We start from the raw sequence: 144,179 nt of genomic DNA, 5'->3' as shown, positions 1-144,179 counted from the left end.
ATCCTCAAGAAGTGCCTCCTTCACCATCTAGAATGCACTCTCCATCTTTCAGGCCCACGCCCATTCCCACGGGCAGTCACGCTAGATCAAGGCCCTGAGGGGCTCTGACAGAGTGGCCAGGTTGGGGATGATTCAACCCCAGTCCTTGGCCAACACGAGGAAGCTCCTCATTTCCGATGCATTTTGTGGGACGACTGCCATGCGTATGTTGTCTACTTTCTTTGGGTCAACCAGCAGTCTGTCGATTGAGAATCGGTATCTGAAGAATTCTAAGTGTTGGTGTAAAATGAGCACTTTTGTAGGTGGAGGATCAATCCGCTGTCTGCTTGTCTTTTTAACATGGCTCTCTGCCTTATGTGGTGGTCTTCCATGGAGTAGATCAATATGTCGTAGCTTATGTTCAGCACACTGACTTACCCTGACCGGGTCTCTTGAATGACATCCTGAAAGTCTTCCGCAGTAAATGAAATTCCTAAGTTGAGGTGCCTCTACAAGCAGTGGCCCATTTAAGTAGAAAATGTTGTTCTATACCTGCTCAAATCATCAAGCTCGAGCTGGAAGTAAAGTGCATTGAGGTCGAGGTTTGAGAACCAACGCGCTCGATTGAGTTTGTCTACTATTTTATTTATCATGGGTGTGATGTGTTGTTCAGGATGTATTGTCTTGTTTGGTAGCCACGTAGACAGTCTAATGGCTCCTTGCTGCTTGGGTTTCAGGGGTGATCCACATGGGGTAGGTCCAGTAATTATTTCAATCACCCCCAGCTGCCCAAGTTAGTGTAGTTCTTTTTCTACCAGCAGGCGAAGGTGGAATGACACCCTTCTGTGTCTGAGGGCTATGGATCTATTGGTCTCATTTATGGGGAAATGTATTCTAAGGCCTTTTAGATTTCCCATGCCTTGGTATAGTTGTGGGAAGACTTCAAGGATGCTCATCGCATATGCATTATGTACTCGCGGGGAGAAAAAGACTAGGCCTAAGTCCTCTGCTTTGTGACCCCAAGGAAGGGGCCTGTGCCTCCCTCAGTCTCGTAGAATCTGACTTGGGTAGTTTGGCGCGCATTTTCACCCTCCACATCCACCACTCATTTTAAAGGTAGCAGGACTGTCCCCCCATAGGTATAGATTCTGGCTTGCGTGAGTACCAATTTCGGTTGCAGCTTGAGGTTGTGCAATTGAGTTGAGTCCATGATGTTCACAGATGTGCCTATGTCAATCATGGCAGTGATCTGGGCTCTGCAGACTTACAACGTGCACAGTGGTGGGGGTCTATTGGGATTGTTTGCTTTTCCAGCAAAGGATACTGTAAAAACTTTGTTGTCATCTTCGGGGCGGCCCAGGGATTTGGGCCTTTGTGCTGTGTGTCCAGCTTCTTTATCGTTTAGTGACAGCTGACGGAGAGTAGGATGCCCTCAATCCTGATGTCCTGTGCTTGTGTTTGGTCCTCCACTGTGGCACACCTTTGCAAAATAGTTCATGCGTCCACACTTCAGACATGGTTTCCCTTGCGCTGGGCCCATGTTGGGTGTGCGGTGTGCCATACAGCAGTTCCCGCACCCTTTCTCTGGCTGTCTTGGGTCAACAGCACCACATGGACGGGTGGGACATTTCTGGATGCCTTTCATGTGTTCTTCCATTATCTTGGTAGTCTGGGACGTGGGCAGCAAGGCTGAGTTTCTTGCTAGTGTTACTTCCATATCATCAGCCCTGATGTCGGCCAGCTTATGAGATCTCGCTAGTATGAGGATATTGTCCATTAAGATCCTTGGTTGAAGAAGTATGAATTTTGATATCTTGGACGATCGATATCTTTGAATTAGTTTGGTTCAGAGCTCATCGGTCTAGTTGATGTCACTGCAGGTACTTGCTAGCTTGTGTAAGCATGCATAATAGATGTCTACAGACTCGTCCTCAGTCTTTCAGGCTCGGTGCAGTTTGAACCTCTCCTAATCTGGATTGAGTTGGGGTCAAAATGCCAGGGGAAGGCCACCACGGCAGCGGAGGTGTTCAAATAGGTCATATAGTTCTGCGCCTCCTACATGAAGCATCATGAACCTCTTTACTGCTCTGTGGGTTTCACATGTGGTGTGAAAATAGTTTTGTAGGCCCCCTATCCACTGGCACCAGCGTGGGGCAGCTGTAGCAGGATCAACCACCTGGCTAAATGGTATGTGCGCAGTAGTAATTGACACCTGCGCGTCTCTTTTAGGGGCCAGTGGCACTGCATCTTGCTCCTAAGCTGATATTTCTTTTCCTATTCTCCTACGTGTGCTTGTCATTTGCTACAGGCACTGTTCTGTAACCTGGGGCACCACCCTGCAGCACACTCTTTCACTACCTCTCCATTGGGTTCAGTCATCCTGGGTGGCAAGCAGCCTGCAACTCAACTGTTCCTGGATGCCAAGCAGCATGCAAAACAACTGTCTCTCTTTTTTTCTCTTTTTTGTAGATGTAGTTGTGCTTCCATAATATTTGTCAGCTTTGCTGCCTGCACACACAATCTTGGCTTTGTTTGGTAGTTTGGGAGAGATCACAATGACACACCTAGCGCCTCACTGGGTCATTTACGGCCTTTGTACCTCACATGAGCCACATGCTTCCCTGGCACTGTAGCTACACAGCAGGCGGTGCCACTTCTTTCTACCAGGCGGCTCTGCAATGTAGCACTGGCTCTGCAGCAGCTGTCTCTTGTAACCGGTGCTGTGGTCACAGCTGGGTCCTGGTTCAGAAGCGTCTCTGGGCACACACTGCAGGTGTGGTCCACAGTCCATGCTTTGCTCATGCGTGGGCGAACACCTACTTGGTAGGGAGTTAGTGTTATGCCTGGAAAGCCACTGCTCAGGACGCTGTGCTCAGCTCAGTGCACCACGCGGTGCTGCAGGCACGATGACTGTGCTGTCCACGTTCCGTGGAGTCGGAGAGAAGATTGACGCTCCTTGCCAGTGTAAAGTAGGCAGCCCTGGGGGAACACAGGTAACCAAAGGTACCGCTCCAGAGGTACAAAGTAGGATGCTAGAGACACAAACGGCTGTGTGATGCCGAATGACCATGAGTGATCACTTGGCATTTATTTATACCTTCAGGCAGTGCCCAGCCCTCCAGTTGTAGAAGTGTAACATAGTATGGTGGAGGCTGGCTGGCACTCTGCATCATGCATTACTCCTGATCATTCACTCCTCATCCATCATTTACCATTCCTCATACTTAATCCCTCACATCTCTTAATTTATTCCTTATCTTTCATTACTTATCCCACACTTCATAATACTCATCCCACCCTTCACATGTCATCTCTCTCTACTATGTACTTATCCCACACTCCTCAATCCAATTCCTTCACTCTAATAGATTATCTCTGACTCTCGAGCCTTCACCTATCAGGACCAATGTTCCCTCTAATTTTTTTTTCCTCTGAGTGCGGCAATTTAAGGTCTCTGTACACCGCAGTCAAGGCTATGTGCGCAAGGAACCAGACCGCACAAGTAGGTGCAGTGCCAAATTTCACTCCAAATGTTTGCTTAAAAAAGTGAAAGGACAATGCATTTCCACACCTGTAGCGCCACATGAAGGGTCTAAAGGCAGGTTTTCAATTTAGATACACATGCCATGACATTAATTGGTTACACAGGCAAGTACTCTTTAGGTTTAGAAAAACATAGGACTCCGACGATGGTACCTTAATAAGATTTTACTAAAGATCCTCAACTTCAGAACTGTTCATAGGGTTGGGAAATGTTGGGAGCCTATACAAGATCACGTATAAACAATACACATGGATATGGTACTAGATGAATCTGGCTGTGGGCCGCTTGGAGAAGCCGTTAAATACACAAAGTGCAAGCACTGGGTCTAGCCTCACAATGACCCCGGCGCCTTATCTTATGGCTCCTGAAACTACTGAGCTTAAACACAGAGTTGCATAAAACCGTGTTCCAATACTGCCCCGCTAATTGGCTTGCAATGCCAAAGAAGTGTGTAGTGATTACATGGAAACTGACCCAGCATCACCCAGCTTGTCAATAAGGTGCCTTACACAGTGTTTGGTTAAAGTTAGAACACCCTTTCAAGCAATAATACAGTAAATTACCTTTGACACAATTCTGTCCCGAGTCACTTTCAGGAAGGTGTATTTGATGTGCTTGATCCCATGAAAATGGAAAAGGTTGAAAGAGTGGTGGATTTCAGAAAGGAAAGAGTCTATTGTAGTTCTCTGTTCATAATGTTTAGCTTAATTTGGATTCTTCTTGAATCTGTTCATTTGTGAGCGATAAAAGGTTCACACCTTTTAATTGCAGCCTAGTAACAGTTATCACTCATTTTCAAGTGTTAGTAGTTGAACTGTGGTTATTGACGGTAGATGTGAAGATGTCTTTTTCAAAGAAAATCTAACAGTATTGCAAAGGAATTGGTCACTATTCGGTATGCTTGAAGTATTAGGAAGCTGCCTTTTTTAAATTCAGAACAATTTTATATGTAAAAAGGAAACATCATGAAATGCAATACAAGATGGGTCAGCCCTCCTTCACCCAGCCTCCACTTCGGAGTCTTCTCCTCAGGGGCGTTCGCACCGGTGCCTTGCTGCAAGCCTCACACAACTTTGTTTCTGCCGTTAGCCCCCTCTTTCGGCTCTCTGTCCTAACCCAGGTGGAAGGTACTGCAGAATTCAGCTTGGGACCCAAAAATGACAGTTTTGTGTCCAGGATGAAGTACTTTTTGTCGACATCTTGCCGGCCATGCCTCCATATGTGTGGGCATTTTAATGCCAAAATGAGTGTTTCTACTTATGCCTTGTGCATGCAAATGTATCAATAATGTAACCCTGCACCTAATATGTCTTCGGACTCTAAGGGGAAATGAAGGGGAACTTAATCAAGACCAGTACTGCAGGCCCACCAGTAGCATTTTGATACCTGCCTTGGGCACACACAGTGCACTTTACTAGTGATTTACCAGTAAATAAAATGTGCTAATCATGGGAACCCATCATAATTACATTTTACACAGTGAGCACTTGCATTTTAGCACTGACTAAGCAGTGGTAAACTGCCCAGAGTGCATATACTAGCAAAAAAGAAGACCATCATACGATCACAAATATAGGAGGTAATCTCAAAAAGACTGGAAAAACCAGGATGCCAGGTCTAACATGGGTCAGTATAAATGCACTTTCAGAATTAATTCTATACATGCTGCAGTAGATTCAATACGTAATCTCTGTCAAGTCTCTATTTGATTTCCTTACCAATTGCAATTTATTTTCATGCAATGCCTCCCGAAGGTGTATATGCTCATGATATGGCACTCTTGCACAGATTCTGCTGTATGGTACATCCTCAACTGCTTCCTAGGCTCTCTCCATACATTGACTCACTCTATACGTATAACGACCTGTGTTTTTTGACACCCGTTCCAAACGAATAGTTAACTCACTGCTGTCATCAGATTTATGCATGATCCTCTCCAACTCCATACATTCGATCTCTTTAATAAGTGCTGCCCCCATGGCCAGCAGATGATCTACACTAATACCCTCGACTCTGAGAAGCATTGCTTTACCAATATGCAGGTTTTTTTTATGGTTTTTCAGTGCAGTATCAATACACCTTCTGCACCTGGGACAAATCCTACTAATACTATTTTTAGGTTTTGCCTGCACAGCTCTTGTACTGTGCTTGTGAGGGTCTGCCTGCACAGCACATGTGCTGTGCTTGTTAGGTTTCATCTGCACAGTGCTTTCACTGAGCATCCAAAATTGCTTGCATTTAAAAAAAAAATCTTGAAATGATCTTCGGTCTCGCCCATTACTTACCTATACCTAACACTGACTGGCTCCTACATGACTCCTACCTCACTTTACTTACAATTGGCTTGCTCTCACATGGCTCTCAAATAACTCTTGTTTCCCTGCTTTCAAATGGTCCTCACCTCCTCCTCACCTCCATCTTCCTCCTGGCCACCAAGCCTTCTTTGTCCTGCTGTGGAGCCTGGACTAAGTACTGCTTCCTGTGGCTAGTGTCCTTCCATTGGCGCATGCACTCTTTTGTTACTTTTCAACATGACTCGTATGCATGTCTCTGGAGTCCCCTCCCAACCCCTGTGCTGTTATCCTTCTCCTTCCTCCATCACGATCGCTGTTGTTTCACTCACGGCGACCCCTCTCAATGCGTTTACTAACCTCTTTGCCATCTTGCTTCACCCCCTACTACCCTCTACTGATTTTATTATTATTTACATGTTGAGGGTTACCTCATCCCAGCGCATCATTCTGCCTGAAATAGTCTGCCCAAAAGCACTCCCCTTCACGCCACGCCATGCACTTACCGAAAGACTCAAACACTGTCACTCACACTCAGGCACAAATGTTTACACACTTGCACCCACAAGTACGCTCTTCCAAACACACATAATCACTGTCAGACTTCAAGCAATCTCACTCTCTTAGATACACTTTGTCATGTGCAAAATCCTATCCAGATTCCGTACAGACTCACACTAGGACACTCAAGACAACCACTGAGGCACACACACAACATGCTCACGGTGATCTTCAAACACATACACTTCCACACACCCTATCAGCAGCTTGCACTTCTATGTAACATAAACATTTATTAACTAACCAATAGATTTTGCATATGCAAAATCTATTGGCATTTAGCAAGAATCTGTGCAGGTAGGTGTAATTTCCAGGGATGTATGACATTACAACGCATGCTTTTACCACGCATGCCTTTACAACGCGGGTTTTTACAACGAAAACCTTTACAACGCATAGCGCTTTGGGGTGCTGGATAGTGAATAGTTTAATTTACTAATCCAACTCCAGTCCCCGTGGACACTAGGGAAGGTGTTGGATAGTAAATATATCCAACTCAATATAGCCTACTCAGAGCAGTCTGCCCTAGGTTGGTTTGCAGAATAAGAAAACAAAATGACAGTCTTTGAAAGTCAAGATAGATGCGGGAGGAGGAGTCAGAGTGCAGAGCTGGCAAACAATTAACTATGGGTTAATCCAGGGCAATTGGTCCCGGACAACTAGCAGCAAGTACCCTAAAGGATTAATCATCCAAACAATAAAAAAGTTTAACTGTGGCCATCATCATTGGGGTGGGTGGAATGCTCCGTTCTGCCTGCCGGATTGGCAGAATTTTGGTCACTCCACTTTACTATTTAACAATGAGTTCTTGCCAAATTTTGCCAATCACACAGTGGGAGAATTTTTCTCCTTTAGGACTCCAAAATATATGAGCTGACGTGCCTGAGTGAAATTTGAGGGTCCCCTGGAGTGATTTTCTAATGAGGGCGGTCACCAATGCTCACAAGTGGTCACAATCAGAGGGCTGCTGTTCGAGTAGATTCTGTTTTGCTGGAATACATCTTGTACTGGAGCAGCAGCAAAATCAAGTTGAATGTTCCCACACACTTGTACAACGCATAGTGCATTTTCTGCTGATTTTCAGCACTGCTGATGCTACTTGTGCTAAATTGCAGCGCGAGCAGCATATTTTCCACCAATTTTTTATTTTTTCTGTAACTCCTTGGAATTCTGCAAAGTGAAACTCCACATGTTCCACCCACCCCTAATCATCATGTCCACCATAAGTTGAAAACCACTTAGGATTTGCTTCATATGCCACTAGTCTGCAGTACTATAAATAATTCACCACTTTACAGTCTACAGGCCTTTTTGAGTCCTCTTTCTTCATAAAGAAGTAGATTGGCTTTGCTCTTTCTTCTGCAGGTTGTTGTTGAAACATGTATAGCTACAGTGTTGCACGTCCAATAATGACTTTATGACCAGGGTGGTTCCTATTCATACAACCATTTTTTTTTAAATCTTAGTAAATTTTTTATAAAGCAAAGAAATGATCCTCCCTGTAAAAGTAGAAGGAAACAGGAATCTTGGTATGGCAAAAGCTGCAGAACAGCATATAAATCTCTAGCACTGGCCATGAGATCAAAGGATAGGCTCTCAATACGTGATGCTAGGCGTCACTATAAAACGACCCAGCAGGAAGCAAAAAAAACCTGGGATAATAAATACTGGGAAGAGTTATATGAGTCAAGCAAGTCTAGAAATATGACAGGATTCTGGAATTTAGTGAAATTGGACAAGGGATCTTATAGGCCCCAGCCAGAAAACTCCGTCCCACCCGAGCGCTGGGTATCACACTTCAAATCACAGTTTGCAAACCCCGTCTGGGCAAGTGCGGAAAGTCTGGATCCTATTATAAACAATGCAGCCACCACTCCGCTAGTGTTTAGTCGGAGTGATATTGAACATGCCTTAAATACAATCCCGAGAGGAAGATCCCCGGGTCCGGATATGATTCCGGCAGACCTTTTTCTTCATTGTAGAGAGGTATGGGTGCCGCACTTAGAGCTGTTGGCGAACTCTATTTCCAGGGGCTCCCCGATACCAGACGTCTGCAGGGGAGCCAAAATCATCCCAATTTTCAAAAAAGGGGATCGTGCTGATCCTGCAAATTATAGGCCAATCAGCCTAATTGCATGCATTCAGAAGGTGGTGGCTAGGCTTGTACTACATAGGATTCAGAACTGGATAGATGATTAAGGGGTTATGTCCACACTACAGGCAGGCTTTTGCCCTTTTACGAGCACTGTGGATCAAGTTTTTAGATTTTCTACTATATATTGGAAATGGGTAATCCTTGGGGAAGGCACTCTTTACGCAGCCTTTGTCGATTTGAAATCGGCTTTTGATCTTGTTCCACGGACCAGGCTGTGGCGAGTGCTTCATGAGCAAGGTATGCCACATGAACTCCTCACCTTCTTGATCAAATTTCACAAAAATAATTATGCACAGGTTAGGTGGGGCAACCAGGGCCAGGTTACCGATAAATTCGAAACAGAAAGGGGAGTTAGACAAGGGTGCGTCCTGGCACCAACTCTGTTTACGTTATACATAAACAGGGTTATTGAATATTACAGGGAGGTTCACACAGATGCACCTAAACAAAATGGCATCCCAATACCCCTGTTAATGTTCGCAGACGACACCCTTCTAATTTCTAAAACGCAAGAAGGGCTTCAAAAAGCAATTGGCTGTTTTGAGGCTTTCTGCAAAGACCATGGTCTAATCATCAATGTGTCAAAAACTAAATTCATGGTAATGCACAGACACAAGAAAGTGAGGGGCACAGTCTTTATGAATGGTGAGATTTTAGAACAGACTGATTGTTTTAGTTATCTGGGCATTACACTGGGGTCTAGATTGGAATGGAAGCCACACATGACTTATTTAACTACAAAACATGCACAGCTAGCAGGTGTCCTTTTGAGAGAATTAAGATCATCAGTTACTCAACCAATAGCCCCAGCCTTAAAAATATATGACACGAAAGTTAGGGCTTCAATGTTATATGGGGCCGAATTGTGGGGGGTTTCTGATGTCTCAGCCCTGACAAATGCACAAAATAAATTCCTGCGGTGCATAACTAGACTTCCAAAATCAACACTATTGACACCGCTGTACACGGACTTGGGTTGTCAGAAAATTCAGGACATAGCTAGCTTTCGATCAGTAGCATACTGGAGGAGGCTATGGGTTACGCCCGAACTATCTCATTATGCTTCAGCCTTCCTAGAAATTAGAAATATGGACACAGGAGGTAAAATATCATGGTTTAAACAGGTCAAGTCGCAATATAAAGCCTTAGGTTTGGTGGAACTTTGGGAAAACCCATTAGAAAATATCTTTCCATCACGGAAGACCCTAAAAGAGCTGTATTGGGCTAACATAACCCAAAGGGAATTTCAGAAACACACTGACGCATCACTTACCAGGGCTTTTTTGGAACAAAAACATATTCCTGTATACGAGCGATATTGGGACCTTATTACCATCCCCAATGATAGGAAACTTTTCCATCAGTACAGGGTAGGAACCCTTCCTATCTATACATTCACAAGCAAGTGGTCAACTAATAAAGATCACCATCTGTGTCCTTTCTGTGTAGCCCAATCCGAAACTCTAGCTCATGTTTTGTTTATATGCCCAGAATATAAAGCCCCGCGCCACAATTGGATAAGACCAATTTGTATACAGAAAGGCATCCATAGTGGCACTGTGGCACCAAGGATTTTAAAAACAAATTGTACTGATAGCATGGTAATTGCACTTGCAAAGTTTCTAAAATGGATGTGGACTATACGCAGAGATAAACTGAAACTAATGTAGACTGCAGTGTTATAACCTGGCCCTTATAGTAGAAAGTATGAGCTGCTAATTATGTAACAAATGTTAAAATGGTTTATAAAATTTTAAGATCACAATATATTTATCTTTTTAAAGGTTGTGTTTGGAACACCCTGTATAAAGCATTGACTGGATAGATTAATTAATGAACTTTCCCTTGCCATTATGAATATTAGGATGTAACAAGTATGAAATGTTGGGTTTTTATTGTTTTACTGTGTTGTCTTTTTGGACTTGTGTCGAAATAAAGACTTATTGACTTGACTTGAAACATGTATTTATTCTTCCAAACAGACCTATCGAACAGGAAATACAAATATTTTTTTTTCATTTTGCAGTCAACGTAAACAGAGAAGTTGCATAAAAACCAAGAGATACCAGCATGCAAATTAATAAAATGCTAATCAAGTAACACTATCAACATTCATCCTGAATCAAATGATCACTCAAACATCCGTCACATCAGTGATCATTTGGCATTTACCAATGCAAGTTACCTGTTCCAAGTGCCATATCATCTAATTTCCCAAGCTTCTTTTTCTCATGGAAGGGACATGTATAATCTGTGCAGTTCAGTCCTCTGCATTTTCACTTCCAGATTAGCATGGGAATGCAGGGTTAGGCATGGAAGTCAGGCATCCCTTTTTTCGGGAAATATTCTGGCGGCATTCACCGACAGAATACCCGTGTGGGTGATAGAGTGCGCTTTATAAATACAGATAACATAACATTCACTGTTGACTTAGAAACCACTGATTACTCACTACAAAGGCTGGTATTGTAAGGTTGAATTAGTTTTCTTTGTCACCGCTCACCAGCATTCAGTTACTGGACGAAATGGCCATGTCCTCCATGATTGATTATTGGTGCTGCACACACTGGTCCATGTAGATATCTTCAGTCAGTCAAAAATGCTGTGCTGCATGGTGTGACGTGGAGGGAGCAGGAGAGCGCCACAGCCACAGAAATATGGCACTCTTCTCCCCTCTCCCTTGCGTCATCACTAAACTTTGTCTGGTGTGTGCCAGGGTGGTGCGAGAGTCTGGCATAGGTTTTGTACTGGAAGGCTTCTCTTCTATTATAAAGTTCTAAGCCTAGACAACTTTTAAAACTTTTCCTACTTGTATGTGTCCTGTACAGTGCAGCACAAATGCAAAGTAGGAAAAAAGGAGACATGAAGACATTTCTCCTTTTAACATCTGCTTCAAATGCAATTAATTTTTGACAAAAAACCCTGTCTCACATTTTTTTAGATACGGTTTTGCGCTGAAAAGCATGGGTGATTGCATGGCAACACCCAGGTAGCATCACTTTGATGCTAAGTAACGCAAAGCAGTGCTTCGCACTACTTTGTGTAACTTTTAAGCAATTTCCAGTACAAAACAAGTTTTGCGCTGGAAAGTAAATACTAAAAAAACACTTTGTGCTGGTTTGTGTCACTTGCATGATGGTGGTATATCAAAATTCCGGCCCAGAGCTCCTCACTGAGGAACCCTTGGGAGAGGAGAAGGCTTCCTTACACATAGAGGCGCTGAATGCGTTTGTCAAGAGAGACACCCCTGGGCTAGAGCGATGGATGAGAAGAATCTCTGGCTGGCCAGCCGCCGAGAGGGGAGACCAGCAGACGCTCCAACACAGAGGAAGCAGCACGCGGCACCGCTTCAAAGGTTAGTAGGAGGAGATGGCGGCCGAGACGGTAACAACGGAGCAACGCAAACGGTCTCCCCTTTGATAGTTCCTGGTGGTCTCTAAAACTGCAGGATCTCTGAAAAAGCATGACCATGATGATGTTGAAGCGTTTTCTCTAAAAACAACCAAGTTTAGTGTTAGAACGTTAACATGATTTTCATAAAAAATGAAGACTGAGCAATGATTGAAATGGTTGTGAGCCTGACATTTCTTTTATACCTGAACTATGCTATAGTGAGAATGTTAGTTCTAGCGATCACAGGGTGGGAGTCGGTATTTACTTAAGCACTCGTGTGGGTGGCCGTTTTGCTGCAGAAATGTGTTCTTCAGTCCGTAAAGTTAACATATTTTCCATCACCTCTCAAATCTCTTTCCCTTCACTTTGTAGCACAGAGTATCTCCTATGAAACCAGTTGCTTCCCTTCATGTTTCTAAGGGCAGCATCTAATTGACACTGATTCTGATGGCCAAGGGAGTTCTCGTGGGACTTCCAGTCGAGGGCCAGGTTAACTTGCAAGAAGATTAAAATGTCTTGAGTTAGAGGTGGGCACTTTTTTGTTAGATCTGCAGTAAACGGGTGCAAAACCTCTGGCAATTCCGCTTATTTTTGTTTTCGCTATTTTTCCTTCGACTGCCCCAAGATTTAAAAATATATAAAATGCAGACAGAATGTCCTACAGCACATACATTACTCATTCCCTACAGTGATGAGGGTTAGGAATAAAGAAAACGTGTATTGTCTGGCGCTGTCCAGGGCAGTATATAACCTTAATGGTAATTGCTTAAAGTTAACTACACTGCCAGGCCACAGACAGTGCTTGAAAGGAAGTTCCCCACCAGGGGAGTTCATATGCATACACCGCTTCAGACTCCTCACTTTTTAAGCCAAAAAGTAATTTCTTTTTTCTGTCTCCCGCCTGAAGTTGTCCCTCCTACAACAGAGGTCAATGGGAGGAATCTCCTACAATAGAAATCAATGGGAGTAATGCGTTCTCCCAATTATCTTTTATGAAATCTCCCAGTTTTTTCTTCTAAATTGTTGGCATGTATGCATATAGGGGACTTGCCTGCTGGAGTTGGCAGGGGAATTTGTATGTTGTTTCTCTGTTTCTCCACACAGTCTTCCCTGCTGTGAAAATTGCTCTCAAGAGCTGGGTCATTAAATATAATAGGGTTTTCCTGTGCCCCTCAGAACCTGGGTACACAGCAAGCTTTTAGCTGCTGATAGGGATCAATTTCCTCACACAATTACCAAGGTTAGCATAAGCATTTTACGTTTCCTTTTTTCAATATAACGGTTTCTAGGGTCACTTCACTCACAGTGTACACAAACAACATGCACTTATATAAGGATCCTGATCTAAAATTTTTCAAGAGACATGCTTTGTTGATGGGGTTTTATATCAGCATCAGAAGCCTTGGTTACAGTCCACACACTATGTATGGTTTGGTCATCTAATGGCTTGCATTTTTCACGGGTGAATTGGGACCAGTATATTTTTTTAAAGATCTGACCCGTGCAACATTGGAGACCGAAAGCACGTATTTGACCCTTTTGAGTCGGCCCTCACATACAGATCTTAGGTGTTGTAAGAGGACTGTGTTAAATGATTTCAGCACACTTGAGGAAGACTTATGCTTTGTTTTTTCAAGAGGAATGGGGGCTATGGACTTTTACTGGTAAATAAGGATTATTAACCTTGGAAAGACCCGATTTGCATTGATTATACTCACACAGAGACGACAACGACGTGTGCACGGTCTCAACTAAGCTGCATGCATTGATGGCTTCACTGCTACACCGGGTCTAATATTTTGTTAAAAGGAAGCTGAGGCAAGAGTTTATTGGGAGTAGACCCTCATTTAAAGTACATGGATTTGTGGATGGTTAATTCAGCTGCAAGCACTGATCCCAAATCACAGTGACTGGACACATACAAACTGTTTTAAATATGGCATGCTTCACATAGTGTGGGCCTCAATCTAACATTCTTGAGGTGTTTTTGCACTTTTTAAAACATTTTTATCCATACCATATCTCTTTCATAATTACGCCGAAAAATATTTCTGTACTTAACAGAAAAGGATGATTGGGTGATACTTACCCCACTTTACATACCTCGCATACCCCGGCTGGGGACAGTGATGACATGGATTATACATTTATGATACTTCGCAAGATGCTCATTATGTGATCCTGGATTCTCTTTTTGGCGGTGAGTGACCATTTGGGTGTCAAGCACTAATAGTTGAGTCCTGAGGCAGTACTGCTAAAATGTAAAACCATTAACACGTTATCACCAGAGGGTCAAAACGGCGTATTTATCCATGTCCTGCATCAGCTATCCTACAAATATATAAAGGAAACAATACAAGGATACCTTGAGATTCAAAAGTTTGGACATTTGACTACATGTGGCTTTTCTATTTTCCTGTCTGTATATGTGAACACAGTTTGGATTTCCCACGTTATGTTTGTTTAATTTATTGTATTATATGTAATCTGTGTGTTTCGGACAGCCAGAATAATACATGTTAGTGACGAAGTACTCTTCAGTGTCGTGGTTTGCGGACATTCAGAATTTCGGTGTGTGGAGGCAAGTAAGGAATTCCTAATAGTAGCTCTCATGCATAGCCTGAAAGGGATCATCATTGAACCCTTAATTTTCATGCTTAATAAAAAGTATTTTTCAGTATTTTTAAGGCCACGTTTAGGGGACGGGTGGTGGCATACAGAGCTAATCTTTATAAGTTAAGAAAACTTAAGAATGCTGGACTCCAGGATGCGGTGGAGCAGGCTAGGAGAGAACTTTCGGGGAGGTCAACTGGGGAACTGGAGGAAGAGGTACATCAGCAGGAACTATTAAGGGCTAAGGAGGAGCTGAAAAGTTTTTTTCTGCTTGAGGAAATTGCTGGATGTAAAGCTGGTCGTCAAAATGATTATGAGGAAAGACAGCATATCGGGAGATTTTTAGCTTGGTCCACAAAAACACAACAGAGCAAACAGTCCATCCCAAAAATTAGAAATCCGAGTAATAGGTGCCTGGTGAATAATAAAGACGGAATTGCGGAAATTCTTATATCACATTTCAACAAGATATATGCGGAAGTCCAGACAGTTGACCCTCAAGCTCTTGCGGATCATTTTACGACAGTTCACCTGCCTAAAGTCAGAGAGGAGGACTGTATGCTTTTGAGTGAACCGATTACAATCACAGAACTTAGTGAAATCGTTAAAAGAATGGAAAAAGGGAAGGCGAGTGGCAATGATCGAATCCCTATTGAAAGATATAAACTGTTTTTAAATGAAATCACCCCTTTCTTGGTATCAATTTACAACCAAGTTTTGGCTGGAATGGGAGTTTTAGACAGATTCAAGGAATCAGTGATGATCTCAATTCTAAAGAAGGATAAGGACCCTAAAGATCCAAGTTCTTATCGCCCAATATGGCTACAAAATTTAAACTCTAAGCTTCACATGTAAATCTGGGCAAATAGAATTACTGGCTGCGCGCATTAATTGGTAAGTGTGGATCAAACAGGGTTTTTGCCTGGGAGATATATGGCTGCGAATACTTCTTATCTAATTCAAGCCATTGACTATTTTTCTGCTACACAGGAGGGTGCGGCCATTTTAATGATGGACGCAGAAAAAGAATTTAACCTGGTGGACTGGCAGGCCCTCTCCTTTATTTTGGGAGAGTTTGGCTTTCCACGCCATCTGCTCGAGATGCTGGAGAGAATCTATAGGGGAGCCATCGCAAAAATCATTATAACTTTAAGAAGAAGCAGGAGATGTAGTAATAAGAAGAGGTACTAGGCAGGGATGCCCCCTCTCCCCCTTCTGTTCTCACTCTTTATTGAGCCATTAGCGATAAAAATCCGTTCTAACATACTAATCCAAGCCTCCCTATTAGAAATGGCCAAAATAAAGCTCTTTGCTGATGATCTGATCCTGTACCTGAATCCATATAAATCAAATATTCAGAGAGCATTGGGAGAAATCCAGGCATTTACAGAATTGCTGGGTTACAGGGTCAATTAATCTAAAACTGAGCTTTTTTTATTTAATGCACCAGAAATAGAGCTGCTGGAAGGGCTGAAATGTTTACCTCTTAAACCCATTAGATATCTGGGCCTGTATGTGACAGTAGACTTCCTTCAACTTTTTCACCTAAATTATGGTAGAACACTTGACAAAATAAAAAGTCTGTTAGAAAGATGGGCATTATTGCCCTTGTCAATAATAGGTTGAGTCTCCTTGATAAAAATGTTGATTCTTCCTTTGTTATTTTTATTTTTAAACCTTCATGTAAAGATTCCAATCTTGTATTTTAATGAAGTCAATAAGGTGCTTCGGTAGTTTATTTGGGCTAAGAAAAAATCTTGAATGAATCTATTTTACAATTGGATGTAGATCAAGGAGGTCTTGCAGTACCCGAGTTAGCTACTTATTGCCAAGCTTCATTACTTAGCTTAACAACTCAGCTTCTGTCCTCTTTTTCAAAGTTTGATAATTTTTTATTTAATCATAGGCTAAGGGAGAATGCTATTAAGTTACCAGCATTCGTGCGCACTGCGAAGTTGCCAAAAAAACAAGATTTAAGGTGGTAAATATAATACTAAGCCACATTCAGCGATTCAACAAAAAATATAATATTCCATCATGCCATGCATATTCCTCTCTATACTACTGTGAGGTATGGGATCTCAAACTCCCACAAAAGGGGGTACTAATCAGATGACGTGGGAGGCTTTTGTGACACAATTTGAAATGCAGAGCTGTGACCTCTGGCTAAGTTTTAGGCAGATTTCATGCTTTCTCCGGACCAACTTCAGAGGAATTAGTGAGAGTACTAGAGTAATTTTAAAAGCTGCCTTTGAGTCAAACTTATCGGGCATTGGCAGTGAACTGGTATAAGATATTACGCAAGGAGAAGAACAAGAACCTCATTGAATTAATGCTCCCAAAAACTGCTCAGGAAACTAACTGCAGGTTTAGTAGACAGGAATGGCTACGAGTCTGTGAGCTTGGCCACAGGGCACTGAGAGTGGCCAATTTTCAAAGAATATCCTTCCGTTCTAGATGTGTGGCCTATTACACTCCCTCCAGGCTCCATAAATGGTTCCCCACACTATTGAATGATTGTTTCAGATGCAATCTGCCAGAGGCAGGGGACTGGACACATATATTTTTCACTTGTCTGAGATTACAATACTTTTGGGATGAGGTTTTTAGGTTTATCAGTAAATGTGTTTCATTAGATATCCTTCCATGTGCATCAGTGGTGCTAATCGGCTTTTCCTATGTAATTGATCAGCTCTCACTATATGATCAATGTTTTGTTTCCCTAGCAATAGCAGTAGCCAGATCTTTAGTGCTACAAAATTGGAGATCTCAGAAATTACCTACAATCGTCCTGTGGCTACACAAGATGGAGAGGACTTACAAATTTGAGGAGGCCTATGCGAAGAGGATAGGGGCGGTGCAGAGATTTTGGAAGACATGGAAGGGATATGTTGCAATCAGACACATAAATGATACTATGTGACTTATCTATGGGGAATTTTCAGGCAAAGATTGTAATCATATAAGTTATTAAGCTAGGGGTTATATGCTATCACAGATTTCATGTTTAGAATGCTGGTTTTGTATATCATGTAAAATGGGGCATGAAATTACGTCTTCTTTTACTGTATATTTTAAATGGTTGACTCAATATGCAATAGGTTTTATCCTCTTTGCCTCTTAGTATTTTTTGAGTATCATATTTATCATGTACCAATGGATTGTGAAATGTGTTAAACTTATTGTCTATTTATTATATGTGATTAGAGAGTCTGCAAATGTATCTGTACTATGTTGTTTTCTATGCTCAATAAAAAAAAGGAAAAAAAAAAGAAATTGTAACACCCGACAGGACCACTTGTAGTTTATATTCAAGAGCAGTGTCAGCACTCATGCAGTTTAATTACCTTTATGTGATCACGATCAAGGTAGTTGCTCCCAAAGTAATTGTGATAGACTTTTGGCTTAGGTCTTCTTTATCTGTGGTGCAACCATAGTTCCACTCCATAAGTGAAACAAGCTTTAGCACAGCCAATAGGTCGCGCCGTTGGGACCTTATAAGTTTTTAGCCATGCAGCACATTATCGGACAAAACGGAAGTCCTCATTTTAGGATCATCCCCCTCCGCTTGGGATGACTCATGGTGGCCACCGGCCCTGGGAAACGCACCCAAACCAACGGACCACGCACGTAACCTGGGCTTCATCCTGGACTCCACCCTCTCGATGACCAGACAAGTCAACGCCGTCTCATCATCATGCTTCAACATCTTACGTATGCTCAAAAAAATCTTCAGTTGGATCCCCACCGAAACAAGAAAGACGGTCACCCATGCACTAGTCACAAGCCGACTGGACTACGGAAACACCCTTTACGCCAGAACCACAGACAAACTACCGAAAAAACTCCAACGCATCCAGAATGCCTCAGACAGACTCATCCTAGACATCCCCCGCCAAGCTCAAATTTCCGGTCACCTGAAAGACGTCCACTGGCTCCCCATCAACAAGAGAATAACGTTCCGTCTCCTCACCCACGCACACAAAGCCCTTTACGACCTAGGACCCGAATACCTCAACACGCGCCTGACCTTTTACATCCCCACCCGCCAACTACGATCGTCCAATCAAGCCCTCGACGCGATTCCACACACCCAAAGATCCACCATGGGGGGGAAGATCCTTCTCCTACTTAGCGGCCAAAACCTGGAATTCTCTCCCGACCCACCTCCGCCTTACACAGAACCACCTCCTTTAGAAAACAACTAAAAACCTGGATATTCGATAAGTAACGTACCTCCCCCTCCCTCAAGCGCCTTGAGACCCTCTGGGTGAGTAGTGCGCTATACAAATCTTTAACTTGAACTTGAACTTATCATATGCCCTGGAGAATTCCAATAGAAGCCCATGTTCACACAAGAACATGGACTTCTATTGGAATTCTCAAGGGCATATTTTTAAGCCCGTTATCGCCGCTTTAGCATCAGTTTTCTGCAGCTAAACCGGTGATTATTTTAAAGCCGTTCTTGATAATATGCCCCAAGGATTCAGGAATTGTACCCAGTTCTCCAGTTAGCAGCTCTGACTGTAATGCCACATCCTGGGTGGAAAAAAAAGCATTCCAATTTGGTCTGGGTGGGTTCAGACGGCACACATTCCTACCTCTGCACAGATTACACCTGGGGGTGCAGTCGGACACCTTTTAAACATGGGAATGCTGATCTTTAGGTAGTGCAAGTCTCAATGGGTCTTTTAGCTTTCATAACACACAAAGAAGACTTCAAACTCAATCAGGCACATCGCAATATGAATATTTAACTATTGTCAGGTAAAAACAAATACTTATACAGTAAGCCCTGGTTAAACCTTAACATTTAATGTTGACAACTACGCAGCATCAAATCACTTAACAGAGCAAAAGCAATTCAGAGTTAAGGTTCAAATGCAGACTGGCACCTACAAGCAACTCAATGCTTCTACCATGCGCAAAGCCCCATCTTCTGTGCAAGTCATAAAATAACCCACTTTTCTAAAAGTGGGAAAATATAGGCATGCTTAATCTCATGACTGTCAATTCAAGCACAGTGCACCCACACACATAAAATGCACACCTGCCAGCCACAACTTTAATACCTGTATGCACATAATATTTTAGACAGAATTACTTAAGCAAACTAGCGACGTTTGTTAAACACCACGTTCAAAATACATATTAATTGGCTCCAAACAAAGTTTGACATGCCTACAGGACAAGCCATACTCACAGTCACTCTCAAGAAACCGAAGTAGAGAGAACGGAGGAAACGTGTGTTTGGCTGCCTTTACATAAACGCAGAGACAAATTGCGCATACGTAGATCTTCAATCTGGAACGGTAGTTGCAGCGCCAGATGGGTGATGCCATCAACGAGGGAGGGAAATCAGCGGTGAGCTCAACCGTTGGGTAAGTTTGACCCCCAATTCTCTCATAGCAGCAGAACGTCAAACCAATGTGAAGACTATCAGGAAAAGGAGGCGTTTTGTGGCAAACTGAGAGCAGGGCTTGAAATGCGACAGAGGCAGAAGCAGGGGAAAAGCCCAGGACAAAATAGTCTTTTCCTGGTGAAAGATGGCCCCTGGGAGTCAAATTAACAAATCTCTCACAGGTCCAAGCAAACACTGTCAAAGCCAGAAAGCTGCACCTGGTATTCATCAAAAATGGATTGAAAAATAAATTGCTATAGTTTGAAAGCAAAAATACACTACTTGGCAAGGAGGGCAGTGGGAGTGGGAGAGGGTAGAAGAAATAGTACCTGCATCACAGTGGATGGGCACTAATCCCGTAGAATTATTCAGTGCTTGGCCAGGGCTCCTCAGCTAGGAACTTACGTGACATATCAGGTGCACGACCCAATTAAGAGGCAGCAAAGAGTGACACTGGAGTTAACCTATGATAATCAGCTGGGGGGATCAAAGTGATTCACTGAATTCAGCATGGCTTGAAGACAGCGCAGGTATTGCCTAGGCTCAACCTAAAAAAATGGTAGATATGTGTCAGTCTAAAATTTTGCTCAGTAGTTTCACCCAGCTTTATCTGGGATCTACCACCATGTACTAGGCAAGGAATGTGCTAATGTGCTCTTCTTAGTTTGGGTCAGGGTTTGAATCTGAGTTCCTCAATGAGGAAGATGATCCATTAATGGACTGAGCTTAACCCCTTAGGTGCTGCGCACGTTTGGCGGCCGACGGCACCACTACCTCCGTAGTGCTGCCGTCGGCCGTTGAACGTTCGAACCTCCCCTGCGCAATGGAACGTCCAGCACTGGAGCTGGACGTTCCATAGCAGCTATGAGGTTAAGTCCCCTCATCAATGACAACAACAAGCTAAATGGGCAGATGCATTTTTCTGATGATTGTCAACCAGCATGAAATGAATGTATGAAGATTTCCAGTGTTTACAGAGCAATGGTGGAACTGAAAAAAATACTGAAAAATTGTTTTTTACTACTTAGCTGTTTAAAGGAATATTTAAAACGTTTATAGTACAGGGCAGTTCAGCAAGTCACCTTGCCACACTGCCTTGAGTCACAGGGAAAGGGCAGGTATGTTCCATATTTATTCAATAGGATGCGTTCCCCTCCTTCCCCCCTGTGCTGGTGCCATTGTGCAGCCCAGCACCAATGCAGGCACTCTTGCCTCATAGTGCAAGGGTGCCTGTGTTGTAGTCAGGATTGTTTTTGTGGAGTGATGGGTAACCTTCCTTTTTTTTTTCCCTCATCTCACCTTCAAGCATTGTGCAAAATGTTATGGCCGTAATTCTGGACCTGAGCTCCCTCCGGCCAGTTGCTGATGTTTTGGTCCCCTGACCAACTCTTTCGTATTAGAGTTTTTAAGGTGTAATCATAGGACTGATGGCCTTAAGATTTTCAGTGTCTATACCGTCTCAGATCTCTACCTATTATGAGGAGTGGTTGCCATATACTGTTTTGAGCCTTATCTTCATTACCCATATCAAGGTGAGCCATCGCAAATGCAGAATTTAGCCAATCTTCCAACCTTGGGGGATTTGGGTCTTTCCATTTCAAGCAGATTTCCCTGCGCGCTAATAGAATCAAGCACAGTAGTAGTCCTTGGTCCTTTGCTGCTAAAGCCTTTGTTGTTTTTCGGTCATCGGCAAAGAAAACCAAAGTCTCATTAACTGCGATGTTAGTTGCAAAAATCCTGCGCAGATAGCCACCGACCTCTTCCCAAAATGCTGCCAACTTTGCACATTCAAAAAAGACGTGGATGTCATTTGCCCTAGGGGTCAAGCACCTATGGCATTTCGGTTTAGGGGTTGATGCAAATTTTGCAATTTTTGCTGGGGTGTAGTAGATGCGGTAACCTTCCTGCGTAGAACAATCCTTAAAGACTGTGCAGCACACATAGAAAGAGGAAATATGGGAAGATTTAAAGATAGTTGTCCTCGTTATGCCTCCCCTGGGAAGACATAAGATTCTGGGGCAATCCTTGATTTACAAGTTCTTGTAAATCTGGGAGTGTGTCAAAAACCATGGGAGTTGTGTAGGAACCCCCAAGCAATACCCATGGAATGCCTTCCTTGAGCAGAATAATGCAATGCAGTAATTTGCTCTGTGTTGCGTTACTCCAGATTTCTGCAGCCACTCAGAGCCACACAAAGTGTCTTTGGAAGCTTCAAGAATCTGACTTAAGGTTTGCATTGCTCTAGCACCACGTTGCCTGGTTCAAGAGCGTAGCAAACCACCTTGTAAATATGCCCGTAGAGTCTAAGTGGTGACCCACTCTTCAGTTCTGCAAGCATAGGTTGTGCCATTTTGAGGAAAGTGTGCTGGGCAAGAACCAATGGACTTTTGGGGGAATAATAAACTACAGAACATAGGAAGGGCCTGGATAGTCTGGACAAACCTTTATGAGCAGAAATTCAAAAGATTCTAAAAGTCAAAGTTTGGATAGGTTGCTGGATATGAGCAAGTGATGGCTACTCCACAGCTTCTGTGTTTTTGGTTTGAATGATGTAGTTTATAAGGAGAATATCAGCATATGCACATGTTCTTCTGCATGTTTAGGTGCACCTAAGCTTGATATTGTGTTGCATCACTATACATGTCCTTTCTGTCAGTGTACAAATGCTTGCATGTGTAAATGTGAGTGTGCAATTGCCGTGTGTGGGTATGGGCGTGCATCACATCTGTTTTTGTACCCTCCTGTCCCTATCTGGATGATTTGTAGGTGTCCCAGTGTCACTCTTTCGTCTTCCTGCGGTTTATATTCGGCACCTAATTTTCCTCCCTTGAACACAACTTCTCTTTCGCTCTGTCTCACCCTTTTTTCATCTCCAAAGTTGAAAATCATCTCTGGACCTTGCTGTCAGTGCAGTCCTTGGAAGGACCCGATCGAAAGCCTTTTCTCCGTTTTAATTGAGTTCACACATCAGTAGACAGCAAAAGGTGCCTAATGCTGAAGAACAAAACCTACACACACTAAAATAAGGACTTCCCGACATGTGCGCCAAGTACTGGCAAAAGGCTAAATCCTTGCACCAACATACAGTCAGACACAGCACAATGCCTTCAGCCGTGCATAGCGAGATTACACAGAGCGACGGGAACTGGTGCGTCACACACATGTTGTCACAGAGTGGCACAAAGCAGCTTAATCCTGCACCACCGGAAAGCACGATGGTGGATGAGAACTCGCCAGGCTTCGCAGGGCACTAATTCCCTCATTAAGAAGCACGTCAGGACTGGCATTCAGAATGTCAATCTGCCTGAAGGAATAAGGGGCCTGATGTATGAAAAGTGTAATTAGCGAATCTTAAATTCCCCAAAAATAACTAATAGCAAATTAGGAGCAGCTAATTCCTTACGCATTTTCCTGTAGGTAAATTTTGATTCATGAGCATTTGCTATTTCAAAATACTGAATCGTAATTTACAAATCGACATGGTTTGCTAATTAAGGGTGTCGCACCTGCAGCAAGTAATGACCTCACACATTCCAGGAAGTACATTTACTTTCTCTTTTCCATTGCCCGGTTACTCACCAGTAATATCCATTACTCCGATTCCTGGTCGCCCCGTCCCATTCCTGACAAGTGAGCAGCTAGTGTGCTCTACAGAAACCCCTACCTAGCTGAACTGTTTGCACTTCCCCCTAGGATGACGTCACCATCATGTGACTATAAAGGGGGGAAGTGCATTAACAAACATCCTGAGAATACCAAAGAACCCAGAACGAAAAACAGACAATCACCCAAAGAAAACCCAAACCAGGGAGGGAGGGAAGGGCTCAGGAATGGGACGGGGAGACCAGGACTCGGAGTAATGGATATTACCTGTGAGTAACCGGCATTACCTTCTCGTCCTGTCTCCCCGTCCCATTCCTGACAAGGGAGCCCCTACCCAAGCACACGGCGATTGTAAGAAAAAAACAGACCAAACAGTTTGAGAAAAAACAGGTCCAGTTTTAATCAACAGAAAAGAGTACAGATCACAAATCAGGTACCGCAGTAAGGACACTAGCCCCAAAAGCAGCAGAGGCCGCCATCCCCAAGTGCGCTGGGGATGCCCAGTGCGCTGGGGATGCCCAGACGTGGGTCCCAGGCACTCCACACCACTGGAGTCAAGCTAGCCGGGCTGATGAGAGGCGTTACCTCGAAACCGGTCCGGTCCTCGGATGCTTGATTCCGTTCTGGGAAGGACATGGCTTTTGTAGTTCAGACTGGACTGTTCCCATGGGGCACAGGGTCAGAGCTGATTTGCATATCGCCATTGTCTAACCCAGGGTGGTGTGGAGTGCAAAAAAATGATGGATTTGGGCCCAGATCTTTGGACTGGGTTGAGTGTGTGACATTGATCCACATTCGGTCCATCACCTGTTGTGTTTGCATATTCCGCCCTAAGTGCGCTGGGGATGCCCAGACGTGGGTCCCAGGCACTCCACACCACTGGAGTCAAGCTAGCCGGGCTGATGAGAGGTGTTACCTCGAAACCGGTCCGGTCCTCGGATGCTTTATTCCGTTCTGGGAAGGACATGGCTTTTGTAGTTCGGACTGGACTGTTCCCATGGGGCACAGGGTCAGAGCTGATTTGCATATCGCCATTGTCTAACCCAGGGTGGTGTGGAGTGCAAAAAAACGATGGAATTGGGCCCAGATCTTTGGACTGGGTTGAGTGTGTGACATTGATCCACATTCGGTCCATCACCTGTTGTGTTTGCATATTCCGCCCTAAGTGCGCTGGGGATGCCCAGACGTGGGTCCCAGGCACTCCACACCACTGGAGTCAAGCTAGCTGGGCTGATGAGAGGTGTTACCTCGAAACCGGTCCGGTCCTCGGATGCTTGATTCCGTTCTGGGAAGGACATGGCTTTTGTAGTTTGGACTGGACTGTTCCCATGGGGCACAGGGTCAGAGCTGATTTGCATATCGCCATTGTCTAGCCCAGGGTGGTGTGGAGTGCAAAAAAACGATGGATTTGGGCCCAGATCTTTGGACTGGGTTGAGTGTGTGACATTGATCCACATTCGGTCCATCACCTGTTGTGTTTGCCATCCCCAACTGAAGCCGATAATGGGCAACAAATGTATGGGGAGAAGCCCACGTGGCAGCATTGCAAATGTCCCTCAACGAGGCCCCCTTGAACATGGCCCAGGAGGAAGACATGCTCCGAGTCGACCGACCCTGAACAGAAGAAGGCAGAGGACAGTGGGCAGAATCGTAAGCAGAAAAAACAGCGCCCCTGACCCAACGAGACAAGGTGGACAAAGAAGGCCGAAGCCCCAGCCCCGAGAGGCCATAGGTGACAAATAGGGAATCAACTTTACGGAAACCAGCCGTACGCTCCAAGTTGATGCGGAGAGCCCTCAGCACATCCAACGAATGGAGGAGCACCTCCTCAGGAGAGGCAGGAGCCGGAAAAAACACCGGGAAAACAATATCCTCCTGACAGGGAAAAGAAGACACCACCTTAGGAAGAAAGAACTGACTCGGACGGAGAAGGACCTTATCATCGCAAAAGCGCAAAAGGGGGGGAAGCCATCAGCGCCCCAATCTCACCAACCCTCCGCCCAGAAGTAATGGCCACCAGGAAAATAACCTTAGCAGAAAAGAATTTCAGGGCCACGGAGTCCAAAGGCTCGAAAGGAGGACCCGTCAAAGCCCGGAGAACCAAGGGAAGATCCCAAGGAGGCACAGGAGAACAAGAGACAGGACGCTGAAGCAAGAAACTCCGCAAAAGGCGAGCCACCAACGGGGAGACAGAGGAAACAGAGAAACCCCGGAAAGCAAGAATGGCAGCCCACTGGGCCTGCAGGGAAGAAACCGCAAGCCCCAAGATGAAACCATCCTGCAAGAAGTCCAAAACGTTCACGGCCTCACAGGAGGCAGAAGAGATACCCCTCACAAGACACCAGGAGGAGAAATTCTTCCAGTGACGGTCATACGACTTCAAGGTGGAAGGAAGCCGAGAAAGGTGGAGACATCGGGCAACCTCAACCGAGCAACCCAGACCCAGCAAACTCAACCTCTCAAGTGCCAAACCCCCAGCCGGAGGCGACACAGGGAGGCAACCCCGAGAAGAGGAGCCCGCAGCGGGGAGGGAGACAGGGGAACCCTCCAATGAGGGCAAACAGAAAAGGTCAGCAGAAGGGGGAACCAAGACTGCCGATACCATTCCGGAACCACCAGGAGAACCTCCGCCCGATCGAATTGAATCTTCCGGAGGCCCCTCGGAATTAAGGCAAACGGAGGAAAGGCAAACAGCAGACCCCTCGACCAAGGAATCGAGAAAGCATCGGTAGCCCACGCCAACGGAGAGGGAACTATGCTGCAAAACCGAGGAAGAAGGGCGGACTCCTCCGAGGCAAAAAGATCCAGCCAAGGAAGGTGGAACCGAAGGACAATGTTATGTTATGTTATGTTAATTTCGATTTATATAGTGCCAAATCACCGACAGGTCTCTTAGCGCTTGCTTTGGGAACCCGTCCTAGCTTTCCCTGCGAGATAACCCCTACTGGGCACCCCCAAGGTGAAGACCAGGCATCCCATCGCGGTGGGCCGTAGTGGAGATTAAGCAAGCTATTGCCCAGAGTTGCAGAGTGTGAACCCATGATTTGAGTAGGCACCGAGGTGAGAATTATCGAGTTCGTGGACATTTTTGAGCTCAAGACCCTGCTGCGTCGGGAATTGAACCTTGGTCCCGGGTCTGACCTCTGCATCAGGGTCTGCCTCCTCTAAGCAGTGAGCCACACTTCTCCTAAATCAGATCGAACAGATCTGGGGACAGACAGAAGGACACTGAGGAGGGGAACACCCTGCTCAAAGAATCCGCAGGCCCATTCTCCTTCCCCGGAAGATAGACCGCCGTCAGAGACAAGAGACTCGACTTGGCCCAAAGGCCGATCTCCCGGGACAGGAGAAACAGAGCACGACACATGCCCCCCTGGTGATTCACATAAGAACGAACCACCTGATTGTCCATCTGCACAGAGACCGCCCGACCCCGAAGGAGAGGAGCGAACCAAAGAAGAGCCAACCAAACCGCCCTCAACTCCTTCCAGTTCGAGGACTGGAGGGATTTGAAACTGGACCACCGACCCTAAGCCTTGGATGCACCCAGAACGGCACCCCACCCCAAAGCACTGGCATCCGTGGACAACACGACCACAGACTGAGGGGGAAGGAAATCGAAACCCCGGGAATGAGAGTGAGGGGACTATCACCACTGGAGATCCGCCCGAATCCCTGGAGTGACAGGGATCAGAGTCTCGTAGTCCGAGGAGGCAGGATCCCAGTGCGACAGGACATGATGCAACAGGGGGTACAGATGTAGCCTGGTCCAAGGAAGGAGATGCAGAGTGGATGCCATCTCCCCCTGACTCTGCAACCAGAGATGGGCAGACACCCGGGACTGGGATAGAAGCCAGGAAAGGGGACGAAACAAAGTCAACTGGCGCTCCTGCGAGAGAAAAACCATGTCCATGTCCATGCGGAAGAGAGCCCCCAGGAATCTCAGGGACTGGGAGGGCACCAGGGAGGACTTCCTGTGGTTGATAAGGAACCCAAAGGAACCCAGCAGAAGACACACCTGGTCCACATCCGAAAGAGCCTGTGAAAAAGAAGGAGAGACAATCAACCAGTCCTCCAGATATGGAAACACCCGCAGCCCCCTGGAATGAAGGATACCCACCAGAGGGGCCAAGAGCTTGGTGAACACTCTGGGCGCCGACGAAAGGCCGAAAGGGAGCACCCGGAACTTATAGTGCAGAGCTCCCACAGCAAATCGGAGAAAACGCTGGTCTTCCGGATGGACAGGAAGGTGCAAATACACATCCATCAGATCCAGGGATGCCAGGAAGCCCCCCGGCAGGACCAGAGGCAGGATGGACTGGAGCGTCACCATCTTGAACGGACGATGGACAACGAAGCGATTGACCCACTTCAGATCCAAAACAGGACGAAGATCCGAAGTGTCTTTCTTTGAGACCAAAAAGAGGATTGAATAGCATCCCCTTCCCCTCTCCAGAGGAGGAACCTCCACAATAGCCTTCTTCTCCAACAGGAGCCGCACACCTGTCAACAAAGCATCTCTTCGCAGAGGAAGACGGGGCAGGGGAGTCTGAACAAAACCAGGAGGAGGAGGAGGAGAGGAAAACTCGAGCCGGCAACCTTTCGAAACAGTCTGAACCGCCCAGGCATCCGGAACTGACAACCACTGGGCGCGGAAGGACTGGAGGGGACCACCAACTGGCAAAGGCAGAAAGTCATTGAGAAGAGGAGGAAGCGGGGGCGGCAACACTGGCAGCGGCCCAGGGCTTGGCACTTCCCGTGGCCCCCCGGCCATTACCCCTGCCACGAAAGGGCTGAGAAGCACCTCGAGCAGGAGGCCCAAAAGCGCGAAGGTACCCAAACCCACGACCCCGAGACGGAGGGCGGACCGGAGCCACCAGCTTGCGGTTCTCAGCAGACTGCTTGACCATACGCTCCAGCTGAGGACCGAACACCTTGGAACCTTCAAAGGGCAACTTAAGGAGGACCGACTTCTGGGAAGAATCCCCTTCCAGGAACTCATGCAAATATGGCGACGGGCAGCAATGGAAGCACCAGAAGCAGCCGCCGCCGCCCCCAAATTGTCAAAGGAAAGATCCGACAGGTAACGCACCTGCAACTCCATCAGAGACAAAAGAGGCGTGGCATCCTCGCCGCCGTCCAGCAGAACCGACAGGGACTGGAAATCCTTAAGGAGCGACTGAACCATATAGTTAGAATACGCAGTCGCCCGGACAGAAAAATTAGAAGCAGCATAGGAACGCTTCACCGCCCCCTAAACACGCTTATCCACAGCGTCCACAGGAAGGACGCCTCAGAAACGACTAAACCCTGAGAGGAAAGGCCAGCCATCAAATTACCAACCTTCACAGCCTGAGGGAACTCAATAGCAAAACCCTCAAGAGGGTAACGCCTGGACAGGAAACGAGGAAAAGTAGACTTGTCCACCTCCTTCCATTCGTGAGACAGCACATTGCGTAATGCCCCATGCAAAGGAAAAGAGTCAGGAGCAGGCTGGACATACTGCGTAAAAAAGTCATTCTCCAAGACAGCATCCGCAGGAGGAGAGAAGCCCAAATTGGACCGCACATGGGTGAACAGTTCAGCGAGCTCAGTACCCTGAACAAATCGACCGCATACACCCTCATCATCATCAGGACCATTGTCATCCTCAGCAGCAGCCTGTGGATCCAAAGCGACATGAGGCACCTTGGGAAGAGGCCCAGCCGCATCCCTAGTCAGGAAAGCAGCAGCCACAGCCTCATTAATAATGAGGCGCAGGGCATCAAGAGGGGCAGCAGAGGAAGAAGCCTCGGAATCCATGCCAGCAACCAACCCAGTCCAAAACACCAAAATCAGGCAGAAGCAAGGACAAAAACCATGCAGGAAGGACCCCATTTAAAGGACACGAAGTCCCGAGGCCACGAAATCCCACGAGAGCTGGAAAAGCGGGCCGGCACAAAAGGCACAGCCAACAGCCAGACTCGCCCCCCAAACGCACCGTGAAACACGAGCGCCGCACCTCCACACTTAGAAACCCCTGCCAGCTAAAGCAGGGCACCCGGGGAATCGAAAAAAGAACCAGTAAAGGCAGCTGAAGCAGGCCAAAGCAACAAGGTAAGAGCGGTAATTGAAAAACGTCCGCTGACGCGAACCGCGTATCAAAAGGCAGACCGCCGGCAGAGGCAGCGCGGGGGAACACACAGAAGCAAACAACGGGCGGCCGCTAGAGCAGGCCGCCAAAATAAAAATAAAAGGAACTTACCAAACTCGAGGCAAACTCCGACACAGCACAGCACAGCCAGGCAACAGGCACCCGCCGCAGAAAAAAAAGAACAGGATGTTTGTTAATGCACTTCCCCCTTTATAGTCACGTGATGGTGATGACATCCTAGGGGGAAGTGCAAACAGCTCAGCTAGGTAGGGGTTTCTGTAGAGCAGACTAGCTGCTCACTTGTCAGGAATGGGACGGGGAGACAGGACGAGGAGGTAATGTAGTACTATCTCTATCAGGAGCGGCCGGCACAGGTAACTGCAGTGGGGCTGGTCAGGGGGTGAGGCGAGTGGGGGAGGGGGGAGTGGACAGATGATGGGATAGTGAAAGTAAAATGAAAAAATAAATAATACCACTTAGCTTGCGCTTGCCCATCGCCGACTGCGATGCGGCGAGTGCAAGGTAAGTGGGTTTTTTTTTCCTTTGACCTTCCCGTTGTCCGGCCATTCGACGCACCCAACTGCCCTGCCACGGCCTACCCCACCGCCTCACTACAGTTACCTTTGCCAGCCGCGCCATAAAATCCGTCCAGGAGCCACAAGGGGAAATGGGCTGGAACTGAAAGAGAAAATGCAAATCCAGTAACCAAAAGCTGGAAATACTAGCAGAGGAGGGTGCCCCGGTGTACGCTATGGGGAGGGAGATTGGGGTTTTACCCCTCTTTATAAATGTATTTTGTGATAAATAGTTGGGTGCAGGTGCTTTCAGTCGGGTATGGTGAGGTGTCTGTTGGATTTCACCATTAATTTTTGCAAACAGACAAAAAACTAAAAAACGCTATTACACAAAATATTGTGCTTTCTCTCATTTCGTACCCCTACCAATCCACATTCTCTCCCTTTCTCGTTAAGTCCCTCTTGTGCACCATACGTGTCCTATAATGTATTATAACATTGTATGCCAGCGTGATTGTTGGGAAAATCTGGTTTACATCCCCCCAGTCTTACTGACCAAGCTGTGCCTCTAAACTTGACAAACTATTTGGCAAAACATCGAATTTGGACAAGTATGCAACAATAGATTAAAGTTTTGGGTGTCACGAAGAGGCTGGGCCACGAAGTCAGGAGGAGCTGACACAACTTGCGTTCTGCCATCAAAGAGCAGGTTTGAAGTAGTCAGCAGCAAAATGTGTTTTGGGAGTTGGGGGGGGTTCTTAGGGGAGCAAGTACAGAGCCAAAACCCGGCCCTATGAAATAGTGAATTGAACCACCTTCCAGCTTGAAGCCATCTCTGGAGTTTCTAAAATAGATACATTAGATCCTATTTCTTGTGCTCCAGGCCAGATCTTTACAAAGTACTGATACAAATTTATGTACATTAAACATTAGTTTAAACGTTTTGCTAAATATAAAATAAACTGAGATGTGTTTATAAATTGTCATTTACTAAGGAACTACTCAAAGTAGTATTTTTTTTTAAACTGCATGCCATGATTCGCTCCAGGTGCTCTCATTCCCACCACTAAGGGGACTGCTTGTGGGATATTTTATGATTTAAATAGGCCTCTGTGCCATCTGCTGTACTCATTCGAGCCATCTGCCCTGACCATATATTGACTTCCAGCCTCTTTGACACTATTTAGAAATTCTGTTTTATTCCAGATCCATTGCAGGTTTTGTAGAAGTCAGTCTGCTTTTCTTGTTGAAAACTCCAGCATGCAATTCCTTGCTCACTGCAGGGGTGGCTCCTCCACTAGGGCGTCGCGCCACTTCCTTCTCGCAGTGCGAGAAAGCCAAAACATTATATGGTAATAGCTTGTAGTGTTACCATTTTATGTTTGCTTTGCACTGGAGGTGTGTGGGCGGGGCAGCTCTGCTCTTTGAGCAGGACAGGAGAGAAGTGGTTTGCCCACTCCTGAATGCGCAATCACTGTTTGGTCGGCCCTCTCGCGCACCCAAACCAGCCAAGCGCACTCTGCCCTTCTCGAACATGGCCACCCCATTAACCCCTGGCTGGGCACTGTATTGCGATTGGCTTAGAGGAGGGAACCTGGCTGCCTGCTTCCTGGTCCTGTCGGAGGCAGGAAAGCAGCAGAGCAGGAGCATGAAGACGCAGGACCTGGCAAAACGGTAGGTTTTTATTTTTTCAAATTGTGATCCCCTCCCTCTCCACATGACCCCCCTCTCCACGCTCCACCCCCACACCCGCCCCCCACCCGCAAGCCATGCCTGCCACTACTGGCTCACTGCTTTATCTCCACCCTAGCAGGCCAAGGATGGGAGGAGGAATTCAGCAGACCCGTGGTTGGTAGGTGCTTGGCCGCTCTTACCGGAGACATGTGGTCATAATGAGCTCTTTAGGCCCCAGTTTCATTCAGTGTAGCATTGATCATTGTAGTGCTGTCCGTCTTTGACTGTCGCCTTGCTTCCAGAGCATTCTGAGTCTTAGCTTATCTCTTTTCCTTGTGCTACTTTGATTTCTGATTCCTGAGACAGCACCATTTTAGATCATTCCTCCTCATTGAACTTTCACTCCGTCTGCAGTCACCCTTCCCCGAGTCCCTGCCTTTACCTTCGTTCCAATTTCTAGTTTGTTATCTTCATATCTGTGCTGTCCTAGCTTCCAGTTTCCATGTATAGTTTGATCCTTTTTTCTGCAAGTTGTTCTCTTTGTGTTCCCGTCTTTCCTGTAAAGCACTATCCCTCCCTTGCTCCTTGTGTACTGTAGTAAATGTATAGAAGAGGTCCCCGTGGAAGGGAAATTATTTCTGCACAGACAATAAAAAATTCAAAAAGAACTAAGGTAGTACTCAAAGGACAAGGATGTTGTCATTTATTCAACAACAACACATTAAACAATTTAAAGCAATGTTTGTGATCATTTATAGATGAAAACGAGAAATCGAAAGTTTGAAAGGGCCCCAAGGGGGGAAGGGAAAGGGGGGGTGCTCAAAGGTTGTGTGAAAAGTTATAAAGATAGTACACAGATTTAAACAAACTGTACATATACACAATCAACAAGGAATTGCAACTTATTCCAAAAGACAAAACAGCCTACATCAATTAAGGCAAGACTGGGCAATTTTATCAAAAAGAGTGGGGCATTCCACGGTCACGTGTACAAATCAATCATCCGGCACTTTTCCAGTACTTGATTGATTTGTACACGTGACCGTGGAATGCCCCACTCTTTTTGATAAAATTGCCCAGTCTTGCCTTAATTGATGTAGGCTGTTTTGTCTTTTGGAATAAGTTGCAATTCCTTGTTGATTGTGTATATGTACAGTTTGTTTAAATCTGTGTACTATCTTTATAACTATTCACACAACCTTTGAGCACCCCCCCTTTCCCTTCCCCCCTTGGGGCCCTTTCAAACTTCCGATTTCTCGTTTTCATCTATAAATGATCACAAACATTGCTTTAAATTGTTTAATGTGTTGTTGTTGAATAAATGACAACATCCTTGTCCTTTGAGTACTACCTTAGTTCTTTTTGAATTTTTTATTGTCTGTGCAGAAATAATTTCCCTTCCACGGGGACCCCTCTATACATTTACTACTTGACGCCCAGGTCCCCGTGACTGCTTGGGTTCTACCCCCCTTCATAATGCCTTGTGTACTGTGGCTGCATATTTTAGCACTTCACCCTTGTAGTAATGCCTTGCGTGTTCCTGTAAAATCATCGGGATTCATTGACACAGCTGATAATCAAGGTGGTATTTCTTGTCCACTGTCATATGGCTGAGATACCCGCCACCCCCTCTCAACACAATCCCCAAGGATGGGAAGACGGAAACGGTTCTGAACTTTTGGAAGGCGGGAGGGAGTTACCCTCCCGGCCGTATTTATTAAAATATGAAACAAAATTAAAACATTAAAATAACAGTTTCATATCATGTACAATTTCATATCCACATTACGATGTTTTGGCTAACCTTAACACATTTCTAATACAAAGGTTCTCCTAGCCGATACTAACATCCTTACAAATGCATTTCAAATTGAAATTGTACATCCTAACGTTAAGGGCCAACGGCAAGGTCGTAACCGGTGTCAGATCCCTAAACCAGAACTCCCCCCTCACTTGTGAGGGGCGGCCGCACAGAGGACTGCACCTCATGTGCCATACCAATTTCCCTTGTCTTGACGGGGGCCCCTGTTAACTCGACGCCATCTTCGTGGTCGTCCGAGGACTCGTGTGAGGTGTCTAGAAGGTAGCGTAGACCCCCCTCCCCACCCCACACAACTTACCACATCTGCCGTCGCAGATGTCCTGGCCCCGGGAAATTCCCAGGAGGGGCCCGTAGCCCCTCCTATCCAGGGAGGGGCCTTGACCGCCTTCCCTTTCCTTTAGGCGTCCCGTTCTTTAGAAGGGACCGCCTCCCCGTGGAGGGGCCAATGGCCACCTCCCCCCGGGCGCTCCCATCCGTAATGGGTGACGCCCCCCCCTAGGGATCTTCCAATGACTGCTCACCGATCATGACCTTACCGCCACAGGCCGGATAGTTGACCGGCTATCCGGACCCCCCACAAGAACTCCTACCTAAAGGTCATGCTGTAAACTCCTTAACCAGGCTACGAGGTCTCCTATGAGTAAAGAATTCCCCACCCGGGACAAATGGACCCCATCCTCTAGATACATATTGTCCCCCCTGATACAACCATGAGGAATCGAATGCAATGTGCTTGTACGGAACAGTCTACCAAGCTTGTTATTCACCTTTTTCACAGAATGATTTATAGCAGACACTGAATTAGCCCCCCGCCACACTTTTCGTGGAATCATATGGGACCATGCAATCGTGCACCCTGGAACCCTTCTCGCCAACCAACTTACTGTGGATAGTATCGCCTCGAGAAGTAGTCGTCTACCAGTGGTCACCAAATCATTGCCCCCAAGATGCACTATGATTATAGATGGCGGTGACCTTGTCCGCCCTAACAAACCCTCAAGAAAAGGTTGAAACTGGTCAATACAGAGCCCGCCCCTTCCGTAGAAGGTCACCCTGTACCCGTATTCCCCAGCCGTGTGAATCATGTCACCTGCCTTGAATACGTCCGCGGCACGCCTCACGTATGATTGGCCCACGACCCACACCACTCTTTCATCAGCCGGTGATCTCTGACCGCTGGTTCCCAGGTGTCGGGTCGACTGCACAGTCCGCCCCGCCTCGTAGGTTTGCGAAACTGTAACCAAACAAAAACAAGAAGCGTGAGTACATGATATCAGCTTCACAACATGTGCAACCGCACATATCTTTTGTAACAATTCGAGGACCAACGCCCCAACTGTTTCACTTTTTCCACACTCAGACCCCTGGCTGTAGCCTCTGTAGCAGCCCCTATCCGGAAGGAATGGGTCCCGAACTCGCCCGGGTTCAAGCCCGCGGCCGAAATTGCCATTGCAAGCACCCGCTGGAACTGAAACCTCGTCAGTGGGGTGGCATCAGCGTGCCTCAGCAAGGTCCCCTCCCATGATGCCGCCCTCTGCGCCAAATACTCCTCAACGCATGCAACCGGGCACATGGGAGATCCGGGAATCCGCTGGACTACTACACTGTCCCCGATCGCCCCCTGATCGGTCTTGGACCTGCCAAACGAGACAATCATCGTCTCCCCCTTAACTTGAATGTGCTCTCGGCACAGTCCCCCCCCGTATCCTGCTTGTTCTTTGCCACCAGTTCGCTTACCCGCATAGCCCCATGAAATGCTAATGCAAAAGCGGCCCGGAATAACACTGTTTCCGACTGGGATGAACATGTCGCAGGGAGTACGGACAGTAACAGGGCCAACCTTTCCAGACCTATCGGGTGCCTTTCATCTACTCTGCGACCCTCAAGGCGTTGCCACCCACGCAGCGCTTTCTGCACTACGAAAGACGCTGTAGGGTCCTGGATACCATGAGCCCGCGCCATGAAGGAAATGGCGGCCCGATGCCTCTGGGCCGTGGCCACCGATTTGCCTGCCTTATGTAATGACAGCAAAAACTTTATGACAAATTCTTCCTTGCCCCAAAGCTCACTCCTAGCAGAACCCAAAAAGGACCAATAGGAACGGAACGCCCCTTCATATGCCTTCCTTGTCCTGGGTGCTAAACTCTCTCCCACGAGGTTTTGTAGTTCGGGGCACCGAGAGACCAGAGAGCTTCGGGAAATGGTGCCGCCACCGGGTCCGCTGTGGGCAGAAAACCCCAGAAGGCCTGCATACGGAAACGAGAAAGCGCATCAGCAGCCTGATTCAGCACCCCTGGCACATGCCTCGCCCTAAAGAGCACGTTCAATTGCATACATAGTAAAACAATTTCTTTGAGCAATCTCAGAATCCATTTGCATCGTGCTGCCTGACTATTGATACACTCAACCACGGTCATGTTATCAGACCAGAACACCACAGAGTGATCCCGAAACCCCTCAGGCCATGTTTTCAAAGCCACCAGAATAGGGAACAGTTCGAGAAAAGCAATGTTACTTGTAAGCCCACACTCGTGCCACCATGACGGCCACGTTTGAGCCGACCAGTGATTACCAAATATGGCGCCAAAGCCTATACTCCCCGCCGAATCTGTCCACAGCCCCAACTCCTCGGAGGACACCGCGGGCTTGATCCAGACAACCCGACCATTGAAATCCGCCAGGAATGCCAACCAAATGCGCATGTCCTGGCGAATCTCTGCTGAGAGCCTCGTGTGGTGGTGCCCCTCTTTAAGACCGACCATGGCTTGTGCAATCGAGCGGGAAAACGGACGGGCCATTGGCATTATTCTAAGGGCAAAATTCAACTGACCCACAGTCTGCTGTAATTGATGCAAGTCCACCTTAGTCTCCCTAATGCATGCTTCAAGCGAGGCCCTGAATTTCCGCGCCTTTTCTTTGGGCAACCGGAAGCAACCTTCTTCGGAATCGAGCTCTATTCCAAGAAACTCGAGCGAAGTCGATGGCCCCACGGTCTTACCTGGCGCCAATGGCACACCAAACTGACTCATCAAACCACAAAATTCTTTTAAAGCCTGTGCACATTCTGGATCCCCGGCTGCCCCCAGGAACAGAAAATCGTCAAGATAATGCATAACATGCTGAAACCCCGTCATTCTTGTGAATGCCCATTGCAGGAAACAACTGAATTTCTCAAAATAAGCACAAGATATGGAACAGCCCATTGGCATACATTTATCCATGTAATACCGCCCCTGAAACATGAAACCCAGGAGACGCTGATCGTCTGGGTGTACCGGGAGCAACCGGAACGCTGACTCGATGTCTGACTTGGCCATCAGCGCTCCGGGCCCCAGGCGATTCAACATGGCGACGGCATCATCGAAGGATGCGTACCGCACCGAACACACCTCCGGGTCTATCGCATCATTCACCGAAAGACCTCTCGGAGCTGACAAGTTATGTATCAATCTAAACTAACCCGGGTCCTTCTTGGGGACCACTCCCAAGGGCGAACAAACAAAATTAGGAACTGGTGGCATGTCGAATGGTCCGGCAACCCGACCCCGGGTCACCTCTTTCCCAATCTTCGCTTGAACCACCGCCGTATTCTGCAGGACCGACAGTTGGTTCCTACAATGCGCTTTACCCTGAAAATTCCCCACCGGGATGCGGAAACCATACGAAAAACCGTCTTGCAACACCCCAGCGGAGACATGATCCGGGTATTCACTGAGCCAAGGAATCATTGCCATGGTATCAACCGGTGTAGGTAAAGGCGCCCCTCGGACTATGTCAGACCTGTTTGGCGCTTCCCCTACTTCTGTTATCACCCGTTTTGGCTCTGCACATGGTCTCGGGATGCGAGGACTGTCCACACCCCCCACAGTCGTGCCTAAACTTGCATGACCCCTGGGGCCTCGTACACTTTCCCCTGTTAAAATTCCAGCAGACCCCTTTCTTACCTGTATTGCCATTCGACCTCGGGTGATGCTCATTACTTGCCCCCGCCCGAAAGGGTGCCCCAGATGAATGGCGGGAAAACTCGCCCCCGTTCCCCCCCAACAATGGCGCCTTTAACATGCCTGAGTTCTCCATTTTTTGCCAAGAAATGGAGTCGTAACAATCCCACGTCAGACACGTGTCGAACTCCTTGGCCTTGCGAAAAATATTATCATAACAAAACCACTGATTGCCCTCATAAGTCTGAGAAAACTCCATAATACGTGTCTGGTACACGGGTAACTCGGCCAACAGTTCAGGCCTCCGTTCCCCCATAATTGAAGTGAATATGCCGAATGCTCTGCCCCAATTACCTATCGTCTCATCGACTCTAAAAGCGGCCATTTTGGCGCGCCAAACACTCGGGTGCATAAACTCTTTCTGAACTTTCACGTGCTCAATCTCGTAATGATCAGTTAGCAAGGAAAACATGTTTACATATTTCTCAGCCCATATCCGCTCTTTGATTTCCATCGGGATATGCTGAGCCAATTTCTCCCTTCTCGAGGGTACAGACCCCTTCCCCGCAATTGGCAGTAGCTGCTTACCTGAGCTAGAAGCTGTAACCGTAGTTGCTGCCGAACTCGTGCCCGCTGCGGGTTGACCCACTGGAGCCTGCGGGGGAACAAAAGGACAAGGTGGTTTTGCGGCCTCCCGTGACTGCCGCAACTGCCTCATTAATTGCTTGGCCTCCTCGGCCGTGTCCCCTGGAGCCACGGAACCCCCGCTGCTATTACCCAACCATGCCGCCAGCTGGGCAGCCAACTCCGGGGGCATGTCCCCCTCGTTCACCGGGGTAACCACCACAGGGATCCGCTGCCCCTCGACGGGAGTCTCCGCTGGTCTGGGAGGGTTCGCCGGGGGAGCCTCCGGAACCGGGACCTCGTCCTCATTTGCCCCAATCCTGGCCCTCTTCCTTCTCCCGGCCGGGACCTCCACCGGGACGGTTCTTTTTGGCCTTCCCGCACCGTCCCTGGCCGCCATTTTCCTCTTCATCTCCGCCATGTCTTTCACCAACATCCGGAGCATTTGGTCGGTGCTGACCTTCTTTGCGACTCTTTTGCCCGGCATTTTCCTCACGTAGATGGAAGGTCCTGGACTAGACTTGTAGTGCTAGAAGAGAAAAAAGAGAAATTACAAATTTCAAAATTGGCTCTTCGTTCCGTCTCGAGCTCACGTGCAGCGGGGAGGTGCAGCTTCAGAGCACAGGAACAAGAGGATGCTCCCTTGGCTTATTGCTCCTTTTATTCTTCTTTGGCGGGCGTAAACCCGCCTCCTCCCGCCTCTGGGGGGCGTGGCTGACGGCTTCAGTGTCTAGGACAACCCACTCTTGGGCGGGAAAAAGCGCGCCCCGGCTACGCCGCTTTGGGCATACCAGCCGAGACGCGCCTCCCGCCAAAAATGGCTTCCCGGGGGGATCGGGGTACTCCACCATACGTTCGGGGGGACCGAGTGGTCGCCCCTTTCCAGTATTGTCTTTAGGCTACTTTTACAGCATCACCATAGGTATCAGCTCCACAGATCCTGCCTTTGCATGTGTATCCTGTATGTGGGCATGTGTGTCAGTATCTGTACCAGTAATTGTGGGTGAGGAACTTCCTAAGCTTCAGTCTTACCGTGTGGACCTCACAAGTGCTTTATCCTACTTACCCTTAATTGGTAATGGTTCTATGCTTGTTTTGCATGTCCTGGGTATTAGTTATTCTGATTGTTGATTAGCCTCTCGAGTGTCTGTTCTTTCTTAGATTTGACTATGGTCTCCCTGCGTGTTTTTGGGCAGTACCCAATATTATGTTTACCCCTGCCACCAGTCCTTGCTAGGGTCTCTGACAGTACGAAAATATGAAATTAATACATTTTATAGAGTTCGCAATAATGCATTGTGGGTAACAGCCCAACAGCAAGACCTATACACATTTTTTCTTTACATTTCTACATTGGTGGTCTATATAACATTTCTTATTAATGATGCATACATGTTTGAAATATAACTTAAATGTACAATTACACATTCATTTTGACATTGACCTAATATTATTGGTAATTTATAAAACATGTATAACACTAATTTAAAACAAAAATCACTGTGTTTTTATCTACACCAGCTCACCCTACTGACGAAACACCACTAGAAAAGAAAGATGTTGGTGAGTCATACTGTCACACAGAAACAGAAACTGCTGAGATACCAATTACGATTCCTAAATGTAATGCATTTTTTGCATCCCGTTTGCACCTGGTTACCACCTGCTTCCAATTGATGGCACTTTGCAAATGTAAGATGCTATGTTTTACCAAATTTCCTATTTGCTTGTGCATTGTACATTGAAATAGGGATTTGTTATTTGGCAATCTCATTTAACAACTCAGTAGTTTCTGATGCAAAAATAAGGAATCACAAATAATTCGACGCAGTGCAATTTTAAGAAATACGCTGCAAGTGACTTTTTGGAAATACAGAACACCTGTTTTTAGCGTTTGCTAATCAGTTTGGAACGGATTTGTGACTTGCTATTTTTACATAGATCAGGCGAGAGATGCCCATTACCTCTTCGGATTCAGGCCCACTAATATCATCAATTCTATAAAGGCTCATTGTTCTAATTGGTTAATAGATCACCTTCTATCCTTCACAACTGGGATTTAATTCTAGGTAGAGATGCGAGAAGTTTTTTCTTTTTTTGTTGGTGATTGCCAAGTTGCTTATTTTTGCCCATGTTGAGGATTCCCTGTTTAAGTTCACTTTTGTCCATGCTAAGTTTTTCTGTACATTGCAAAATATTTTCAATCTTAATAAACCCAGTCAAGATGACAAATATCTGTGGATCTTTTCTCTTCAATTTACCTTGTGCAGTTTTATGGTGCACAATGGTAAGTGTATAAACATTTTCTTAGTAAGGGCTTGAACGCGATGCTTAGGCTTCCAGTTCTAGACATCAGCAAACTATCAATCTTGACCAGCTTTGTTTTAAGTGCTAATGTGCTGCGCAAAAGTGTGTATATCCAGGGCTTCACAATTGTCTTGTTTCACAGTGAACTCCATAATACATGGCTGCTGAATTGCTCCTTGGCATGATGATTAAGAAGGATATTTATTTTATGCAGATCATTACAGTTTTCCAAATATTACAAATTTGACGTACCCGTGACAATGTTGCTAATACTTACCCAATTAACATGTCTGTAACATCACACTAGCAACAACTGGATGTCAGCTATGTGAAACTTGACACCTCATTTCGTATCTCATGCTCAAAGTGATACCGCTTTAGATGATGATATTATTGTGAACTTTGATATGAATCATGGAGCCTAACTGCGATCTTCACAACATCTGTTTATGAATTGACTCTTAAAACTCTTGAAATCGGAGTGACTGTCTGGAGTGTACACCAACAAAGAGACCTTTTCTTTATCAGTGTACTTTACCTTGGACTTTCTTTCTTTTATTGTTCTGACCATGTTGACCACCGGCAACTCAATGCCATGTACTGGATTCAGGCCCAACCACTGTAAAGGAAACAGCACTCATCACCACTAAAGATGACATCCTCAGGATCCTTTCCAGAGGAGACTTGGCAGCCCTAATTCTCCTAGACCTCCTTTTAATAATATGACAAAGTTTTACACCCCAGCAAACATAAGGAGATGATGGACGGAGCGCTGAAACTTTTCAGACACTCACCCCCAGTCACAGATCTGGGATGAATCCATCACCTTTCCTTAGCTCACTCCGCCACCCCAGTTCAGACACAGCTATATGCAAATCAGTCTTGACCCTGTGCCTCCTGGGAACAGTCCAGCCGAACTGCCAAGCCATGTCTTCCCTGGACCGGAAACAAGCATCCTGGGACCGGTTTCAGGCTAACAGCCCTCATCAGCCGGGCGAGCTTGAATCCAGTGGCATAGTGAGCAAGGGACTCACGTCTGGGCATACCCTGCCAACAAAGCAAACACAAGGAGATGATGAATGGAGCGCTGAAACTTTTCAGCCACTCATCCCCAGTTTTACACTCATCTCTCCCTAGTGACCAGCAAGATAGATTACGAGAACTCTCTGTATGCTAGGAATACCAAACAACTAACTAGAAGACTATAAACCATCCAGAACTTGGCAGCCAGACATCCTGTACCTCCCACACAGAACTCACATCACATCATACCACACCTCAGGGAGATCCACCGGCTTGCAATATGCAAACACACTGAATTCAAACTCCTCACATTCACATTCCAGGCACAACACAACTTAGGCCCCACCTATCTGAACTGTTGCTTCTCCTTCCACAAACCACCCAGACACCGTCACACCACAGTACTCATAGTTGGACACATCCGACACATAAACAGAACTAGGTCAGGAGGATGGGCATTCTCTTACATGTCTCCTAAAGCATGGAATGTCCTCCCACTCCACATCAAAGCCTCTTCCTCTCTACTTGGATTCTGTAAGAAGCTGAAGACCTGTTTTTTCAATTAACAAACCGACCGTATGCAGGGCTAGGCACACACCTACCCAACTCCAGGATACGTTTACAGGTGATAGTGTGCTTTAAAAATACACACAACATAAACAACATGCTGTGCAGTCCTTAATTTATGTTAGTGTTTGCAGGGGTTGGGCATCGGCATTCATTTTTGGGGAGCAAAACTCATTTTTAATCATTAGACTTTGTCCCAGAGCAAGGATTAGAATGACTTTAAGGGTTAAAGCAGAGGAGAAAAATAGAAAAGCAGTAACAAAATGACAAGAAAGCAGAGATAAATAGAACCTTCAGAGTGAGATTAATAAAAATAATAACTGTAGGATGGTGAAAGAAAGAATAATAAGGCTGAATCTGAAACAGGAAGCCTTGGCATTTCGCAATTCATCTGGTGGCCTCTCAAAATATGTTCAATTTTACGAGCCAAATTCCAGGCCAGACGGGCTGGATCCTTTCCACTTTTTCAGAATATTCACATGACATAAATATCAGTGGTGTGAAATTGCAAAGGCAAGCATCTTGCAAATTCATGGATTTTTTAATCATCACCACCTCTGTGAAGCTAAAAGTTTACAATGTTTTATGATACAATAAAAGCAAAATAAAAAATGATCCCCTTTCTGCTAAGGAGAGCTACCTGGAACACCCACCGTATCACAGGCATTATTAACTGGTGTTGAATCCCCAGTGTTTGGCTGGTGAGCGGCAGCTGTTACAGACTCAAATTGCAGCCACTCAGTGCAAAAGGCAGTCTTGAGTCATAGCGGGTAAAACAACCCTGGATAGGGGCCCTTGGTTGCTATGTCCTGCAGCCAAATTTCAGGGCCGGAATGGGGGACCAAATTCATCCATTTTCTCTCTCTCTCTCTCTCTCTCTCTGCTCTCCTCTCTCCCTTCTCCCTCTCTGATCGCTGAAATTCATAGGGAAGTTTAAAAGATTGTGCACCTCTACAAAATATATACAAATAATTTTATTGGGAATCAATACTTTTGTTTTGAAACGCCTTTTTATATTATTATTTTTAAAACAGCAACCATATACAGTAACAGTACATTTATCACACTACTGTCTCCATTAAGAGCAGAGCACATTGTCAGTTGGTCTTACTTTTCACCAGTTACAGTGTATCTTTTTTCAAAAACGTTACCAAATGTTTCAAACAAACTGTATAGCATAACCATGCTTATTGATATTCCTTAGGAGAGGATGCAGAGAGAAGGGAAATTAATAAATTGTATAAAATAAGTACTTTGGAAGGGAAGAGGGAAGCAAAGGATGACTTTGATACCTGCCCTTCATTAATTCCTTGCGGTTCAGTATATTTGAACACCAAGATACCTCATGGTTAGGACTGGGCAGAAAAATAATTCCACTTGTGGAGTTTGCGGAACTCAGGAGCTCTGCACTATGCATGTAATGCAGAGTTCCTACTAAATTCTGCCATTCAGCACTTGGTGGAATAATATTTCCGTTGACCCGCCCAAGACTTGTTTTGGCTCACACTGGTGAGAGCAATGAGATTTGCCACCCACTAGCAAGCGCACAAGAAATTTGCTGGCTGCTAGCGTGGTTTCCATGTGCCACAGTGCCTTCCAGCACTATATTCGTAACACTGGTGTGCTCGAGTTCCCACGGCTGCACCTTCAGCAGGTTCTCTACTCAAGAAGCAGCTAAATCTACTCGAAAATATGTTTTGCAGTTGTTTTTCGAGTTAATATTCCACTCCAAGTTGTTCAACTTGTTTTTTAGTGCAATGTGAGAAGTTGGCCTGGTATATGATGACCACTATTCTAGTGAGCACCTTACACCAGTCCAAACGACCCTTATGGTGATTGGTTGTAAGTCAACCTTATAGACCAGCTATCCTATTGGTAGCATGGACAAAAACAGTCTTAGGCTAAACTCAAGAGGGCATGTGAAGTCAGCTGTTTTACCATATGCAATCCTTTTAACATCAAATGAAAGGACACCACACAAGTTATATATTATAAAATATATGTATTTATAACTAGAATAATCCCCTATACTCTTTATGAGCACAGAAGCACAAGCGTTAAACAAAGAACTTGCTATAACATACAAAAGTTGCACAAATATGGATAGGCCCTGGTGGCCACTCAAATCATATACTAAAATAGTGGTATAGGTCCACGTCACAAACAATGGTAAGGACTAGGGCCTTCATAATTGCTGGGGCTACACTGGACTAATAAAGGTTAGGTCGGGGGAGGCCCACAGGATGCGGGTGCAGTGTCTATAGGCACACGCGTTTACCATAGAAGTCAATGGTGCGTAAAAGTTAGAAAGTTACTGTTTTAGGAGACTTCCGACTGGACTAGAACTTAACCACTTAAAACTAGGACACTAGAGGTGAAAACCACTACAGGAGCACCGGAGTACTCTCGTTACCTCACCCACAGGAAGCGGGTGCATAGGTGTCAAAGTGCGCCGGTTTCGTCGTGGAGTTCTATGGAGCCTGGAGGAAAAGATGCTGCAGGCGACCAGGAGAGAAGAGTCCTGTTGGATCCAAGGGTGGATCAAAGATGTAGAGTACCTGAAAGCGGAGGGGACAGAGTCTGGGTCACTAGCCAGTGACCAGGAAGGAACCAGGAAGGAACCAGGCGATGTCGGGTTGCGATCAGGTGATGTTGTGAAGTTTGTCTCCACTGCCATGTGGACCAGGAATGATCGACGATGACCAGGAGGTGGACACGGACTGTCCCACAAAGGCTCTCGCTGTCGGCGGTGTCGGTTCTCGAATCAGAGTCAACACGCCTTGGCAAATGCAACCCACGCAGGAATCGGAGATGGCTTCTGGATCGGACCAGCAAGGTCTGATCGGCTGCTCTTTTTCAGGGGAGCAAGGGCCAGTCTGGAGCAACCAGACCAGTAGCGTAAATTCGAAGGATCGTCGTCACAGAGGCCGCTAGCCAACGGGCAAGTGACCGGATAATGCGTTGAGCAGGAAAAATGCGAAAGGGCCCAATACAGCGCTCGTTGAGTGTGGAAAGGTGATCTTTGGTGCAAAAGCTGCTCGGGGATGGGGCTTCTAAATCCCCAATGCACAGCTTCAAGGGTGCGTCAGGAGCTGCACAGGAAGCACTTTGCTGGCTTCCCAAGATGGCCGGTCCCACGTCTCACGTCGCCTCCACGGGTCTCAGCTTTGCTGGGACTGTGGATCGGGCTGTTGGAATTCTGGGAGTCCAGGTCTTGTTGGTCTCTGTTGTTCGATCTCTGGCGGGAGCAACAACAAACAAAACCTTCAAGCGCTGATGGTGCCTGCTTGTGCAAGGTGGTCACTCCTTGACCACAAGGGAGATTCTTCAGTCTTCTTCGTCGAGTAGGATTGAAGGTTGAAGGGTCCAGAGTTTTGTATCAAATTTTCAGTCAGGATGATCTAATGTTCCATGGCACAGCTCCTACCTTTATTCCAAATCAAGGGGCTGGATCTCCTGTTAGGTCCCTCCTATGGGTGGGACCCAGGAAGGGGGTGGTTACACCTCTTTCCCTTTGTCCAGTTTCGTGCCAGAGCTGCGGCTGGAGTGCCCCAGCACCGGTTTGAGCTGGACTTTGCATGGACATTGTGTGCCCCAGGCAGTGTCTAGTTTCATTCAGACCTCCCTGCCCCAATCCCCTATCTCCTGTCTGGGGTGGTGTAACACCTCCCTGTGACAGGAAACCTTTTGTCCAGGCCTCCCCTGCCGGAGTTTCGGTTAGCAGCAGGAGGCCAGACTTGTGTCTGTGGCAGCAGCATCCATTTTGTGATGCTGAGGCTCTGGTTAGAGTTAACAGCATTTAAGGAAAGTAACATGTCTTCTCCCTCTAGAAGGGTGGAATGCTACCCCCGTCGCCAGGACTGGCGAGGGGGTAGTATTCCAAAGCGCATGACACCTTACACGACATGTTTTTGATAAAGCCAAACCATAGTTAGCATTTAACCGGGAGGTTCATAATGCACTTCAGAGTATATGGTATGGCAATATCCCAGAACAGCTATAAGGACATGGTTCCGAAAGCTGCAGACAGGCTCAGCTCATGCTAGAGCACCATCTCACATAAATCCAAGCACTCTGCCTCCAGGATTGGTAAGGCCTGCCATAGGAGTGACTTATAGGTGCATATGTGTCTAGATATAAGGTAAGATATAGGTATACTATATCTAAGCAAAGGGTGATTACACCACCTTCCCCCAGCTGAGTGATCAGCCAGTTGTGTCAATTTGGGTGGCCAGCCAGGGGTGGCATAATACATGCTGCAGCCCCTGGTAGGCCTTGGATGCACCTATGCCCTGGGTACCTATAGTACACTGTACAGGGGCTCATAAGGTGACCCAGTATCCAATTGGAGATGTACCTAGGGTACATGGAGTCCATTTTAAAGAGAGAGCAGATAGCCTGGGGCCCTGATTAGCAGGACCCCAGGCTAACTAAGTCGAAAACCAGCTAAACACTAGGCAAAAACAAATCTGGGGTAACCATAGTCAGGAATCCACCTTCCTACATGCAAGAAATCTTTTTTATATTTAACTTTTTTTTCAACCTGAAGGAAGGGACCCAGAGACTCCAATTTCCTGTTCCTTACACTGCTTTGTCCATCTCCTGGTCACTTTTCATTTGGAATTCAAGGTGAAAAGAGTGCTCTCTGCTGAAAACATCCCATTTGATTTAAGGACTTTGGAGCGTATTTATAATACCTTAACGCTGACTTAGCAACAATGATTATCAACGAAAAATTAGATGCAAGATTGGCATTCCCGGGTAAAAACTGGGAACGCCCACCCTGCATACATCATACCTGAGGCAAGTATATTGTGGCAGAGGGCTTCACAAGGTCACGAATATGCCTAGATGAGTCACTTTATAAATACAGTGCAACGTGGTGCAAGATTCATGCTGTAAGTACATCAACAAAATTATGCACAGGCGGCCTTAAACTGTCGGAAGGGGCTCAGGAATAAGGGCCCGGTCTTTTTTTCCTACAATGGTGCACAATGGCTGCCATGCGCCAACGCAGGCACCCTTGCGCCATGGGGCAAGGGTGACTGTGTTGCAGAGTTGATTGATGTTGTGCCTCCCTCTCTTCTCGAGATGTCTGCAGGTGCATTGGGACAAGTTGAGAGTGGGAGTGAGCCAGTTGGACTTCTTGGAGTGTTGTTTGCTTGGTTTCTCCATGATGGGTGCCAGTGTGTCGGCGCAGTTAGAGACCCATAGGTGGAGGTTGCTCGCTGCGGTGTTGGTGTCTGTAAGCATTGGCAGAGCGGTGGTGCTAAGGGAGTTGACAAGAAGTTCTTCTGGGGCCTTGATCCAGCTGTTATAGGGAGGGGGAAATGATGGCGGTGTTGTACGTTGGGCATGGTGAAGGCGTGATGTATACAATGATGGTTGGTCGAGGAGAGTTTGGTGATGTGGCTGTAGTTGAATGTTCCCGCTGGTGGAGAAGATGGGGAAAGCGTGTGTCTGGCCATGTGGGTTGGTGCGGTGACTAGCTGTTTGAGTCTGATGTTGGTGAGTAAGCATGGGCGGAAAATCTGTTCCGCTCGCGGATTTTGTGGATTTTCGGTAAATTCGCAATCCGCGAACTCTCGCAAATTTACCAAAAACCCGCAATTTCGCACGCAGTGGATTTTTTTTCTTGGTGATACAATATTGCGGCGTGCGGCGTTCACTTACTGTCATTCAGCGTTTGCTGAGTAGTTTTTCTCGATATTTTGACAGTTCTGCGCCATTTTGGATCTTGCTGCGGGATCCCATGGGAGTTTAGCGACGCATCGCGAGAGTTCGCAATTGCGAACATGTAGGTGCGGCGGGCAGCAACAATCTCGCACTCACGAAATTACAAAATTTGCAATTCTGCACAAGAAATCCACTACCAAGCAGCATAGACCTTCTGAAAATGATGATTTTTATCAGTATAACTCCTCAGGTTGACATTTGCCTGCACTTTTTGGGATTTTAGGCCTTTTGACTTTCTTTGGATCACTTTTGGATTAGAAATCAACTTTCACAAGTAAGTTTGTTTGGGGCATTACAGTTGCTGTTCTGCACAAAAGCGAGTTTTGCAAAACTGAAAGCACTCAGCAGGTGCAAAAGTTCACTCATCATTAGTAACCATTCCCTGTAGTACTTCCTGAGGGGCCCCTCCAGAGTTCAATTGCCTATGTTTGTTTGGGGCATTACAGTTGCTGTTCTGCAGAAAAACGAGTTTTGCAAAACTGAAAGCACTCAGCAGGTGCAAAAGTTCAAACTCATCATTAGTAACCATTCCCTGTAGTGCTTCCTGACTGGGGCCCCTCCAGAGTTCAGTTGCTAGTTGCAACAATTCTATGACCCTGCTCTGACCCTCACAGCAGGCTCATAGATTAGCTACAAGTAGGCCACAAAGGTCCTGGAAAAAAATTGCACTGCAACAGAAAGCAAATTACAGATAAGGAAGCAGGTGCCAGACTGGAATTTTAAAACAGTGACACATTAATAAATCAACCCCAAATTAATTCATGTCAGTTGAAGCAGGGCAGGTGTGCTTGCTTTCCCCCCCCATAATCTACAGTGATGAACCAGAGGGTGGCATTGATGTACCAGAGGGTGGCATGGGTGAAACAGAGGGTGCTGTGAACCAGTGATGATGAACCAGACGTAGAAACAACATAGTCGCAACCGTTGCGAGCCGACAAGTAAGTTCGCAATTGCGAACTGGTACAAAACCCTCGCGAACTGGCAGAAACCCTTGCAAACACAAAAAAAATCCGCAAATTTGCGAGAATTCGCGGATTTTGCGGATTGCGAGTTCGCAAATACGCAAATTCGCGAATGCCAGATTCACAAAATTCGCCCATGCTTATTGGTGAGGTTCTCCAGGAGGGTGGTGGTGTTCTGGTCACTGGGGTTGTCCAGGTTATAGTTGAGGTCTCTGAGTAGGATGTAGTCGGTGGAGAGAGCCTGTGGTGTGATGAGGTCTATGATGGCATCGGTAAACTGGGAGTCATGGGCTGGAGCCTGTGGATGAGGGTGCCTGCTGAGGGGGTATTGGGCTTGGTCCGGGTGTGTAAATGCAGGTGTTCCATGGTCTTGTTGGGTAATTAGAGTGAGTGGTCAGTCGCAGTGTGCTTTTGTAGACAATGGCAATGCTTCCTGGGCGGTGGTCCTTGGGAGTGATGTTTTAGCATCAGAGATGGCGATGGCGATGTCCGGAGCAGAGGTTGGTCCAGGTTTATGCGAAGAAGGCGATGTATGAAGAGTTGGCATCAAGGAGGTCCCATGTTTCTGTAGTATGTTTGTGGAGGGACCACACCATGAGGAGGATGTAGTTGAGACGGTTGGGTGTGCTGTTGGTTGGCTGGGCAGTTAGAGGCGCTGGTGTGTTGATGTGGCAGAAGGTGTGTTTTCAGTTTTGGCAGGCAAATAGTGCAAGGGTATTCTTCAGTGATGCTAGATAGCAGGCGGAGGGGCATTCAGGTTCGTGGGCAAGGAGGGTGCTGGCGTCAAAGTAGTGGAGTGTCCGGGAGGCAGGGTACCTTGCACTGGATGTGGTCAATGCGTGGACAGTGCAGAAAGGCTTGCCTTTGGCTCGCATTTGGCGCACCAGTAGCACACCCCCTGCACATGGCCTCACAGTGGCTGCCATTAAGTAGTGCTGTGGAGGGCTGGAGAACTGGGAGGCAGGAAATGTGGGAAAGGATACTGGAGGGAAGGGGATCACAGAGTCAATGAGGGAGAGGACAGGGAGAAGGGACAGTAAAAAACCACAGGAAAGACAAAGTCAAACAAAGCAAAGTAAAAAATACAAAGCCAAAGGTAGAAAGCAACGGAGAAGAGCAAAAAGAGGGAAAGGAACAGCCGAAAAGAGTAAAAGGAGGACAGTCAAGTAGTAGAGAAGTGAAGGTCTACCACTGAACCATCAACGATGAGGCACAGGCTGGAGCCTGCAGGGAGAGGAGTGAATTGAATACCTGACTACCAAGTCAGAGGAACCAGCAGAAGTTGATGAGGAGGAGCAGCAGCAACTACCAGTCGATGCAGCGCTGTGGGAAGAGCAAGTCCACTAAGGGATAGTCCCCGTACACCCAAGAGCTCACTACCAGGGGGGAAGGAAAGGCAGCACCACCCGGTTGCCTCTTCCGATCTAGCAGTGGCGACCAGATTCTGTGTTTCCCAGTTCCATAGCGAGTAACAGTAGATCAAGCTGCATACCCAAGGGCATGGACCCGAACTGGACCCCAATCGCTGGCACCTACTCCCAACAATGGCTGATCTCAGCAACTTGAGCCAGTTACTGGAGTCTCCATCAGTCTTGTGCGGCGTCATCCACAATGTTCGTCCTCCACAGCACAGGGATTGCTCAGGGCACAGTGTGCGCCACCCACCGGTGCTAGACCTGGGCCCGATGTGACACCCAGGCCTCCTCCGCTCTCCGTACCACATTTTCCTCACCTGGACATCGACACTGGTGCTCAATCTGCCGCGCTCTCTTTGAATCTATGACTCAGCCAGCAGGAGCCTAATCCACGTGGGATTTCAGAAGCCTGGGAACAGCAGTCGCTGCCAAGTCTGCTGGGGAACCTCCTGATGCAGGTGATGCAACAGGGTCCACTTATGTATGAGGTTGCAGTGCTCCCGCCACTCACGTTTGATGCACCTCAGGGCCCTCACCCTCCACAGCGTCCAGGCAGCGCCACATCCTCTGGCTTGTGGTGCAGAGAGGCGCAGCCCACCATTGGCAATCTCCTCCTTGCACCCTGGTGTAATGGTGGCACGTGTTATGCGATGCAGATCTCCCAAAAATTTGTGTGCAAGAGTGCCTCTACCAATCACAGCTCCACGTGGCGCCAGGCAGTCTTCTCACACAGGTTAGCAACGTGTCTCAATGCAACTTGCTAGACTTCACCACCAGGTAAAGGTTATCTCCGATGCCTAAATATCTACCGTCACGGCCCAAAGGGTTGGTACCGAGACCCAGATTGGGAGGCGGAGGTGCTGTGGAGTTACTGCGACCTGATGGTGTAGGCAAGTGGTGTTAGGCTGACTAACACAAGTCTTTTTGCCTCTAATTTGCCTTTTGTCACTTTTTTAATGTTAGCAGCAAGATTTCTATCACGGTGACAATAGTGTTAGCAACAACATTTGCCTCCGCGAGAAGATCCTATCGCCATGTAGCGACATATTGTAAATATGTCAGTACCATGGAAAAAGTTTTCGGCGATATGCAACAGTAACTCATGCTAATGCTAGTTAGCGGCAATTCTTGTAAATATACCCCTAAGTTTTGTGATATCACAAGCTCAAAAACTCTTGCATAAGGGTGTTGTTTGTTTGATAGAGGGCATGAACCAGTAAGTTTTTGTTCATTATTCGATTTTTTATTTTCTTGGTGGTGGGTAACCTTCTGTTTTAGTAGGGGTCTGTTTTTTTTTTTTGCATTACATTTTTTATCTTTTTTAAGGGAAATGGTTGCACAGTTCAGTACATTTTCTCCATGTTGGTTAAATTTGAAATATTCATCTATTTTGCTATGTGGCCTAGTCTGCCAATGGGCCATCCAGCCAGAAAGCCCGGTACTAGTCATGTGAGCATGAAACAGCTGTTGCTGTGGTATATCTTCTTTAAAAACATCATTAAGGGCAGTGATGGCATTGGAATGAATTTGAAATGTGGGGTTATTTTTTATATTTCACATTTTTGTTTCTGCTATAAGTTTATAGGGAGGGACATATTTGAGACCTTTGGAGAATGTGTGTCATTGTAAAACGTAAATAGCTCAGTTAATTTTCGTTTTGGGCATTGCTTTATTCTCAGTGTTTTCTTCAGTGTTACCATGCCTCCTTTGTGTGTGTGCGTTTGCCATAGCCCACCATTTTTCTTTCTTCTCCATGCAATGTGGGTGGGGTCTTTTTTGTATAGGCCGAGTCCATAGGCTTGCATGCGTTCATTGTTGTCCATGACTTCTTGCTTGTTGTTTGACCATGTGGCCTGTGACCATTTTGTGTAGCCAGTCAGTGTATTCTTGCCATAGGCCTGTATGCATTCTTTATTGGGGCCATGTGTCCTTGCTTGCTGTTGTATGGCCATGCGGCTGGCAACAATTTTGAATAGCCAGGCTGCGTGCTTTTGCCTCAGGCCTAAATGTGTAGTTTGTTGTGTCCATGCCTCTTTGCTTGCTATTCTTGTTTGACCATGTGGCTGGTGACCATTTTGTGCAGCCAGCCAGTGTGCTTTTGCCATAGGCCTGCATTTGTTCTTTGCTGGTGTTTAATCTCCTTGCTTGCTGCTGTTGTTTGACCATGTGGTCGGCGACCTTTTTTGGGTAGCTAGGCAGTGTACATTTGCCATAGGTCTGCATGTGTTCTTTGCTGGAGTCATGCCTCATTGCTTACTCTTGTTTTTCGACCATGTGTCATTGGTTTCTCATGAGCTAAAATTGCAGAAACAACACAGCAAAAAATTGGAACATCTCTGGCGGCAAGAATACTGCCCCCTTGACGAAATTGGACCTTAGTGAAACTCAGAAGCTGTACTATTCCTCTATTGCCCTGGCCAAAAGCCTTTACTATGCTATTATACTTCCCTCATCAATCACTTGGTGTGAGGGACTCTCTAACTTTTTCATTGAGAAAATCCATACCATCCAGGCATCCTTTACTCCTGGCAACCACTCCATGGTCAGTCCCTTGTCCCTGGTTGAGCCGCACGTGGAGTCTCTCTCTCTGATGACTTTTTCTTCTATTGATCTGTCTGAGTCACTAAAACTGAAGACCTATCTTTTTGTTTGATCCTTTCTTTCCCAGGCTTCCCTTCTCTCCAGGTACGTGCCGGGACACTCTTTGAGTATCTGTGCATGCTTCAAGTACAAATAACATAACATAACATGTGACCGATTAATATTTCGTGGAGCCAGCCAGTGTGCTTTTGCCATAGGCCAGCATTCAATCTTTGTTGTGGCCATGCCTTCTTCCTTTCTGTTGTTGTTTGACCATTTGGTCGGTGACCATTTTGTGTTGCCAGCCAGTGTGCTTTTGCCATAGGCCTGCATGTGTTCTTTGTTGGGGCCATGCCTCATTGCTTGCTGTTGTTGTTTTAACATGTGGCCAGCGACTGACCATTTTGTGTAGCCATCCAGTGTGCTTTTGCCATAGGCCTGCATGTGTTTTTAATTGGCCAGTGTGCTAAATGTTGTTGGTTAAACATTGTGCAGCCTGCCACTGAGTAAATCATTTTATTCCAGTTTTCAAAGCCATTTTCTAGGGATATTGATTGGACAGGGCTATTTCTTTTTGTTTTTGTTCATTTGTTAACTTTACCCTGATATCAATTTAATAATATGCTTGAAGATCATTGTAGTACGTTATGAACAGTGTTTTATATTATATGCATTTTTTTAGATTTTTCTCCTCCACCTTCGTTCCTCCCAATGGGTTTCTCATAGTTCCCTAGTACACTGGCGATGTCTTTTTTATTCATTAATTTCCATTTTTTTTGTTTATTAATATTTTATTTATTGTGTTAAAAAAAATCAATTCACTTTGAACGTTTTACCTCCATCCACCCTGAGCCTGCCATAGGTGCCTGCCTAACACCAGGAGTCCAGCATTAATTTTTTAAGGATTGACATTACTATTATCTCTGAACGGTTGGATGCCCTGACAGTGATATGTGTACAGCTGCACTCTAGTGTTCATTTTATTAAGTATTGTTCCCTTTTTCCCTGGACCTTGTACCTGCCATAGGTGTACAGTGAACACTAGCATCCTTTTTTAAAGATTATTCCATTTCTTCCTGGATCCCCTTGCCTGCACAGGTGCACAGTTGTACACCAAAATTCATGTTTTAAGGATTATTCAATTTTCCCCATGACCCCTCTGCCTACCAGAGGTAGACACACTAGCATTCATTTTTTGAGGATTATTCCATTTTCCCCTGCACCTCCGTGACTGCCACAGGTGTCTCCCTTAGATGCACATAAAGCAAACAGTTACATCTTATGTTGTTATCTTGATAGCCAATGAATTCTTATCGTGGGGTGGTGTGGTTTGACTTTCAAATGGATACTGTATTACTGTTAATTATTTAGGATAATAAGCAACCATAATGCATTATATTGTCTGTAATATGAATAATTCAAACTTCAAAAGTGCCATGTTTCCCTTAATGTTTTTCTTGCTTGTTTGCTTTTAGGTGCACAATAGACATTACCAACAGCCAGTACTGTCAGATAAAAAGTCTGTACAAAGTGACGTGACCACAACATGTGACGTGAGTCCTATGGTCTCTTCCACTTGTGCAGCTAATTGCCACTGCCAACTGACAGCTTCAAAATGGCCCCAAAGAAAGGTACTGCCAAGAAAGTGGCCAGTGAGGAGGAGAAGAAGAAGCAGATAGCCACCACTGGTGTGGCATCTGAAACCTTTTTCAGAAGATGGGTGTCTGTTGCACCATTCTCTGGGAAGCAAGCTGGGAGCGGCACTCCCACATCAACAGCCCAAGGCTATGTCTCTCAGAGAGGCAGTGACTGAAATCATGGCAACAAGCAGTGAGTCTGAACTGGATTAGTCCCAGCCACAAATTAGTACCCAAGCACCACAAGAAACTGAGCAAAGTGGACAACAGGAACTGCAGCCAGCAACAGTAGATCTTCCTGAAGTAGGAGCAGAACAAGAGGCAGAGCTTCCTGCTGAGCAAGATGTACCTGTTATTGAACCTTTGGCTTCCAGATCTCCAGTGAGAAAAAAGGAAGGGTACTCCACCATCTTCTCCAAGACCCCTGTCTGACGATCTAGACTTGGATTGAACTCTGGATGAGACATGCCAGGAGTTACAAGGGAAAAGGAAAGTTTCTGAAAAACTTACAGTATTGGAAGGGAATGAGGATGATGAGCCAGTCATTGTCATGGAAGCTGACTCAGAGAACACAAACATTACCCTTCCTATTCAACCTGCTCCAAGAGATGTGGCACCGCCAACCATTATAGTTGTAAAGCCCCCCACTGAGACCTGTGTCCACAACTACCTCAGTTAAAGTATACCCTGCAGAGAGGCAATGGACGACATACCCACCTATGTCCAGTTCTTCTTGAGACATTAGAAGTGGTGCACCAAGAAAGTTCTCCCCCCAGTTTGGGACTTTTTTACGATTAGGAGCCAGGGTGTAACATTGCAAAATACTCCATAAGGTAAGCCTGGTCCACACTATGGAGCTGGAGGACAAACAAGCCATCTGAAAAAACACCAAGCAATCCGATGGGAGGAACACCACCACAAAATTGCTGCAGGTGGTGTTGATGAGAGAGGGGAATCAGCTCTGATAACAGCAGGAGGTGAATGTGATGAGGAAGAAGAGGGTGACAGATTTACGCAAAGTAGCCTTGTCCCCAGCAGTGCACCAGTATCACCCAAGTTAGCAACCTCAAAATGGCACAAGAGTCAGATGAAGACAATACTGCATATAGTGACTGCTTCAAGGTGCACATTTAGTCTACCACCTCCTAGTTCTCTCTGGAAGTCACCTGCGTCAGAAGAAGAGAATCCAGACTACTATTACAGGAATGTTTAGGTAGGAGTGGCCATATGAACGCAACCACCCACAGGCATGTTTGTACAATGAGAAGATGGCTAAATTGTTAGCGCTGGACCTCCTCCCTTTTATGTTTGTGGAAGGAGTAGGATTTATAAAATTTGTGGTGGCCATTTGCCCAAAATGGAAGGATCCCAGCCCGTCCTATTTTGCGAGAGCTGCTGGTCCAGCACTTCACCATGATGTGCTGCAATTGGTTGGACAAGATTTGAAGCAGAGTGCTGTTCACACTGACAACAGACATGTGGACCAGTTGTCAAGCCACTGATTGCATGTGTAACACGGCACACTGGATCCCTTTTGTGGTAAATCATCTTACACCTTTTTAATTATTTATCATCAAACTGCTTAGTGCTCTTTCCCCCCAAAAATGGATATAGCTAGAGAAACATTATGTATTTTTTGTTTGTGTCTGACTTATGCAGCCCCACCATCTTTAGGCACATGTATGGATGGATTGGAGTTGGCCCAGTGTGCAGTGAAGAAGCCTCTCTATTCCCTACAAGAACTTTGGAGACAATGTCTACGTCTGTCTCATGCCTATCCTTCTCTTTTTGATCCCATAGCAGGGCTGCCCCAGTTAAGGTCATCTGATTTACAAGACTTCCAAATTCCAATGTGTGTCTTTCTAGATCGCATTAAAGGAGGAGATACAATTGTGCACCACTGTGCTTGGAATGCGAAACTATTGCCCCAATGAGTTATATATTATTTAGTGTTTGTGAGTAATTATTGACTAATCATGTAGTGGCAGACAATGGGGGAGGGTGTTTAACTAATTTGTAAACTTGATTTCGATGATTTGCAGTGTTTGGAGCCTGATGAACATTTTTCCTGAAGATGATTGGCTCTTTCACACTTAGGGAGATTTCCTTGCAGAGTCCACTTCTTTTCTGGTTCTTCAGAGACCAGACTAGTTACTTTAGTTCGCAAACATAAATCTACACAAAATGTTCAAATTTGTTTTTTTCTGCTTGTTCTTCAACAGTAGTTCACTGCATGTCTATCTCGCTTGGGTCAGGACAGACTTGGAATGATTCATTACTCAGAGTCAAGAGTAGGATGAACGGAGTCTGGAAGGGATTACCTCAGTAGCCAGAAGAAGGAAGTTATCGATTTCAGAAGCAAACCAACATGAGTAGGCTCTGAGGTCTACTCAGCTCTGTGGACTGGAGAGAGGTGCATTGATTTGGTAAATGTTGCTGAGTGTGTGCCCTGGCTCAAATGTGAAACTCCTCTTCTGTGGTTGTGGTTGGAGAAGAGAGGGCCTATTGCTTGTAACTGGAGACAGGTGTATGATTCCACATCATCATCACATGATGCACACACTCAACTAAATATATTGATGACATTTGTGAGATTGATCAGCCTGGAACATTCAGCTAGGTGAGCATGATGGGTTCTAATTGCTCTCACTTCTCAGTTAATCGATCACACATAAATATTAAAATGAATGATTGCAGCAGCCTTTGCTCTGCCTCTCAGTCTTGGTACACTCCTCATGAAGCTTACCTTCTGTCCTTCTCAGGGACTCTACATTATCATTCCTGTTTTACAATTCGCAGGGCTTTTCTTCTTCTACATGAAAAGCAAATGCTCCATGCCTCTTGTATTAGATCAGTTCCCTTAATAGAAGAATTTAGTAAATGCTTCCATTTTGTTCCCACTAACAGCAATTTTGCATCTGTGTTAACCCCTCGTGCATTTGACACTGCCCAGTTAGATCCATGGTATGACTTTTATGCTCTGCCAAGTTTTATTTATTGTGGGAAAAATCAATCAATTGGTCAACTAAAACCTTTAAATCATGGTATTATTAGCAATCATGGATCCAAACAACTTATGTACTAGAGATAACTTGCTGGCACAGGATGGCCTCAAAGTGTTCAAGATTAAAGCCCCCAGAACCTTTCTAAAAACATAGCTAAGAACTTCAAAAATAAACTTCTAAAACAGAGCTCTGAAACACTCACATCTGACCTTTATCTTTGTGCAAACAAAGGAATTGTGGTTAATGTATTAATTTTTTTAACCAGCAGAAGAGCTCAATGTAGAAGAGCTATAGCCTCAGTACTCCGCATTCACACAACTAGGAAAACCCCACATGGTATTTCCATAGTACCTTCAACGACCCTCAAGGCTGAAGTAACCATCTTCCTTTACAATAATATGAACATACTTGTTCAATCTGCTGACAAGATTTTTGAGTGGTTTGATGAAGTTTTCCTGAGAATCAAAAATAGGGTTGCAAATAATGTCCCCTCCGCATACATAAATTAACATTTTTTCCCCGCTCCATGAAGGATACACGGGTCCAGCTAATCCTACTACTGCCTTGTCAACTATGCCTCCTCCTGACCCTTCCCTCCTCTTACACTGTAACCACAGTCATTGGCCCCAGTTCATCTACTCCTAGCGATGATCCTTGCCCCTCCCCCTTACTCCACCCATCTGAATGTTCACCTCCCTCGGGAATCGATGCACAAAGCTCAAGAATTGGCATTAGCCTTAACCCAAAATAATGTAGTGCTCTAATACCCTTATATCAACCAAGGATGTCTCCTCTACTTCCCTCGCTGCAACACAAGGAGTGACCCACTCGAACCCTATGACCTAAAACTTGCTTGCAACAACCTCTCTTCAGCGCATTGACACTCCTTGGAATCCACTGCCTACCCATCTCTTAATTTTCACCCATAGTACACCTTCTACTGGCCCAATTCCTACAATCACTTCCACTACCATTTCACTTATCACATACAACGCTGCTTTCTAAGCAACAATCCCCCTCATGCGTCCCACACCCACTACACTCTTAGCCTCCTTGTGGACCCTCCTTCTTTGGAAGGTAAACTCACTAATTTAAGCCAAGACCTTCAACTTGTTAAAGCTGATCTCCAGAATCTCATAATCATCCCTTCGAAGCTTGAGAAGCTTTGGAATCCCAATTTATAACTTGTGTTAACAGGGCCTTGCATGTAAAACAATATAACCCACCCACTAAGGAAAGGCAGACCAGACCCCAGCTGCATAAACCAATGAGAACTCTTTGATCTAGCATTGGAGTGCCCGTTCCAATCCCAATCACTCTTTCAGACCCTTGAGGATTACTTACCATTTATCTGATGCTGACATTCACTCCCTTTTGTTATCTTATTCCTCTACACATAAGGACTTGTCGCTCTTGTCGGTCACTATCCAGACAACCTGCTCCAACCCGCTCAGAGGGCCCACTATCAACTTTCGATCCATGAACAAGCATAATCTATTACATGTGCCCATAACTCCTCATGAAGCATTAGTAACTAAATCTCATGTTAAGTCTTTGCTTCTCAACTGTAGGTCTGCAGTCAAACACGTAGCTGACATCGCGGATCTCATCCTAGCACAAGACCTAGACCTCCTAATCCAAATTGAAACAATGATACCTCCTCACACATTGTGGACATGCTGGTTCCACCCAATGATGACATAATTTGTAAGTATGGGCGAATTTTGCGGATCTGCGGTCCGCGAATTCGCGCGAATTGCAAAACAAATCCGCGAATTAGCGGATTTTCCAGCGAAATCGCAGAATTTTTTGCAATTGCACTATACTCAACTAGAGTACTTTCTACTGGCTAATCAGTAAGTGCTACCTCGTTGGGTAAATGTATATTGCTTTTCCTACACTGCAGCTGCGTAAAGGGCCAGAAGATATGCCTTCAGGGACACTGTATGCCTGCAACTTTGCCACCGTGCCAAAATGCACCGAGGTCCCTTGAGTGAGCTGTCCAACATAGTTGGGAAAGGGCGGGAAGACGTTTGGTACCGTGAGTGTGTAGTGCGGGGCCGAACGGGCGGGGCTGCTATGTGTGTTCACATGCCTCTTGTGTATAAAGGGTCAGAGAGCAAGCAGGGCAGCAGGTGAGGACGTAGAAAGCAGCCTCCTGGCCAGAGGAACTACATGGGGATCACGCTCGAGAAACTCATGGATGTAAAGACCTCCTTCGAGTATTACAGCTCATTTTCGACAGCAGATATGGGGTTAAAGCACACTTGCCCAGCCTCGACCGTGCTAATGTTTTGGGCTGATTAAAACATTACTGACTTTGAGCTTCAACTCGGGCACCTGCTTTATTTGTATCTGTAAGTGCTTCCTGCTGAGGTTTAATTTTTGGGACAGGAGCCTTGTGCCAGAATGAATCCTGCCCTGCATAGTTATCCACGAAGATGCCACAATGATGGACGAAGCTGTCCAACATAGTGGGGAAAGGGCGGGAAGACGTTTGGTACCGCGAGTGTTTTGTGCGGGGCTGAACGGGCGGGGCTGCTATGCGTGTTCACATGCCTCTTGTGTAAAGGGTCAGAGAGCGAGCAGGGCAGCAGGTGAGGAGGAAGCTGCCTCCTGGCCACAGGAACTACACGGGGATCACACTCAAGAAACTCATGGAGGAAAAGACCTCCCTCGAGTATTACAGCTCATTTTTGACTGCAGATATGGGGTTAAAGCACACTTGCCGAGCCTCGACCGTGCTAATGTTTTGGGCTGATTAACCCCTTCGCTGCTCATGACGAGCTCAGCTCGTCATGCAGTACACTTGTCGTGTGCTTATGACGAGCTGAGCTCGTCATGAATAATGGGATTCATGGATCTGCAGCACAGCAGGGGAGTTGCCTTAGCAGTCAAGGTGTTAAAACGTTACTGACTTTGAGCTTCAACTCTGGCACCTGCTTTATTTGTATCTGTAAGTGCTTCCTGCTGACGTTTAATTTATTGGACAGGAGCCTCGTTGCCTACTTGTAACTATTCTCTGACCCTGCTTCGAGGGTCAGAGCAGGTCAGAGAATAGTTGCAAGTAGGCAATGAGGTGCTGCTCAGGAAGCACTTACAGGGTTACAGCAGGTGCCCAAGTTGAAGTTAATTTCTTTGTAACCCTCATGTAAATGGTTACAAAGAAATAAGCTTCAACTTGGCCACTTGCTGCTGTAACCCTGTAAGTCCGTTAATGGAAAATTCGTCCCGCTCGCGGATTCGTGGATTTTTCTGCGATTTCGCTAGATTTGCGGATCGCAAAATCGCAGAAAATCTGCACATTCCGCGAACGGAGCAAATTTTTGGGCCACACTTAATCATTTGACTGGATATATCCAGAAGACCTGGGGGTGGCATAGCATACATTTACTGCTCCATACTCACCATTAAACTTGCACAAACTGCTCCATCACCCATGTGTGAATACCTATGTATTGAAATTTGGAACAATTACAAGATTGTGTGCAAACTCTGCATGATTTAACACCCTCCTGGAAGCAACCTACCTTTCATTGAACAATGAATGGAGAAAATCACTTCTAACTCAGACCAGCACACCAGCCATATCTTACTTGGAGTCTTTAGCATTCACTGGAAAAACTTAAACAACCCCTTATGTAGCCCTATCAAGGCCTTCTTCTCGGACCGCAATCTTACCCAATCTTGTAATGGTCAACTCACAATAGGGGCTCCATTCTTGATCTAATCATTGCTAAAACTAATATCATACAACTTGAATCCATTTCTCCAGGTGACTTGTCCGATCACTACCTTATCTCCTTCCTCATCCTGGAAAAGGTGCTGATTAGACAGGGACAACCTTCTAAACCCAGAGAATAGTCTAGAGACTTGAGAAATATGAATCTAACAGCTCTAACTTCCATTAACAACAACCTTCTACCTCCTTCCACAAATATGACAAATGTGAATGACCTTACCGATCACTACATCCAATCCATGACAAACATACTTGACACTATCGCCTGAAGCAGCTAAAAAGAACACACAGTAAACACTCCAAATCCTGGTTCGGAGGCAATCTCAATGAGGAATGATGCAAACTAAGGCTTGCTGAGAGAGCATGGAGAAGCACTTTCTCCACAGCATATCTCAAGCACCTCAGATCGACAAGAAGCTCCTACAACAATCACATCAGAAGCTCTAAAGCAAAATACTTCAGGGTGCAATTTGAAAATGCCAAAAATAGACACAAAAAACACTTTGAAATCGTCAAACTACAAGTTAGTTGCCAAGCTAACATCAAATCGGTTGATAATGGGTTGCTGCCAAGTGAGGATGAATTTTCCACTTATTTCATGTAAAAGACAGAGAATTGAATCCAAACTGTTACTCGCCTCCCATCATTTGCCCATGAGCGAATTAATAATAACCGGGCTAATAACAAAACCTCCACAATGCGCAGCCTGCACAGGTGGTACAGCTCCAGGCAGAGCAACGAGAAAGGCATGGGCAACAAATTGGATCAGGCGTCTATATAAGAGAATAACCTGAGCATACAACAAACGTACTTCCGCCAAATTAGTGTTAAGATCATTTGGGTTTGGTGTAACTCCAGCCAATACTGGCCAGTGACCCATCAATAATTAAGAGGCCAAAACGGAACAGTTTCAATAGGATTGGGTAGGGCACCATTAAACCAAATCGGGTGCTCCCATGCCTTAATTGGAACTTCATCAACCACATAAGGGCAATACGCTGCTGGAACAGCTACAACGTTAAAAGCATATAAAGAATTATCATTTGCATTCACAGTAGGAAATGTAATCCAGGAGTAAAACACTTCAAATCAGTATGCAAGATCAGCCTTGACTACAAAAACAACTGCAACAAATGTTGAATAACCGCTGTGTGGCAATGAGCCGGAATCGCAATCGGTTGAGCCATAGAGCCAAACAAAGGGAATCACACAGTAACACTAAACCAGGTCAAACATCTTTTAAAATCCAAGCTTCAAAAACCTACAGCAATAAGTAATCCCTACAAATTGAGAAGGCAAATCCGTCCCACCACGGACGTCTCTGGGTAATGTTGTGAGGGTATTGTGGACAAGCATAGGCGCTACTCAGGGGTCCCATGAATAAGTAGTAGACCAAACGTTGGCACCAACAGGTTGCAGGGATTCTGAGGAGTCACAGAACTATGCTTGGGATCATAGAACCTTTGTAGATAGGGACTGAGTCATCCTACCACCTGAATACCCATGAGCCTGAGACTGCCTAGCTATAGTGTCTCACTTGTCCTCCTATTCACTCACATAGGAACAAGTGAATAGACGCCCCAGAACACAACACTCCCGGCCCTCCCAGGAATCACTGTTGCAAGACACACCCTTTCACTCTCACACTCATACCAGTGCACAATAAGATTTGACAGAGACACGAGAAAAACTTTAAATGTTTATTTTAACTATTGTGCTCTAGTATGCAGTATATGTGCCCCAATAAGTAAGAAGACACAAATATGGTCAGCATAGTAAGTAGTCTATAAATCATAGAAGTAGCTGTTATCGTATGACAGGGTAGCCTAACCTCCCTCCCCTTTATACAGAAGCAACATTATTATATATCAGAAGATCTCTGGGTGTTAGCAGCAGACCCCATAACTTAGCATACACAGATGAAAGATATACATCTCAGGTGCTGTCATGTTCTCTTCCCTGGAATGATCCCTCTACAAGTGTGTGTTGTTGTTACCTCTCTGTGCATACCTATTTGACAAAGGTACGTGTTCCCAAACAACTGCTGCATCTCTGTGTTTTGTTTAGGTGCTAGTACCTGACCAGACTACAATAACAAGGGGCATTGTTGTTTGACCTTGTCTATAATGTTCAGACTAAATCCCAGAAAATAAGAGAACACAAAAACAACAGCAAGGTGAAACAAATCAAAATACATTTGTATAGTAATGTGTGCATTACATGCACTCTTGCTAACATAGGGAAGATGACTTTTGACACTTGCATCAGACCAATCACATCCTAGTGACTCACTTGCTGAGATACCCTGTGTGTGGTTGTACTTCTAAAAACAATGCTACTTGGAGTACATTCATACTTCCGGATGAAGCTGCTACACTTAAAATAATACCATCAATACCATCCTCCAAACATTTCAATGATCCACTGCCTGCCAAATTCCTCAAAGAGATTAGTGTGCCCATTCCACTACTTTGGAATAAGATTATCAATACTTCCCTCTCACAAGGCACTATTCCTGATTGCCAAAAGGTCAGTCAGGCTACACCAATCCCCCCAAAAAACAATGCAGATTTGTCTGACCTCAAAAACATCCTTCCAGGCACCAGCATCCTGACATTAGCAAATCTACTTAAAAAAATGTGTACACCTACTAGTCAGCACTCACATTGAGCAATATCAGCTCCTGGACCAATGCCAATCAGGCTTGAGATTGGGACATAGCACTGAATCACCTCTAACATGTTGTAGATGATGCCTTAAGATTGCTTGATCGGAATGTACCCTGCTTACTCATAATTCTTTATTACTCCTCGGCATTCAACTTGGTAAAATATCATGACTTGATTGATCCTGAAAATAGGATGGGACTATACGGTCCTGTTTTAAACTGGTCTGCCTCATTTCTTCACAACAAGGCCCAAAGAATCAAAGTTAATCAAACCCTTTCTGACCTCACCACAGTCTTGATTGTAGGGCCTCAAGGTTCCACAGTCTTACTGCATTGTCAAACTTAAACATGGAACCTCTGACTGAGATTCAGAAACAATCTAACATTCTTTACCACATGAATGTGAATGACACTCAACTGTATATGAAAATGTCCTTGCCCGAAGATATCAAAACTCTCAACTGCACTCTACTAAAAATCCAACAATGGTTAATACACAATCACCTCATGCTCAACACTCTCAAAACTGAATTCCATTTGATCACCCCCCATAACCAATCTTCCCGATTGAACAATGGCTCATACAACTCACAGCTTTCAACTGCACCCCACACAGTATTGACTCTCCTAGATCCCTTGCTTCTCTTTGGACAAACATCTAAATATGGAAGATCATATCTGTGCAACTACCAAGGGAGTCAACTATCAATTGAACACATTAAAGAAAATTAAGCTATTCTTGCCCCCATCCGGCTTTCAGTTTGCAGTAAAAGCCTTAGTAATCTTCCGATTTGATTATGGGAGTGCTACTCTTGCAGGCTCACCTAAAGCAAGACTGGTGCCACTAAGGGCTAAATTGAATCCCGCTGCTAGACTCATCATGAGATACAGAAAATTCGACCACATCACACTAGACCTAAAACAGCTAAAATGGCTCCCATAGAAGTGAGGATCCAGTTGAAGACAGCATGCATGACTCATAAGGCCCTCTCCCACAACACTCCTGTTCACCTGGCCAAAAAACTCTAACTATCTGGTAGTAGCCACATCATAAGAAGTGCCAATCCCCTAGTGCTGAAGCTACAAAAAAATAACTTATAAAGTGCCTTCTCTCGTCTAGCCCCAAGTATATGGAACCCTCTGTCTCTGAAAATCAGGAGAAACACCTCAAATAGCTCCTTCAAAAGAGAAGTAAAAATGCTCCTTCTGAGTAGATTTATCCAAAAGCACACCTGAAGTCACCTAGCTTGGCTATCTTCAAGCTGATACCCTTGGATCTTGATTCTACCAGGATGTTTGTTCAAATTGTATCTATATTGATGTTTGTTTATTCCTCTTTTGCATTTTTCCCTTCAGTATGACTGAACTTCTATCTGTACAGCACTCTGATGGGCCATGTTTGCGTTATATCAAACTCTTTAAAAAATGAATGAATAAATAAATAACACTCCTTCTTACCTTACCGGACCGGTTCAGCCAAGTACACACAATGGTCATTCAAAGAATAATGCAGGTGCACCACCCAGTTTGGCATTTATTATATACAGGTTTTTTTGTCAACAATCATAATTTTTAGAACTTTGTTGGTTCACTCCTCCATAATTTGTATTTTTCAAACCTAAATGAAAGATAATTTTGATATTACTTGGGTCTTCGGGAATTAAGGACTGTTTTCAATGTGAAGTAGTGTGGCTCACTGGTTAGAGGCGGCAGACCCGAGAGCAGAGGACGGCCCGGGACCCAGGTTCGATTCCCGATGCGGCAGGTTTCTGGACCAGGGTCAGCGGACTCGATAATTCTCTCGCCTCGGTGCCCACTCTGATCAGCGATCACACTCGGCAACTCTGGGCATTAGCTTGCCTCATCTTCACTAACGGCCCCACCAGACCGCCGGGGATGCCTGGTCTCACCCTGGAGATACCCATTAAGGGACCATCTCTCAGGGAAGCCAGGAAGGGTTTCGCAGCGGTCGAAGCGCGGAGGTACCCCTTCGGGAGTGATTCCAGCGCTATATAAGCACACAATTAATTAATTAAGCACACAATTAATGCATTTCACTGAACTTCATTTCCTTCCACAGCAGAGAGATGATGATGTGCTGCTTATTGCTGTGATGATTATTGTTGTTGTGGAGTGTTTGTCTTTGTCACACCTTTTCCCAACTCCTCTTTCCTATCCATTCATCAAACTCTTAACCCTCTTCTCCCCGGCTGTGTAATTTATTGATGTGTGACTTAAATTACACCATAAATGGAGCAGCACTTCATGGGGCGTATGCAGTGAAAGCAACACCAGGTCAATACTGGTTCTTCTATTACCTGAGCAGTAGCTCATCTTAGCCCCACTTACCCATCCGCACATTAAAGGGATCCATATTTTATATATATAACATCATTCATCAACATCATCATCATTCACGCTTTGTGTTGTGTAAACGCTTAACCTTGTCCACTCCTTACTCTGAGTCCACTTCTCCAGTCCTGATTCTAGGATTTCGTTTCATCTTAATAGCTCCCCATTGTTGAAAAGAAGTTACTACTGCTAGTTTTTGTTATAATATCAGGTCTTCTTTGTTGTGTCATGGTGGTAGTGTAGTCTCAGTCTTTGTAAAGTTATGATAGGAATATAACCCACTAACTGTGTTTTCTTTCAATCTAGTTGCCTGTGATGAATAGTACTTTTGATTAATCCTGCAGTTGGAGTACGCCTAGGTGGAAGTGGGACCATGCATATGATGACTTCCCTGCTACTACTACCACCACCACCATTAAAAAAGGCACCTTGAGAAACCCTGTACTAAGGATAGCAGGCAGCCATCGCTTCATCTATTCAGGTTAGAGAACTATGGAGTGAACTAGCTAATTAGTAAGTAGCTAACTTTTACCGCAGATAAGTTAGTTCCTATTTATCTAGGTTGCTATAGGCAATGACAGCATAACCCCCTAATGATCAATATAGTTGTAGAGGGTAGCAGAACAAGGGTATAACTAACTATAAATAACTGATTTACACTTTGATAAACATATTTTTTTTAACATGCTGTGGAAAAAGTGAGCCCTGCGAAGTAAAAGTAAAAAAAAACACTATTAGATGCATAAAAGTGTAAGAATAATGTTTCATTTTACTTAAAGTCCAGCAATAACATCCACCCTATCCACCCACTACAGGCCCACCCCTCTCCTGAAACAAATCACCCATCCCCAACCAATGTTTAAAAAACGTCCAAAGAAAACCAGTTCTAAAGTCTGGGTGCCTTCCCAATTCCCACCCTCTCCACACACAACATAGGTCCCTCCCACCAAAACAAAAATTAAAAAAGGGTATCAGAAGAGGGTATCATCAATACCAGTTCGGAGTCTTACCACTTCCTGCTTGAGGCTTGACACACAAGTCTCCACCTGCTAGTGAAGCTGGCCTGCTCACGCAGCCTGCAGCATTGGAACACGCAGCCTGGGTGGGGGGAAGCAGTGGTGGTTTGGGTGGCTCCCAGCTGTTGGCAGCTCTGCCAATATTGTGGCTTGGATTGGAGGCACTGGCAGCTGGCTGGAGGATCTGGGGCACGGGCAGATGCCACCTCACCCTCCTTCAGAGCCACCAGCTCACGGTACACTGCCTGGGTGGCTTCCATCCTTTGTCACCACTGCCAGGCTGCTATCGCCTGCTGAGTAGTTGGTGGTGGTGGTGGTAGACCAGCAAGAGTAGCTATTTCAAGAACTAAAAAAAACAAAGACACATTGTAAATAATGCTCAGTATAAACCCTGTATAAAAGTGTATAGTTGCACAGTAGCAGTAAATTGCTGGTGCCCGATGGCCATTGTAATGTGATGTTATTAGATTAAGTCACAGGGCCACTTTTATTTACACATTCTTGCCTCACATAAAAGCACTGACTAGCTGCAAGGAATTAAGCCAGAATACCACCAGATTAAAAACAACGAAGAGATTTGTTTTCTTTTATAGGATTTCTAGTAAAAACTAAAGACACTATATATTTTAAAAAAAATACTTCTCATTGATGAGTAAGGCACTATGTACAAGTATTTTTGTTGTGCTAAATTATTGAAGGAATGCTAGCGCATCAGGTACTTTGCTACTCTCTGCAGTTTTTAGCTGGGGCAGCTATAGTGGACAATTATCTTACTTTAATTCCAATGGTCCTTCTCTTCACCAAACACCTTTTAATTCTACCTTGACTTCAAAGAGGGAGATGAATAATAATGATACTAAGACACCCATTTAACATATACAATGTGGAAATCCTGTCTGTCATAAGTAGACAGTGAGTAAAATTATGCACCTCAGTACAGGGAAATGAATGGGGATATAGATTTGATTTTGCACGCTCTTCACAGCATATCTCATCTGCCAAACTCAAAATCAAAAAATACACTAATGATAGATGAAATGCGGAACAAATCAAACAGTCACCCACAGTCAAGAGATCTGGGTTAAATCCATTTTCTTTTGCTCACTTTGAAGCCCCAGTTTAAGCCCAACCATATGCAAATCGGTCTTGACCCTGTTCCTCATGGGAACAGTCCAGCCCAAACTGCCAAGCAAGGTCCTGCTTGGACCAAAAACGAGGGACCGGTTTTGGGGTATCAACCTTCATCAGCCATGCTAGTTTGAATCCATTGGCACAGTGAGCCTAGGACCCACATCTGGGAATACCAAGTACACTTAGGGCAAGAAAGCAAAATACACACAAATGATGGACGGAATGCAGAACTAATCAAACATTCACCCCCAGTCAAGAGAACTTGGTTAAGTCCATTGTTCTTTTGCGCACCATGCCACCCCAGTGCAGACCCAGCCATATGCAAATCAATCTTGACCCTGCTCCTCATGGAAATAATCCAGCCCGAACTGCAAAGCCTGGTCCTCCCTGGACCAGAAACAAGCATCCTGGGAGCTCATCTCACCACTCATCGGCAAGGCTAGCTTGGATCCAGTGGCACAGTGAGCCCGGGACCCACGTCTGGGCATATCCAGCACACTTAGGGAGGGAAAGAAAAACACACACAAATGATGGAAGGAATGTGGAACAAATCAAACATTCAACCCCAGTCTGTCCCAGCCCACCCAAAAAATTGAAAAATTGGAAAAAAAAGTTATTGGCATGTGCCACATTTTTCTGAACAAGTATCATTTTCTATAATGGATTTAAGGCACGTCTGGTAAAATGTTTCCCTTTCAACATTCATCAACTACAGTGACTGACTTAGCCAAAGCTTAGGCAGTGGGCACATCATAATGATGATCAGTGACGCCCCACTTGTCTACAGCAAAACCTCTACCTACCCAGCCAAATCACCCTAACTTACCTTGCAGTAGAGTAAGTTAAGTTTCCTTTCCTTACTGCCAAGCAAATGTATTTGTTGGAAATAGTTAGTTTTGGAGGGCGAGGCCAGGGAGTGCACTGGGGCTAGGTGGCTCATTTTGAGTTTTGCAGATGGGATATTCTATGACGAATGTGTCAAATACAATCTATATCAAATCCCTTTACCTGCCCTGTAGTGTATCATTTTTCCCACCTTCTACTCAAGGCAGAGAGGATATCAGAATTGTGTACCTGACAGGTGTGCCATAATGTCATTATTATTATTCATATGCCTCTTTGGAGTCAAGGTAGAATTGAAAGGCATTTGGAGAAGAGCAGGGCCATTAGAATTAAAGTAAGGTAATTGTCCATTACAGCTGATCCAGCTACTGACTGCAGAGAGTAGCAAAGTACCCAATGCGCTACGTAGCATGCTTCCATAAATTTAGCACACAATAATATTTGCACTCCATAGTGTATAATGCCTTGCTCATTAATGAGAGGCAATTTATTTATGAGGTCCTGATTGCAATGTTGGGCGAATGTCCCGTTGCGGGAAATGGACTGCCCACCATGGGAGCTTGTGGGGCGAACTGAAAAGCCAGCAGCACAAGCGCCTTTTGAATAATAGAAGTTTTTAACCATCACTGCACCGAGTGGCAAGCCCTGAGGGGGGCACATTGTGCCCCCAAGGGCAGTACGCGGAGGGCCATTGGGGAAGATGGCCCTGCTAGTGACCCCCAATGTCGGTTTCTGACAGCCTTTCCATGTCGGAAAGGCCAACATGGAATGGCTGTAGGTATCTGACATCATAATTCTGATGGTGGAAATGCCGTCCTAAGGGATTAGACAGCCTTTCCGACTGGCCAACGGGCTCCTTGGGCCCACCAGAACCATGTCAGATTGCCCTACATGTTTAAACTCCGACCACCTTCTTCCTAATATGACAGTCAGATTTTAAACCTACCATCTCAGACGGAAAGCCTCCGACCACAGGTCAGAGGCTTTCTTCCCGACGTCGAAATTGAGCCCAAAATGGCTGTTTTTTTAATCTGGTGTGCTGTTATTCTACCTTAATTCCTTTTAGCCAGTCATATCTGGGTAAAAAATGCCCCTGTGAGTGTGACCAAGTTATCACATCAATTTTGTTATGACCCTAGGGGACCATCAATGTACTGCTACTGTGTCATTATATCATTTTAAACATGTGCTCTGTGCAGGGCATTGATTAAAAATTGTCTTTTTTCTCTCTTGATACAGCTACTCCTGCTGGTTGAACACCTAAACAGCAGGAGATGGCAGTCCAACAGCTGGTGGCCTTGCAGGAGGGGAATAAGGCAGCTGCCACTGCCCGGGCCCCACCCAGCCTCCAGGCAACAACATTGCCAGCGCCGCCGGAAGCTGCAACTGCAAGTCTAACCAACACCACTGCTGCCACCTCTATCTCCCAGACCACTTATTCCAACGATACGTCCAACAGTACCTGGCGCAGCTAAACTGCAGGATGGCATGGATAGAGGTTAATCTGAAGGAGGTCTGGACCCACGTGGAGAATACCCTTTCATATCCCTTTGTTAATTTTTTTGTTTTGGTTGGAGGGATGTTTTGTTGTGGATGGAGAGAGTGGGAATTGGCATGGGAATGGTACTAGTTTGGACTTTGGACTTTTCTTTGGACATTTTAGACATTGGTTGGGTAGGGGGTGATTTGTTTGGGGAGAAGCAAGGACGTCTTGTGGGTGAAGAGGGTGGGTTTTGTTATTGAATGTTATAGTGGTACCAAAAAAATTACATGAAAAATTACTCTTCTACTTTATGCCTGAAATTTTTACTTTACGTTTGCACAGCTGTGTACATGCACATCCTGTTTTTAATTGGGCTATCAAAGTGTATGTATACTAGTTGGCTATAGTTAGTTATACCCATGTCGTACTACCCTGTGTAACTATATTATTTATTGACCATTGGGGGGTTAGGGTATGCTTCTGTTACCTACATTGCCTAAAACAATCTAGAAAAACCAGGAAAGTCAAAGTCGTATAATATAAGCATCTGCAGTAGAAGTTAGTTACTTCCTAACTAAAGTAGTTAATTTCACTCCAGTTTTCTTACCTGAAAAGATGAAGCGATGGCTGCCGTCTCTCTCACTCTTCAAAAACTTCCTGCTGGGTTTCCGAAGGTGCCTTCTTAATGGTAGTGGTAGTAGTAGCAAGCTAGTGGGCTAAGAGCAAAGGCATTACAAAAAGCGACATTCCACTTCCACCGAGGTGAGCTCCTACTGTGGGATCACCCAAAAGGATTATCCATCAAAGGAAACTAAACAAAAAGAAAAATTCAGAGTTAGTGGGTAATATATTTATATTATAGGTTTACAAAGACTGAGACCAGACTACCACCACCATGACACAACAAAGAAAAGAATACCTGATATTACAACAAAAACTAGCAAAAGTAACTTCTTCTGAGCAATCTGGAGCTATTTAATTAAAATTAAAGTTCCGAAAGCCTTAAGTCAGGAGAAGTAGACTCATAGTCAGGAATGGAGTTGACGAAGTTAAGCGTTCACACAACACAAGGCCTAAATGATGATGTTGACAAACTATCTCCTATCCCTAAATTCCTTTTATGCATGGGTGGGTAAGTGGGGCTGGTGTAGGCTATTGCTCAGGTAATAGAAGATCTTGTAGTGAGTTGGTGCTGCTTTCACCACATTGCCCCATCTGAGGTTCCGTGACAATTTGAACCCGTGTTTTCAACATTGTCGGAAATACATAATATTGGTATCAGCGAACCGCAAATGATCCATTTAGCATATCCTGGTGTTTTCGCTATGCTACGAGCAAGAGTACTCCTGTTACAAACACATTTCTGATCTACCCATGGCATCCATCTTAGATCATGGCAGCCATTTTGTGTTTCTTGCCCTCACATACGCAATAACCTCTGATCACTTCATTTCAATTAAGGACACGTAGGCTTAGCCGGCGATTCACCTCTCTAGTGACACGGGCACCTTGGAACAGAACACGCTGTAACTGCATGACTCGACAAAGGCTGCCTCCTCTGCCCGAGGCCAGTCCTGCTAAACTGGTCTTCGCGTCCATTGTCCTGATCACGATTAGGCGGCCGAAGCCGGTAGCTTTGCCCATTTACAACCCACAAACATCCCTTATCCCACTTTCCTATCTTCCACACCTGGCTCTGTTCCTTTCTTTCTGAATCTTTATTAGGGGGAGGTAACAAAATTTACGATGAGGCGGTCCGGCTCTTGAATGCAACATTGACAAGGGATTGTGATGAACTAGTGGGAACCCCTCTTCGTAATGTTTGGCATCAGATATTATCGACGGTTCCTGTGTAACGCCAAATATTTATTGTTTAGGACACAAAGGTTTGGGAATGTACTAACATGTGAAGAATTTGCCTGAAGCCCAATTTTTAGTATATAAGGAGCAACCCTCTTTGTACAAATCGAACAGGCTCCTAGACACTGCCCATGCGTGGTTTCTGTGACTTCTGTGTCCCTGCAGTAATAAACCTTTGGTCTTTGACGCCACCATCGAGAAGCCCGTGTTTCTGTTTATTTGTGCACCAAGGCAGGTGGAACTCCGGGGTCTTCGGGTGTTGTTCCCTGACACCTCTGGACGGAACCAAAAAGTCCAGAACTCCAATTGGCGCCCAACGTAGGGCGACGTCATTCGGTACCGGTCCAAAAGCCTGAAGAGTTCGAGAAGCTTCGTGTGAAGATTCCTGAGGGAGGCGCCCCACTTCATCGATCCCGGCATATCGCAAAAGTGGCCCGAAGTTCTCTTCCACGAGGGTTCCCGTTCAGGACGGCTGCAGTGGGCCGTTGCCTTGACCGTCGCCCTGTCTTGGACCCGAGGTGCAGTCCTTAGTACGGCGAAACGTGACGGGTTTCTCCTTGGTGACGGATTCAGTGCCTCAGTTAAGTATTTAGTGGTTGCTAGCTGGTTAATTCGTGAGGGTTGTTAAAATCCTTTTTCGGTTCTTGGTTTGGTTTTGTTTCATAAGATTATCACTGGTTATTCTGGTTACGATAATCTATTTGGTTTAGTTTGGGTATCGATACATCAGTTTGCTTTTGGTAGGCCTAAGTTCTTGGTTCAGGTGCACATATCTGTTTCTTGTTTTGTCTGTTCTGTGTTCCGGACTGAAAAATGGTAAGTCGGAGAAATTGTATGTTGTCATGTTTCGGTTGCAACAGTGATTCACGATTGGAGGACTCATGTCTGGTTCCTCCGATTGGGACTCCCCTATATGATTTATACTGTAAGCATGGTGTGGGTCCTATATCTTATAATGAGGTGTGGGTCCGATACACTGAAAAGGATGGTGTCCTTAGTTGGCCACTACATGGTAGTTTTGAACCAGAAATTCTTGACAATTTAGAAGCGAAATTGTTTAGGAAGAAAGCCCGGCCGGCAATGTTTGATTCTTTCCGTTACTGGCGAAAAGAATCCAAACAGAGAGAAATTAAGAGGTTGAAGAAAGAACAGAAAGAGCAAGAGTTGACTTTAGAGCAGGCGGCTAAACAACTGCAAGTCAACGAATCTGAGAAGGCCGTAGAGGTGGCCATTAGAGAGCATAATTTAGCGATCGACAAGTGCTATCCTGCCTTGCCATCGAGTACAACTAAGATACTAGAGGATCCCGAAAACGATCCTCTGTTGTCTTACTTGTTACAGTCACCCCCACCGTATGCACAGGGTATTGTGGCTCCACCCGTACAGAATGTTCAATTGCCGGTTGCTGGACAACCTGGTATTCCTGCTCCCGCCCCTCAGAATCAAGTGCCTGTACCTCCTGTGGTTAATGTGAATATTCCTTCGGCACCTCCTCTTCCTGGGTTGCCGACTTCTCTACCTATACCTGTATCGCTTACACCTACTGTTCCGTTATCTATTCCTACTTCGACTGTGTTCTCTGCGTCTGCTAGTATGTTGACTCCACTTTCTGTTCGTCGAAGAATCACTGATTCTGTTTCTAACATTCTGTCTCCTTTCTATAAAACCTTAATTAAGACTCCTACTTCTGATTCTGTGCAAAGGCGTAGTCAGCTTCCAAGTACTGAGGAACGGGGGATTTTAGATTCCACGGCTCTCAGATGGATTTCGAAGAGTAGGAGATATAGTACGAAAGATGTACTAGATACATTTATGCAATGGAATGAACCAACGCAACGATATGTCTTTGACGAGATGTGCTCGCTTTTACGTGAGGAAGTAGAAGAAGATGATGTTGAATCGAATTTAGAAGACTTAGTTAAGATTCAGAAAGAGTTTGCTGCAGGAATGATTGTAGGTCAAAATATAAAAGAAGCGATGGAACTGATTTTAAGTCATAGGAATGATCCATCACTTCGTTCTCCGAGAGACTTAGAGAAAAGTAGTACGAAGCTAAATCGCCAATATCCAATGAGGGAGGTTCCTCCAATTTGGCGCGAAGCTGTGGAAGCTGATGCACCGAATGGTATTTTAGCCGCTCCGGCGCAATTCCAGAGAGTGTGGATACACATTCCATGGAAGCGAGCCGAAGTGCTAGCAGTGAAGCAGGCCTTGCCAGACCCGCGTAAAAATCCTGCCGGATACTATAAGGAATTAACACAGACAGTCGAGGCTTGCGTAATGAATCTGGCGGACATTGACATGTTATTTGGTAATGTAGTTCCACAGCCAATTTGGGCTAAAATACGTAAAGAGAATCATCCAGTCGCCCTAGGTGGTGATTGGGCAGCTATCATTGCAACAGATGGTCAGCAAATAGGTGGTTCCAAACCCGAACCTCTAATTGCTAATCTTCCAGGTAGAATAATCGACTTGATGAAGACTCTGATGCCCGCATTGCGTGTTAATTGGGACAAGTTGTCCGCATGCAGGCAGAAGAAAGACGAAAGTGTCTCCGACTTTTTCACGAGGTTCGAAGAGACTTTTGTAGATCACAGTGGTCAGGATATGAGTACAGAAGGAGGACAGAGATTGTTTGTCGATAAATTTGTGCACAATTTGTTACCTGAGTTATGTAATAAATTAAAAGATTCTGAAAGTGCGTGGGCTGTCTCTACAACTGCGCAAATACTTGCAACTGCACAGTATTATGAAAATAGAGATAAAGAGGAGAAAGAGAAATCAGACAAGAAAACGAAAGATTTAAAGACTAAAGTTCTTTTGCAGCAGGCGTATCCGCCTCGCACGAATCAGACTAATACGCAGCAAGGTTCGTATCAGAGGACAGATTATAGCTCACCTAGGCCTCAGTATCAATGGAATCAGTGTGCATACTGTAAGAAAGAAGGTCACTACAAAAATGAGTGTCCGATCTTAGCGCAAAATAATGCAGCAGCAGCTCAGAGAGGTCGTGGTGGTTTTGTGCAAAATTCTAGAGGTAGAGGGCGAGGTGCTATGCCTCCACAGATGAATGATCGCCCTTCCAATCACTTTGATCAGCGAAATGGACAGTCTTCCCAACAAAATAGATCTCAACAGTATCATGTTGAAGACTATTGTGAAGTAGATGAGGGATTTCAACAAAATGGGTACTAGGACAGCCATGGACAAAGAGAGGGAGTAGTATCAGTTCCAGTGGATCAGAGTGGGCCTTATGTCGCAGTAGCAACATCAGGTGTAGTCGAACCGTTTCTGTTGGATACTGGTGCCGCAAAAAGTTCTATCATTCATGCGAAACTCCCTGGCGCACCTTTGTCCGGCTTAACAAATGTTTCTGTAGGTTTTTCAGGCGCCCCTGTTTACAACCCCGTATCCGGTCCTTTGTCTATTTCTGTTGGACCGTGTCAATTGAAAGCACCCTTGATTTTGACGACGGGTTGTAATGAAAATCTGCTTGGTTTAGACTTGTTAAAACGCCTATATGCGACATTGTACTGTTCTCCGGAAGGAGTACAGCTTACATTGGGCAAAAGAATCACCTCTCCGATGTACTTGTCAATGGATGCACTCCCGCCAGAGCTGCGTTCACTCCCTGATACTCTTTGGGCGACTGGTCCTAATGATGTAGGCCTTTTAGAAATTCCACCATATGTAGTCACTTTAAAAGCAAATGTCAAATTTCCACGAATACCTCAATATAAAATTTCTAGTGAAGGTGAACGTGCACTTTTACTGATTGTGCAAGATTTGATTAAGAAAGGTGTGGTTGAAGAAACTAGAGGAAATGTCTGTAACAGTCCTGTATTACCGATTTTGAAACGAACTGATCCTACGAAACCTCCAGTATATAGGTTTGTCATTGATCTCAGGGAGGTTAATAAGATTGTGGTCCCGCAGTTTCCTGTGGTTCCAGACATCACTGCCTTGTTAATATTGATTCCTGCTACAGCCACATGGTTTTCAGTCATTGACTTGAAAAATGCCTTTTTCAGCATTCCGATAGCCGAGGAAAGCAGAGACATTTTCGGCTTCTGTCTAGGAGGTCGAAGTTTCAGATTTAAACGAGCTCCACAAGGCTATTGTGAGAGCCCATCTATTTACAGTCAAGCATTAAAAAGTCAGTTAGATTCTTTTGTACTTCCTCAAGGTTCTGCCCTAGTGCAGTATGTAGACGATCTTCTAGTGGCTGCCGATGACAAGGAAACTTGCAAAGCAGCTACGATTTCGTTATTGCATCATTTGTCCAATTTGAATCACAAGGTGTCACCTTCGAAATTGCAATACTGCTGCCAAGAAGTGACCTACCTAGGTCATCTCTTGTCAAAGGAGGGAAGGAAGTTGACCCCAGAGAGAATAAAAGCAATTACGCAGATGAGTGTTCCCCGCACACAGAGAGAAGTACGTGCCTTTTTGGGTATTACCTCTTACTGTAGGCAATGGATCCCAAATTTTTCTCTTTTAGCGAAACCATTGGTAGCTTTGACTGGGAAAGGTGTTCCAAGTCCGGTGCCATGGTCCGCTGAATGTCAGGAGAGTTTTTCTGAGTTACGAAAAGCATTGTGTTCAGCTCCTGTATTGGGTACACCCGATTACAGTAAGCCATTCACGCTCTATGTTCACGAAAGAGAAGGTTGCGCGTTGAGTGTTCTGACACAGAAATTTGGTGATAAACAACGCCCTTGTGCGTATTTTTCATCAACATTGGATCCAGTAGCTAGAGCGCTACCTAGTTGTTTGAGAGCTACAGCGGCAGCTGCGGCTTCCATTCGACAATCTGCTGGTTTGGTGATGAACAACATGCTGGTGGTTATGGTTCCTCATGCTGTGGACACACTCATGAATCGAACCAAGACACAACACCTTACCAGTGCGAGATTATCTGGTTACGAGCTGACATTACTAGCGAGTCATATTCAGATCAAAAGATGTAATGTATTGAATCCAGCAACGCTGTTGCCGGCTAATCAAGAGTCGAGTGATTCCGAGCCCCATGATTGTTGTTTTAGAACAGAGGAAGAGACAAAAGGACGAATTGATTTAAAAGACACCCCATTGTTAGATCCAGATGGCACGTTGTATGTGGATGGGTCATGTTTTAAATTGGAAAATGGTGATGTGACTGCTGCTTATGCGGTAACGACTTTGAGGACGATTGTGGAGACTGCAAGAGTGAGTCAGAATTCTGCCCAAGCTGCAGAATTAATAGCTCTAATAAGAGCGTGTGTTTTAGCTAAGGGAAAGAGAGTGAATGTGTTCACAGATAGTCAGTATGCGTTTGGCGTGGCCCATAGTTTTGGCCGTTTGTGGAAAGAAAGAGGTTTCATTACGTCCCATGGGACTAAGATTCAACATGGTCAGCTAGTTAACGACTTGTTGGAATCTCTAACCTTGCCGACTGAAGTTGCAATTGTAAAATGCAGTGCTCATAAAGCAATCACGGATGATGTTGGTCGTGGGAATGCTTTTGCTGATGAAACTGCTAAACAGACAGCTAGAGATATGATGAGTAGAATGTATGTTGCTACGTCTGCAAGATGGATTTCTGAGTCTGGAATGTGTGAGGATACAGTGGAAAGTGTGAAAGAGATTCAGAAAGAGGCAACTGAGGAAGAGAAACGTGTATGGAGAGAAAGTACGGGCAAGTTGGATTCGAGTGGGTGTTGGATTGACTTGTCGGAACAACAGCGTTGGATGTTGCCTGATGCGTATGTGCTTGGAGTGGTGACGATGGCGCATGGAGTAGCGCATATAAGTTCTAAAGGAATCTGTAAAATGTTGGCTCCAGTCTGGAAGAATGATGGGATTAGTAAATGTGCAGAGAGAGTGGTGAAAAATTGTATGGTATGCCTGATGCATAATCCTGGCAAGGGAACTCCAACTCCTGCTGGTCATTTCGCTCCACCTTCTTGCCCCTTTGAAGTGATTCAGTTAGACTTCATTCACATGGACCGGTGCAATAATTTAAAATACGTCCTGGTGGTAGTCTGTGCTTTTTCCCGATGGATCGAAGCATATCCACTAAAGGACAATACTGCCCTATCAACTGCCAAAATTCTTCTCAAAGAATATTTCCCTAGGTTTGGAATGCCACGGATTGTATGGTCAGATAACGGAAGTGAGTTTATAGGGAAAGTTATGCAGAGTGTGTGTGCCGGTCTGGGCATCAAACAGAAGTTCCACAGTGCAAACCATCCCCAGTCTGCTGGTTTAGTTGAGGGTTACAATGGCACCCTCAAACTAAAACTTGCTAAAATACAGGCGTCCACGGGTTTGTCCTGGCCAGACGCACTACCTTTGGCTTTGTTATCTACGAGAGCAACTGTACATTCTAGAGTAGGGCTTAGTCCTTACGAAATTGTTTTTGGCCGTCCGGCAAATGTGTGGGGAGTGCCTAGGCCGAAGGAGTTTTGTTCTCTGGAATATCCTATGTTGATCGATTACCTTTACGACTTGACTGCTAAATTGAGTCTTATTCACCAACAGGTTTTCGATGCATTGCCAAAGCCTCCGGAGAGTCCAGGGCATCAGCTGAAACCCGGCGACCACGTTGTGGTCAGAAACTTCGCGAGGACAAAGAACCTTCAACCGAAGTTTGTTGGCCCCTTCCAGGTGTTGCTTGCGACAAGAACCGCTGTTCGTGTAGCTGGTCGCAAGCATTGGATACATGCGTCCCATGTCAAACGTGTGCCTCTACCACTTCCTTATGACGACTGGGTGAAGAAGGGAATTGGTGCCTCCGAATCTGAACAAACGCCAAAGTTCATCCCTTTCAGCGATGCCGAATTGATTACCGACACTCTGAACTCTGACTCTCCTCCTGAAAAGACTCCTTTGAACTCTGAACATTTGTCCTCTGCATCAGAAAAAACTCTGTCATCTGAGAACCTGAACACTGCAACAGCTACTAGTGATACGTTATTTGCCGATCAAACAGTTCCTGCAAAATTAAGATACAACTTACGATCTCGTCATATGGACAAATAAAGCAGGAAACTGCCTATTGTGATATTTGAAATCTTGAACTTTTGCCTTCAGCCAGGAAGTTTGCTATTGTTTTATGGTTTTTTAATATTGCCTTGCCGTCTGGGTAGACGTAGGGTCGTGGCTGTGTGCCTAGTTGAATCTGCGGGGGTCTGACACAAGGTCGATCCTTCTGTTGGTTCTGGGAACTCCCAGGGCTGATAGAGGCATTTTTATCTACGTACACATCATCAGTGGTCGCGAGCGGATTGTAGAAGATGGAGCTTCCTGCGCTGCAACGAGAAAATGTGATTTATGTTCGCAGAAACAGAATTTACAGAATACTTCATAGTAAATGTTTCCTGATGCAATGTGCTATTACATTTCTAATTGCTTTGATAACGTTGGTGGGTGGAATCGTCTTTGGTATGAGTTTGATTTTTATGCCAGTAGCTACAGTACCTCCCCTTGATCCTGCTACTTCTACTATTTCTTCTATACACTCTTTTCACTCGTTTCCGGAACATGAGCAAGCTCGACGCTCAGAATTCATCAACAACACTTTTGTACAGCTCTTACACCAACACCAACTGGTAGTTAACACTACAGACTGCTGGGTGTGTGGATTGATACCCCACACTATGGATAAAGGTATTCCCTATCTGGTTTTGCCTTTCAGCTATAATGGATCATTTCAGGCCCTTCAAACCATCTTTGCTTATGCCCTTGAAACCTATCCTCCGCGTCCACCACGTTCCACTAAATATAACTCTGCCAACAAAGCTTTAGTCCAGGGAATTATTGACATGATCAAGGACGTCAATAATACTCCATCTTACCCTAGAGACGAATTGCGAGTATATTTGAGTTGGAACTCTTCAGAGTATCGCCTTAGTTTGGGAGAAAGCAAGCGTAAAAGCCCAACTCCAATCTGGGTCGTACCTCACCGAGGTCAGGTCTGTTTGCAAGGTAATGGGAGAAATCCGAGAGCTCAGCTAGGGAGGAGTGAGTGCGTAGAGACTTACGTGTTTCCGGCTAACTCTTCCCCTGCTTTTCTTACTGCTAGGGGTACTTACTTCATCTGTCTAGACAGAGCGTATACATGGTTGCCTGCCGACTTTTCAGGTTCATGTTATATTGCTCGACTGTTGCCTCCAACATACACTGCTTCATCCGATTATCACAAGACCAGAGTAGCAAGAGGTGTTTTCAGCAAGGAAGATACCGCTGGTCAGGAAGCTGGAGACTTCTTCAAAGGTTTCCTTCCATTCTGGGGGCCTATGGCCAATAGTAGAAACATACGTCAGCTAACACGGGTAGTTGAATCTACTATCACCGAAACTGCTGGTGCCCTTAGCAATTTGACAGCTGAGCTTCAGGCGGATAGACTCATGACGTTGCAGAACCGTATGGTTCTAGACGTAATACTTGCAGACCGAGGTGGGGTATGCAGAATGATCCAATCGAGCTGCTGTGTCTTTATTCCTAATAATGCTCCAACAGTCTACGAGGCGATCTCGGAGCTACACAAGATTTCCGACTCTATTCATGTAGACAAGGGAAACTGGTCCTTCATGGAGTGGTTTTGGACTCTGATATCAGCGTGGGGATGGAAGGTTCTAATGGTCATTGGTGTCATCTCAGTATTCCTATTCTCATGCTGCCTGATTATCCAGTGTAGTCCTGCTCTGTGTAGTCTTTGTGCTGCAACTTGTTTTAGAAAACCACCTGCGTTTGGAGAAAAGGCGCGAGAGAGGATGATGATACAACAACATGTCACTGACCTGATGAGCATAGAACTAGATTCTGACATAGACTGAGTAATTGCCTATGTAAGGGCAAAAGGAGGGTCTGAGGTTCCGTGACAATTTGAACCCGTGTTTTCAACATTGTCGGAAATACATAATATTAGTATCAGCGAACCGCAAATGATCCATTTAGCATATCCTGGTGTTTTCGCTATGCTACGAGCAAGAGTACTCCTGTTACAAACACATTTCTGATCTACCCATGGCATCCATCTTAGATCATGGCAGCCATTTTGTGTTTCTTGCCCTCACATACGCAATAACCTCTGATCACTTCATTTCAATTAAGGACACGTAGGCTTAGCCGGCGATTCACCTCTCTAGTGACACGGGCACCTTGGAACAGAACACGCTGTAACTGCATGACTCGACAAAGGCTGCCTCCTCTGCCCGAGGCCAGTCCTGCTAAACTGGTCTTCGCGTCCATTGTCCTGATCACGATTAGGCGGCCGAAGCCGGTAGCTTTGCCCATTTACAACCCACAAACATCCCTTATCCCACTTTCCTATCTTCCACACCTGGCTCTGTTCCTTTCTTTCTGAATCTTTATTAGGGGGAGGTAACGAAATTTACGATGAGGCGGTCCGGCTCTTGAATGCAACATTGACAAGGGATTGTGATGAACTAGTGGGAACCCCTCTTCGTAATGTTTGGCATCAGATATTATCGACGGTTCCTGTGTAACGCCAAATATTTATTGTTTAGGACACAAAGGTTTGGGAATGTACTAACATGTGAAGAATTTGCCTGAAGCCCAATTTTTAGTATATAAGGAGCAACCCTCTTTGTACAAATCGAACAGGCTCCTAGACACTGCCCATGCGTGGTTTCTGTGACTTCTGTGTCCCTGCAGTAATAAACCTTTGGTCTTTGACGCCACCATCGAGAAGCCCGTGTTTCTGTTTATTTGTGCACCAAGGCAGGTGGAACTCCGGGGTCTTCGGGTGTTGTTCCCTGACACCTCTGGACGGAACCAAAAAGTCCAGAACTCCACATCAAGTGTGTGATCCATTTATGGTGCAAATTGTAGTCACCTTAACAAATCACGCAGCCTGGGGGGGAAGAGTGTTAGGGGTTTGATGAATAGATGGGAAAGGAGATTTGGGGAAAGGTGTGAAAAAGATGAACACTAGACAACAACAATCTTTATCAGGGCACAGACAAGCATGACATTAACATCAACATCAATCTGTTGTAGAAGGGAATGAAAAAATTAGAATGACACAGTTCATTTAAAAGCATGGCAAACTGTCCTTCAGCCGCAGTGGCTCAAGTTATATATCTAAATGTTCTGTCATCTAGGTTTGAAAAATAAAAAAACGATGGAGGAATAAAAAGTAGTGTAATCTGGGTGTGCTGGGAGGGGCTGTATGGAGTGATAAGTGTCTGGATACCCGAGCAATATGGATCCAATCGGCCTCTAGGGAATGAACAGTGACAGAAGCGCCTGTCCAACTGAGAGAATGCACATGGAGGGCAAATAGGAAGGGGGTTTGTTTGTTTGTGATCACTATAAGGCAAGGAAATGAGTTGGGGCAATGATATGGGCGTAGAGAGTTAACAAAAAGTCCCTGCTAAAGTTTATGCAGCCTGACACCCTCTGTGATTAGTGAACCCACACAGTTCTAAAAATTATGAGCGTTAAAAGAATAATTATACTGTATTGCAAAATTGAGCAATTAATCTAAATTCTTCTCTGAGTGCCCTTTGGTGTCTGGGTGAACCGGTCCTTTAAATTAAGCAGGAGTGTTATGGAGCTTTCACTTTTCATGCAGGAGAAGAAGAGGCCTGCTTTTGTGAAATAGAAGTGATATTGTATACTCAAGGAAAAGGACAAACGGTAAGCTTCATGAGGTGTGTACCAACTACAAAAACTCAGAGGTAGAGCAAAAGCATAGACTGCTGCTATCATTCATTTTATCAGTCATGGCAGATTGATTAGCTGAGAAGTAAGAGTAATTTACAACTAAAAACAGAGAAGTTGCTGCATGTACTGGGCTGAGTAATCTCACAACAAGATGATGATGATGTGATATCATATGTCTGTTTCTAATTACAAGCAACAGAAGCCCCCCAACCACAACCACATAAGAAGAGTTTCAAGTTTGAGCCAGCACACATACTCAGCAGCATTTCACAGATCAACTCACCTCTCTTCAGTCCACATAGCTGAGTAGGCCTCAGAGTCATCATGTTGGTTTCCCTTTGAAGTCGATCAACTTTATAATTTCCTTCTTCTGCCTGTTAAGGTAGTGCCGTCCTGAGTCTTCCATCCTCCTCGTTACTCCGATTAATGAATTAGTTTAACTCCGTCCCAAAACCTGTAGTCCATTCCTGTTAAAGAACAAGAATAGAAACAGAATTTGAGTATTTCTTGTACATTTGTTAGTTAATTAAAGTGACTGTTCTGATCTCAGAAGAACCAGACAAAGAGTGTACCCTGCAAGTTTGAAAGGGTTAATTACTTTTAGAAAAAATGATTACTCATCAGGCCCTAAGCATTACAAATCATTGAAATTAAGTTTACAAATTGAACACCCTCCCTTACTATCAGCTACATCATGAATCATCACTTAACACTCACAATCGCTCAATAATATATTACTCGGGGCGTGGTACAGAGATGGCCGCCTAGGAGATGAGCACCGCTCCGAGGGGGACTCAAGCGGGGAATGCAGCATCTCTGAGGTGGTTTACCAATCACTAACTTGATGGCCCTGGATGCATTGACCCTTGCCGATAGCTCCGGTGCCGGCATCGAGCTTGAGGAGTGCATGGCTGGGGCAGCAGCTCGTGCCACCTCATCTGTGCCTGGAGCTCTGCCCATTGCCTTGGCCTTGCATGACGGCCCTGCCTGCTCCGTACGCGGCCAGTAGGAATCTGAGGCACCGGGGCCGCTCTGGGTGCTCGGCGGCGTCCCGAGGTGCGGCATCAACATACTTGCTCGCCCCTGCCCCAGCGACAATAACCCCATCGTGTGGAGAGAGAAATCACTCCGGCGCGAGCCTCACAAGCCTCGCGAGCCGACAGCCTCGGCCCCAATCAGCAGCCCTGCCTCGCCCATCATCTGAACACCCGGGACTTGGCCAAAAGCCTCCAGTGTGAAGAACAGACACCGCCCGCACTCTGGCACTGGTAACAATAAGGGCATTATGGTCCCCCCAGCCCCCACCTGATAAAAGTTCCTAGGATGGAGGAGAGAAGCCATTAGCAATAGGTCACCCAAGGAAACCACAATACAACTCCCCACCCTCGCCCGGCCACCTGGACTCTGCATCAACAGTGGGGGCCTGAAGAACAGGGACAACTCCTAGTGTCTCGTGGGGCAACGAACATCATTACCATGATGGTGGCATCTCTCCCCCGCTCCACCGCACTGCAGAAGTGTGTGGCAAGGATGGTGGACTGCAGCCCCTGCATAAGACCCAGGGTAGCGCCTATCTTCCCGATCTAGAGTGGCAGTCCAGTTCCAACTATCTTTCTAGCACTGGTTCATTGGCTGGAGGGGAGCGGCTTCTGCTGTCCCTGGGCGTGGCGTACTGTATTGGAGAAAGAACTGTACCGTCCCCCTCGGCGTGAGTACCTAGACACTGCTCACACTATACCAGCACCTGTGAAGATGGCGTACCTTCTCTCTGGCTTCCATATGAAATGCCCCCCTAGGCTGGTAAAGGCGCAACTCAGTACTGGGGCATGAATGACCACAGCAAAACAGGGAAGCAAGCCCTCCACAGAGGTGCTGAAGTGAAATACCCATGCACGATGGCCGTGAAAGCTGATGACCTACTGGCAAGTGGCTCTTCGGCCCCCTCAATGACCCCGGAAGCAGGGGTCACTATGGACCGCATCCTACGGGAGATCTCCTCAGTCAGTTGAAGATTGGAGGGGATGGATTCTAATATTTCCAAACTTGAGGATGAAGCCAAATTGATACGGGTGGACCTGGCTGTATTCCACTCATGTGCAGAGGAGCTGGATCATTGTGCAACATTCCGTCCATCATCTTGCGTATTTTGCTGTTCACCCTATGTGGGAAGGGTATGCCCAGACATGGGTCCCATGCTTACTACGCCACTGGAGTCAAGCTATCCTGGCTGAAGACTGCTGATAGCCAGAAAACGGTCCTAGGATGCTTGATTCCGGTCAGGGAAGACATGGCTTGGCAGTTTGGGCTGGACTGTTTCCATGAGGCACAGGGTCAAGACTGATTTGCATATGGCCATGTCTCAACTGGGGTGGCTTGGAGAGCAAAATAATGATGGATTAAACCCAGATCTGTGACTGGGGGTGAATATTTTGCCATTATGCAACTTCCGTCCATCATCTTGTGTATTTTGCGGTTCACCGTATGTGGAAAGGGTATGCCCAGACGTGGGTCCTGTGCTCACTACGCCACTGGAGTCAAGCTATCCTGGCTGAAGACGGCTGATAGCCAGAAACCGGTCCTAGGATGCTTGATTCCGGTCCAGGGAAGACACGGCTTGGCAGTTCGGGCTGGACTGTTCCCATGAGGCACAGGGTCAAGACTGATTTGCATATGGCCATGTCTGAACTGGGGTGGCTTGGTTAGCAAAATAACAATGGATTTAGGCCCAGATCTCTGTACTGGGGTGAATGTATGACATTGTTCTGCATTCTGTCCATCAACTGTGGTTTTTGCATTTGTCCTCACAGAGAAGAAGAGGAAGAGGAAGGGACATCATGGATAATTATACGAAGGACGGCATCATTATTGGCTGATGGTTACTATGGACACTGTGCCCCATGTGCTCATTGGAGTTGTGGTTCAGTTGTTATGTGCTGATTGTTTTTTTCTTTGAATTGCTATTATAATAAAGAGAAGAAAAAGGACATGGAGAAAAGGCTGGAATTGGTTTGTACGCTGGTAAGGCCAGCTTTCCTCACTACATGGGCAGCGTCTGGGCCTACGAAGGAGGCTGGGCAATGGAGACACAGAGGACAGACCCATAGCAGGTCAGTCTGTGGTCAGGAGGGGGCTCTCAGCGGTCAGTACTAGTATTATCGACCTCAGAAGGATGAAAGTCTGACTGGGCCTGCTAGGGTTCGGACAAGTGACAATACGGTTAACCACACATCCCTGAAGTGGATGCAGTGGTCCACTCAGCCACCAACGTCTGTTAGGCCGCCCTGCTCTTCATTAGCAGCCCATTTGGCCAATTTAAAGTCACCTTTCTGGTACACGATTGGCTGATGTGGAGAAGCACAGCTCCTATGTACTTCAACAACTCCAGAAGTACTGCAATAGGATTGAGAGTTTGACGTGAGAAATGCACGAACACCCCACGTATTGCTTGCAAACATACAGGGGAAAAGTGTAATGTAAATTAATCCTTCGGCCTTATTTCGCAAACTACGTTCTTGGTGGTGGGCTCTGGAGGGCGAAACCACTTCCTGCCCTCAACTCCCCAAACACTGGCCGTCAAATTACACTCTTTCATGTGATGTAACGTGAGGTCAAAATTCAGACATTTTCTGGAGCTGCTAAAGACAAACTGACCCAAGCCACACAGAGATATGCAGACTCAATGCACGAAACAGACACAGGTGATACTAAAGCTAGTGCAAAAGGAGGAGTGGCATTGGGCAGGGCCGGTCCTAGGATTTGTGGGGCCCTGGGCATAAGGGAAGATGTGAGGCCCCTCTAATTTGCATGTGACATCATAAGAAGTGACATCATAGAGAACCGACATCACAAGACCATTGATCTTTGTCATTGCTGAAGAGACATAGTGTTGATATCAGTCATGTGAATCAAAAGATAAATATCCAAATGAAATACGTCTATCTATTTTGAAACTGTATTAAGTGGATTACGTAGTCACATTGGATGGGAAGCAGGTCTCACAAAGATGGCTATTCTGACTCCAAGTTAACTGTGTGTTACCAAATTAGTGCATAGTAAGACCTAGAAAGCATTGCAGAAAATAAAATGGATGGCATTCCAGGTAAAAATTATTCAACAGGATATAGCGAGATGAAGTTGAATTCAGCTAGAATGAACAAGGGTCCCTGGGACTCCAAGTAAAATATTGGGCTTGCATGGTGGGTGATGCCACAAGCCAACACTAGGCTGTACAATTTGCTATTGTGCTCTCTGGGCAAAAACCTATCAAGTGCTTTATCACTCACCTTTGCATGTGCAGGGTAGTGTGGCTAGGCTCTAAACCACAATCCGAATACGACCCTTCCAACTGGTGATTGTTCGCTTTGGACAGCCTTCTGCAGCTTGTGAGAAGCTTGTATAAAATCATGCTAAAATATTGGCTTCCTTTGGGCCGGTAGAAGTAGGTGGAATTTGGATGTTATAAAGATTGTGTTGTTTCTGCTGCGGTTGTCAGCCTTGATTGCTCTTCGACTTCCTTCATCAGGTGTACTTTTTTTTAGCATTAGGCCATATCTCTGCCTCTAAATAAATAAATAAATAAATAAAATAGTGCATGGCTACAGCTTTTGTCACCAATTACCATTCTAGCGATTTTGGCATCTGTTTATTCATTGAAAGCCTTTGCTTCCAAGCACATGTCGCCATATGGAATACTGGGCCTTCTGTGATTATCACCCTTTTTAAGGTACAGGCACACATCCTTCCACTATCACTGTGGCTAAGCTGGTAATGAATAATTATAATTACAGTTTGTGAGTCTCTCTCTCACATATCCTCACCCTTCTCACCCCCTGGTGCTGCTTCTCATAACGTAAGCTGTACCTTCTTGCCCATCACGCCTGACATAAAACACATTACAAATACGCTCAAAACAACACAACACCCTTCTAACCACACACTTCCAACTACATGTTGTAGCTTGCTATCTATGTTGGTAAGAGCTTCAGCCCCTCACATATGGGTAGGCAGCGCTAAACAAATTCTACAATACCATACAATATCTTAATTGGACACATCCAAGTAAGACACTTGAAAAGCAAAAATCCTGTTCAAATGAATTGTAAATGCTTCTAAATTGCTGCTGTGGGTTACACAGCATTGAATATTGATCTATAAGGTTGCTTGGTGGGGGTAACGTGATTTCTATTGTGATCAATGTGCAACTTCAAGCAGGCTAGCTGATATAAGGTTGGCATGAAGTTCAGACCTCTCATCTTTCATGTAGAATTTCATAAGTGTACCTATATAATTGCTAGCATAGCAGGCTGTCCAGCCTACGAATAACAAATCCTTAAAATGGGTAACAGTAACATATGCTTTTCGCAACACTACAAATTATATTTCTCAATGATAAACCTGTGAAAAGGAAAGCTCTAAAGGACTGCCATGTTGCCAATGTACCAAAACCAAAGTATGAAGATGGGGATTAAGATATGAGTCGGTGAGTTTCATCGCCATACTATGGCTACACCTTTACATGCGAGGCCAATAGGAACCTATTGCACAATGTCTATCTTCTTTCTGATCCCTCCGTAGAGTGGATTTGTGCTCAGTACATGTATCAAACAAGGCTAAAGATGTGCCAGGCCTTTATTATTGTGTGTTGACGCTAATAATTGTGGCCTAGGATTGGATAGTAAATCTGTTGACAAACAAAGCCTGGAGAGGAGTAGGTATGAGCGGATTTTGCAGATTGGCAATCCGCGAATTTGCGGATTTGCATATTTGCCAAAATCCGCAAAATCCGCGAATCCGCGCGGATTTTTTTTTTTTTATGTTCGCACGGGTTGCTGCAAGTTCGCGAGGGTTTTGTACAATTTCGCAAATTGCGAAATTGTACAAAACGCGTGCGAACTTGCAGCAACCCGTGCGAACACAATTATATGAAGAGAAAGAAGCTCCTGGTCACAGGAACAGCACGGGGATTGCGCTCATGAAAGTCAAGGATGCAAAGGCCTCTACCCAGCATCACAGCTGATTTTCCACAGTAGATTTGGGAAGAGGCACACCTGTCCAGCCTCTAAGACGCTCATGATTGTTTTTGGGCTAATGAATGAGTCACTGATTTTGAGCATCAACTAGTTCGAGCGACCATGCAAAGGCCGCCCTCTACCCAGCATCACAGCTGATTTTCCACGGTAGATTTGGGAAGAGGCACACCTGTCCAGCCTCGAAGACGCTCATGATTGTTTTTGGGCTAATGAATGAGTCACTAAATTTGAGCATCAACTAGTTCGAGTGACCATGTGTGTGTTACTATGCAATCGCCCTGAAGGGCGCAGGGGTCCCTTGAGTGACCTGTGTAAGGCTGTGCCTGTAACTATTTTACAATGGCGCCAGCAAGCTGCCAGCGCCGTTGTAAAATAGTTACAAAGTTAGCTTGCACAGGAAGCACTTAGATAAAATAAAGCAGCACCTGCTTCGTTTTATCTAGTGGTTCCTGTGCAAGCTAACTTTGTACCTATTTTACAACGGCGCTGGCAGCTTGCTGGCGCCATTGTAAAATAGTTGCATGAGTGGGGGTTCAACTTTTGAACCCGTTACGTTCGCAGATTTTTTTTGCGGATTTTGCGGGAAATCCGCAAAATTCGCGGATTGCGGATTTCCCAAAAATCCGCAAAATCCGCGAGCGTAACGGATTTCCCGCTCATGCTTAGAGAGGAGGCAAGCAAAGGTCTCAGTTTGTTCACAGTTGATAGCAGAATAGTTTTGTGAGTTGCACCCAGGCTGTCTAACTGCAGATCAGCAGTTTGAATCTATGCATGGCACAATCATCCTTCCAAGATCCATTATCTGAGCGTCATTAAATAGGTCAATAGTGACTCCTTAGAATAAGTGGAATGAAACACCTTTATTTTATATGTACATGATAATTCAAATGACAGCTAAAAATACCTTTGTGACACCACAACATGGGTATTGTGTGTTTCACCACTGTGTTAAAATCCAATGTGTTGTGTGCCTATTTTCATGCTAAATATCATAGGCAAAAGCTCAGACTAACATCACCATTAACAAGAATTGGGAAAGCCAATAGGTCTCGCCTATAAGAAATATTGGCTTTGACAATGTTGAGTTTCCATGTTGTACGCCAGTGTGGCTGCTGTTCAGCATGGTTAAAAGTTAGTGGCATGGAGTGTCCTTGAGTGGAGTGGTAGGATTAGAGTGTCATAGACTGGATTTGTTGGAGTAGTAGTTGTAGAGTGGAATAGGGGGTGTAGTGTGTCATGCAGTTGTGTAGAAGGGAGGAAAGTTCAGTGGTTCAGTGGCAGAGAATATCGTAGAGTGCAGTGTTATTAAGTGCAGAGTCATAGAGTGGAGTGTCGTAGATTGGAGTGGGGTGGAATCGAGTGGCGTGGGTTGAGTGGACTGAGGTAGTGGGGCAGACAGGAGTGGTGCAGATTTGAGTGGGGAAGGTTGTTTTGGATTGGTGCTGATTGGTGTGGGGAAGATTGTTTTGGATTGGAGTGGGCAGATTGTTTTGGGTTGGAGCTGGCAGACTGTTTCGGATTGGGGTGGGGCAGATTGTTTTGGATTGGAGTGGGGCAGATTGTTTTGGATTGGAACGGGGGAAATTGTTTTGGATTGAGTGCAGCATATTGTTTTTGGTCGGAGCGGGGCAGATTGAAGTGGAGCAGATTGTTTTGGATTGGGGTGGGGCAAATTGTTTTGGATTGAGTGGGTGAGTTTGTTTTGAATTGGAGTGGGGAAAACTGTTTTGGATTCTGGCAGGTTGTTTTGGATTGGAGTGGGGCAGTTTGTTTTAGATTGGAGTGGGGTAGATTGGTTTGGATTGGATGGGAAAGATTGTTTTGGAGTGGAGGGGGGCAGATTGTTGTGGGGCAGATTTTTGGGGATTGAAGTGGGATGGATTGGGGAGGGAGTGGGGTGGATTGGATAGAGTTGAGGTGAGGTGAAGTTGGGAGGATTGGAGTGGGTCTTTTGGATAGAGCTGGGGTTGGTGTGGATTAAATTGGTGTTGGGTGGGGTAGATTGGATTGGAGTGGATTGTGGCAAATTGGGATGGAGTGTGGCAATTGGGGTGTGGGGCGGATTGTTTTAGATTGGTGTGGGGCAGATTGTTTTAGATTGGTGTGGAGAAGATTGGAGTGGGCAGATTGGTGTGGGGCAGATTGAAGTGGGCAGATTGGTGTGTGGCAGATTGGAGTGGGGCACATTGGTGTGGGCAGATTGGAGTGGGGCAGACTGGAGTGGGATGATTGGTTGTGGGGCAGATTGTTTTAGATTGGTGTGAGGCAGGTTGGTGTGGGGCAGATTGTAGTGGGCAGATTGGTGTGGGGCAGATTGTTTTGGATTGGTGTGAGGCAGATTGGTGTGGGGCAGACTGTAGTGGGCAGATTGGTGTGGGGCAGATTGTTTTGAATTGGTGTGTGGCAGATTGTTTTGGATTGGAGTGGGCAGATTGGTGTGGGGCAGATTGTAGTGGGCAGCTTGTTTTGGATTGGTGTGGGGCAGATTGGAGTGGGAAGATAGTTTTGGATTGTTGTGGGGCAGATTGGAGTGGGAAGATTGTTTTGGATTGGTGTGGGGCAGATTGGAGTGGGAAGATTGTTTTGGATTGGTGTGGGGTAGATTGGAGTGGGAAGATTGTTTTGGAATGGTGTGGGCCAGATTGGAGTGAGCAGATAGGAGTGGGCAGATTGTTTTGGATATGTGTGGGGCAGATTTGAGTGGGCAGATTGTTTTGGATTGATGTGGGGCAGATTGAAGTAGGCAGATTGTCTTTGATTTGTGTGTGGCAGATTGTTTGGATTGGAGTGGGCAGATTGTTTTGGATTGGTGTGGGGCAGATTGGAGTGGGCGGATTGGTGTGGGGCAGATTGTTTTGAATTGTTGTGGGGAAGATTGGAGTGGGCAGATTGGTGTGGGGCAGATTGGAGTGGGCAGATTGTTTTGGATTGGCATGGGGCAGATTGGTGTGGGGCAGATTGGAGTGAAAAGATTGTTTTGGATTGGTGTGGGGCAGATTGGAGTGGGCAGATTGTTTTGTTTTGGTGTGGGGCAGATTGGAGTGGGCAGATTGTTTTGGATTGATGTGGGGCAGTTGGGAGAGGGCAGATTGTTTTGGATTGGTATAGGGCAGATTGGAGTGGGCATATTGTTTTGGATTAGCGTGGGTCAGATTGTTTTCGATTGGTGTGAGGCAGACTGTTTTGGATTGGTGTGGGGCAGATTGTTTTGGATTGGTGTGGGCAGATTGGAGTGGACAGATTGTTTTCGATTGGTGTGAGGCAGACTGTTTTGGATTGGTGTGGGGCAGATTGGAGTGGGGCAAATTATTTTGGATTGGAGTGGGCCAGATTGGAGCGTGAAGATTGGAGTGGGCAGATTGTTTTGGATTGGTGTGGGGCAGATTGGAGTGGGGTAAATTGTTTTGGATTGGAGTGGGACAGATTGTTTTGGATTGGTGTGGGGCAGATTGGAGTGTGCAGATTGTTTTGGATTGATGTGGGGCAGATTGGAGTTGGGCAAATTGTTTTGGATTGGAGTGGGCCAGAGTGGAGGGCGGAGATTGGAGTGGGCAGATTGTTCTGTTTTGTATTGGAGCATATTGAAGTGGGGCAGATTGAGATGTGGGGTAGGAGGATTAGAGCGTGATGTAGTGGGGTGGTTTGGATTGGTGTAGGGTGGATTGGATGAAGTGGGTCGGATTGGTGTGGGTTGACGAGCGGTGGATTGGCGTGGATTAGGGTGCATTAAAGTGTAACCGATTGGAGTGTACTGAACGATTATGTGTTAAAGCATTGTCTAGCTACAGTACTTCCCTTCTGCCTTCCACCACACCCCACCATCCCTGCCCTGTTAAACAAGACCCAGGTGCAGGACAATCATGGGCTGTCAAAACAGTATCTATGAATTCCCCTACAAGTGATAAAATGGACAAGAAAATCACTGCCGCTTGGACATAAGTGAGGGACTCAAAGTGTGCCACAAAGCAGCCAATCTGCTTCATTCATGATAAGAGGGGCCAAGGAGCTTCCCGCTGGAGAAATTGGGTAGTAATCAAGTTTTATGCACTGAGCTGCATTTACAGCCCTATAAGTTCATCACTGGTGGCCTAGGCTGGGATGCAAGCATGGTAGATTCTCTGGGAAATAAAATGTAATTATCTAGCAATATAGTACCGTGAGGTCAAGGACAGGTCCCCACTGGGCCTCCCAGCACTACATATTGGTTACAATGCCCTGCGATGAGGGCCCACATCTGGACCTTGCAGCCTGAGGGAGAGCTGTGAGGCCCACCTGCCCTGGACTTCACAGCACAAGATAACGTCACATGTCCCAGTGAAAGGGGCCCCACACCTAACCTTGCAGCCTGATTCAGTGGTTCGAGGCCCAGGGCAAAAGGACCACCCCTCTGTGCCTCAAAGCAGTGGGGAGACACTTTACTAAACACTGCCCTACTGTGCCAGTCTGGGTGGGTGCTCCCTCCTTCCCTCATCTACCTCTCCTTACCTGTTAATGTCCAACTAAAGAGCCTTTTGTCGCCTGGAAACAGAATACACAAAGGGCAGACAAGTTCTTCCCCACAGGTTTTAAACAGAGGCTGCCTCACCCTCGTCCCTGAGAGCAGACATAGTTGCTGACTTTGCTGCTCTCAAGTCCTCTACCCCTTGTTTACCCTCCCCACACCTTCCACACCCAGGAATGCCACCAAGTCTTGACCAGAGAGGTCAAGACACATCGCTCATAAATACATAAGCAATGTGATCGGGTTGTGGAGGGGGGCCTGGGGGGCAGGTGGGCTGACTGTGAAAGTGTGAAAGCGGGCCCCTGTAATTGAGCTGAGCGTGAGGCCCTGGGCAGCTGCCCACACTGCCCATGCCTAGCGCGGGCCCTGGCACCGGGACCCACCCACTGACACTGCAGCCCAATCTGAAGAAGAGACCCAGGACCAGGAGTGCCCGTTCTCGTCCCATAAGGCCCCTCCCATGCAATGCTGGTCCAGAGAGCAGCTGGCCTTGATCACACCCCAGTGACAGGGTCTCCGTGCCCCCTCCTCTAGCTCTGCCCTTGGTGAGATGGCCTGAGCCCCAGGTCGGCACCAGCACCCTCGAGAGGAAGATTAAAAACAAGCCGTCGCCATTACGCACACAGCAGTGTGTTTATTTTAGCATTGCGCTTTCACTTTAAGTGAAAGTGAAAGCGCAATTCAAACACAAGTTACAGTTAAAACAAGCATCGATCTCTTATCCTTATGGGACCATGTGTTTCTAATTAGAAACACATGGCCCCCATAAAGATAAGAAAGTGCTTTGCGAAAGCAGCAAAGAAGGCAACCCAGTCGAAGGAAAGGACGTCCACAAAAAACCCTCATTTCCAATGGCAGGCCACTGTTTAGCATAAACGGTGACGCCAGCCAATGAAAATGATGGGTGGGGCTTAAAGCCCTTTTCTGTAATCCCTCTCTCACAAAATTTCTCTCCAGCAAGCAGCGTATGCACTGCAACGCAGGAGAGACCTAAAAAGAAAAGTACACACGCCAGTGAACATGAGCCGCACGTAGTTCCCATAGTTAAAAAACATACTGGGCATGTAGTGCAAATAATGATTGAAAATGAATATCTAAGACACAAGTGTACCCCTCAAACACGGAATTGATACAAATGTTAGTAAAATACAAATGAATGATCATGTATCTAAAAAGCATTTAGATTCTCGTCATGCTACCACATCTGCCGCTGCAAACAATAATAATGTACATGATGTATCGCAAACAGTTGATACCATCCTTACAGATTTAATGCTATTTCTTGTAGTGAGGCACCAGATGCTGTAGGATACATTTTACTTAATTTAGCTGGTGCTAGATAATCTCTTTGCAGTATGTTATGCTCTATGTATGGAAACCGTGCGTTGCAGGAGACCTTTCTTGGATGCACTAGGACCCTGCTCCATTTTGTAGGGGTTTTAGCGGTCAGAGCATGCTCAATGTTGTGCTCCCAGATTTGTCACAACAATGCTAGCGGGTCCAGTTCCCCATGGGAGTTGGCTTCACTAAGCCTGGAAATGAGTCTCCGCCCATTGCCCACTGTGTGGACTACTCGTGACAGGGGGTGGGGAGTAGGCTTCAAATCAGTGATGCCCCACAGTCACTCCAGTTCCACAATGAGGCATCTGTATGTCAGAAACTATTATTTTATGTCTTTCTTTGTTACATATGAGGCTATTCAACATATTATTCATGATTGGAAGGTACTACGGGAGATATTGACCAGTAGGTCAGTGAAATAGTACAAGGGCCTTGGCAACATTACAGTTTTGGAAAGGGCAAGACAGCCCTGCACAGTAAGGGAGAGGGAGCACCAAAAGGCAATCTGGGGTCAGAGGGGAGAGAGCTCCTTTGTGTGGTTGCCATCTATCAGATCACTGGTGAGTGATAAATACTGATGCCCAAGTATTGAAAGGATTTACAACAAGGGGTGGTGAGGGACAGAGTCTCTGAATTAAGCAGAAAGCTCTCACCCAGTCAAGAGATCAGGGCTAGATCCAACACCGTTTTTTAGCTCACTGCACCATCCCAGTTTCAGAACCTGGCTGTATGCAAATTAGTCTGTTCCTGTCCCAGTGCATGATGGGAACAGGGCAAACCAAACTACAAAAGCCAATTCTTACACTGGGAAGGAAACAAGCTCCCGGGGACCGGTTTCTGGCATTACAGCCGTCTTCGGCCCGGTTTGCTTGAATCCTGATGGTGCAATGAGCAAGGGTCTCACATCTGAGACTACCCTTCCACGCTTAGGGTGGACAAAAATATTTACAACAAGGGGTGGTTCATCACCACCCCCTTTTGTAAATCGTTTTTGGCCACTATAGGTGTGGCAGGGTATACTCAGACATGAGTCCCTTTCTCACTGCTCCATCAGGATTCAAGCAAGCCGGGCCGAAGAAGGCTGAAATGCCAGAAACCGGTCCCTGGTAGCTTGTCTCCTTTCTGGTGAAGAATTGGCTTGGTAGTTTAGTCTGCCCTGTTCCCATGATGTACTGGGCCAGGGACAGACTGATTTGCATATAGCCAGGTTCTGAGCTGGGATGGGGCAGTGAGATAAATAACGGTGATGGATCAAGCCCTGATCTTTGGACTGGGTAAGAGTGGTCTGTTTAACTCAGACACTCTGTTCATCACCACCCCCTTTTGTAAATCAAGTATTGAAAGGTGCACGGCCCCCATGAGGGGCAACAATTATTGAATGCGGGGGACATTCGGGTTGTAGTGGGAACAGGCACAACTTAGTCCAGATCACCCTTAGTTCCAAGGTACTCCCTGGGATGTGCCCCTGCCTATTGGGAAGGGGTTTGAAATGTACCTGTCTAATTCAACTCTAGCCATGTGCTCCATGTAAAAGAATCTACTCATCCATAGTATCCTGCTCCCAATGGCCACTTTCAAAAGACTACAAACATGTATTCCCAATCTAGGGTATAAAACACATTTTTGAGGTCAAGGACCAAACAAGCAGAGTGGGGCCAGTGAGACGGAGCTCCTCGTGTACTCTGTGCAATGGTTCGATATTGAGAGTCATGGATCTGACCGATATGAACCTATTTTGGTCGGGGTGAACCAACACTGCAATATGTCCCAGAAACCACATTGCCAGGATTTTATTAAATATCTTGTAGTTGCTGTGCATCATGGACAGTGGTTTAGTCTCGTCCCAATGCTCCTCTTGCATGGATAGGGGTAGATGGCTGGAGGAGAGGGAGACAGAGTATAATTTGACCATCTTACGGACAAACAGGCCGTCATATGTTTTATAAAATTCAAAAGGTAGGCCATCCAGGCCCAAAGTTTTGCAGGTGGGGAAATTGCATAGGGCACCACACATTTTTTTCATCATATTGAGGCTATTCAGGTCATCCCTCTGTTCCGCGGTCAGCACAGATAGTGTGACTGTGGAGAGAAATCCCATTATGTTAGGTTGCCACTGGGCATGCAGAGGGTTGTGTAACACCTGGTAGTGTGTGCAGAGTTCTTTATGTATGGGGCCTTGGGTAGTGGTGACAGAGTCGGGGGAAATATGGATGGCGGTCACCAGCTCAATGTCTGATTCGTGTTTAAGCAGTCACACCAATAGGCGGCCAGGTTTGTCACCCTCTGCATTCATCTGTTATGCACTGTTGAGAATGGTTCTTTTTAGGGAGCTTTCCCATGACTTTTTACTTTTGTCCCTTCCTGGTTTTTAGCTGATCCATGTGCTAGCCTTAGACTTTGAGCACTTTTGACACTATCATTCAGTGCCAAAGCGCTGTGATTTTTATATACATACTGGTGATTGGTGTATACATGATTGGCGGATTTGAGTTAACTGTAAGTCCCTTGTCTCGGGGTAAGACATATACCAAGGGCATGCTCCTCCATTACTCTGCAGCACCCATGGAGGTAGCTCTTCAAACATGCCACAAGTTTGCTCTGGCAGGGTTTGTGTGTGCAGGTTACTGGTTCTCTGCTTGGCATTTAAAAAGCTACTTGCCAAGGTTCTGCATGTCTCACACTACATTGGGTTACTCCCTGGAGACAGGGTGAGGTGTCAGTAAGAGGCAAGTAATGTGCACATGTGCACTATATGCACTGGTAGTGAATGGCACCGGATGGTGTGTTCAGTACGCTGGGGCTTGCTTTTCGCATTGAGCAACATGGGGATCAGTGGAAAGACTATTGAGCATATTTCCTATGTGCAGAAGAGTAGCAGTATAGCGTTTGATATAGATGAGATTGTAATGGGAAATCCTCTTTCGTAGTGCGAGTGGATTCAACATTAATAATGTGGAAATGTCACTTTGGGAAAGTTGGCATTTCTGTGCTTGTAGCTCTGTATGCCTGTCAGCCTGTCTCCAATCCACATCTGGCTGCTGGGGGGACAGCAACATCTGTGCAATCCTGATAGATGGCCATAGACTAGGGGCTTAAGGCAAACTGCAGACCTCTCACTCTGAGGATGCCTTCCTGGGGCGGATACAGGGGGGTGGAATTGGCAACTGCATTCCAAGGGGTAGGGTTCAGGCCCCACTAAAAATGTTGATCAAGCCTCCCTGGGTAGGATGGCAGACAGGACACAATTTAGAGATGGTCTGTGCATTTCAAAGGTGGCCTTTTAAACTGTTTATATCTTCAAAGGCCATTGTGGGCATAACTACTGGGGCTCTGCTCACAGGAGTTAGAGGCGCTTTTGGGATTGGAACCATACTATGCTGATTTGACACTGGGACATCAACAAGAGGAACCACTGGGGCAGAAGGTACTGCAACTGGATTATCCACAGACTTGTAGTGGCCAGAGGCTTGTCATGCTCTAGGAAGGGGACTATCACTTGGTGGATTTTGCCTGTATGTTTGCTGGCCTGCAGCTAATTGCCAACTGCCGTGGCTCGGGTCCCTAAGTATTCTCCAAGTGCTGGCTGGCCTCCTTTCCAAGAGATCCCAGAGACAAAAAGGATTTCCTCGTTTCCACAAGACCATAAGGAATGCACATGGTGCAGGGGAAACAGGTGTAAGTGATCATCCTTTGGAACAAGGACTGTCCTGACGTACGTCTTAATCACACTGTGCAAAGGAGTGTGCTCATAATGATCAGTGGTTAACCTGCGGTGCCAGAACATGAGGAGTTCGAGGAGTGCTGGGGAAGCTTGGCGAGTCCCAGGGACTTGTGCTTGCAACTGGAAACCAGTGCTAGCTCACACTCTGTTTTAACAAAAACAAGAGCAACCCATATAATCCTGTGAACTGGGTATAGCTGATCAGCCAACATAAAATTGTTCACAAGGAACTAATTTAAACAAAACAAAAGTGAAAATTATGCAAGGAGTATCAGTTCCTTGAATCCAAATTAGAGTTGTAGTTAGAGCGGCAAAATATATCCTTCTAACATTGTTATTTCAGTAGTTAAGATAATGAATCAATCAAAGTTTGAAATTGAAGCCCACAGAATTTCTGTTGTGCCCACTTCAGCCGAAGATGGGCGTAAATTTTATTTTGCAAAAGATAATCAAAAGAAAAAGAAGTAAAACATTTACAGTGTACTCACACTATATACAAGACAAAAAAAGAGACTCAAGTGACTTATGTGCCCCATTTTAGTGACCATAACCAACAGTGACGTATTATACAGTGATTGGTAAAAAGAAGCTGTTGGTTATTGGAGTCCCTTATGGGATAAGGTTTAATTCACTTTGTAGAAATAAATGTTAATGTTCTAAGGCTCTCTCTAGGACTGTCCCTCCTTTTGTATCCGACGATGATTCGACACTCTTGAGTTATGGGGTCTCTTCAGGGACAGGGGGTTCAGGGGACCTGGGCACTCACATGTGGACGAAGGTATCTTCCTAAAGTAGTTAGTCATAAGGAACAGCGATCCTATTGTGGTCCTTGAGGACTCCGTCAAGGAATCCGTAATTTTTGCTCACAAATGGAGTATGGTATCCAAAGTTAACCCAAAGGAAATGATGGACGGAGCGTTGTCAGTACAAGCACTCACCCCCAGTCAACTGATCTGGGTTTAATCCATCACCGTTCCTTTGGTTTTTCTTTGTTCGCCATAAGCTGGCAGGGTATTCTCAGACGTGAGTCCCTTGCTCACTTTGCCACTGGATTCAAGCAAGCCGGGCTGAAGAAGGCTGAAATGCCAGAAACCGGTCCTCGGAATCTTGTTTCCAGTCCAGGGAAGGCATGGCTTGGCAGTTCGGCTGGATTGTTCCCATGAGGCACAGGGTCAGACTGATTTGCATATGGCCATGTCTGAACTGGGGTGGCAGAGTGGGCTAAAGAACGGTGATGGATTTAACCCAGATCAGTAGACTGGGGGTGAGTGCTTGTATTGTCAACGCTCCGTCCATCATTTCCTTTGGTTTTTTATTTGTTCGCCATAAGTTGGCAGGGTATGCTCAGACGTGAGTCCCTTGCTCACTTTGCCACTGGATTCAAGCAAGCCGGGCTGAAGAAGGCTGAAATGCCAGAAACCGGTCCTCGGTAGCTTGTTTCCGGTCCGGGAAAGGCATGGCTTGGCAGTTCGGGCTGGACTGCTCCCCTGAGGCACAGGGTCAGCCTGATTTGCATATGGCCATGTCTGAACTGGGGTGGCAGAGTGGGCTAAAGAACAGTGATGGATTTAACCCAGATCAGTTGACTGTTGGTGAGTGCTTGTATTGTCAATGCTCCGTCCATCATTTCCTTTGGTTTTTCTTTGTTCACCATAAGTTGGCAGGGTATGCTCAGACGTGAGTCCCTTGCTCACTTTGACACTGGATTTAAGCAAGCCGGGCTGAAGAAGGCTGAAATGCCAGAAACCGGTCCTCAGTAGCTTGTTTCCGGTCCAGGGAAGGCATGGCTTGGCAGTTCGGGCTGGACTGTTCCCATGAGGCACAGGGTCAGACTGATTTGCATATGGCCAAGTCTGAACTGGGGTGGCAGAGTGGGCTAAAGAACGGTGATGGATTTAACCCAGATCAGTTGACTGGGGGTGAGTGCTTGTATTGTCAACGCTCGGTCCATCATTTCCTTTGGTTTTTCTTTGTTCACCATAAGTTGGCAGGGCATGCTCAGACTTGAGTCCCTTGCTCACTTTGCCACTGGATTCAAGCAAGCCGGGCTGAAGAAGGCTGAAATGCCAGAAACCAGTCCTCAGTAGCTTGTTTCTGGCCCAGAGAAGGCATGGCTTGGCAGTTCGGGCTGGACTGTTTCCATGAGGCACTGGGTCAGACTAATTTGCATATGGCCATGTCGAACTGGGGTGGCAGAGTGGGCTAAAGAACGGTGATGTATTTAACCCAGATCAGTTGACTGGGGTTGAGTGCTTGTATTGTCAACGCTCCGTCCATCATTTCCTTTTGGTTTTTCTTTGTTCGCCATAAGTTGGCAGGGTGTGCTCAGACGTGAGTCCCTTGCTCACTTTGCCACTGGATTCGAGCAAGCCGGGCTGAAGAAGGCTGAAATGCCAGAAACCGGTCCTCGGTAGCTTGTTTCCGGTCCAGGGAAGGCATGGCTTGGCAGTTCGGGCTGGACTGTTCCCATGAGGCACAGGGTCAGACTGATTTGCATATGGCCATGTCTGAACAGGGGTGGCAGAGTGGGCTAAAGAATGGTGATGGATTTAACCCAGATCAGTTGACTGGGGGTGAGTGCTTGTACTGTCAACGCTCCGTCCATCATTTCCTTTGGTTTTTCCTTGGTATCCAAAGGTACCAGGAGTAAGGAAAGATGGTAAGAGCCACTGGTCACCCTGTCAATTATAATCAATTCCTCGCACTGCATACTATCAAGTAGGAAGGGGCACTGGTCACCTGGTAAATTGTAAATATATTCCCTCGTACTGAAATCAGCCTGGAACGGGTCTCAATTCCTACATAAACCTCTGCATTGATGCGGAGTCCTTCAATGTCTGACCAGTAGCATGTGTGTCGGAAGAGTGTAGGGGTATATATGCAGAGTCCGCAGGAACCAAGCTAGAAGTATAGATTGTCTGGGACATCCAGATCGAGAGGACAATAGACTCTGACATTGCGGCCTCTGTCAGAGGGCGCCGCCTCCCTGGAACCATGCCAGAGGGTTTTCTGTTGTTGAGAATATTGTGTCTTGTACCAAAGGGGTCTCAGTGTACCTTGTGTGCACCCATGGCTGGCTGCTTGGAGCAACTGCAGCTCACACCTCCACCTGAGGGGAAACATTTCTCCAATTTGGAAGTGCATCATCTTCCGGTGTCACAGTCTTTTGCCTATGGGGGGATATTGATTTTGCACTTGTGAAGGTGCCACTGAGTTCTTGCATGCCTAATCTGGAGGGATGAAACCAAGTAACCGCTTTAGGTGGTCCTGACAATCTCATTAAAGTGTCAGCAGGTTCAACGTGTACTATTGCCTGGTGTAAGTTTGAGTGGCTGAGTGGCTGAGTAACGAGGAATTTCAAAACTTGCGATTCTTTTACTCTTACAACTGTACATGGTATGCGATATTGGGAATGTTGTGTTTTATCCTGATGTGATAGCAGGAAAGTGGTATACCTCTGCACAGCCTGCTGTATGTTTCTGTCACTTTTGATGTAGGAGGGTTTGCTTCAAATGTGAACACCTCATGCAAGTACACACATAGGTTTATATTGCTTATGAGGCTAAGGGGATAACAGAGCAAGTGAATACCTATGACTAGTACATATATGTTCAAGCCGCTCTGCTGCTAATGGGAGAGTTCAACATTTGCATATAACTGTAAAGCATATAACCAATGTGTATTTTATTTTAATTTCAATGTGTGTGTAATACAAAGACCAGTGATTTATACATACGGTGTGGAATCTTTTTGTAGTGTACTCAGTGGTTACGAGAGTGGTGTTGTGCCTATACTTTAAAGTTTGACCCTGAGGATAAGTCTGACTGCTCTGTGCGAACCTTCCCAAAATTGAGCACAAGTTATTGGACAAGTGTATCTTATTCATCGTATCTACGATGGTGGATTTGGTCTTGTTTCGATGTGTCCAGCTAGCCAGAAACCACTGGGTCTAACATGCAGTATGGTCAATACAGTGCAGGGTCTCGAGCAGTTGGGCATGACTATCTCTCACCGCAGTCAATTTGGCAATGGCAGAGTCATTTAACGGGCCCTGCAGGGAGGTCTCTACTTGGACTAGTTTGCGGCTGAGCATGCCCCTTGCTCCGTGCCCCAATAATAGTGTGAATGCATTGGTCCTGCACTACTGTTTTAAAGCATCCCACTCCACCAGGCGTGTGGTGGTTGTATTGCTGTTTTCGGTTATATAATTGACAATGGTTTGACAGGTTGTTTCATGGAACGCTAGGTCCGCAAGTGCTGTGAGCTGTAATTGCCAGGTGGATACCGGTGGAATAGTCTCCCTCCATTCAAGGCATAAGAGAAGTGGGTTAAGGTTGAACAGGGTCTTCCCCAGGTATTCTGAATCTGTAACAGTGTGCTGTGTAGCGTAGTGGTGAAGAAAGCAGTCTAGTCTGACATGAAGTACATGTGGAAGGGAATAAAAGGAGAATTACCTACTAAATGGGTGGAGGGCCAGCCAGCTGTCAATTAGTGTCCATAGTGTGAGCCACCGCAACAGATATGCTGCGGAGTGCATTGTGGAGGAGAGTGGAGAGAGGATATAGCTGTTCCAGTACAGTGTCTAAGATACTATTTAAGTTACCTCTTATGACCCAGGGTGGGTGGGACCATTTAAGAAAAGAGTAATGATATGTTTGCCAAAAATTGCGGTTTTGCTACATTCGTTAAATATATGTTTCCCAGAAATGCAGCTTTGCCATCGAGTGTGTCCTCCAAAAACACATAACACCTTTCTGGGTCTATCTCAACAGTAGCACTTCGAAAAGGCACAAACCACTGAAGTCAAATGATTGTCCCCCTCACATAGCTAGAGTTGGCTACACTAAATCATTTACCCCTCCAGAGTTTTTAGAGTCGGAGATCTTCTCTTTTGCTTACGTGAGTTGCTTGCAAGAAAGCTACATGGGTCCCCCAACTCTTGAGGTATTGATGGATAGAGTGATATTTCTTGGCCATGTTAAAAAACCCTGAATATTCCATACTATGAGCAATAGCTTATCCAAGTGGGATCTATGGACAGGGGGGATGCGAGAGGTGGGTAGCATTGACCTAACCACATGAAAAGCGGAACCCTGGACAGGCTACAGGCATGCTGCCTGCAATGTGCATGTGATTGGAGGCTCAAAAGGGAAAATAGAACAAGTTACTCAACTACCACTCCAGAGGTGGCAGAGTAACAGCTGGCTGCCCAAACAGTAAAAATTATGTTTCAGTGGCATAATGTAAACATAGTGTAGCATGCCAAGAGCCGCAGGTTTCCCAGCATGGAAAGAAAAGGGGAGGGGGTGCAGAATTGTAGCGGGTGTTGCCAATCTTGTATTGACGAGGTATATTGTAAAAAAAAAGAGGGGGGAAGTCCCAGAGTTATCTATGGTGCAGTGTGAATGTAAGCATCTGGGCTCGGCACACGGGCACATCTGCCACAGGGATAGATTCAGTTCCAGAGCGATGCGTTGGTTCAATCTGGGTTATTTCCTCAGTCATGCAGCAGGTGTCGGTGGTTACCACATGAGTACAGGGTCCTCACAATCGAAATACAGACAGGCCAAGAAAAGCAGTGCAGGACCAATGTCTGTTGCACATCCCCCAGTAGCCACCCTTCAGAGTTACTTGAAGCTGTAGGGGGCCCATCTACAGTCAAATAATGCCTTTTGCCGTTTGTGGGCTGATACTAATGAGTGGGTCCAATAAGAAGAGTCCAGCTACTGCTCAGAATGCACTTCTCCTGAGCTATCCATTGTGTGGCTCATCCCCTGGCCTCAGATATTAGTCACAGCAGTTGGTGCACGGATCTGTTCTTTTTGCACCTGTGCTGGTGTGGGTGCACAGGCAATGAGATTCATCCTCTCCCGCAAATTACACCCTTTGTGTTGGGACCCGGGAAGGGGGCGGCACTGACGTGGTGTGAGGGGCTCCCACTCTGATGATTTATAACATTTCTCCTCTACCCAAATCCAGGCATCATCAGGTTCTTTGAAGATGTAAGTATTTTGTTTAGCAATGGTTTTGAGCCTGGCAGGGATCAGCAAAGAATAGGTGAGACCGGCATCCTGTAGCTTCTTGTTCACTCCCATGTAGGAAAACCGTTAACACTAGACTGCCAGAGTTTAGTCCGGGAAGAGGAGTATCCATGAGTTGTCATAGGCGATGTGGCCCAAATGCCTAGTGGCTTGAAGGATCACAACCTTATCTCTGAAGTTCAGCAGTTTGGACACCACCGGGTCTACTACACTGTGAAGGAGAGGGACAGTTCTGTAGACACTACAGAAGTGGACAGCGAAGTCTCAAAGAATATGGGGGGACCACACTCTCCACCCCCTTCAGAAAGCCAACTATACATAGGTTAGTGAGACATAATCTGCCTTCAGAGTCTTCCACTCCTTTTTCCACAAAGTAGACTTTGTTGGAGAGCTGTATTGTCAGGCTTGCAAGGCCCACAGTTATAGGTTGTAGAGCATGTATGGCTGATTGGTTTGTAAGAATTTGTGAGAGAGTTTACGCTGGTCTTCTCTCTGCAGGCCCAGCTCTTCTGCCACTGCATCCACCCTGTCACCACGGTCCAATCTGGCATCCACAATGATTGCAAGAACTTTGTCTTTGGCCTCCATGAAGTCTGGCACATCTGGGGACATTGTTGTAGGCGCCATCAGAGTGGAGACATCACCCAGCCGGCAGCATGAGGTTCAGTAGACGGAGGCATCAAGGGGGAGTCTTACCAGTCCCATGGCATTCCACTCACAATGTGTGCTAAAGCATGCTCTCACAGTCCGTTATGATGCTCCAGGCAATGGGGTGCAGGCGGAGCTGTGAGTGTGGGACTGTGGTGATGTGCCTTACAGGTCTCTGCCTGTGAGTGTTCTGTGATGTCACCTAGAGTGTTGGCAGACATCCTGCCCTAAATGTTCTGTCAGTGGCAGTTGCTGCTTGTGCCTTGTACCTATTGGGATGGCTCTCTGACCTTCAATAAACATTATTCTTATTCCTACAACTGCATCCTTTTCTCACAGTCCTTTACGATGCTCCAGGCAATAGGGAGCTGGGAGTGTGGGACCCACCATTCCTGCGAACAGGTAGGTAGTGTAAATGGGTCCAGGGAGGCATATGCAGTATCACAAGCTGGGTGAATCAACAATGGGTGGTCCAGGACTGTAGATAATGCCCTAAGGTAGTCTGCTTTGTAAGAGGTCTTTATTTTTGAGAGACCTGCCTTAAACCCAGAAATACAGGGAGGGCCTAGTGTTGTCTGGGAAGGTAGGAGTGGTCTTGCCTCTGGCCCAGTGTGCCTCACATAGAGACCAGCAATAGCAGATGAGGGTGCTCCCTAACATGAGGAATGGAGGGGGATCCCCAATACACCTAGGCCAGTGTGTGTTTACAGGTCTCAGGAGAGATATCCGCCACCTTCAGCAAGCATAGAGTTTGTGCATGTCAGGGGGGAGTTCTTAATATATCTTGTGCAGTGATTTTGTTTGGCCTGAGGGGGGAGGGGCCCTGTGGCCACAGAACCCCCTCCTCAAACATTCATCTGCACAAGCAGTATGTGATAGGGGACGAGGACCCTGCGTCCATTATGCAGCTCCTTCCAGGAGGGCAGCAGCCACTCCTGTTGCTGCAGGCCAGGCCCCCATGATCCGCAGTGCATCACAGAATTTCACTTCCCCGCAGCAGCTGCCAGCAAGCCAAGGGTGTCTCTGCCCTCTCACTGATAGATGGGGGGGCTGTGGGATCTGTCCAGTCTGGGTTGCCTGCGGTGTAAACTCGCTCAGCGGCAGCCGCTGTGAGCCATGCAACTCTTGGCTCAAGAGGCCGCAGCTTCACAAACTGCTCCTGCGGCCGTCTTCAACACCTGGAATCAACTCTAACAGTAGGGATGCTGCACCAGCATTTCCTTGAGACACAGCCAGGGACAGGCTGGCTGTGGATTTTGGTGCTGACAGGCATCCGCCATCTTGTTGTGTCAGGCCATGCCCCAACATCGGAATGAATAATTTCATCATAAATATGTATGATCCTATCACACTAATTTATAAACAATTTAAACAATTAATGCGCCCTGCATCGCATTTTGCGATGCAGGGCGCGCTACGACATTCATTTTATTTATTAAATTGTTTACTTACCTCCAATTTTCCATATTCCGGTTTTTAGCACCCCCCACCCTGCCCCTCCCCCGCCCCGTCTTCCTGCCCCACCGTAACTGACTCCACGGGCTGCGGCTGCCCAAAGTCACTTTCTGACAGCTTTCTATTTTGGAAAGCCCGACATGGAAAGCCTATCGGAAACTGACATCATAATCCCGACAGTGGAGCGCTGTCTGCATGGGATTATATTTGGTTTCCGACTGGCTGACAGGCTCCATGAGCCTGTCCGAAGCCTGCCAGAATAACCAGTGGGCTTGAATTCCAACCGCCGTAATCCTAATATGGCGGTCCGAATTCAAACCAAGGATGTCAATCGGAAAGCCTCCGACCTATGGTTGGAGGCTTTCCGATCGACATCCTAATGAGGACCTTAGTTGTGATAAGGTAATGTCTTTTTTTGCTACCTTGGTCTTCAGATTTATTTGATGTATTTAGGGGTCGATTAGGATCGCGGACGGAAACGTGTTCCGTCCGCCGAGGAAGGTGGCAAGATACTCCGGACCTGCCCGCGGAAAAACCGCAATAGCGATTAGGATCAATTGTGACCGAAACGCCGACCGCGGCGGACGGAGCACAACAATCTCCGTCCGCGGCGGTCGAAGTACACCTGAGGCCGCGGCATGCGGACGAAACCTACAAAACACCGACCGCCGCGTACGCACATGACCAGGAGAACAACAACCTCCCCCGCGATACCTGCGTACTGTCCGTGTCCGCAATTAGGATAACTCCGCAAGTACCCTGGTAGCCACCGCGATCCACGTCCGCGGCGGTAGCAATGCTAGGAGAAACGGTGCACCACAGCGGAAGTCCAACATCCCTACAGTCAAACCAATGGCATACATACCGACATAATTCATCACCAAACACTGGAAAATGGACGAACACCCACCTGACACATCTAAACCAAACACAAGACACAATGACCCACCCCCAAGAACTGCATAAACCACACCTGACAACACACCCACCTATCACCTGACTGCCAATCAACATTCACACAGGGCCAACACACAGACTATAAATTAACTCCCACCCACTCCAGAAATCCTCTGCATCACAGCATAGCTGCTAGCAGGAGACAACACTTGGCCAACAGCAAACAATTTATTTCATACACATAACCCACACCCAAACACACCCTGCACACAAACACCCATCACACCATACCCAAACCCCACACACCAGCACCTCCGAAATCCACACAAACACACCCCCGAGCACCATGGCACCCAAGAAGAATCCAAAATTCACCGACACCGAGCTCAGGGTAATGGTCGATGAGATCATTCGTGTTGAACCCCACATCTTTGGATCCCTAGTGCAGCAGACGAGCATAGCTCGGAAGAACAGCCTGTGGGACCGGATCGTCACCAGGGTCAATGCCTCCGGGACCGTCCCGAGGACCAAGCATGAAATCCAGAGGCGGTGGCACGACCTCAAGACCCTAGTGAAGTCCATCAGAGCCAGGAACTTTGTTCGGGCCAACCACACAGGCGGTGGAACCCCCCCGGAGCCCCTACCGTACACCGAGTGGGAGAAGAAGGTGCTGACCATCCTGCACCCTGAGACCCTCGATGGACTTGATGATGGAGAAGAGGCTGGTAAGTACCAACCAAGCACCACAAACACAACAACACGGTGTGCCTCACACAACTCTGAAGACACATCTCACATACCCCAGCCTTGCATGCAGTCCACATACTCACCAACCTCTAAACCACTCCTACAGGCCCCCATGTCCATAGAGAGGGTGGTGGTGGTGGGTGGGATGTGTGAGGGGACGGAACTACAACTCCCAACAGGCCCCCATGTCCATAGAGAGGGTGGTGGTGGTGGTGGGTGGGGTGTGTGAGGGGACGGAACTACAACTCCCAACAGGCCCCCATGTCCATAGAGAGGGTGGTGGTGGTGGGTGGGGTGTGTGAGGGGTCACTAGTCCTACTCCCAACAGGCCCCCATGTCCATAGAGAGGGTGGTGGTGGTGGGTGGGGTGTGTGAGGGGTCACTAGTCCTACTCCCAACAGGCCTCCATGTCTATAGAGAGGGTGGTGGTGGTGGGTGGGGTGTGTGAGGGGACGGAACTACAACTCCCAACAGGCCCCCATGTCCATAGAGAGGGTGGTGGTGGTGGTGGGTGGGGTGTGTGAGGGGACGGAACTACAACTCCCAACAGGCCCCCATGTCCATAGAGAGGGTGGTGGTGGTGGGTGGGGTGTGTGAGGGGTCACTAGTCCTACTCCCAACAGGCCCCCATGTCCATAGAGAGGGTGGTGGTGGTGGGTGGGGTGTGTGAGGGGTCACTAGTCCTACTCCCAACAGGCCCCCATGTCCATAGAGAGGGTGGTGGTGGTGGTGGGTGGGGTGTGTGAGGGGACGGAACTACAACTCCCAACAGGCCCCCATGTCCATAGAGAGGGTGGTGGTGGTGGGTGGGGTGTGTGAGGGGTCACTAGTCCTACTCCCAACAGGCCCCCATGTCCATAGAGAGGGTGGTGGTGTTGAGTGGGGTGTGTGCCAATGCCGACTGAATGCCAAACATTAATAAATGTACACGTTTAGGCAACATGACTCATCCTCACATTTTTTTTGCAGGGGATCCTAATCTGACTGCTGCAATTAACACCAGGCCTCCAGCATCCCCACACTCGGAACTTTCAGGGGACGATTGTCCAGCCACCTCCGGGGCAGAGGATGGTGCCGGATCAAGCAGCCAGCCAGGGACCTCTGGCTCGCAGGTCACACCTGCACCAACAACAACAACAACGGGCTCTGGCATCACCACAACACCGGCTACTGTGACCTGCACAGCTACCTCCAGCACCACCTCCACCACCACTACTACCACCACTTCTGCCCCTGCCACCCTGCCCAACCCACCGGCCAACGCTGGGGCAGCGCCATCCCAGCCACGCAGGGAGAGAGTGAGGCAAACCACCAATGCAAGGGCAGATCCTGCAGGCAGGAGCACGGCGGAAAGAAGGCTTGATGACACTACACCCAATGCCGTGCAACAGTGTCTTGAAGCACTAGTCCGGGTGGAGGCGGGCTATGCACGTAGCCAGGCACATGCAGACCGGGCCCACCAGGACTTTGTGGACAACACAGCGATGTTGGGGGCCATCGAGAGGCGGCTTGGCCAACTCGTGGACGTTTTTAGCACGAGGACATCCGCCAACACCACCCACCACACCCCCCCTCAAACAACGGCAGCGCCCACAACACCGCCACCGCCACCTGCGCCCCTGGCGGCGGATGTGCCACCTGATCAGCCAGCGCCCCCAGCTGACTCCGTCCCGACACAAAGACGGAGGGGCCGTCCGAGGCAGGAAGTGGGCGAGAGCAGTGTCGGAGTTCCTGCCACACGCTCCAAGAGGAGCCGACAATGACTCATTTGAGTACCTGAGCCTGCCATCCACCCTGCCAACTATCCGGTCCCACCTGGCACAGGCCTGCTGCACTAGGCAGACAACACCCTATGTGGTGTCTGCACGGACATCTCATCTGCCATTACCTTGGACTCTCACTCCCCCACCCCTTCACTCATTTGTAAATATGCACCTACACCTATGCACAATCTGTAAATAAATGACACTTACTCACTCAATGATGTGTTGCCTCCATGTTTATTCACATGATTGCCTCAGAAACAGACGTAACCAGGTTCAGGGATCCAACTGGTACAGAATCATGCCGCAAGGGAGTGACCTAGGGAAACATAGTAATCGCAAACAGACGTTAGGAAACACCATCACACTCATCCCAACTCAATGCAGTGCAACTTACAACAAACCACACACATTACTACACGAATGGATGACACTACACACATCATGGAGAAGTGCATGTACTCATAAATGAAGACACACACACACATGCATACATCACATAACAAAACACATAGATGATGCCCAACACAATGACACAAGAGCAGCAAACCTACACAGGGCATACACAAGCAGCACAAGAGGGGCACACTCACAATCAAGGGAAGTAGCGTTCAATGAGCTGGCGCCTCTGGTCCACACCTTCCTCCTCACCACTATCCTCATCAGTCGACATGGGTGGGTCTGGAGGGCGAGGAACTTGCTGTTCATCTGGGTCCAAGATCAGTTCAATGTTATTTCGCACAGCCAGGTTGTGGAGCATGCAGCAGGCAATCACAATCTTGCATACTTTGCCTGGTGCGTAAGGCAGGGCCCCTCCAGTCTTATCCAGGCACCGAAACCTAGACTTAAGCAGGCCAAATGTTCGTTCCACCACTCGACGTGTCCTACCATGGGCATCGTTGTATCGCATTTCTCCTGCTGTGGTGGGATTGCGAATTGGACTTAGAAGCCAAGGCCTGTTTGGGTAAGCCGAGTCGCCTGTGTATGTGGAAATTAGAGAGAGAGAAACATCACTACCTGAACATGTGGCCACACCAAGCCACCCAGATATCACTCCTGTCACCACAGCATACTCACCAACAAGCCAGGCTTGTGCCGGACGCAGATTTGCCATCAGCTGGGGGACAATGCTGCTCCGCATGATGTGGGCGTCATGTGCAGAGCCAGGAAATCTTGCACACACATGTGAGATAATGTTGTCGGCCTGGCACACCACCTGCACGTTAAGGGAGTGGAAGTGCTTCCGATTCCGAAACACCTGCTCACGTGCCCGTGGTGGAATGATCGCAATATGCGTGCCATCAATTGAACCCACAACGTGTGGTATGCGACCCAGTGCATAAAAGTCTGCTTTGACCGCTGCCAACTCTACCGCCTGTGGAAAATGCATGTAGTCATTCTTGTACAGCATCATGGCTGTCAGTACATCCCTAAGTACCGTGCTGAACATGGCCTGTGACATTCCCCCGGCATGTCCAATAGTGTACTGGAATGTGCCTGTTGCAAAAAATGGAGTGCCGCCATCACCTTTTGGGTGGGTGAAATTGAGCCTGGATAGGTTCTCCGCGGCTGCAGGTGAGGAGACAACTGGTTCACAAGCTCCAGCAATCGACGTCGATCAAGCCTGAATTTCTTGATCACCTCCTCGTCCACCATATCCTCCAGCACAGTGTATGGGCGATGGACATTTTGAGCCCTCCTGTGTGGGAGTAAATGGAATGGAAGTCAATGCACATACAACGCATGTCTGTGCAACTCACTCACATGTCACCGCACTCTATCCAACATGTAATAGGCAGTGTTCAATTGGCATATGTGTGACATCTCTGATTGTCACAACAACATGGATTGACGTAGCAATGTGCCCCACCAGCTACATGATGGTTTGCAACATGTGCAATGCACTCTGTCTCACCTCTACATCACTGCCAACAAGACATGTGACATGACCCAAAAGTGACGGACATTAGTGGCACACCGATGGTCATGGTATGGAAAAACATGGGATAGAGCATGAAGTGTGGAGTCACGCAATCACGCACACAACCGTCATCATGCAGCTGCAGAAAATTAAACAAGGTGCATCGTCATCTGACATGCAATCAATCATTGACGCCGCCATGGCGGTGCACTGCTTCCGCTGTTTACGTCTGGCCATACGCGGCCCGCGTTCAACATTCCCATTGTCTGCACGTGCACAGACCGTCACGCTCACACACCGGCAAGTGCATGTGCTAGACACCGGGACGGAAGCATCATTTGCAACAAAGTTGTAACAGTGGCGCCACCATGGCGGGACACGTATTCGGCGGGGGAGGTGGAGGCCAAAACATCCATAAGCTGATGTCCATGCACATGGCCGTTCATGACCCCCCCTTACAGTGACATTGCATCAGCCAGCCTACACCGGCCGGCCCAGCCCAGCTCATGACCGCCGTTCCGGCCATGCCAAATACCGCCGCTTCAGGCCCCCTCCACTACCGCCGTGCCAGGCCCAGCCCATGACCGCCGTTGCGGCCATGCCAACTACCGCCGCTTCAGGCCCCCTCCACTACCGCCGTGCCAGGCCCAGCCCATGACCGCCGTTCCGGCCATGCCAACTACCGCCGCTTCAGGCCCCCTCCACTACCTCCGTGCCAGGCCCAGCCCATGACCGCCGTTCCGGCCATGCCAACTACCGCCGCTTCAGGCCCCCTCCACTACCGCCGTGCCAGGCCCAGCCCATGACCGCCGTTCCGGCCATGCCAACTACCGCCGCTTCAGGCCCCCTCCACTACCGCCGTGCCAGGCCCAGCCCATGACCGCCGTTCCGGCCATGCCAACTACCGCCGCTTCAGGCCCCCTCCACTACCGCCGTGCCCTGGCGGCCCTGGCATGGCGGTCATGGGCTGGGCCTGGCACGGCGGTAGTGGAGGGGGCCTGAAGCGGCGGTAGTTGGCATGGTCGCAACGGCGGTCATGGGCTGGGCCTGGCACGGCGGTAGTGGAGGGGGCCTGAAGCGGCGGTAGTTGGCATGGCCGGAACGGCGGTCATGGGCTGGGCCTGGCACGGCGGTAGTGGAGGGGGCCTGAAGCGGCGGTAGTTGGCATGGCCGGAACGGCGGTCATGGGCTGGGCTGGGCCGGCTGGTGTAGGCTGGCTGATGCAATGTCACTGTAAGGGGGGTCATGAACGGCCATGTGCATGGACATCAGCTTATGGATGTTTTGGCCTCCACCTCCCCCGCCGAATACGTGTCCCGCCATGGTGGCGCCACTGTTACAACTTTGTTGCAAATGATGCTTCCGTCCCGGTGTCTAGCACATGCACTTGCCGGTGTGTGAGCGTGATGGTCTGTGCACGTGCAGCCAATGGGAGGTGTGGACATGGGCCACGGTTGGCCAATAGCAAGTACCGTATGCTGTTCACCGCAACACCAGGGCCAATCATTTGCCCAATTCCAAACACGCTCTCACGGCGGACCAATGGCTGGCGCCGTATGCCACTGACATGGCCACAGGGCCCTATATATGTGTGATGTGCAAAAGCATACCTTCTACGATGACCCCCGACTGCTGCCTGTGACCATCACCTCCACCTGCTGCTGCCGAGCTGACCACCGACTGCTGCCTGTGACCATCACCTCCACCTGCTGCTGCGGAGCTGACCACCGACTGCTGCCTGTGACCATCACCTCCACCTGCTGCTGCGGAGCTGACCACCGACTGCCGCTCTAGTGCCATACTCCGTGACCTAGCCATGTCGAGAGTCAAAGAGGTCCGGTCTCGTCCCTTCACCGCCGCGGAGCTGGATGTCCTCGTGGACGCTGTGCTCCGCAACTACGGACGCCTGTACGGCGCACCCAGACAGGCGGTAAGTGCAGTGGGGGATAAGTTGTTGTGCATGAGGTGTCATATGACACCTGGGCTCTGGAAACTTGGCGGTGTGATGTGTGACCAACTAAAGAATCGATATGTGCATGGCTGCAGAGAGAAATGTGTTGCTCCTATCTGTGTGACTGGCCAACTGTCCACTGACTTCGACCCTTTTGTCTCCCATCATGGTAGGTGAAGCTGCACCTTCGCAAGGACGTGTGGAGGAGCATTGCACGTGAAGTACGAGCAGCGGGGGTGTCCAATAGACGACATACACACTGCCACAAACGCTGGGACGACATTTCCAGACTGAGCAAGAATGTAGCGGAAGTGACACTAGGGATGATTCCAAGGACGGCACGTCTGGCCCGACGCTCAATGACCCCTCTCATGCACCGTATCATAGCTGTGACGCATCCTGACCTGTCCGAGCGGTTGCGTGTGGATCAACAGCAACGTGGCGGTAAGCATACTGTCAGTGTATGTTGCTTGTGAGTGCCATGCATGTATGGTTGACTACACACATTATGGACTTCCGTCGATCGTGGGGCTCGTTCCAATGGCATGTTGGTGACATTGCCGCAGTTACATTTCACTGTCCGATGCGGCATGTTGACACGCCACCCGCTAAGCGGTACTTTTTACATGCACATGCTGTAGTGCTCCGTCTCCCCTTGGCAACACTTGTGTGCAGATGTAATTCCTCATGCCCAGTGTGCATGCTGTACATGTATTACGGCCAACGCCACTACATTCCTGTGAGGATGACTGGTTGGGGTGGGCCGTGTGCAGGTTGGGGGATCGATGGGCATTGTCATCATTGGCTTTAGGGATTCCGTAGCAGTACTGTACGTGAGTGTGCCCATGACTTACACCAATTTCCTGTGCATTTCAGCTTTGGCAGAGGGCACTCAGCCACAGACGGCGGAGATGACAGAAGGCAATGCATCCGGATCAGACGTCGCGCACACGCAGACTGACACCGAAGGAGCCAGCGCCGGAGAGTGGGACAGGACCGTCCCGGAGGACTCGCATGTGGAGACAACATCGTCATCATCTTCCGACAGTGTTGGTGAGTCAGCACTGTTCTCACAGACTGGGAGTGGGCAATCAACACCTTCGGTCGGGCCACAGCACACAGGGCCCACCCTGCCGCCAACTGCACCATGTACTGTTCGTGCACGCAGGAGTAGGGGGAGCAGAGTGGCGTTCGGTGTCGGCACCGCTGCCCCAGCCTCGGTGAGCCAAAATGCTCTTTGTGCAGAGGCGGTTGATCTGCTGCGACAGCTGTGTGTGGGGCAGACCAATATGATTAATGCTTTCCAAGACCACGATAGGAAGTTGGGGCAGGTGGTGGCATTCATGGAAGGTATGCATGGTGATCTGGCTGGTGTACACAGGACACTGCAGTCATTGTCTAACAGTGTGTCGTCTGCCATTGTACAGTCGCATGGACTGGGTGGTACTTCTGTTCCACCATCTACAACTCTGGATGTGTCAGGTGGGAGTGAATTTTCTGACCAGGACTCTAATACAGGTTATTGCACTAGAAGCAGCGTCAGCCAGCACGTCAAGGCACGGAGGCCTCAGACCCCATCCCCTAGGTCAGGTAAATCTGTGCAAAAGGACAACGTCAGATATAGTGGAGTACACACACGTGAAGCTAAAGAGGGGTTGGGTGTAATGGCCACACATGCTGCACAGCCATCCCACACACAAGGTACTACCAAGCCAAGACTCACTCCCACTTCCAGTGACACTACCTTGTACGGGGACATTGAGAAGACGAATGAATCCCTTGAGGGCTCGCATACTCCCAGTGCCAGGGACACCAGAAAGGAAAGAGCCACTCCCAAGGGCAGGGATACCAGGAAGGAAGGAGCCACTCCCAAGGGCAGGGATACCAGGAAGGAAGGAGCCACTCCCAAAAGCAGGGATACCAGGAAGGAAGGAGCCACTCCCAAGAGCAGGGACACTAGGCAGGAAGGAGCCACTCCCAAGGGCAGGGACACTAGGCAGGAAGGAGCCACTCCCAAAAGCAGGGATACCAGGAAGGAAGGAGCCACTCCCAAGGGCAGGGACACTAGGAAGGAAGGAGCCACTCCCAAGGGCAGGGACACTAGGAAGGAAGGAGCCACTCCCAAGGGCAGGGAACCTAGGAAGGAAGGAGCCACTCCCAAGGGCAGGGAACCTAGGAAGGAAGGAGCCACTCCCAAGGGCAGGGACAAGGACAGTCACAAGACGAACGCACCTAAGAGGAGCACGGACACTCCCAGGGGCAGGGACACACACGGGCAGAAGGTGTGTCCTGGGGACATGTACACCACACACGACAAGTCTGCTGCCTGGAACAGGGCACCATCCAGGGAACAGGGAAAGTCCGCAGACAACAGTACTCCTACGGAAATTGAACACCCAAGGCCCAAGGCATCTGCCATGGACAGTGGCGCTGTCAGGGACAGGCATACATCACCCATTGTTGCACTGAGGCAGCTGTTTTCTGGGAAACGGAATACAGATGTCTCCGCAGTGGAGTCACCCCTTACCTCCACTCCCATCAGGGCCCGTCAGGGACGGATGCAGGTGGACCCTGTAGTAGCATCCCCCATGACACATGTTGCAGAGGCCACAAGGCAGACACACAGCAAACGACAAGCAGGCTCCAGCACGTCCCCAGAGAGCATTCCCCCCACAGCAGATGCCACTCCCATGGTGGGTGAAATTTCTTCTCAGTCCGGTCCAGTTGTAAGTCCTGTCCTGTCCAGGGTGCAGGCACATGTCCAAAAGAAACGTAGACACACAGCATTGACACATGCACAATCCGATGTCGCACAATTGCAACTATCTCCCGCTCCCAGAGCCATCCTGCCTCCTGGACCATACAGCCCTGTGGCTCATCATTTCAGTGGTCCCAGTGGCGCTGGTACAGTTGACTCGCATGTGTCTGTTAGTGGCAGGGTATCAGTTGAGACATATCCTGTATCAGGTGCTGGCAGTGTATCTGGGTGTATGGGCCATGTGTCAGTCACTCGGTCTGTGGCTGTGTCTCACACTCCTGTCTCAGGTGCTGGCAGTGTATCTGGGTCTATGGGCCATGTGTCAGTCACTCGGTCTGTGGCTGTGTCTCACACTCCTGTCTCAGGTGCTGGCAGTGTATCTGGGTCTATGGGCCATGTGTCAGTCACTCGGTCTGTGGCTGTGTCTCACACTCCTGTATCAGGTGCTGGCAGTGTATCTGGGTCTATGGGCCATGTGTCAGTCACTCGGGCTGTGGCTGTGTCTCACACTCCTGTATCAGGTGCTGGCAGTGTATCTGGGTCTATGGGCCATGTATCAGTCACTCGGGCTGTGGCTGTGTCTCACACTCATGTATCAGGTGCTGGCAGTGTATCTGGGCCTGTGGCTCACGTGTCAGTCACTACATCTGTGGCTGTGTGTCACACTCCGGTTTCTGGTGCTGGCAGTCGGTCCAATGCGGGTACTTCACGCAATCCACCTGATAGTGTGCTGTAAGTTGCTGTGGTGTGCCCTCAGATGTACTGCCTCTGATGTACCTGCTCTGGTGTCCACAATGCCCTGTTGCTGTTCTGATACTGCATGGTGCCCTCTCATGTACTGCCTCTGATGTACCTGCTCTGGTGTCCACAATGCCCTGTTGCTATCCTCATACTGATGTACTGCATCTGATGTACCTGCTCTGGTGTCCACAATGCCCTGTTGCTATCCTCATACTGATGTACTGCATCTGATGTACCTGCACTGGTGTCCACACTGCCCTGTTGCTGCCCTGTTGCTATCCTCAAACTGATGTACTGCATCTGATGTACCTGCTCTGGTGTCCACACTGCCCTGTTGCTATCCTCATACTGATGTACTGCATCTGATGTACCTGCTCTGGTGTCCACAATGCCCTGTTGCTGCCCTGTTGCTATCCTCAAACTGATGTACTGCCTCTGATGTACCTGCTCTGGTGTCCACACTGCCCTGTTGCTGCCCTATTGCTATCCTCAAACTGATGTACTGCATCTGATGTACCTGCTCTGGTGTCCACAATGCCCTGTTGCTATCCTCATACTGATGTACTGCATCTGATGTACCTGCTCTGGTGTCCACACTGCCCTGTTGCTGCCCTGTTGCTATCCTCATTCTGATCTACTGCCTCTGATGTACCTGCTCTGGTGTCCACACTGCCCTGTTGCTGTTCTGATACTGCATTGTGCCCTCTCATGTACTGCCTCTGATGTACCTGCTCTGGTGTCCACAATGCCCTGTTGCTATCCTCATACTGATGTACTGCATCTGATGTACATGCTCTGGTGTCCACAATGCCCTGTTGCTGCCCTGTTGCTATCCTCAAACTGATGTACTACCTCTGATGTACCTGCTCTGGTGTCCACACTGCCCTGTTGCTGCCCTGTTGCTATCCTCAAACTGATGTACTGCCTCTGATGTACCTGCTCTGGTGTCCACACTGCCCTGTTGCTGTTCTGATACTCCATTGTGCCCTCTCATGTACTGCCTCTGATGTACCTGCTCTGGTGTCCACACTGCCCTGTTGCTGCCCTGTTGCTATCCTCATACTGATGTACTGCATCTGATGTACCTGCTCTGGTGTCCACACTGCCCTGTTGCCGCCCTGTTGCTATCCTCATTCTGATGTACTGCCTCTGATGTACCTGCTCTGGTGTCCACACTGCCCTGTTGCTGTTCTGATACTGCATTGTGCCCTCTCATGTACTGCCTCTGATGTACCTGCTCTGGTGTCCACACTGCCCTGTTGCTGCCCTGTTGCTATCCTCATACTGATGTACTGCATCTGATGTACCTGCTCTGGTGTCCACACTGCCCTGTTGCTGCCCTGTTGCTATCCTCATTCTGATGTACTGCCTCTGATGTACCTGCTCTGGTGTCCACACTGCCCTGTTGCTGTTCTGATATTGCATTGTGCCCTCTCATGTACTGCCTCTGATGTACCTGCTCTGGTGTCCACACTGCCCTGTTGCTGCCCTGTTGCTATCCTCATTCTGATGTACTGCCTCTGATGTACCTGCTCTGGTGTCCACACTGCCCTGTTGCTGTTCTGATACTGCATTGTGCCCTCTCATGTACTGCCTCTGATGTACCTACCTGCTCTGGTGTCCACAATGCCCTGTTGCTATCCTCATACTGATGTACTGCATCTGATGTACCTGCTCTGGTGTCCACAATGCCCTGTTGCTGCCCTGTTGCTATCCTCAAACTGATGTACTGCCTCTGATGTACCTGCTCTGGTGTCCACACTGCCCTGTTGCTGCCCTGTTGCTATCCTCAAACTGATGTACTGCCTCTGATGCACCTGCTCTGGTGTCCACACTGCCCTGTTGCTGTTCTGATACTGCATTGTGCCCTCTCATGTACTGCTTCTGATGTACCTGCTCTGGTGTCCACACTGCCCTGTTGCTGTTCTGATACTGCATTGTGCCCTCTCATGTGCTGCCTATGATGTACCTGCTCTGGTGTCCACACTGCCCTGTTGCTGCCTGTTGGGAATGCACATTTGCTTACACGAGCTGTCACGAGCGTTCAGGTGTGTCTGGCTGCTCGTGGCAAGCTCGTGTTGTGGCAACCTTGTTATGGTTTAAACAAGTAGAATGTAGACAGTTATGGCTGTCATCTGTTTTGCTCATTACAAGCTGGGATCTTAAAGCGTGAGCATCAAATAAACCTCTGTCAACTTACAACGAGCTTCTGGTATCTTTTCTGACTTCCCTACACTGGCGACGAGCGGGAGCTTCACTACCTACGTGAAGAGGACCCTAAGAGAGGAATTTTAAAAATAAAAAAAGGATTACTATTTTCTTCTTATCGCCTTGACAAATGCAAATTTAGGCAAAAGGAGGTGGAATATCTAGGGCATACCATTAGTGGAATGGGAATCAAACCAAAGAAGAATCACGTTAAGAGCATCACGAATGCTCCTGTACCTACGTCAAAAGAGCAACTTTTGGCTTTTTTAGGCCTCATTGAGTTTTACGCTAAGTTTATCCCACATTTTTCAGTAAAAGTTGACCCGTTCAGGTGTCTTTTGAAGAAAAACGCTAAGTTTGTTTGGACTGATGAAATGACACATGCTTTTCAATCTTTAAAAGGGTTTATCGTAAATGCTCCGTGTCTCAAACCTTTTGTGGTTGGCGTGAAATGCATCATTATGGTGGATGCTAGCTCTTCCGGTTTGGGTGGAGTACTGCTGCAGAAAGATTGTGAGAAAGAATGGGTTGTGGCTTATGCATCTAGAGCTTTGCGAGATGCAGAAAATAATTATTCTGTCATAGAAAGAGAGTTGCTGGCATGTGTTTGGGGAGCAGAACATTTCAGACCTTTCTTGTGGGGTACTAAATTTTTGATAAAGACTGACCACAAGCCTTTGGTGTATCTCATGGCCCCAGGTGGAGGGAGAACTATGTCGGCACGTCTCGCTAGATTAGCTTCTAGGTTGCAATCTTTTCAGTACACTATTGAGTATGTTCAAGGGAAGGCGAATGTTCATGCAGATTGTATGTCCAGACTGATTTCTGATACTAGTGTTCTGGAAGTGATCAATGAAGAGGAGTGTGAAGTCGCTTTCACTTTTCAAGATGTTAATTCTGTTTATGGTGATCGGTTTCGTTGCAAGAGGATGTCTGGATGGATGAGATGGATAAAGATTTGGAGTTGTGCAGCATCAAGAAGTATTTGGTGCATGGTTGGCCGGAACAGAGGAAGCTGTCCGGAAGTTTGATGGGTTTTTTTAAAGTTCAAGAAGAACTTGCTGTGGAAAATGGTTTAATTCTTCGGAGTGATAAGATTGTTCCACCTTTTCAGATCAGGAATTCCCTTCTTGAAATTGCTCATGAGGGACATTTGGGTATATCCTTTACCAGAAGGCGTTTAAAGGAGTCTTTCTGGTGGCCAGGTATTGACTCGTGTGTAGACCATTTTGTACGGTGTTGTCCCTATTGTTCTAACAGTGATAAAACTGCGGTCGCTCTTCGTCCTGATCCATGTCCAATTGATTTACCTTTAGGCCCCTGGCGGAAACTGGGGTTAGACATCATTGGGCCTTTCAGTTGTCTACCTAAACAGGAGGCTTATGGAATAGTACTTATAGATTACTTTTCAAAATGGCCCGAGGTCAGAATGGTTAGAGAAGTTACTTCGTGTCAGGTGATAGAATTTTTAGATGAGATTTTTTGCAGAGAGGGGATTCCACAGGAAGTTGTGACTGACAATGGTCCGCAGTTTGTGAGTAAGGAGATTGAACTTTTTTTTGTTAAATGTGGTATTGTTCACAGGAGAATTGCAGTTTTCCATCCTGAGGCAAATGGCCAGGTAGAACGCTTCAACCGTGTGATCAAAGAAGCCATACAACTTTCTATCAAGGGTAATCTGAATTGGAGGAATGCTTTGCAATCTATGCTTTTAGCTTATAGGACTTCACCAAATTCCGTTACCTTGGTTTCCCCTTTTGAGCTTTTAAGAGGAAGGAAGCCCAGCACTAAGTTAGTCCCTTGGTGGCTAAAAAAGAGTTTAGCTGGCTTTGAAAATTGCTCTAATGTTGATTTTGATGCTGTCCAACACAGGGTTCAGTCGTATAAGGATAGAATGAAACGTGACATGGTCAAAAGGCATGGTTCTACGTCTAGTCGTCCTATCAAGGTGGGTGATTTAGTTCGAATCAAAAAAAAAGAGGGTGTGAGTAAGGGTTTTCCGGTTTGGTCAAATCCTAGGAAGGTTATTGAAGTCTTTAGAAATGCGGTCAGGGTTGATGGAGGCTCTGTATGGAATTTTAGCAGGGTTTCTTTGTTTAATGGGCCGTGTCAATTTGTGGATGATTCGGACAGTAATGTTTTTTATGATGTCGGGAGACAAGGTGACAATGCAAAATGCTCTCAAGCTGAATGTAATCCTGACAATACCAGAGCTACTCGCTCTCATCGTTTACCTGTTAGGTTTAATGACTTTGTTATGAATTGATTCTTGGTTTTTTTTGTTGTTTTTTTTTTTTTCCCTTTCTGTTTTTTTTTAAGGGGGGAAGGTGTGTTGGGAATGCACATTTGCTTACACGAGCTGTCACGAGCGTTCAGGTGTGTCTGGCTGCTCGTGGCAAGCTCGTGTTGTGGCAACCTTGTTATGGTTTAAACAAGTAGAATGTAGACAGTTATGGCTGTCATCTGTTTTGCTCATTACAAGCTGGGATCTTAAAGCGTGAGCATCAAATAAACCTCTGTCAACTTACAACGAGCTTCTGGTATCTTTTCTGACTTCCCTACACTGCCCTGTTGCTATCCTCATACTGATGTACTGCATCTGATGTACCTTCTCTGGTGTCCACACTGCCCATGCTCCATCCTAGACTGTGATGTTACTCCGATTCTGCGTAAATAAAATTGTGATTCATGTGTCGTGGTTTGTCGGAGTCATTCTTGCGTGTGTGTTGCTGGTGTGGATTTGTATTTTCTTGAGGGCGGTGGGTTCAGATACATGTCACTCTCCCCTACCTGGGTCACGACTCTTGGAGGCGTTGCCGTACACAGGAATATGTCCATTTCGGGACATGTCACTCCCCCCTCCCTACGTCACGGACCTTGCAGGTACTCCTCTCCAGTCAGCGAATGGTTTGTAGCCTACCTGCGTCGTCGTCGATGGTGGGCCAGGACGAGGACGTAGTGGATCGCGTAGAGTATCGGGTAAGCCTGTAGTGCAGGGTCCATGTCGGCGAGCGGCTCGTGGTGGGTATGGTCGCTGTGGAGCATCCGCCGTGTTCAGGCAGGTTGTTTTTCCGCCGCGCTTTTATGTGTGTTTTCCGCCATCTTGATTTGGAGGACGGTCCTAGACGTCAGTCCGTACGGCGGAGTCTCTGGATAGGTTACGTCCGCCGCGTGGTTGGGTGTGGTGGTGCGGCGGACCGTGTTCTACCGCCGCGGACGGATTTTGGCACGTATTTCGTATCCTGATTTGGCGGACGGAGTGTCCGCGACGGGCGCACGGAAAATAGGCATGTTCCGCATACTCTGGGTCTGCGGAGGCACTTCCGTCCGCCATCCTAATGAGCCCCTCAATATTTTATATAACTCACCTACACAGTATAATGATAGGGCACTATACTTATCATTGTATAACACATATCAGATCAAGCATTCCTATATTTAACCATACAAAAGACAGTAGAACACAGCAAATGACTGTGAGTAACACAGGCAAATTGTATCACTTACATATCTAACAAAGACTAGTTTAGCAACTTGTAAAACATGTGATTACTATGGTGCTTTCTGACAGGGAGAAGAGAGAGTTGTTTCCGTTAACTAGGTGGTAGGGAGTTCCAGGTGGTGATATAGTTCCCAGAGAAGGATTTGTTTTTTATGGCAGATGTCCTTGATTTGAGATGGTCAAGCAGAAATGTATCCCTGCTCAGCAATTGCAGAAAATAAACTGGCACCATGTTGTTTGTTTAACGGTGACTTGAAATAGAATCAAGTCCATGCACCACCCCCTTCTCCCTGTATGCAAAGCTGATGGAGTATCTTGGAGGATTGTCCAAAATAATTGAGAGTAATTATAGATTTAGGGATGCACAGTTTCCCCATTGTCTCAAACCCTGTCATGATTATGTCCCAAGTGCCTGCATCATAGATTGGTTTACTGTCATACCTCTTTGTTCTGCATTCTTTCAATACCTTTACATAAAGACAGCCAATATTTATTTGCTTTAACGTTCAAATACGTGGTTTTGTTGGCAGAGAATCCCACAAGTGTATACTGAATCAGTGTCTATTTTCTCTTAAGCTCTTCACAAGGATCTAGAATCTTTGCATCTTTCTCATGGATCAGTGTTGGTTCAGTAAATCAATAACTTGTTTGTTGCCTCACTTATTTATGAGGGAGGCATGCAAATTAGATAGTAGTTTCAATTATGCTAAAGTAATCAGAGTAATTTCGGTAATTCCACATTACTGTTTGAAGAGGAGCTATGGATAATTATGCAATTACACCCGCTTGCGTAATTTGGAGTTATTTGGGAAGAAATTAGCACAAAAACAAATAATTTAGCGAGTGCAAGTGACTGCTCGCCCTGCTGTACATCTTGTTTTACAATTAGCAATAATTTCTGATCACAAAATGCAGTATTGTTTTGCACACAAGGATGCATTTTACGCTAAGAAACTAATGCTAGGAGTAGGTTGGAGGAAAATCCTACCCAAGAGCACATTTAGCAAGGGGGAGCTGCTGCACTTGCTGATATTTGTCTTTCGTTGCATTTAGCACTATTTATTAGTGGAAAATGCATCATTGCGTCAATATTGGACATGAAGGGGCATTTTTCCATTAAGAAAATAGCGCTAAAGGCAGAACCACTTTTCTCTTACACTTTTTAGGTAAATCCATGTGATTACTCTACACAATAGTGCATGAGTTACACCTACCCCTAATGCAAATGGAATACTACGGCTTTGATTAATTATTCGGCTTAGGAGGGCATACTGTCTTGCTTGAAAAACTCCAATATTGTCATTCTAAAGTGATCTATTTAGGTCATGAATTGGAGATTCACAAGAAATATGTCCAGGAGAGAATGACAGCTGTGTTACAGATAGTCCTCCACCATACAGAGAGAGAGAGAGGTGAGGGGGTTCTTTGGTATGGCAGGGTCAATGGATTCTAAACGTTTCCCTCTTAGCCCAACTCCTTCAATGATTGAGGAGGAAGGAAATCTCCAATCCAGTGCCCTGTTAAGAGAAGTATCAAAAGAAATTCCTGGAGTTTGAACATACTTTGTGTTCATCCCCAGCCCCAACCAGATTATGATGAATAATTTTCCCGATATTGGACTAAGAGGAATGAGTGCTCTTTGTCTGTGCTGACTGGATTCAATCTAGCCTGGTTGATGAGGGCTGTTAGCCTGAAACCGGTCCCAGAATGCTTGTTACCGATTCAGGGAAGACCTGGCTTGGCAGTTCAGGCTGAACTGTTCCCATGAGGCACAGAGTCAAGAATGATTTGCATATAGCTGGGTCTGAACCGAAGTGACAAACTGAGCTAAAGAACGATGATGGATTCAACCCAGATCTTTGACTGGGGGCGAGTGTATGAAAAGTTTCCAATCTCCGCCCATCATCTCCTTGTGTTTGCTTTGTTTGCCCTAAGTTGGCTTTGTATGCTCAGACGAGGGTCCCTTTCTCATTTTGCCACTAGATTCAAGCTAGCCTGGCTGATGAGGGGTGTTATCCCGGAACCGGTCCCAGGATGCTTGTTTCCAGTTAAGGGAAGACCTGGCAGTTCAGGCTGAACTGTTCCCATGAGGCACAGGTTCAAGGCTGATTTGCATATAGCTGGGTCTGAACTGAGGTGGCGAAGTGAGCTAAAGAATGATGATGGATTCAACCCAGATCTGTGACTGGGGGCGAGTGTCTGAAAAGTTTCAGCGCTCCGTCCATCATATCCTTGTGTTTCCTTTGTGCTGACACAATGCCATGGTGATCAACAAAGCCCTGTTGCATATTTTTCAGCTTCTTTGATTTCTGTAGTGACATCTCTCCCAGGGTGCTTGAGGGCCATGGCTGAAGGGATAGTGGCTGAGGAAAAGTCTGATAAAATTGTGTTGGGACATCTAGTAACGTTATATGTACCACACTCACTTGAAATTTTGTTAAACACAACATTTGACAAATGTCCAACTTAAACATTATGAATAAACTTTACTTGTTATTCCAATATCTGTTAAAGCAAGAGGAATTTCAATTGTGCTACATTGTTGCCTATGCTATTCCAGCGATATTACTGTATACAGGTGAAAGAGTTGCGCACAAAATCCCGTCCTGATATCAAAAATTAATCCTTGGAACGTTATGTTATTGTGTTGTTTGTAGAGGTACAATTTTAAGAGCGAATGCAGGAAAATGTAAGCGCTGCATATGCTTCTTGCACCACTGACAGAGTGATTTATGCTTCTTCTTTAGCAAACGTACAATCAAGAGAAGCTGCAGAAGTGATCGCTCTCACAAGCACATGTTGTCGAAGAACATTTTTTAATGTGACCGTTTGTACTGATTCGCGTTATGGTTTTGGTGTGGTGCATGATTACGGGCAGCTTTAGCTGCAGGGGGGGTGTATGCCATCAGCTGGTACTCTAATACCCAATGGTCCTCAAGCATTAGATCTGTTGTGAGCTCTGTAAATGTCATCTCAGATAGCTGTTGTGAAATATGCTGCACATCGTGGAAGGTCAGACGAAGTGTTGGGGAGAAATAATTGTGTGGGCGGAGGGGCAGGTTTTACGCATGAAATGCCTTTGATGAGAACGCTGCTCTATTTACAGCAGTGGCCGCCCCCAGTGTGCCAAATATACAATGAAAGAGGTAAGGGACGTTCAGGACGATGCAGGACAGGAGGAGAAGCAGGATTGAGAGAAATAGGTTGCAAGAAAAATGAAGAAGGGGAGTGGACAGATCCAGAAAGAATGAGGTTATTCCACAGGCCCAACCAATCAGGCAGAGATGCAATGATAGCTCGTTCTAAATAAAAGTGGTGGAGTGAAAACTTTTAAAAATGTGCCAAAGACTATTGCTCACAGTGTTTAACGTTTTGTCAGACATTTTGCTGGGGCTCCAGTAGCTCCCTTGTCATTGAGCTGAATAAAACTTCACTCTCACAGAGCAATGTATTTAAGATTGGGTGTTCACACTGCCACCAGATTTTGTAGGACAAATCTACTAGTTTGGAGGATGGGTACAGAGGGTAGCTTTGTAAATTCGAAAGTAGAGTCTGGATTTAATCCCCACTATGACGGGGAGCCAATGGAGACTGCACAGTACAGTAGTGATGTGCATACATTTGCCTGGGGTAGTGAAGAGCCTGGCCACTGAGTGAGTCACTACTGCTGCAATGGATGCTTTGAAAGTTACTACCAGATGGGCCTTCATGATGTCCAATATTGAGAAAACTAAAGCATTTTGGGAAATTCTTAGGTGGTCAGGGGGAATTAACTGGCAAATCGTTTTCTTGGGTGAAAATGGAAATTTGCCACTTTTTCCCATCTTGTTTATGTGAGAGATGAGAGTGAAAGCAGGATCCAGCATGAACCCAAGGGATTTTTTTAGCAGATGATAGTATAAATGAGGTCCCCTCAAGTTTTAGAGGGCCTTGGATAAAGAGGTAAATTGTGTTGCAAAGAGAGGATGTGAAAAAAAAAGAATTCGCTTTCTGGGGGTTTAGCATTAAAAGGTTCTCTGGCATCCGGTTCTGGAGTCAAGCTAGTCAGGTTTGCTGCATGATGTCCTCAGCTGTCAATGTTTTTAGAAACAATTGAGTGTCATTGTCTTATTGTTCACATCAGCATCTGAATCACAGTGGCAAACCTGCCAACTCACATGGTGCTACTCTCTGTCACATGATATTGGTCCCCTTATCACAGCCATGTGTGCCCAGTCAATACCACATGGTGGCAGGGAAAGGGAGCTGGCAATCCATGCACTGAGTTTCCAGCTTGTCTTACAAGGCTTTAAGCGGCCAATATCCATTAAAGTGTGTGAAACACCCCAGCACATCTGCCGCCTCCTCAGCACGCCTTTTATTTTGTTGGGTGCGGAGCTTGGCTGGGGAAAGAGATAGAAGTGCCTCTCAGGCAGTTCTCTGCATGAAGCTTTATCTCCTTTTCATAAAGTGACTTTTTTTCAAGTAGGAAGGTTGGTAGTGCGTAAGCCCAGCATTTCATCATTCGGCATTGATTATGTTTGTGTGAGTCGAGTTGTCCACTAATAGCACCTATAATTCAAGTGCTGAGACACAATTTAGGGCCACATTTAGGGGCAGATTTACAATAACTGGGCATCCCCAGGGATGCGCCAGTTATTGTGCGCGGCAGCTCCGCCACCCATGGTGCGCCGCATTTACAATGTGGTGCACGATGGGGCAAAAACGGCACTGATGCGTGAAGCATCACGCATCTGTGTTGTAATGGTGGCTCATTGCTGGAGTTGCGTCGCAAGCGCGACGCAGCTCCAGCAAGGCTTGGGGGGGCCCTATCTGTCCAATGCTGCGTCAAGCCTTATGCCTGCTTCAAGCAGGCGCAGGGTTTTGACGCAGCATTGGCCTAAAAGTGACTGAGTGAAATCTTGCAGATTTCACTCAGCCACTTTTAGGAGGCGTTCCTGCGCAGGAACGCTCCCCCCTGCACCGGAACGCCTCCTTATGGCGCAGGGGTTTACAACGTGACTCATCTCCCAGATGCATCACATTTTGCTCATATTTTGCGCCACCGCTGCGTCACATAAGTGACGCAACGGCGGCGTAAAAGAGGCGCAAGGGGCTTGTAAATCTGCAACTTAGAATATGGCAGATGGGTTACTCCTTCAAAAATATGCCGGATACCCCTTCCACCTTATGAAAAATTAGGACCTTTGTTTGTCCTGGATATCATGGCAACGGCAGGGCCGGACTGGCTGTAGTGGGCACCAGGTGTTTTCCCGGTGGGGGCCAGTTTTGGAGCTGTGGGGACCTTGTTTGTTACTGTGGGACGATTTTGCAGCAGTGCAGCAACATTGGCCCACTGTAGCAAAAGCAGCAGCACCCCCCACCATCCCCTCCCCCCAGGCCGGTCCGACTTAATTGGCAGGGCTGGTTTGCATTCTCAGTCCGGCCCTGGGCAACGGGCTGCATTATAACTAGTTATGTACTTAAATGAATCCTGGTCTGTGGACAGAGGGTGGGGCGCACTGAGCTACTCCAGGAAACGAAGGTGATCGGCCCCAAGCACACCAGTGGAGTGTTGTGAATTAAGGCCTTCATTGACAACACCGTACATGACCTGGGAAAAAATGCATCTCTGTGCTATCTCTGCCACACTATAGGACAGCCGCAATACCCTGGTTATTAAAGGATTGGGGCTTAGGGGGTTCGAAGTGGTCAAACAGCAGTATGCTGCGAGAGAGCCAAGAGCAGCCCAGAGTGAGCCCAGAACTGGTCAATGTCTGCTCTGTAAAGCGTTTGCCTGTGGAGAGAATCCCCTTAGCAACCGCTAGTAATTAGATATTACACTTACAAGTCAAAATCCTCTGATCAGAAAAACAGTGCCCTTAGCATCTCTGGCAGCAGCTTGTGTTGGGGGGATGGGGCTGCCAGAGCTGCGAACTATGACCGGGAAAGTAAAGGAAGCAGAACGAACTCCTTAATTGGAGGCCAAGAAAAGTTTGCGTTAGTCTGCGGATGGAGGGTGCAGTGCGAGCAGGTTCTTCTGTGAATGTTTTAAACTTTGAAAGAGCCTTCAATATTAGAAGGAACTCATCCTCATGTAGGCCAGTCTCCTTCTATCACTTAAATACAAGCTCAGAGATACAGTCAGATGCCTCAAACCCTCATTCACCACACACACAGGTAAAGATTGACATGCAAGAACACACACACACACAGACAAATACTGCCATGCAAGCACGCACACACACACAGGCAAAGATTGACATGCAAGCAGGGCCGGTCCTAGAACTTCTGGGGCCCCAGGCGAAAGGAAAGCTGTGAGGCCCCTTGAATTTGCATGTAACATCCAATTGCGGCCGGCCTGATGCGCGAGTGGGGGGTCACGTAGGTGTTCGAACGCGGGGGCGTAATTTAAAAATAAAATAAACTTACCTTCCCAGGTCTCGCGTCGTCTCTGCTCCTGACCTGCTCTCCTGCAACAGGAACAGGAACAGAACAGGAAGCCTCCCTCCCCTAAGCCAATCTCAAGGCTGCAATGGCAGCATTGTGATTGGTCGGTACGCAGACAAGCCAGACCTGCCAGGCGTACCTGCCAGCCAAGCCATTCTTACAGCCTTGGAGGCCTGAAATAGTTCAAATTATCGTGCTTGCAGTAGTGTGATGGTTAGTAGCTGTGTTGTTACTAAAATTGGCTGTGTGGCGAGGGCACTGTGTGGTGCAAGCTGCAGTGACCGCCTGATGAGAGCCCTTGCACTTATGTTGTTACAAATTAAGCACTCACTGCTCTGCTCTTTGAAACTATTCTGCCAGCTATAAATAAACTACTGCAGACCACTGCTGGCTGGGATTGTTTATTTTTGTCGCTTTTATTGAAAGGCTGCATGCTACATCGTGTGTTTTTGGTGAAAGGACAGGCCCCGTGCCAAGGAGCGATATACCCGCTTAATACATACATGCAGATGGTATTGTCAGACTACTCTCTTTTTAAATTACGGACAAAAAGCCTCAGGCAAAGCTCATTTATGCAGATCAGATAACTGGTCTGGGACCACAGGCTCCTAATCCATGACTCAGTGAGAACTACAAGGGACATAATACTTAAATATGACTGCAAAATAAGAGTCTTTGGAAGTTCAAAAATTAATAGAGAGGTGAAGTTGGTCTCTCACTTGCAGTGCCAGATGTCATGCAAGGCGGACACACTGTGGGTCAAAGGTTACACAGGAAGATGAGAATGCCATGATAATTCTCACTGAGTAATTGTTATGGATGATTTCAGCTCCAAAGGTGGACAGTGATATCACTGGCTCTCTGTGCAACTAATATGCTTAACTAGACTTAGTCGGCAGGCATCAAGCAGATACTTAAAGCTCTATAGTTGCCTCACACATGTGCGTTCTGGGACCTGTAGTTTTACTTCCCTTCTGCGGCGCTCGGAGTGCCAGAAGGAAACAAGCATTCACAATGCAATAGGTCTCCCATTTGCGCGAATTTAGGCGCTCGGAGTGCCAGAAGGAAACAAGCATTCACAATGCAATAGGTCTCCCATTTGCGTGAATTTGGGCTATTAGCATTGTAAATGACTATGCCTTTTATTTATGTTTAAAAAACCAAAATATAAATAAAAAGGCATTGTCATTTACAATGTCAATAGCTCAAACGCGCTTAAATGCGAGACTTATTGCATTGCAAATGCTTGCTTTACATGGAGCACCAAGACTGAACATTTAATATTAAATCAATCCCAAAAACCATTCAGTTCTTTTGCTGTTCAAGGACAAATCGAAAAACGAATTATTTATATGAAAATGGGCAGTGGAAGAAGCTGCTGAGGCCTCTCGAGTTCACAGCAGCAGAGCAAGCCTCAACATAAATGAGGAAAGAAAACAGCCCACTTAAGCCTTAGGGACTGGGCCTCTCGCACCAGCCAATTAACTCCCTTCCCAATCCAACCCTGGCACTGCATAATTACTATAAGGCCCAGGGAAGGGGGCCCCCACACTTGAACCTTGCAGCTTGATCCAGTGCTTCAAGGCCCAGGGAGGGGGCCACCTCCCCTGGGCCATGAAACAGTAAAGACACACTTCCCACAACACACAGTTTATACACAAAGAAAGGTCGAAAACAAGTTGATCTGGCTGCCCCCTCCACCCATAATCCACCTCCTCTTACCTGTGTCTGCCTTCCCCTGGAAACAAAGGGCCTAGAATGGCTGATACTTAACTGAGGCGCTGCCTGCCTCTGACACTGAGCCGAGATAATTGCTGGCCCAGCTGGTGTGCTGTCCCCCATTCAGTTTGTACCTTCCCCCACCCCTGCACCCCCAGGAATGTCACCACGCCAGCAAGTTCATGATGTAATATGATCAGCTGGGGCAGGGGGCCTCACAAGAATAGGTTGGCTAATGTGAAAGTGTGGCCTTTCACACTGATGGGGGGGGCCCCCTAATCTTTGGCAGAGCGCGAGGCCCTGGGCCGCTGCCCACACTGCCCATGCCTAGCGCCGGCCCTGCATGCAAGAGCACGCACACACACACAGTCAAAGATTGACATGCAAGAGCGCACACACACAGGCAAAGATTGACATGAAAGCACGCACACACACACACAAGCAAGATTAACATGCAAGCACGCACACACACACACAGGCAAAGATTGACATGCAAGCGTGCACACACACAGTTAAAGATTGACATGCAAGAGCGCACACACACAGGCAAAGATTGACATGAAAGCACGCACACACACACACACACAGGCAAAGATTGACATGCAAGCACACACACAAGCAAAGATTGACATGCAAGCACGCACACACACAGTCAAAGATTGACATGCAAGCACGCACACACACACACACAAGCAAAGATTAACATGCAAGCACGCACACACACACACACAGGCAAAGATTGACATGCAAGCGTGCACACACACAGGCAAAGATTGACATGAAAGAGCGCCGCACACACACAGGCAAAGATTGACATGAAAGCACGCACACACACAGGCAAAGATTGACATGCAAGCACACACACACAAGCAAAGATTGGTGTGCAAGCATACACACACAAGCAAAGATTGACATGCAAGCACGCACACACACAGTCAAAGATTGACATGCAAGCACGCACACACACACACACACAGGCAAAGATTGACATGCAAGCGTGCACACTCACAGGCAAAGATTGACATGAAAGAGCGCACACACACACAGGCAAAGATTGACATGCAAGCGTGCACACACACAGGCAAAAATTGACATGAAAGAGCGCACACACTCACACACAGGCAAAGATTGACATGCAAGAGCGCATACACACAGGCAAAGATTGACATGCAAGAGAGCACACATACACACACAGGCAAAGATTGTCATGCAAACGTGCACACACACAGAGGCAAAGATTGACATGCAAGAGCGCACACATTCACAGGGGCAAAGATTGACTTGCAAGGGCGCTTATACACAAAGGCAAAAATGTACTTGCGAGCTCGCACACACAGGCAAAGATTGACTTGCAAGCGCGCACACACACAGTTTTACTTACAAATGCTGAATTCTAATATAGTTTTCAAAACGTTTGGTTAGAAATAATGAATCTAAAATGACTACTATAAATCTGAACTGCAAGAACGCTCCTAAAATATCAATTGCAATGATTTTTCTTAAAACCGACTGAAGCTTTTTAAATATATCGTGAACTCTTTTTACTTACAGTGTGAATCCTGCTGTACAGTAACAGTCATTTTTATTATTCAGTGTATACACATGTAAATGAAAAGAACGGACAAAGGAAATGATTATAAAGAAAAATGTTCTTATGTTTTGCCGGAAGGGTTAGCCATATGTCAAGCAGGGAATAAGGTGGAAGAGAAATTCGCACGTCTTGGCAATGTCTTGAAAGCCTGCTGGGTCTCAGTCGGCTGTTAGGCATATCTGGCACGTGACTGGCTCTGCCTCAATCCATATTTTGATCAGAATGTTGGATCAGTGATCTCACCTGGCCTCCTCTAAGAGGCATTCAATGTTTACATCATGGGTATCTGCATATCAAAAGGCTCTGGTGTATGCCTGAAGACACTAGAGCGCAAGATTTGAGACCTGAAGCTTCAATTCTTTAAGGAGTCAGATGTCCGATGTCTTGCGCAGATATGGGACAAAATGTCCGAATACAATGATAGAGCGCGCAGGTCACCCGGCCCTACAGACTGCCAGATTATAACGCACTTGGGCCCATGTATCCGTTTTGAAATACCCCAATTTACAAGTCGGGTGATTTTACACGCTACTATCAGTCTTGTGGGTGTGTCTCCTGTGACACTTCTTACAAGGTACCTGACTTACCACAGGTACTTACTCCTCCTGATGGACCAGGAGCACGAGAATAGGTGATAAGTTTCAATCTGCAACACTTTATTTATAAATTCAACATTTGATATACTTTTAGAATGACCACAAACACCTTAGGTATTTCAAGGGTGTTTATATAAAATAATTTTAAAGAGACAGAATTATGAGGCAAATGCTGATAAGGACATCAGTAAGCAATATCAAGAAGATAAAGTAGCTATGCAACAAGGCGACCACCATTTAAGGGAAAACGGAGTCTCTAAAGGGTAAGGGCAACAAGGAACATGCTATAAATTCAGACTTAACTAGGGACAACAAGTTCAAACCACTCAGCCTATGAGTAATGCAGCCCTACACCTATTCTGTCTAGCTAAAGTCTTATTGCGATTTCTAAAGTTTACCACACATTAATAATTCAAGAAAACAGTTCAAATACCTCCTAAGGGAAGGGAAAAATAGGAACATACTAATTAAACAGTTTGCAAATGCATCGGAGGAAAGATCAGCAAAAATCATGTGCATAGAGGCTTTATTAGGAGCGAAGGAAAGGGATAGAATGACGGACACCCACAGGTAATATTTACCTAGGCAAGAATGGAGACCAACCCTGGCCACGGGTCAGTTTCGGGAAGGACGAGGACAAGGACCCTCAAGGAATTAGGATACCAGTAGGTGAGCAGGTTGCAGCTCACGGAAAACCAGGACAGGATACCCCTCAGGTTCTGGGTCAGGACTGGGCTCACCAAAGGGCACGACCGACCCCCACAGCTTCGGATGCAACGCCTGCGTTACCCCCTCACTGCACGGAATCCGCCAATAACCCCGATTGGGTTCTTGGACCCCCAGCCAAGGTACTTCGCCAGCACTTAAGTCTATTTCCACCCCTTGGAGTTTGTGGAAAATTCGGACAGAGGGCTCCGCAGCTCTCTGTATTAATCACCTATAGAGTCGAGGGGTCAGTGACAGGTCTGCTACTCGGACAAGTCGGACAATTTCTCCCTAACTGACTAGGCTAGTTATACTCTTCTGGGGTTCCCAGACCACCCACAAATGTTGCAATATTAGGGTCTCAACTTGTGATTGGTCAGGAGAAATGGTTAGGTCACCTTTACCTCCCCAAATTCTGCGTTCCCATAGTTAATATTCATATTTAATACCCGCCCCCTTGTGTACAGGTTCCCATGCATAGGAATATAGAGAAAAATGGTTTACTACATCAATTGATACAATGTTGCAAGGTCTCAAGGTAAAGGTCCACATCTAGGTAGTTTTCCCATGCGCATCTTGCTTCAGGAGCCAGCTGGCTGAGATTTGCTTCTGCGCAGTAGGGACTTTCCCTTGTCACGTGTTGGGGTCGGGACGGGCTACAAGATGGAGTCAGCTTCATACCCAGGCCATTGCATGCGTGGTACATGAAAAGTAAGCGAAAACAAATTAATAACACAGCAAAACAGAACACACTGTACACCGTGATCATCTACACTGCACCCCTTACTTTATAATATCTATAGCGTTTAGTGATTAGTGCAAGATAGACAGCAATGCGAAGCTGCATCGGCAAGCGCGGAGCATGGTTAGAACGAGCGGGCAGGTCAGCTACAATGCGCATGAGCGGACTCTTCCCTCCAAATCTGCGAGTGCGTCACATCACATGGGTATGACCGACGCATGCGCAGACTGAATTTCTGCAAAGCGGCCATTTTCAGAATGCAAGCGGTGTTACTGTTAGTAAACACATAGGCAAGCGTCTCTGGGACACCCGCATGTACTGGAAAAGTGGAATATTAATGACGAACAAGGTGGTTTAGTATTATTACAAGGGTACTCGAGGTTCATACATAGAGCTTGTTGCGTTAGGCGCAAACTTCCACTCCATCAACGACAACACCACCAAAAGTGAAGCTGGACTCCTACATAAGGAGGCAGCAGGATGCCGATATGGTGAGGGAGACAGAGCGGGTAAGACTCTAGCAGCCCTGCTAAAAAAGAACTGGAAAAATTCCTGTATAACTGAACTATTTGCCAGGTCGCACCGAACATCACCCAAGTAATGCTCCACTATCATAACGCTCTTTAGCTTCCACTGCGATATCCCGCCTGACAGGCTTAATGCTTACTTGGACTCTATTCAATGACTATAGCTGGATAGTGGACATGGGCAGTGCTTGGAAGTACTGTTTACAGTAAAGATGTCACCCTGGCCACCCCTAGTATAGCCTGAGACACAGCTCCTGGATTAGATGGCCTGACTGCCCAAGTTTACAACAAATACGCTGATCTTCTGGCTCCACACTTGTAGACGATTTTAAGGAGGCTAGACAATCATTCCAATTACCCTCCTCTCTTCGTGAGGCTCTAATAATCACAATCCTGAAGCCTGGCCTAATATATGTGATTCCTACCGACCACAATCTATGATTAACATAGATAATAAAGTTTTCGCATGCATGTGTGCAGCAAAGCTGCTAACACTGTTCCCTACCTTAGTTCGTCCAAACCAGTCAGTCCTTGTTTTGTCTTTTTGCTTTTAAGAGTTTTATATAGCGCAAACTTGACCCGAAGGTATCAGGTATCAGAGCGCTTTACCTGAGGGACAGCTGCATTACACAAGGACACATTCATTTTTGTTAGGCACAGGGAGATTAAGTGATGTGCTCAGAATCACAGGATGTAGAGCGTTGTTGCCGAGAATCGAACCCGGTTCCCCTGATTGGAGGGCGACCGCCATAGCCGTTAGGCCACATTCTCTGTTCCAGGGTCTTCTACCTTGTACAACCTCTTCTCTCGATTTGTGCTGCTTCCTGGCTCAGGGTTAAGTCCCGCGTTCCTCCAGTGGATTACCCTCCTCTGTATGCTACCCACTGTTCAGCTGCAAATTATTGGTATGATATCAAACCCATACTGATTAGCACAGGGATGAGGTAGGGTTGCCCACATTATCCGATTCTATATGCAATCGCTGTAGAACCCCTCGTGGCATGGCTCAGACAGCGCCATTCTGAGCAGGGCACCAACTGCCTGGCAAGGCTGGTGGTGGTATCTATGCATGCCGATTATGTTACTGTCTACATCCGGAACCCAGTGCAAAGATTTGGCCCCCATACTTGTAAATTTATACTCTTTGAAGGCTTAATTGGGATCTCAGTTAATTGGACGAAATCTGTAAGTTCCCCCTAACTGATACACTACACCAATTCCCAATGGACTTCTCCCTGGAATGGCCGAGTGAGAAAGTGCGATATCTGTGGATCCCAATCAGTAGAGATGTGACACTCTTTGGCAAGTAAACTATGGGAGAGTTGTGGCACGACTGGAAGAGCGAATGCCTGTGTGGAAGTACTGCCCTTGTCCTTAGCCGGAAGAGACTCTTGATTGCTAAAATAATAGCTCTCCCCAAATTTCTTTACTTTTCATAAATATTCCTATGCCCCTCGCCAAATTCTTTTCCACTCACCTGCGCTCCCTTATGATTCAACTGACATGAGCCGGTGGACAACTAAGACTCTCCTGGGAGACACTCACCCTTCGCCCCGAGCAGGGAGAGTTGGGTGTCCCTGATAATGAATCATACTACTACTGCGTGCAGGCCCAGTTTGCTCATCATTAGTTCCACGTACCCAATACATATCAATGCTGCAGTGGAGGCAAATAATGACAGCCCCTGGACCTAATCTAAGGTAATGTGCAACACTAACAAGATCCCCTACTGAAATGTATATAGTCAGATACATGACATGGGCATGGAACTGGTTGAGCAACAAGGCATGCCTCTACTCCGCTGGCTTAAGCCTCATGCATAACCCTTCACTCTCCGCAGAAGAGGGAAGATAGTACAACAATTAAAGCGGTTGGGCTTGGACACACTGGGAGATATGCACTCTTCTGCTGAGTTCCTGTCTTTACAAGATGTCAGTCACACCCCAGCTGTACTCCGTTAGACACCTACTCTACTACAGGCTGTGGGGCCCTAGTGGAGTGGCATATCCCATATTTCCCCAAGAGCCTGAAACTTTGCATGGCCTAGATACTGTCATTGCTAGCCCCTTCCCTAGGAAACTGATTACCAGGCTGTACATAACCATGCAGGAGAAGGCTCCTTTATCAAACCCTTGGTCTATGAGAGGTGGAAGGAGGATCTTGGGGAGGACTTGACCAAGGAGAAATGGAAAAATTGCTGTAATACCCCATGCATGCTCTCCCCCAATGAATACCTCCACCTCCTACATGTCAAATATCTCCACCAAACATATTGCACACCGGCTGGAATACGCAATATGGGCCTTCAGCCACCAGCATGGTGCTTTCGCGGCAGTTGTGAAATGACTGCCTTTCTGCATCTGGCCTGGAGCGGTCCTGGGGTATTGCGGTTTTGGACCTCTGTCTATAACTGACTGAGGGCCTGATTTAGATCCTGGTGGACAGATTACTTCATCACAACGGTGACGGATATCTCGTCCACCGAAATATAAATCCCATTGTTTCCTATGGGATTTATATTTCGACAGACTGGATAACCATCAGCATTATGACAGAGTAACCCATTCGCCAAGATCTAAATCAGGCCCTGAGTGGCATAGTCGCTCACTCTGTACCAAGGACACATCTGGTTGCTCTCCTTGGCTGTGTCCTTGGTAGCACACGCAGACTAATGACCATGCTATTCCTACTGACTATGCGAAAGGTTGCCGTGCACAAGGAATGACCTGGCTGCCCGAAACTTAAAGAGTGGCTGGTGGACGCTGCTATGTCAAGAGGACTATTGGAAGCTAATGCCTGAGATGAATCGACCCAAAGACATATGGGCCCATTTTGTGAATTGTATTGCTCAACATTTGACATGATTTCCTGAATGCTATCTTTCATAGCGTACTATAAGAGGCTGGGTATGTGAGACTAGTGAGAATTGGAAACACAACAAGCTCCAGCACACTGACATTTGGGGCTCTGGTGGCTCATGTGATGGCCTACAATACTGCTGGGAGGAGACCGACATGAATGCTAAAAATGGGCACTGATGACACCTAGAGCATAATACTACATGATGTGGGATTTGTTATGTTCCTTGCTGTAAGATGTTCGCTTATTGCTTGTAAAACTCAATAAAAACTATTTAAAATAAACAATTACGTTTTTATTGCTCTACACTCCCCTGACCTGCTTCTTTCGGAGCATCACCAGCTCTGTTGACTTTTGAGCCATACCTCTATCAAGCAAACTTGCAAGGAACAGCTAACGGATGCCTAGTGGAAATTGTGACCCATAAATCACAAACCTTTTTTTTATCTTGTGCCTCAGTATGATCAACCATCTTAAATTCAATTAATACAAAAAAGAGATCATGACATGTGGAAAATGAATTAACTAAAAGCCTACAACAACTTACCTCAATGAATCAGAGACACCACCTAGAGCACCAAGAAAGGTAAGAAACCTCGGCCTGACTTCGCACTCTAAGCTATCCCCATTCCCACATGTGAATGAAGTCACAGGGTATGCATTATACACAACCTGGACACTGCAATCCATAATTTCTCATCTAAAATACCCATACAGACAAATCACACCCTTTGATGTGGCCGGTAGGTTACGCAAGTGGCTTGTACCTACAAGCTCCTTACTTCCTTGTCTCTAAAAATAACAACGCATCCAAATCACTGGAGCAAGACTGCTACTCCCCCTCCACTTAAGGAAACTGAGAGCACTACACTGGCTATCAATAGCTAGACTCTTTACTCAGCGTCCATCTTGAAAGAACCCCTATAAACATGCAACCAAATGGCATACACATCTTCTACAACTGGATCTCCTCTGTACTGTACAGACATTGACCAATAAAAGCCACATCCAGAGTTGACTAGAAAACAACACAACATAGATTATTGACAATGTAAAAATAGTGAAGACTCAACATACTAAAGCACATGTAGATAATATCAAAAACTGAAGCAGGCAAAAGCCCACTCCACCTCTATTACAGAGCCTACAGAAGAGCCATCATAATCACAAAAAAGGAAGGATGCTCTACATGCAAAAATAATACCGACTGGCTTTTTACAGAACTCCACAAGATTCTAGCAGAATTCCAAAATCCACAATGCCAACATTACCACAAGCTCAAGACTTCTGTGACAAAATCTTCTTGGAATTGATCAAACAAATTTAAGATAGAAAATTATTTCAAGTAGAACAGAGACAACACCACACCATCACATAACCCAACCAACATAGAAAGTGACAAAAGCAACTTTCCATCATTACATACCTTCAATACGCTCTTGGAAAGATATTTCCTCAACATGATCATTGCTAGCAAAATATCAGAATTAACTTCAAAGCCAGGAACTCCCAAAATCTTTACAGATGTCCTTCGCACAGCCTGTACAGGGCAGCTAGTTAAATGCTTACTCAACAAGTCCCTGGAACTAGGTTCATTCACACCTGAACATACATTGGGGCCTCTCGAGGGCCCCATCATACCCCCTCTATAATTCATCAGCTACCTAGACTCCTTAAAAACCATGATTAAATGATTCAATCTCACATGCAACAATTATGCAGATGGCACCCAAATAATTCCAAATAATAGACAGCCTGAAGCCCTCTATAACTTAAACTTGATAGCCACCTTTGGGCAATAAACTGGGTTTTTGATTGAGGGGGGTGAAATCCCTTCTCGGGAAACAACCAAAATCTTTCAAACCTTGTACGGGTGGACCACAAAAGTAACTAAATTAACTTGTGCTTAGCTCTCTGGTAGCTTAGCACAAAAGCACTCAGGCTTAACTTAGAGACACTGTTTTAAGTACTTATGCAGAACTCAAACACTAATAAAGTGAAAACACAACACAAGACAAACCCCACGCTAATTTAGAAACAAACAACATTTTAATAAATAAAATGAGACCAAAATGACAAAAATCCAGTTGATAATGAGGGATAGGCAGTTTAAAAGCTGTACATAAGTATAGATAGCTTCAAAAAGCAGGAAAAAAGGGAACTTTAAACGGTGTACTCTTCCAGTCTGCTCAGAGCCTGCTTCCAGTTCATTTGCGGTGCTCCTTGCTGACTTTTCTTTTTCCTGCGAGTCAAGGGAAAAAGTCAGGAGACGCGGTGGAGATTTGGAATTGGATTAGCAGACTGTGGTGGTGTCGGGACATCGTAGAACTGATAGGCTAACTCAAAAAAGAAGTTATGAAAGAAGAAAAACTAGAAAGGGGTTGGTTTTGACATTTCATTCAATATCTGAGAATATTATAAACTGCTTGTATGATTCTCTTCGCTGACCGGACTCCCCTCCAGGTTTTGTTGTTTGCCACTGGTTGTGTGGGTGTTCTAGGCGATTCCTTCCTCAACTAGATCATAATCTGCTGAATAACTTTCTTTGCTGCAAAGTCGGGGTCAAGAGACCTCCAAAATCAAATAATGTTAAAGGAGGGCGCGCCGGCACTCGGGCGACAGCAGTATTGGCAAGCACAAGCACAGGGGCTGAGGAAAATGTAAATGAGGAAGGAGAAGATAAAAGAGAAAAGGCTAACCTAACACAATCTTCTTCATGGGTAGGTCGGTCTATTTTAAAAGTATTACAGTCTGGGAAGGCGTTGTCTGTGATTAATCCAGAGGGCACAGGTACTTATCCTCCAGAGTCGGATATGGTGAGTGCATTAATTAAGGCAGTGTCCCCAATTGTGAGAAAAGAAATACAGACAGATACAAAAGTATTTAAATCTACGGAGGTAAAGTATCAACAGAATCTCCAGCCTTAGGGGAGAACTTGGCTGTGTCCACATCTGTATCTGCCCCTGCCCAACTTCTTACTTTAAATGTAGAGACTCCTGGGGATATTCAACTGCCACAATTTCTCCAGACGTCGCAGACTATTCAATATAGGCCGACACCTTTCCGTAAAGATGGCTATGGCATAGTCTCTGAAATCAAGAATAAATATCTGGTGACATGGATCAGGGCACTGTTTGTGTAAACAAGGACAATAAGAAATCTGCTCAGACTTTGGAACAAAGCTCTAGCTGTTCATATGCTGGAGGAACAGTTATCTTAGCAAATAATTCAGGGATTCAGGAAGGGCTGCAAGGTCCAAGTCTTGCTATTAATGAATAGACAACTGCTAGCTGTGATGAATCTATTGAACATGGCGAGGAGGGAACTTTGCTAAATAAACAGAATAAAGGAACTTCTAAATCAAGGGCTCAGAGACAGAATAATAAGAAGAATGGTGATAAGCAAGGAGATACTTCCCTTAAAAAAAAACAAATCTGCGATAACTAGCAGCCCGCAAGTGGGTTACAAAGAAAAGGGAGGTGAAGAAAATAATTTCACGATTATCTGGCTAAAGTCCTGAACTGCTCCTTCCAACCATTCAGGCTTTTCCAGTTCCCTCAGTGGTAGAGAAGGGTAACAATCGCGATGTTACTGGCTGTAAGGACACTAGGGACACTAATAGTAAAAAAAAGTTCACAGGTGTTCTCCCGTCCAACATCTTCGCCAAATGCGTTATTAATTCAATAAAATTTGGGAGAGTCGGTTGATGAGACTGACCAGATGGACTGCTCTAGCCAGGCAACTGAACATACTTTGTTACAAGAAATATTTAAAATACTACAAGTACAAAGGGCATAAGTTCAGGTGTACTATGCTGAGGCTAGACCTGACAGTTCCGCCCTCAGATCAACTCTTGCAGAGGTGAAAGATCAGTTATCTTCTATCCCTTCTGATATCACAGAGCTTCAACAGAGACTATCTGGCACGGAAGATCACTTGAGTCAAACATCGAAATGTACGGCTGTTCATGAGACACAAATAAGATCAATGCAGATGAAGGTTGAAGATTTAGAAAATCGACAATGATGCAATAATTTGCAAGTATTTGGTGTACCAGAAGGAAAGGAAGGGACGGACTGTCGAGCATATGTGGTTGATCTGTTCCAGAGGTCATTTCCAGAGCTGGCTGATTGGTACTGGGATAGCCAAATACAACGGGCCCATAGGCTCCCACTGAATACTAACAGACCTCCTGGCTGCTTTCCAATACCCAATCTTATATGTTTAGGTAATTGTCTACTATGACAAGCAATATCAATCAAAGCCAGACCTACTATCCCAGTACGTATAGAATCTTTTTCAATGTTTATTAGATCTGACTTCTGCAAAGATACTATGGATCACCGCTGGAGACTTCAGCAGCTTATCGACCCTTTGAAAGCAGCAGGGGTGCAGGTCTATCTCCAGGAGCCTGGCCACCTAAAGATAACAAAGAATGGTAATACTAAGCTGGTGTTTTCAGAGCAAGAGGCTCAGGAAGTTCTGAAGTCTTGGCAACAGGAATCGGGGAAATAGCTGAGACAATCATGGGCCTACTTTCTTTTTTTTCTTTGGAATAGTTAGTCGGAGTTGACGAAACTTACTTTGCATGCAGAAAAAGCGTTCGATCTGGTGACATGGACTTACTTATGTCATACTCTTGTAGCCATGGGAATCCCTGATCGATACGTGACATGGGTAAGAGCACTTTATGGTTTACCCCATGCTAAATTAAGCTATGAGGGTTTGGTTTACAGTCTAGGGTGTTTCGTATTAATAGGGGTACAAGACAGGGGTGCCCTTTATCCCCTCTGTTGTTTACCCTGTATCTGGAACCTTTTATTCGAACACTTATGATGCACGTAAGTATTGGGCCACTATCCTCCTGACCTAATGAGTTAAAACTCAATGCTTATGCTGATGACATCGCAATCTTCTCGACAGACCCAGTCCGGTCTGTAGATGTAATTAATGAAGTGGCTAATAGCTTTTGGCGTCTTTTCTGGATATAAATTGAACATTGATAAGACCCAGATTTTGTTCAACTATGCACCAGAAACCCCCATAACGGGACATTGTACAGAAGCTACATATCTTGGTGTTCATCTTACTCCTCAGATACAAAGCATCATTGAATTAAATTACAAAGCTTTATTGAATGACACGGCTAAGAAGCTTAAAAAATGGCATAAGCTTCCAATTAGTATTATCGTAAGATGTAATATCGTCAAAATTACGATTTTTCTAAGGTTTCTTTACTTATAGGTAGTTTTATTTGGTGGTACAGGCGGGCAAGACGGGCAATACAAATTTGAAAATATCCCTTCAGTCAAGGTGGTTTAGCACTTCCTGATTTTAAATTATACTATTGCGCTTCATTTATGAGCTGACTTTGTAGCCTTTTTTCTAACAAAGACCAAGATTTCAGCCATAGGCTTTTATTAAATCAAGATTCTATTAGATTTCTCTATAGAATACAGGATCCCAATTATTTAAAGAGGGTACGATTTAAGACCTTGAGGAGCATAGCTATGGTTTGACGAGATATATCTACTATG

This window comes from Lissotriton vulgaris, chromosome 7, assembly GCF_964263255.1.
Source record: "Lissotriton vulgaris chromosome 7, aLisVul1.2, whole genome shotgun sequence".
In the NCBI taxonomy this organism is placed as follows: domain Eukaryota; kingdom Metazoa; phylum Chordata; class Amphibia; order Caudata; family Salamandridae; genus Lissotriton; species Lissotriton vulgaris.
Note: the sequence above shows the minus strand (reverse complement) of the source record.